Source organism: Pithys albifrons, chromosome 4 (assembly GCF_047495875.1).
Source record: "Pithys albifrons albifrons isolate INPA30051 chromosome 4, PitAlb_v1, whole genome shotgun sequence".
NCBI classification, from domain to species: Eukaryota; Metazoa; Chordata; class Aves; order Passeriformes; family Thamnophilidae; genus Pithys; species Pithys albifrons.
Genome location: NC_092461.1, coordinates 22,819,088 through 22,963,266, shown reverse-complemented (window position 1 = coordinate 22,963,266; position 144,179 = coordinate 22,819,088). Strand labels below are relative to the sequence as shown.

Sequence of the window (144,179 nt, the reverse complement as noted above, 5' to 3'; positions counted from 1 at the left end):
TATCAGTGTTCAGAAAGCTTTAACATCCAAATGTAAAGTACAGAGAGGCAGAAGGAAGATTGCAGAATGTTTTTTTCCAGAATTTTTCTGATACCAACATATTCTTCCCAGAAAATACTTTCTTATTGCCCTGCCTCTACTCCTTTTAATAAAAACTCTGCAAGAAAAGAGTGTGAAAGCCATCCAAAAAGTGGCTATTGAGCAGGTACTGATCACTCACACAGGATCAATTGTATGATTCATCAGAATTGTTCCTCGGGTACAATTGATGAGTTCTTGAATCTCTGCCTTTTTTTTTCTAGCTGTCTAAACAATGACAAAGCAAGAGAGATACTTCTGAAAACAAACAACAAACAAACAAAACAAAAACAAACAAAAAGTAAGAAAAAATACTCAAATAGATAGACTAAATATCACTGACACCCCACTGTTGGAAAGTAGACACCTTTGATCCCTTTGTGTAAGAGTTCTGTTCTTCAGTTTCATCCATATCTCTGCAATTGTTTCATCTTTCATTCAAATAAATACAATGAAAGAAAAAGAAGATGGAAATGAAGAGAGACAAGAAAACCTTCATGAAACCAAGTAATGTTATATAAAAAAGATGCCAAAATTGACTTTGCCCTGACATAGAATATATATTGTTTCTCTGAAAAGGGTATAACATGAACCATGACAAATAAGATATTGGTGTTCTGTTGTATCTTTTTATGTGTCTGAGACTAACATATGCAATGTAACCTAAAGGACTGTGTACACCTGTGTCTCTCATTTAGCATTCAAGCAAAATACCCCATTTGCCCTCCAGTCAGCCAGACAGCTTTGAGGACTAGACAGTCATGAGTTTAGAAGCTTGAAAACAAGGCATAGGCTATCTCAGAGCACAGTATGAAAATACCCAGAGTCTCAGTGAGAAGGTAGTCCTGAGCTCAAGATTTTCATTACAGAGCTTCAACTCTCAAAAAAAATCAAAGTCATAAGATTTTTTTGGTTTGCTGGGGCATGAATTCTTTATTATTTTTGGAGATATAAGCAGATACAGCATAAAGCATGGTTGGATTTTTTATCCTCTTTGGATGGGGCATAAAAAACATCTAGGAAGCTGAAATGCATCCGTAAGAAGTCTTGTTAATGTTTTTAGAACTAATGCCTTGTTTCCAGTTGTTATAAAAGAAGGATATTAAAGGATCAATTTTTTTTTCCTGTAGGGACATCAGGCAGTTGGGCCTAGCCAGCATGGATTTAGGAAAGGCAGGTGCTACTGGACCAGTCTGATGTCCTTTTATAATCAGATGACCGATCTATAGGTGAGGAAAAGGTTGTGCATGTTGTCTTCAACAAAGCCTTTGATGCTGTCTCCCAGAGCATTTTCCTGGAGAAAGTGGCTGTTCAGTGTTTGGATGCTTGGTGCAGTGTTTGGTGGGCTAAAAACTTGCTGGATGGCTGGTCACAGAGAATAGTGGTGAGTGGTACTGCATCCAGTTGGTGGCTGGTCAGTAGTGGTGGCAAGGCTCAGTTCTGGGGACAGTACCATTCAATATCAATGATCTGGACAAGAGGATAAGATGCACCCTCTATAAGTTCGCAGATTACACCAAGTTGTGTGGGAGTGTTGGTCTATTGGAGTGCAGGAAGGCTCTACAGAGGGATCTGAACAGGATGGATAGATGGGCTGAGGCCAATTGAATGAGCTTCAACAAGTCCAAGTGCCAGGTCCTGCACTTGGGTCACATCGACACCTTACAGTGCTAGAGTATGGGGGAAGAGTAGCTGGAAAGCTGCCTGGCAGAAAAGGATCTGTGGGTACTAGTTAACAGCCAGATGGACATAAGCCAGCAGTGCATCCAGGTGGCCAAGAAGGCCAATGGCATCCTGGCTTGTGTCAGGAATAGTGTGGCCAGTAAGACCAGGACAGTGATTGTCACCTGTGCTCAGCACTGGTGAGGCCAGACCTTGAATGCTGTGTTCAGTTCTGGGTGCTGGAGTGTGTCCAGAGAAGGACATAAGAGCTGGGGAAGGGTCTGGAGCACAAGTCTTATGGGGAGCAGCTGAAGGACATGGAGTTGTTTAGTCTGCAGAAAAGAAGCCTCAGAGGAGACCTTATTGCTATCTGAAAGGAAGCAAGATGGGGGTCTACCTCTTCTCCCAAGCAACCAGTGACCGGACAAGAGGAAATGGCCTCAACCTGTGCCAGGGGAAAGAGGTTCACGTTGGACATCAGAAGGAATTTCTTCACTGGAAGGGTGGTTAAGCATTGGAGAAGACAGCCAAAGGAAGTGGTAAAGTCACCATTCCTGGAGATATTTAAAAGGTGTGCAAATGAGGCACTTGTGGACATGGTTTACTGGTGAACTTGACAGTGCTGGTTTAATGGTTGGATTTGATGATCTTAAGGGTCTTTCCCAACCTAAATGATTCAGTGTTTCTGTCATTCTATGAAAATTTGCATTTTAGGAAGAACTGAAGAGTCTAACTCCTGATGCTTTAGCTCCAGCTTCCTTGTAAGTTCTGGGTTATAAATCTCCATAGTCATTTTACCAATGATTTCTCACTTGGAAAGCAGTTTCATTCATTTTCCTGTAACCTTTCATTGATTTTTACCTCACAGTCTTCATCTGTAAATGGATTAATTCTTTATCTGCCTTTATACAACTTCTATAGATTTCAAGAAAGACTGAAGACCATCTTAACTGCATCTGAGGTCTACAAACCAAGTTTGATTGGAACACTTTCTGTGCCTTGAGGGTAGATAAAATACCAACCATGTTTTGGCAACACATACCTCACCAAAGACATTGACACATAATTCATAAAGTGAAATTGCTGGAAAACGGCGAGTGATTACCCCAAGATGAGGAGCATGTTAATTGAGAGTCTCTCCTGTGCTTCTTCACAGGAAATAATAACTCAGGTGCAAAATTACATATTAAAAACCCCAACAAAACTCAAGGTCATCTTTTGACCTTCCTTTCAGCTAAAATGCCTTTCTAAAAGAAAAATAAAAAAGGTCAAATGACACCATACCTTTTTTATTTAATATTCAAATATTTAAAAAACCATAATTTCTGGTTCAATATGTATTACTGTGACATCTCTTTCTGAAGTATGGAGTGTGTTAGCAAGGACAAAAAAAGGGAAAACCTTCATTTATACTGTGTAGTGTATAGGGTTCCTCAAGTCAGATGGAGTAGGTTTGCATTTGCAGCTACACAAATAAAATGCTTCAAAATGAAGTGCAGCAGCAATTTTACTATTTTGAAATGGCTTTTACAGAAGGTTCAAACATCATGTGTATTTTGTCAGAACTGCCTTGTTTTTCGGTCCCTCTTATTACTGGGTTACTAGTTTAAAAATTGTCAAAGAAATGAAATCTGGAAGAGCTGTCAAATTTCAGAAGAATGCCTTGAGCTGAATTCTTTGTTTATCTGAAATGCTGGGGCATAAAAAATAAAACTGCTGAAGAACTGCCAGCTTTTAAAAAGAATCAAGGTGTCAGCAGAAAGAAAGCTGTTATCAATAAAATTTCCATACTAAAAACCAGGATGTGTTTTCAAACAATGTCACTTTCATAAATAAAAGGTAGTTTTCCTTTCTGGAAAAAAAAATTCTGTTGTGGCTCATTTCATTGTTATGAGCTCCTTGATGTGCAGTCATTTCATGGTGGTTCTTGTCAGAAAGTTTGGCAGCTTGCTGTTACTCTGGGCTTGCTAGACGTCAATGACAATTTCCACAGCCCTCTGCAAGTTGGTATTAGCAGCTATCTAGGCATCCTCAGCCCCAAACTAAAGGATTTTGTCTGTGCAGACATCACAGTAGTGCTAAAATATCAGCTCAGTTTATCTCAGATTCTTTACTTAACAATAAGACCAAAAACTCCAGCAGAGGCAAAGTCTTAGAGTTCAGTAGTGACAGAAGGAAGATGGTTAGAGCAAAATAAATTTGTCTCCTTATACACATGCCATAAGAAGCTGTCATTAATTACATGAGAGGCTCAGCCTTCACCTCATTCTCAGGGCTCTTACACTGGTCTCCTACTCCAGTTGCTCAGCCAGTCTTTCTGCTTGTTCTCAATGCCTAGGCATGGTTTTTCAATAATAAATATTGCTCTTGCATTTCATTTCAGGGACTTCACTGCCCCCCAAGACATCAGAGAAAATACAGGTTTAAACAGGTGCCTGATACACCCACAAAGAAAGTCCTCCTCTTCATCAGGTAAACAATGGGACTTCCTTAATAAATAATTCATCCTTGATGAGCTTGTCTAATGGATAAGTCTTCAACAGGTGTGACTAAACTGGGGTTATTTTCAGTGTGATTTTAAAAGAGACTAAATGTATAGGCACAGAAAAAAAATAGTGGGCTTTTTTCTCCTTCAGGTCATCTAATTTTTTGAGTGCTTTAATACTTTCCATTCAAATTGTGTTTATATAATAATGCTATTAGTACATAGAATTTAGATTTTAATGTTATGTGTATCGCAAAATTGATCTTTCTAGCGTGGGAAATGTGCTTGTGGCTCCAGCCTTGTCAAATATAATTGATGGCAATAAAGACTTACCAGAAACATTGGAAAAGTTTAGAAGGCAGTCTTACTAACACCATTAGTGATCAGTTTGGGTTACAGTCTGTTTGTTCATTCCAACTGCCACTCAGCAGGCCCTTATTCTGAGGGGTTTTTTAATCCTCAGTTCTAGACAATCAAATGCATTCTATGGTTATTTACTAGGGAATATTTGTGTATTTGAGTGTGATTTGTATTTCCCTTTCAGGTTTGTTAATTTCAGAGGTTTATGTAGAATTATCCTGTGAACTGAACACTAAAGTAATTTTTATGTTTAGGACAGGTACTTTGTGATGGAACACTGCTCTGAAGAGCCAGATTTGGATTGGTTTTCTGCATGTGTGAATTTTTACTGACTCCAAAAAGTGATCAATATATTCTTTATGAAGTGAACTATGTTTCACCAGCAGCTTTAGAAAGGATCGTGTGTTTAAAAACATTCACATCTGCTGGTACTAACCAACCACTTTTTCATAGAGACCTAACAGACAACCTGAACAAGGAATATTCCTTATTGTTCCCACACAGAAATTGAACCTTAAACTCTAGCAGTCTGCATCCTGAGGCAAAAACATACATGAGGATGGAGTTGAAGAAGTGATTAAGTCTAGGGTCATGCTGGAAGTTCCATAAACAGAGCATCATAAACATGAAACCCCCTGTCAGAAGGTGAGTGTACTAAGGAAGACCTAATGACATAATGAAGTCAAGCAGCCAGATCAGTTTCTGTAAGCAAAAGATACCTTATAACAAAGCAAATTCCCTTTAAATATTTGCTCCTATGTTCACACATTGAAATGCAGGAATAATTAAAAAAAAAAAGCGGTATGGTTATGGAATTGTATCCATCTGGAAAACTCTGTTCAATCTCATAGTCCTCAAAGCTGGCATTACCACTCACCCATGTATACACACACAGAGTATATAAATAAATAAATAAACACACACCCAATAAACAAACAAACAAACAAACAAATAAATAAATACGTAAAATAATCTGATCATCACCTTAGATTTTTTTTGTCAATTTGTTTGGTCAACAAGTATGCAGCATTCCCAAGCTGCAGTACATAAATTTGATAAGAAAACCAGGTATTTTAACATTTCACTAACCATTAAATTAAATGTATTTCAGCTGCAGAGCAGACAGAAGTTTTTTGCCATTTGAATGGCTGGATTTTTTTATTGAATAATGCATGCTATAAAGTCATAATGTTTTTAATATGCTTTTTTTAAAGGTTGCATACATTTTCTCTCATTTTTGAGTAAATGTTTTTGCTGTAAGTGTTACACTCACAGATATTTTGGAAGTTTACTATATGCAAGGTGCTCTTGAGTGAAGATAACTCATTTCAGACTTATTTAAAATGTATCGAATAAGATGATAGCTTACCAACTGGAAATATTACAATTTTACTTCTACGGCAGAGTATTCCTGTTAGGTCTGTCTGCCTGTCAATACTATACATTCTGATCACTCCTTTCATTTTATCTTTATGAGCAGAGCCATCTCTATCAAGTACTGTGGCAAAACCATTTAAAAAGTGGGAGAAAATAAAAAAGTCTGTCTTAAAACCAGTATTTGCTGCCACTCAAAAACAAAACAAAAATCAAAAAAATCTACCTACTGTCCTTCTTTAACTTTATATTAGACTGTATAAAACAAGTGTAACTTTTACATCTTGAAATTTCTTTACTATAAGGCCTCTAAATACATACAGTATTTGAACTATAGTTTAATGTTAGCTATATCCTTTCTTCTTTTTGCCAGTGTTTGCTTCTAACTGAAGTAGGAAAAGAGAAGTGGAAGTATGGTGGTGCAGTCTTTCAAATATGAAATTTTCTGAATCATCAGTCTTTAAACATTGAAAAACCTCTGCCATTGGTTCTTTTTGATGTCTTCAATGAAAATGAATGGTTTGAGAACAAAAATTGAAAACTTAATAAAAATGATAGGTTGTGGAAAAGTGACATACAAGAGTGTAAATTCTTAAATCTATCATCTTGCAGGAAATACTGTATAGCTTACAGAGAAGTTTTGTTTATAGTGCTACCTATAATAAAATTCAACTAGACTTTCTATCTTTCACACTCCTGTGGTTTTTTTTCCTCCACTATTGCTCATTCTTGTACCTTATCCCATCAAATGAATGACTGATTAACTGAGGGGATAAATATAATTTTCCATTTACTTTATCTAGTCATACCACTATGTTATCTGCCTGTCAATACTATTTTATTCCTGAAAAAAACCCAGTTATATCCCAAATGAGAAATTAAACATGTATACGGAATGGAAACTGTTTTGTTCATTTCCTGGACTGTTCAGAAGCTGAATTGTTCTGTGAAACTACAAACTCACATTTTTTAAAATAAGGTAGTCAGTCATGTCCCACTCTGGTGGGTTAACCTTGGCTGGATGCCAGGTGTCCACCAAACAGTTCTATCACTACTCCTTTGCAGCTCGATAGGAGAAAGAAAATAACTCATAGGTTGAAATAGGCAGTTTACTAAAGCAAAAGCAAAAGTTTGCACTAGCATAAACAAAGAGAAAAAAAAATTGTTCTCTACTTCCCATCAACAAGTGACATCTGGCCAATTCCAAGCAAGCAGAATTTCAGCACACATTAGCAGTTGCTCCGGAAGACCCTCCCTTCTTCTGCCTTTTCTTAACTTTTATATCTGAGCTGATGTCATGTGATATGGAATACCCGTGTGGTTGATTTGGGTCACCTGGGCTAGTTGTGTCTCCTCTTAAGATCGTGCACATCCCCAGAATACTGATGGAGGGGGCAGAATGTTGGACAGACATCCTTGATACTGTGCCTGTGCTGCTCAAAAGTAGCCAAAACCAGTGGTGTGTTACCAATTCCTTTCTAGCTACCAGTGGAAAGCACAGCACTGTGAGGGCTGCTGGGAGAAAGTGAACTCATCGCAGCCAGACCCAATGCACTTTCTTGCAAGAGTATGGGGAGTGACCAGGAAAGAGGAAGCTGAAGAGCTCTTCAGAAAGTGTATTGAGCTCCACACTTCCTTACCTTTTTTTGACTGAATTGTGGCCTAAACCCTGTACTAGGCACAGTATACTGCAGTGAAATGAACCTTTTGCAGCAGTTTCTGTAGCTTTGTTTTAGTTCTAGCATTACAGCCCTGCTTGAAACTGTCTATATATACTTATGTCTATTGATATATATGTGCATTCATATACGGATGTAGGTGTGCATATATATATATACACACACGTGTAGTCTGTGTAGGGCTTCAAACAGGAGGAGATAGTAGAAGCTGAACTTTATTCTTTGGTGTACTTTATTTCACATCATTTCTTATTCCAGTGTCTCTCATTTTCAAAGAATTACAAATTTTCCTGAGCACCACATAACACAAATACAAAAGATATTAAGAGAGCAAGTTTAAGAACACTAGGGTCATTCATCATACCTGAGTATACAAAAAATTTATTTGGAAAGCACACAGATATCAGCAGATAAAAAATAATGCATTTTACTTAAATCCTTCTATAGTTAGTTAGAGACATCTAAACCACCACCAATATAGCTGCAGAGTTACCACTTTGTGAGATGAATGGCTTCTTTCTGGATGAAAATATTGTGATCATTTATACTCAGTTCTCATTTTTAAGGTTATCTACGCCATCATAAGCAGTAAGAATATTTTTGCTTCAGCAAAACCTGAGTCTCTAGGACCCACTTAATACAACAATATTTTTTTTTGCTGGTGTTTACAGGGATAGAAATTCACTCTGCCACTAGTTTACAAGTAATAATTTAAACAAGAGTAATTTTAGTGTATATATTTACAAAATTATAGTTTAAGTCTCTTTCCTTCAAAAGATCTTTTAGTGAATATTTTCAAAGTAGGTAATAGTGATTTCATTTAAGGGCAAATATTTATTATACGAAGTAGCTTATATCATAACTATTTATTTTAAATAAAATAGCAGTTTTAAATTTTGGTATGATTGGATTTGATAGATATGTGTCCAAAACAAAGATAAGGTTCTGGGTTAATATACATATATAGCTAGTGTGTTGTAAGCTTATTATTTTAATTTGGTGTTGATCCCTCTATGGATATTCATTAACAAATATCTAAAATACAGTCACAGCTAAGAGGATTCATATAATCTCATTACCATTTTTTAATTTTGAGATTTTTCTTTGTTACTTAAGAGAGATATTTTTGAGCTAGGATATTTAACATTTTTTTAATATATGATTCATTTTCTAAGATATTGCTTTTCTTTAGATAGTTCTTTTTGAACCTAGTTAGCTGGAAGGGTTGTGTTGTTCATGTCTATTTGTCACATTAGATTCCCAGAATCTCATCAGAACCACGTCAAATTACATCAATCCAGACTGGGCTTTTGATAACAGAGTGGTATAATAAGAGCATGGCTTGAAGGTTATTGTAAAACAAAGAGCTTATCATCATCACAGGCATACTATAAGAGATACAATAATTTATTCAGTGTTCATGTAATATGATTTTAGTTATACCATGATAATCTGAAATTTTCAGTAGCCTATGGTTTATAAAAAATGTGCAGAACACTGGACTAAATTTTGTAAGGGTATTTGTAACCACCGTTAGGGAGAGCATTCTGTTTCTGCAAAGAAATACAGTAATGAGGTAGAGATAGCTTTCATTCCATCCCCAGAAAAGAGCCAAATACTGAAACAGGAAATTAAAAAATGCTCCCTGAAGTTAAATATCTTACAAGATATTGCTGCCCTAGCTATAAGACTGAGAATGCAGCAAAATTGCATCCTCTGACTGCACGAGTTCTACCAGCAAATTTGGCATAGATGCAGATAAACCAGGCTGGGTGCCTTTCTTCTTCTGCATTATGTAGGACATGACAAAAGACGGTCTATCAGAAAAATGTACATTATCATATGCTGCTGTTACTGTTATGCTCAGCTGCCTCTAGAGTTTGGACAAGCCCAGGCACACAGAGAATGAACCTTTCTCATTTCATCTCTGGACTAGTGAAGCAGAGAAACTAAGTCTGTCAGAACCAAAGAATTGGCCTGTTTCTCGAAGTGTGCTGTGGCTTCCTCTGGTAAAGCTCATCTCTTTCAGAAAAGAACTGCTAAATTCCATTTCTTTTAACATTCAGTGAATGATTGGAAAGATCTGGCAAGAGGTTTTATACACGACCCTAAGTTTTCTCATGAGAAAACAAGAGCTTTGAATGGACAAGTCTAATTTTTCTCTTCCACGCCTGCAAGGCTAGTTGCTGTTGTGCCAGGCTTAACTTGCATAAATCCCTGAAATCATTCTATATCCTTTTGGGACTGAGATTAGAAAATTTTTCAGGCTGCAATTACCAGCTCATTGAGGAAGGAAAAAACCCAAAACCAAAAAAACCCAAGATATGTTCCTGAAAGTTCTTCTACAGTGAAGGGCAACAATGTCATCTCGGCAAGTAGTTTCTATTTGCTAAAGCTGTTCACTCAGTGAGAAAGACACTTTATTCAGTGTGTATATTCTTACTATTCCTTTCCCATGCCTTGTCCTTATAAGCCTCCAAGCCAGCAGTATGCAGTCTAGTACATTGCCTTACATTACCTTTTTCATATGGAAGTGCCATTGATTCCCCTGAGTAAATTATGTTTGATTGCTGTTGCGAATTTGCTGCTGGGAACATTTTTAAGAGGCAGTTTATGGGATTCACTAGCAATGGCACCACTTAACACTCAGAGCCAAAATATTGCCTCCCCTGTATTTAGTAATGACAGAAAACTGAATTTCCCAGAGGTCAGTCTAAGATACTGGCCACATCTACACCCAGTTTCTGTCACCTTCTTTGGGCATTTCCTACACAAATGTTGTTGATTTTATTGCAGATCTTACAAATATTGGTGGGTCTAGCCCTCAGAGTCAGAATAAAAAGTTTAGATATACTCAAAATACCAAAGGCAAAGAAATACCTTTCCTTTTTCAAGAGTCATATAACTTTTATTCCCCTTGTGAATGAAGTGCAAAAAATAATGGATTTGAAACAAATAAATATCAACCACATTTGATTCCAAAGCATTCTTTTGGACCCAACACACACTTCCCTTGCATCAAGGCTGGGATTTGGCTTAGGCTCAGGGAGATATTTACATATGGATGTTGGGTGTGAGAGATAACAATTTCCTATCACTCTTGCTTTGAGGCTCTGTCAGGCACAGCCTAGGTTTAACATACCTCTGTTCCCCACGTACTCATTCTCTAGTGTCACTGCTGCTGCAAAACATGACAGAAAAATTCAGCATATTCTACCTTCTCCAAATATGTGTCTGAGGTTATACCTTTTCTACTTATGTTAAGGTAATCTGGTCTGAATGGCTGCACCACAGTGAGACAATACTTGAACTAAAAGGTAAAGTAACATCACAAGTTCACTTACAGCTGGAAGACCTTCTACTGACACAGCTTATCATTTTTATTGCTGCAATAATACATTCCACTTTAGAAATTCCTTTGTGCTAATACAGTGAAGAAAGTTTACTGTCCTGTTGGATACATGTGGGTGTTGTGAGTTGGCATTAGGAGTCTCAGAGAATTTGATAATTTTCATCTGCTTTAACACATCACTGTGGCTTTTTAAACTATGATGAGCTAAAAATTCAACTTGTGTCCCTGGACAGCCAACAGAACAAGTAAAAGAGACAATATTTTCAATACTTCCTAGCTAGAACCAACCCTCAAGCTGTAACTTGATTCATCTTTAAAGCAAAAACAAGACTTCAAACTGGCCAGGTTGGGCAGATGGATCAAGTTACCTGTAACATTACAGTCCCAAAGTTTGCAAGGTATTTCTGGCATGCTATATGTTATGCAATGTTGTCATCAAAGACATTACACTGAAAAGAAAGGAAAAAATTAATTTGGGAAATAAGCATGAGCATTTGGCAGATTCTGTGGATACCCCAGCACTTTATTGTGCACAGTGGGCTTTTTGTCAGTCAGTTATTTGTTTTTATTGCAAACTGGTCATAAGGGCAGACTTCAGTGAAATCACCATCTCTGAGCTGGCTGTGAGATAACCAGAAATCCCTCAGCGAGGGAACAGAATTATCTTTTTCCAGTATAAATTTCCATAGTTTGCTAAATAAATTATGAGCTACATTGGCTCACAGTTCCCAGACTCATGCAGCTCAGTCTGATACCAGGAAATTCATGAACTAGGAACTAGAGTTCCTCATATTTCATGTTGGTGCCAGAATTCCTATTTATTTTACTGGGAACAAGAGGTCTTTTTCAGTCAACCTTTCTTGCTAGTAAGGAAGATCAAATTTCTTCTAGGGACAAAAATGTGCTATCCTTATTCTTATGGTAACAACAGTAAATAAATTGAATGTTGCAGTCCTTCAGTTTTGCCAAAGTGTCATCTAAAGCAATAATAAAAATATGAGTCCAGTTTGTTCTGCCAATTGCTGAAGGTATCATAGAGGTTAAATAACAAATACCAAATGTTTCTGCTTTGGATGGTGTTATAAAGGAAATTGGATAAACACAGGAATATAAATCAAGAAAAGGTGCTAGAAAATGATGCCATCAGTTAGAAAAATGTGCCATACTAATATTTGATCTGTCTCCTTACTTGCTGAAAGTAGAAAAGAGAAAAGCATTTAGTATCATGAGTAATCCAGGCACTGAGTGATTGCATCCCATAATGCTTTGTAATGTATCTTCTAGAATACCTTATAAATCATATGAAGGTTTTTTCTCTTTAAATGGTATTTTATCAATTCTCAATTACTCAGCTTTCAAAATAAAGAAAATTAGGGCCTGAGCAGCTAGGAATTTTCTTCTTTCTGAAGGCCTTGATTGAGTTCAGTATTTAGGCGCATTTACTGCCTGAAGTAGGTGCGCAGATCCATTAAAGATGTGCTTAAGCACCTTTGTGAATGAAAACAATTTTCAGTTTTTCAAAACACGATGACATTTGATAAATATTAGAAAATCATCCTACTTGAAAAAGGTCACACAAAGAAACAAGAAAAGCAGTTGTTTTCATGAATATGCTCATGAGTTTTAGTTTCAAATCTGTGATACAGTGAGTTTTACATGGCTTCACATTTCACTGCTCATGTGTGTGTCTTTTACACTTGTTTCTGCATGCATATTGACTAGAAAGTTGTAGTTGCTCACCTAAAAGCCAGAAAATATGGGCAAACTGTGAAACAAATTGGAAAAGGCAGCTGTGCTTGTTCCACCCTGCTCTTTGCAAACCTTTTGCTTGGCAAAAGAAGGTGGAGAGATCTTGGGGAGAAACAAAGGAGCTGTTTCGGGAGCACCTGGATTTCATGGCAACCAGCACCTGCACAGAAACTTTAAGCTCTCTGATCTGTGTAATCCTGCGGAAAATTTTTCTTCCTAGCAAGCAAATCTAGAAGTAGCCCAGTACAAATCAATTTTTTCCAACAAGCTAGAAGAAAAAGAGCAAGAGACAATGACAAAAACTTAGGTCACAGGGATAGAAAGAGGGAGCACATTTACAAAGAGAGGAAAAGTAACTAACAGGACCTGGGTCACTCAAGGGTTAGCTACACTTCTATGATTTCATTTTGATTTATTTCAAGCACTGGGCATTGTCATCCAATTCTCTCAAGCTGCTGTTGATTTCAGCCCTAAAAACTGTTCAACCTTTGGTCTATTTGTAACTTGTGAGAAGTACCTTGCAAAGTCTTCTTTAGATAAGAGCTACTATATCTTTAAAAGCTACTATGACTTTAAGAGATACTATGACTTTTCAATTTCTTTAACCAGAGAAGCACACAGGGTTTTGAAATAGACTTGGAAATGTGTGGTGATGGTGGAGAATGTCATAACTGGTAGCAAGCATGGTTCAGCAAAATACCGGTAATTGCAGAGTTTTGCAAAAGCTGTCAATCTTGTTGAATAGAGAGGAAATTACTGCTTTTATTACGCATTCCTTTGGCCCACTTTTTAAAAGGATGAAGGAAATAAGGATGAGAGGTTATGTAAAACAGCGACAGAGGACAGCTTTATCTGAGTCAGGAAACCAAGTTCAGGACCATCTACCTCCTCTCCTACTTGACAATGAAAGCAGAGCACTACATCTCAGTTAGTATCTGGGTCTCTTTTAAATTGCAGCCAACCAGCAAGCTGCCCTTCTGAAAAACACTAGTAGGAATTTATTCTGAGAACATTTTAATATTACATTTCATATATGGTTATTATAATATAAAAGAATATTCTGATTTAGTGTATTTTGATGTTCTCCTTATTCTTCTATCCAAAGAATTGTTAGTCATGGAATCAGAAGTCATAAATGGAAGCAGCCTATTAGTTCATTCAGTCCACCTCCTGTCAAGGGGAAGGGCTAATAAAAAGAGCCCAACTTTTTCACAAATAGTGAGGAAGAACAAGCAGAAAACTGTAACCAAAGCAAATCCATGTGTGCCATACAGCAGTCACTCTTTCCTAATTTTAGTGCAGGAAATTTCAAAGATCTTAAAACTCTGCCCTCATTTTCTAGAAAATGTGTACATTATTTTCCAACTTCAGATAAAAATCATCTCTTCTTCAGATATTATATACTTTTCTTACCAGACCTATTTTGAGGGCTTTGAAGACCATATGAAATGGATTTCAAAGTACTTCCAGAGTTTGACTTCAAAGTGAATGATCAGAGTACTTGGCATACTTACAGAGCAGAACCGTGATGGTTGAGTTTCTCTTGGAGGATGTCCATGTGGGAGCAGCCCATCATGCCATGGTTGTAGAGATACTGGTTCCTGTGTCAGTGCCACATGATCCACATGTTTTCTCAAGTCTGTCAGTTGCCTCTCCTGAAGGAAAGCCTTGACAGTCTGGATAGTTTTAGTCACCAAAGTGCAAAACCAGGACAATGAGCAGGAAGGAGAGGGGAAAAGAAGGAAATGGGATTGTTCAGCATAGTTAAAGAATAAAGTGCAACCTTTTTAAGCACATCTGTCCAAAGAAAACTTTCCTGTGAAGTAACACTGCTTTCCTGCTAAGCTATTGTAGAAAGGATTTGCATTTAACGGGAACAATGAATAATCCTCCTCGTTCTTCACTCACTCTGTCAATAAGCTCATATACTATGTAAGACTTAAGGCTTATCACAAAATGCTAGAGGATCAGAGGACTGCAGGGATAAAGTGACTGTCAAATTCTGCTGAAACTGGAAAACACAGAGATGACAGACCGGCTTAGATTTTCAAGTCTGAGGGCTGGTACCACATATAGCTCTGTGTTCAGCCTCCTCACAGCAAGGCTTACCCGCCTTGGTTAGTGTGCAATCTTTAGGAGTGAGACAAGCCTGAAACTGAGGTTGGAGGGTGAGGGGTTAATTCCTTTCCATATTGAACTGGCATAGAACAAGACTAATGCTTTATAAATCATTGGACAAACAACAATGTAAAACACATAAGACAAAAAATAAAAAGACCTCTGCTTATTTTCTGTTATGTCACACTTTTCTTTATTAACTCTCTACTTCCAAAATGTCCACTTTTTTTGAGCAGGTGTGGATTACTGGATGCATGTGGCAACTGTTTTCTCCAGGGTCAGAGGGTGATACTAGATAGATTCTGTGAACAAAGTTTCATCTTCTGAAAACTGTCAGATTAGCACCATATACCAGAAATAAATACACGTGAAAACATTGCATAACAAAGAAAGCAGCCTTGCTTTTGTGTCCAAATTCCACATGTAATATTGGTCAAAAGGACAGGTTGCATTACTTTGCAATTATTTTGTGATTGAAGGACCACATATGAGACTACAAGTAGTGTGCTGTCTCCCAGCCACATGGAATAGGATTTTTCTTACATTTTGAAAGCCTTTTTTATTTCCCCTCAGGAACATTATGGTCCATTGTTTCCATTGTTTTTGACATCCACATCTGTCCACACTGATTTTAACCTGTGACATCCCGTGGCATTTGTCACACACAACTGGATGCACATAGGTCTGTTGGCATTTTGATAGAGTGGAGAATCTGTCATCTTTAAGGTCTCTTCCTCAGATCTCAAATATTGATGGTTTCTGAGCAGTTCTTTGCAGACAGATATCCTTGTCATAACTGACAAGTTGGACAGCATGTTTAACAGAGAGACAAAGGATTACAAAAGCAGCAAGAGGCTGAACTTCAGACCATTTCTCTTCAATCTGACATATTCTGCAAACACCAAATTCCACTTCAAAAATCCAGATAAAGTGAAGCAGTCTTTCCATGCAAGTCCTCCCATTGTGGAGATGAATCCACTGAGCAGAGCAATGGAGAGCCCTGTGACAACAGTAGCCCACAAGGCTTCCTTGTCAGCACTCCACTGCCCCATGTCACAATGTCAGCCTCTCTCCTGCTGAGCATCAACATTGAAGATTCATTAAACACAGCAGAAACAGAAGAACAAGTCAGGGCAACTAAAACTGAGGAGACAGGACAAGAGAAATGTCAATATTCTCAGCACTATTCCCTAACAAAAGAACTAGTAGAATAACAATTAGCCACCCTGGAAGGAAAATAAAGAAGTTGTAAAATCCTCTTAAAAAAATCAGATATTACATATAAAGATGGTAAGCTTTATGTCTAAAAGTGCTTTTTAAAAAGATATTTAGGTTTCTGTAAACCTAAGAACCTGAAAATCCCTCTCAGGGCAAATGAAAATTACATACTGTAACTTGCAATTGTTTATTAAATTTCTTCATGAATTCAAACCATTTGTGTGTATTTTCTGAAGAGACTTTTTTGCTTCTAAATTATAAATTCATTACTTTATAATATTGTAATCACTGGAAAATACTTTATTACACCTGAAACATTCACAATGTGCTCAGTTTGAAAAATTTGGGTTTCTGTGCTCATACGTTCAGTCACAAGATCCACACTTAAAAATGTCCCCAAGAGTATGAAAAACATTGCTAAGTTGATAGAAGTATTCTTCACTGAAGGTACTTAATTTGTTAAAGCAAGCACTGGACAGAAAGCAAGACTAGAACTCAAGAGTGTTGTGATTTAGAAAACAAATAGAAAAAAATAGATAAAAGACACTGAATTATGAAGTGGCAAACAACAAATTGGCAATATGGGCGAGATCTTGGAAAAAACCTACAACAAACACTTAAGTAATCTGAGAAAGAACACAACTACAGATGATACGGCAATCTTAACTGCAAATACTTATTCTCTGGATTAATATTTTTCAAGAAACATGTCTTATGAAAAAAATCATCATCTCAAGGGGGAAACACGGGCTAAAAGTACTAGAAAAAAATACCTGAGAATGTAAGTGCTGAGAAAAAGAATTTCACTTTTGACAGAAAGTTATCTGCAGAAAATATCATAGAATCACCGAATGGTTTGGGTTAGAAGGGACCATCTAGTTCCAACCCTTCTACCATGGGCAGGGATGGCTTCCACTAGAAGATTGCAAGAAACCATGGCCATTTGAAATGGGGAAGTATCTGAACTTAGTTATTTTATTTTCTTTTATTCTGAAGGACAGCATGAACCCTATAAGACATGGCAGGAGAGATGTTATATGGCATGTAAGTATATAGGTTTCTTAAAATAGTAAGCAGATATTGTCTGTAATAGTAAACAGCCCTAGTTGTTTGCAGAGAGTGTTTTAAAAGTTTAAGAGTCAAAAAGGTACCACTCACTGTGCAGGATGAGGAGCAATAAAGTCATTCTTTTGTTAAATTTTTACTTTAACCTGAGAAGCCATAAAGTTGAGACAGAAGCCTGAGAAATAACTTTGGAGAAGGCAAGCTGCCACGGCCTCTGCAGTCATTGCAGGTAGTTCTCACCATCAGCACCCAAAACCAGAATGCAGGGGGGTAATTACTGAAGCTGTCAGTGATGTGGAAGATGCAGAAGTCATGAAGTCCAACCTGGAGAAGACCCTGAGGATTCTGTAGAAGATACAAACATCAGTCGCTCAAATACAGAAAAGAGTCAAATCCAGAGTCCTTCAATCCCAACAGAGGAATGCCAAGCAAACTTATACTGTTAAACACCAAGCAAAACAAGGTTTAATTGAAAAGTCTCCATTAGTTGGTGCTCCAGTCTAAGTAAATTTTTGAAAGTCATCTCTCAGCTGTAGTGTTAAATATCTCCTAATATATTAATGGCCTCTTCATAAAGCAGGTTTTCAACACTTTTGCATAAAATCCCCTATCACTATCAGGACACAAAGGTAAATTTAGATTACTGTGCATGGAAGTTAGAGCAAAACCCTAGAGAATGTATAATTATCTCCATTCAAGGAAGGGGCTTGCACTCTTATCCAAAACTTTCCTACAATCATATTAATTACAGGTGACATTTGAAATTATACCTGACCACAGGTTTTGAGCTAACCACCTTTCCAGCAGTCCTTACATATAACTAATTTTGTTATCTTTAATACTAGATGAATTGTAAAAACAAGGAGAAAATGCACATATTTATGTTACTGCATTTGTTACACATTTCATACAAGCTATGTCTGTGAATTATTTGTGTGTTGTATTTTCACTAATTGCTATGCATGGTGTGATCCTCTAAATCTCATTGGTTTTGCTCCTATTAGAGAGACTGAAATGTCTTAAACAGGAGAACAACAAATATTGAATGACAAGTATCAAGCAATGAAATACCCTTCTTTAACACCAACTTTATAGAAGAAAAATTATTTGTGCTATTGTTCTTGCAACGTGCTGAATTTAATAAGGCAAATTCACTGCATGCTGTTTGCAACATCTTTTGAAGGATTTAAAAAAATTTTGAAAATCTCTAATTTCAAATATAATAACTCCTGTTGTACAGCTTATATAAATCAATGTTGCTGACTGAGGGTATCTAAATAAGTATCTAAGCCACTTGCATGGCTACTTAGATCTGGTAAAGTCAAGTTTCATTTTATTTTAATTACAGTTCATTCTTTATAACTACTCCATTTTTTCACATCAAAATATAAGATGAATTAAATGCTTGACATGTCTATCCTTGTTCTTCAGTAAAAGCATTGCAGTTGCTTGGTCTGTATATATAATTATATCATTTAATTGATGTTATAAAAAGGGGTGATTTCGTCTGTGTGTGGTATCATCTGACTCTGTTTGCCCTAAAAAGGAGAGAAGTGACAGGAGCGAGACATGGATTTCAGTTTCTGCATGTGCAAAAGGCAGGTCCTCAAATAGAGAAGCTCAGAAAGATCCAGTGGGAGGAAGGAGTAGGAGATGCACATGACTAGGGCATACATCTCTCCAAGACTCTCCTTTGCCACTAGGTCATAAAACAGTTTGGCAAATTCACTTTCTTGGAAGGAGAGTCTATTCATCACTTTATCAGATGTAGATAAATTACAGAGACTATAAGATACAATCTTATCATATAAGGAAAGAAAAAGAGCCAAGATACTGAAAAACCCCACATTCTCAGCAGATAAAAATGATGTGACATTGCTCTCATGAGGGAATTTGTCTAACAATATTAGTCAGAATGTTAGTTTGCCCCTGTGATAGCTCAAGTTACCTTTTACCAGCTTCTTAACCTCTCAGAGATGACTGAATCTCAATGCTGATGGAAGCAAATTCAGTTTGTAAAATACTATTATATGATTTGGGTTAAAAGATACTATAAAAATAATATTTTCTTAAATAAATGTACTGTAAATTATGGGACAGCTCTGATTTATAACTATTTAAATGTTTGAAATCTTACATTTCATACAGTCACTTTGACAATTTGGATGCTACAAGACTTAGTACTCCCAGAGCACTACAAAGCCAGAGGGAGAGAAAATTAAAGGCCTATGATTTTTCACCAAAATCCACATTAAAAACAAAATGGCTTTTTCATTGGTCAGTCACTTGAGGAAATAAAAGCAATTAAATGGCACATTGATTTTCAAATTTCTTTCTTCCAAACTTCAAATGTATCGTCTCTGGGAATTAACAATGAAATAGGTTAAGGTTGGAAAAAACTTCCAAGATCACTGAGTCCAAACTTATTCTGCCCATCACCACATTAACTAAACCATAGCACTAGCTGCCATGTCAAGTCATTTCTTGAACACTTCCAGGAATGGTGACTTGACTACTTCATGGGGCAGCCTGTTCCAGTGCTTAACCACCCCTTCAGTGGAGTAATTCCTCCTGATGCACAACTCGATCCTCCCCTCACACAGCTTGAAGCCATTTCCTCTTTCCATGTCACTTGTTGCCTGGGAGAAGAGACCAACATCCATCTGGCTACAGCCTCCTTTCAGGCAGTTCTAGAGAGGAATAAGGTTTCCCCTGAGCCTCCTGTTGTTCAGGCTAAACTACCCCAGCTCAGGTCTCTCAGTCACTCCTCATAAAACTTGTGCTCCAGACCCTTTACCAGCTCTATTGCCCTTCCCTGGACAGCACCCCAATGTCTTTCTTGTAGTGGGGGCCCTCTAACTCCTCAGCAGATCAACACACTCACCCAACTTCGTGTTGTCTGTGAACTTACTCTGGTCAACCTCCTCATCTCAATCATGGACAAAGATATTAAACAGAACCGGCCCTAGTACAGAGCCTTGGGGAACACCACTAGTGACCACCCGGCAACTGGATTTGGTACTACTCACCATCACACTCTGGGCCCAGCCATCCAGGCACTTTTTAGACCGTCAAATAGTGCACTTGTCCAAGCCATGGGCTGCCAGCTTCTCCAGGAAAATTCTCTGGGAGACAGTATCAAAGGCTTTGATGAATTCCAGGTAAAAAACATCCACAGCTCTTTCCTCATCCACCAGGTGTGTCACCTGGTCATAAAAGGAGATCAGGTTAGTCAAGCAGGAACTGCATTTCCTAAACCCATATTGGCTGGGCCTGATCCCCTAGTTGTCCTGTAAATCAAATATTTCATTCTTTATTGAAAAAAATTGATTTTTAAACTTGAAGTTAAGTAGAAGCAAATTTTTAAAAAGGCAAGGAAAACCTCCATCTTCATAGTCAGAAATTCAAGTTTGTAATCATTATTTGTATTTCCTCTCTCAAAAGAGGAAAACATAGTTATCATCATAAACATAATGGTAAATCCAAGCAATTATACAGTACTCTTCATCTCAAGACCCTGAGCAGTTAATAACCACTAATTAATTAAGCCTTGCAGCATTTCTGGAAGGGATATGCAACTTGAATAATTCATTTCTCTGGGGACCCAAATTGTAGGCTTTTTGTGTGACCCCCAGATTAACTGGAAAATTCTTGATACAGTATAATCTTAAAACCTAAGATGTCAATGTATTTTTAAATTCAGCTCCAGTGACATAGTCCCATATGCCTTCTCCATAGAGGCAAAGTACAGACAGGGATGTGTGGTTATAGCAACCACGAAATAATGGAGAAGAGGACCCTGGGAATTTAGAATGGATTACACTTCACATGCTCAGAATTTCATTTGAGGTTTGTTATCAGGTGTGCTTTTCCAGAGGATTTTTTATCACATAAAGCAGGCTTGTAAAAAATTGTACAATTATACATGTCCTACTTTCATTAATGCCTTCCATAGATATAAGGTATAACATAGCTACTTTATACCTAAGGGTCACAAGTTCTACAGAAAACATGTTTGCTATATCAAAACCCCAGACTGGTATAAAGTCTGATGTCACTCAAGGGATCAGTAATCTAGAACAACTTTGGTAAAGCCTTAAGTGAGTCCAGATGAGCACATACAAAGGCTAGTCCAAATGTAAGCTGATAGAATTACAGGCTCATGAAATATGCTGAGTTGGAAGAGACCTGTCAGGATCATTGAGTCCAGCTCCTGGGCCTGCACAGGACCATCCCCAAGAATCACACCATGTGCCTGAGAGCATTTCCAAACACTTCTTGAATTCTGTCAGGTTTGGTGCTGTGACAATATCCCTGGGGAGCCTGTGCCAGTGTTAAACCACCCATTGTCTGAAAAACCTTTTCCTGATCTCTAACCTAAACTGCCTCTGACTCTGCTTCCTGCCACATCCTCAAGTCACTGGTCACAAGAGTGAAGAGATCCATACCGGCCTGTCCTCTTCCCCTCACAGTAAAGTTGTGGACTGCAATGAGGTCTCTCCTCAGTCTTCTCTTCTCCAGGCTGAACAGACCAAGTGACCTCTGCTGCTCCTCATAAAGCTTCCCCTCCAGACCCTTCACCATTCACATGGCCCATGATAATATGAAATAACAATGGTCTCCGAGAGAGAGGCAGAAAAAATATCACAGTAAAAGTAGTATTTTAATTAAAATACTTATTTTCTTATCTATTGCCATAATTTTAATTAGATTATCAGTTTGTAGTATTGATCTATAAAAACTTGAATCCCCTTCTCAGGTAACAGCAGAATTCTGTCCTTTTCTCTGGTCTCTGTTGTAGATGGAAGCTGATAGTATCATTCCCACCTTTAACCCCTCTTTTGAATGCAAATAGATATCAGGTGTGTTAAACAGATATTAATTAATGTTTAAAGGAAAGTTTTTGTATTCTGTTTGGCAATTGTTTAAGAACCTGTGGTGCTGGAGCTGCAGATCACACCTTCTTTGGTACAAAATCTTGTGTTCTGTGTGGCTGAACTGAGCTTTGGTTGAAACTGTGCAGGGGGCACATTCCCAAACAACCACCAGAGATCACCAAAGACCCTTGAAGAGGCCCATGCAGGCACAGCAACAAGTATTGCATAAGGTTGCTCAAGCTAAATTACCATGCATTAGGTAGCCACAAACTATGTATTAGATAGGCCAACTTTTGTGAATTTCAATGTATAAATTCTCTTGCTTTTTACTCCCTGTTGTCCTTGATTTGTGGAAAACTTCCACCTTGCATCCTGCGCAGAATAAACAATGTCTCCTTTCTAAACCTGACTCTTTGTGTGTGTTTAGAATTCCAAAGATTTGGCAACAAACTTGTGATAAAACTAAGATTTTACTTTTTCTTATGTGCTAGCTACATATATGACTATGTGACTATGCCTTGTAGAAACATTTCCCAGAAACTATCCTAATGCTAGCACACTTTCATATTAAGTTTTGGTACAGAATTATTGCATGCAGTCAACCTATTTGATAATTCAAATGTATTTTGTTATTCTCAAATCTGGATACCTTCTCTTCATAACCAAAATTACACCAGCTTGTTGACAAGTGTTCAGTATGCTCCTGTTCTCCTCTCCCCCTTTTAAACTAAGACCAGAGAAAGAAAACTCCACAGATACTCTTTGAAAAGGTCAATTTCTGCTCTCAGCAACAGCAGCACACTTGAATATACATTTAGGCTCTAATGACTGCTGCCTGTCAGACTGTCTAATAACTAAAAATGGCAATAATTTCTCCCTTTCAGTAGTTACCAAGTTATAAAAAATAACATTAGAACAACAAAACTACTGATGATGAGACAAGTTTTGATTGTAAGGACATAAATATGGTCTTGTTAATGTACTAAAAATAGAAAAATAGTGAGTGTATCAACACATTATGATTTGTGGCTGGTGTAGCTTACATTCTGCATGTATATCCTATAGCTCTTTTGCATAAATAGAGATAAACACACATCATTTCAGCTACCATTTAGTCTGAAGTAGACCACTTAAAGGCCATCACATCATGATATGGCTGTGGCTCAGTTAAATCACCATCACCACAAACACGTGTAGAAGACATTTGATCACTTGTTTTATGCAAATCTATTGACTGATTCTGTCGTATAAATCTTTTTGTTATTGTTACTGTCGGTAGTTTGCAAATTTTAATATGATTTATTTATTTACCTCTCCTTAGCTGGTTGTCGTCTTTCTATATTGAGACAGATTTAGGCTTTGTTTATGCCTGTGTTCTGTAGATTTTTTCTAAACCAGTATGTTTCCACAGGCCTCAGAGCATCACCTAGACAAGAGAGATCAAAACCTTGTGCTAAAACTAAATAATAAAATTTTTTCAATTATCTTCCATTTAAAGTCAAAATAAGCAAAAACCCCTGAATTCTGAGAATAAATTTTTTTTATTTTTCACTTGGTCTGGCATTTATGTGTGCAAAACTTACAAAGTGTCAGAAAGGGAAAACATGTGAATACTCAAAAATAATCAATGTCTATTTTCTTTAATGTCAACTAAAATAATATGTGAAATTCATCTTCTGGATGTGACTCACAACAGGTGGAAAAGGAACTTTGAATTCAGTGAAAGAATTAGTCATGTAAACTGAAACCTGGAGCTGTGAGGTGAAACCAAGTAAAAAGAAGGGATGCACGGGACTGATCCTTGATGAGTGTAAATTAATGAAGTGTCTTTGCAGTAGACCTATAACAAAGAAGGGCAATGAGGAATGTAAGAAGTTGATTACATATGGGGTTTGTTATATGAGTACTTTCTATGCAGGGTGTTAATCTACTGATTTCTATTATTCTGCTATCTTAAAAAATTAAAATATGGTAGTGTTACTATTTTATTGTTGTGATTTTGTCACTATTTGTATTTTGTACTACCAGTAAGCTCCAGTTGTGTTAGGACATCGTTAGTTTCAGGAATTTCAGGTTCGTAAACTCGAACTGACCATTTTCATTCATAAGAATTGAACAGAAAAGAACTTTATGGATTTTGCAAAAGGCATGAATAGAGTGAAAAATAAAGTGTTCTGCAGGTCTATCTCAAAAGTCCTTATATTTGATAGTTTGGGGGGTGGGGCAGGACGGGGGGGTGAGTGTTACTTTCATGTAAGACCAGAGGAAAGTGTTGGCCTCAATACATTTATAGATACCAGCTTCAAAAAAAGCAGCTAAAGCCACTCCAACAACTTTGGTCTCCGTTTGGGTTTCCTCCAAGTTATCTGAACTCTGAGACAAGAAATAATTGTCTTAGTTTCAAATGCATCACTTATCTGAAGTCACAAAACATTATTCAGCCAAATGTACTTTGCTTTTGAAAATCGGTTCATTGGACCAGATAACCTGCTGCTGGCTAGACTACTTGGAAGATTTCATGTGCCCAGTATCTAGTGCTTCAAAAATACCTATAAGCTCACTTATTTCTATTCCTTAAACAGATCCAAATACCTCTTATTCATAATATTTGAAACGGGGAATATAAAACATAAAGCTTCATATTTACCAGTTTTCATAATTTGATGCAAAACTCTATATTACTTTTCTCACTGAAAATAGAAAATGCTGAAATGATGTACAATTCAGCAACATGTATTTGTTAGCAAGCCATGAAGTCTTTCATTGAATTAAACAAAGGCAAATTATTTGGTATGGGTATTCCTTAGCACAGTACTATTTGCCTAAAATTGAATAGAGCCTGAAAAGCAATTGTATATAAACAAAAAGAAGGAAAGAATTTATAATCATAACTATGAAGCCGTACCTCAGCAGATGATTGGTTCTCCAAGTGAGATGCAAATTAGAAAAAAGAAATATACAAAAGCTATTGGGTTTGATTATTGATTTATTTATTTTATATTATGTATTAAAAAACAAAATGTATTACTAAATTATTCCTTAAAGTGTATTTGACAGTAGGAGATAAAAGTTTTTGTGATTTCTTTTATCAACCATATTTGGGATAAAGGCTTGAAACAGCTGATAAAAAGGAACATTGATAGGACCTTAGTACCCAGAAATAAATTCAGTCCTGTTGTATGGAGTAGCATATTTCATGTGGAAGAAATAGCAATCTATTTTTAGTTCAGCAATGCACCTTTCCTCCCACAGTAAGAACTTATTGTACTTTCACACCTCAGTGGACTGTTAGTAAAACATTTTAAGCACAAAATATAGTAAGATGCAGTCAAGTGTACTACAGACTTGAAAGTCACTCACTGAAAATTGCAAATGCTTTATGTGAGTTAGTTAAGCCAAATTCCTCCCTGAGTAGTACAAATACTTCAGCTCCTCTTTCTCATTCTTTGGTCAAATCCCTCAAGTGCAGTATAAATCCCTTTTCAGTTTATTTGTTTATGCTTTGTCTTATGATATTTAAAAAAATCATTCATTCCAATTCTGCTTATTTAGCAAATTAAGTTTCCAAGGGCATTCTATAGATAATATGCAGCTCAGCTAAGCTTTCAAAAATCATGTTACAACTGATGAAGTTTTTCCATTGTTAGGTATAATACTGTGGCACAGAATAAAATAGGCAGCTAGTTTCACTGTTGAAAAAAGACCCAGGAGCTTCAAACACTTTTCATCATGTAACCACTTTCTGAGTTACTTATAATGACCATAGTAACTATTTAATATGAAAAGTTTTTACAGTAGCATTAAGTTGGTGTGTGTGTTGGGGGATTAAATTAATTTGTTGAAAGTAATTTGTACGTTGTGAAAGCTCTGTCAAAGTTCAAGAAGTCCTTAGCTGTTCCTTTGAAGAAGACAAGTGACTCTATGCTTCGGAAGATGTGTTTTGAAGGCGGCATGAGCATAAACCAGCACGGTAGGATGATTGAACTAGATTTGGTTAGGTCACACTTCTAGGGAAAACATCCATTTGCACAAGTTCAGTGCTTGGCAACATCTCCTTGCTGAAATTTTCCTCAGGTTTACCCAATGTCAGACATTTTGAATGAATTCACCTATACTAAAAATTTAAAACAGTACCAGACTACATCTGAGCATCAACAAGAAATCAGCCATGCCCCCTGGTAGCTCTTGCTGAAGTCAAAGAGAACAGCATTACTTACCTTGCTGACCTTAGCTTTTCTTTATCCCACCAAGCAGAGGAGAAAGAATCTCTTCCCTCACACTGCTGGCTGTCATCTTCCATGTGAAGGAGCACTGCTGATTCCTGTCTAACTTGCTGACTGTCAGGACCCCAAGGTCTTATTCTGCAAAACTGCTTTCTAGGCAGTCAGCCCCTAGTTTCTATTTTGTTGTTTGGATCCATATTGTGAGCCATTGCTTCTGTACAGGTATATAAACACAGACAGATACCCTTTTCACTATGGATATAGATACCCTTTGGGGCTACTTAACTCTGTTGTATGTGTGGCCAAAGGGATATTGTCTAAGGATTTGTGGCCTTGGACTTCAGTTTATTGGGCCCCCGATCAGCTTCAGAACTGGGCCTTATTTGGTCTAGAACCAAGGGAGGAAGTGAGGATGCCTTGGAGGACTGTATTCTTGGGCACCTCTGCTTATTATCATCACTTGATCACCTATGCCCATGGCAAAAGTGAGGTCAGGTATCTAACTACAAATGAGGTAATATTAATTATAGAAAATCATCATATGGCAATGTTAATAACCCAATTAGTCTTCATATAACCTTCTTGTTAGACTCACAGTTATAGCTGCATATCAAGGACTCTATAGCACTTTTAGATCTGCTATAAGAGTTGTTTCCATAAATTTAGAGCCCTCTGAGATGCTGGAAAAGTGTGAACTTTCCTTTTCAACCTAAAATCAAATATATATTGTTGATGAGTAAGCTACTTGAATTAAGCCTCTCCAACATTTCTTTCCACCTTTGTGACCTTCCCTGACTTAAATCACTTAGTAATATCTGCAAACTTTAATAAGGAGAGCCACTACCATTCTACAGTATTTTCAAAACTATTAATAGACATTAAACAACAAAACTTTGAGTGCAGTAAAGCATTTCTTGTGTTCAGTTAGTTGCTTTTGTTTGGTTTTTAACAGGTCATTTAATTGTTCTCTTTGGTCTTTTCTTCATGACAATGTTGCCATTCCTTTTGAGATTATTTTGTTTCACAGAATTGTACAACATCTCAGGTTGGAGGGGATTCATAAAGATCATCAACTCTCTGCTTCTTGCTCAGCTGCCTAAAACTAAAAGATATAACTATGAGCATCACTCAGACACTTATTGAACTCTGACAGACTTGGTGCCATGACTACTTCCCGGGGGAGCCTATTCGTTACTGACCACCATGAATTTTTTCATAATGTCCCATCTGCACTTCCCCTAAGCTTCATTCCATTTTCTTGGGTCCTATCATTGGCCACCAGAGAGAGAAGAGAAGGGCCTGCCCCTCCACTGCCATCCTTGAGGAAGTTGTGGACTGCCACGTGGTCACCCTCAGCCTCCTTTTCTCCAAGCTGAACAAACCAAGTAACTTTAGCAGTAATTCTCACCTTTGAGGTGTTGGTTTGTCCTCTGGACATGTTCTAATAGCTCAGCAGTAAATCTCACCTTTGAGGTCTTGATTTGTCTTCTGGACACATTCTAAGAACTTGATGTCCTCATCCTGAGGCACACAAAACTGCACATAATACTTGAGGTGAGACTGGTCCAGTGCAGTGTAAAGTGGGACTATTATCTCCCTCGACAGCTAACAGTGGAGTGCTTGATGCACCCCAGGATATAGTTGGTCCTTTTGGTCTTTTTCTTTTATAGAATCTTATTCACAATCACATCAAAGGCTCTTAAATACTTTTAATAAATTATGTGAACTAGGTTTTTCTCATCTATCACTTTATAGATATGTTCAAAGGGAAAAAAAATAAATGAGATTTTCCTTTGCAGAAACCATGCTGGGTTTATTCTAATTCGTGATACCCTAGACACATTATTTTTCACCCTCGGTGAACCTACTAGGTACAGACTCTGACCTTAAGTCTCTAAGTATTCTTTTAATAATATAATTCTTACTATGAATTGGATCAGGTGGCTAATCTGATCATTGTACTAAAAAAAAAAAGCTCTACTGATGTAACAACATTTAGGTATTCCTAATGAATAGTATCAATGTTATTGCTCTAATTCACAACAGAAAACTACTAATTAGCCCAGAGAGGATACTGTGCTAGCAAGTTTACTAAGTCAGGTCTCATTCTCTCTGGAATTACTTGGAATAGACATACCCTGAAATTTCTACTATTTGAAATTCTCTTATCTTTATGTTTGAAGAAGAAAACAAGGACATATAAATCATTTTCTTGAAAAATGTCAATACCTTTTTCCTAATATAGGAATTGATCACACCAAAGATCTACTGAGTTGAACAGCTAAGACTATGGTCAATAGAAGATATGTGAGGTTAAATGTAAGAATGAGACAAGTAAGTAGTGATATTCCTTGAAAATATTCTGCAGCCTTCAAAAATTTATGCTTAGAGATTTCTTCAGCTAGACAATTTAACGATCTATTTAATAACCCTCTATGAAATTTTCTATAATATTGCTCAATCACTCTAAACTTATGCAAACTTCTAGTATCCTTACTTGCTGAAGATTAGCTGCTAAGATGATCAATGCTGTATTTTGTAGTTCAACCCTTCAGTGAATCTATACAAAAGTGATTAGTCTTATTGTTTTGCAGGAGGTGTTCAAACCACTTTGCTGATGTTAGAATTGGTTTAGAAAAATAAGTATAGCATTTTTGCAGCACTGTAAGATTTACAGTGCAATTCTATTATGTTGAAGGGGTTCCTATGGCTGTTGTTAATGCCTGTGTTGAAGTTGGTATCAGAGCAGAATCACTCTATTAGGCAATGAGGCTTTTTCAGCGGATTAAAAATAGCCACCGATACGGTGGAGAGGTTTCCGCTTCCAGGAGCCAGGCTAGGAAAGCGACAAGCAGGGCTCCCTAGGATCAGGCCCCTTAGAAGCGAGGGACGGCTCCTCCCGCCCCCGGCCCAGCGACCGTCCCGAACGGAACAAGCCCGCACTTGCCAGGAGTCCACGAGGAAAAGCCAAGTTTATTGCCGCGCGCTAGCTTTTGAGGAGAGCATGGGAATTCCCCGGATGTAGGCGGGGAAGAGGGGCGGAGACGGGGAGGAGTAACACCGTTCATTGGGTACATGCAAACGAGGGGAAGGAGGGAGGGGAGGAGCGGCAAAAGGACCAATGGGAGAATGAGATGGGCGGGGAAAGTCTACCGTAGGGCTTCCGGCACTTCGAGGCAGGGACAGCCCCCGCCCGGGCTCCAGCGGCGCCCCGTGGGCGGGTCAGGCCAGGACAGGGGGCTGCGACCCGGAGGGTTTTGTGGGAAGAGGGAACTTGGACAAGGAACTACCAAGGGAAAAACAACCAGGGTAGACACATTGGGGTGTATAACATTCAAGCTGGGGAAGCATCAATATAGGGTGTGAACATTAGAGTCCTTATAAATCTGTCGCAGAGCTTTCATATTCGGGGAGCCGGGTTCCTGGACTTCGGTGTCCTCGTCTATCCATCTCTTGTAGTATTTTTGCCACTGTATAAACCCTGGGTCTCCTCCGACAAGGCTTCTGCAGAATAAATGATATTATAAGACTCCATTATTTCACCATTAGAGCCAATGTATAAACATTGGTGCTTATACTCCTTTTACTATCAATTTGCTTATATTCCTTCTGCCTGGTATAGTTTCAGAGGTGATTAGTCTTCAATACAGGCCCTGAGTAATGATTTTTAGTAAAGAAGACTGAGGCCTCTATCAGATTCACAAAGCAACCCTTGTACCAATGGAAAGAGTGGAAAAGCTCAAAGCTAAGCATTGTACTGTACAAGCCTCCATATAATTTCAATGCAAAGAAATTTTCCTGTTGTAAGGTTGTGTTGCCCTCAATTATTATGTGAAATTTCTGTTGACACTTTCATTGGCGTTAATGTCACCTTTGAAGTATCAAGAAGCATTTTTCATTTATGTAATGATGGCTTTGCTTGACATCAAAGTTTTGTTATCCAGCATCTCTTCTGTCCTTGTTGATAGGGAGACAATCAAATCAGACAGGTCTAGACTTTCTGAAACTAACTGAGATCCATGCATTTCTGTCTGTTTGAGGACAAGAACATCAGGATAAAATGCGGTAAAAAAGGCATCACACTTGAATCGTATGTTTCTAAGATTTGTCCTGCTTTTAGATGGAGGCAGAAACAAACAAAACCAAAAATTTAGTTTAAAAGATCCTAACATGCTCTAGAGATGTGCTACCAACATGATGAAAAGTCATTTCACCTCTTTTTCCTTCTAGTTTAAAACTCACAAACTGGCAAAGCTGCTGTTTAAGACATATTTCCAGGTAAACTGCTTTAAGGTAGCTACATGTAAAGATTCACAGAATGAATAAATAGTAATTATCATTGCAGACAGCTCAGGCTGAAGAGAACTCTGCACTTCACAGCAACAATTAAAGGAAGCAAACTTGGTACAATAGATAATGAACAGGATATAAAGCACACAAGTTTCACATTGGAAATCAATGGAAGACTCTCCTCAGAGTCGATCCTGAAAAGGGTGAAAAACAAAGACCTTTCAGAAGCAAGCAATGGCAACTAGAAAGTGTGTGACATACAGAAAACTGTTTTATGAAGTGACATTATGACATCAAGATTGAGTAATGTGGCAAGTTGATTCATACACGCTATCCACTAACATCTATCACAGAGAATCACAGGACAGTTTAGGTTGAAGGGACCTTTGGAAATCATCAATCAAGTCCCCTACTCAAGCAAGGTCAGCTAGAGCAGATTTTCCAGAACCATGTCCAGTCATGTCATAAATATCTCCACAGAGACTCCTCAACCTCTCCAAGGGTATTTGTGTATACATAGTGAGATAGGTAAATAGATATAGCTACAGTTATATAGATACATGCACACCTTCATCCTGCAATTCCATGTGAGTAGGAGTGATATGCTTGTGCAGCTAGGATGAAAAGAAATTTATGCAGGAATTTCTACTTACTGAATCTTTGTTTCTTCCTGTCATGTTATATATGATATCAGAGAAGGAGCTTACCAGACACTATAGATTTGCTAAGAATTTATTTTCAAGTTCCAGTACCTACAAGATATAAATTGTCTGAGGCATGTATTAAGTATTTGAAAATATCACTGCTTGTTCAATGCATTCTCAAAATATAACTCAGATCAGTTTTGTAGGATACTAAGCAAAGTCATTGCTGATATTACTCTCTATTTAAATGACCATTTGAAATTGGTAAATGAATATGTCTTTCAGAATCAGATTTAGAATACTATTTTTTAATTTTGAAGACATTTTTGAGAAATGCCTTCAATGATAGATTTCTCTTTGACTAATAACTGCAGGATTTCAGCATCTTCCTCTAAAATATCTGCTAAATTTTAGTACCAGAGAGTTCTCATTGGACTGTGAAAACGCTGACTCTGCTCTCTTGTAGTCATTCTTGGGAAAGCACAAACATAATTTAATTTTTCCAGAAAAAATGTTTTTGAATATTTCAGTATTTCACTTGTATTCTGTCTTTAAATAGTAATTCTACAAATTATAATTGTAAATTTTGCATAATGTAAGAAATATCCCATGAACACCTACCAGCACATTTTCTCTGTAAATGACATAGAATGGTTTACCAAATAATAAAACGAAAGGGTATCCTTTTAATTATCTTCAGAATGTTCAAACCCCAAACCTTACAAATCCATTCCCTTTCTGGTTTAGGTTTTAATTGTATTTAAATTGTTCTCACCCAAACAGATCTCTGCATCCTCTCCTATTCTTCCGACACTCTATTCTGATCCCAGAATCTTGAACATTTCCAAAAAAACACCTAATGTCTTGTTTGCAGTATGGAAAAACAAGAAAGTATTCTGAGGCATTCCTCATATATTAATTAAAGCTCTGGTTGATTTCTAGGAACAATTGCTTTCAAAACCTGTCCATGGATACTGAAACTGATCAAAGAATTTGTATTTAAAATACTGCTTATTGAAAAAAAATTCGAAGGATTGGTTTCAGATAGAAAATTGAATAGTAGATACAGGGATTTAGACATAATAGTCAACAAAAAAAGAAAGAAATAAGAAAGTCAAACACTTGAGGTATCTTAAATGACATAGCAGGTGGTACATAAATATAAAACTTGTATAGATAGAGACAAACAAACACACTCATCCACATGCATACACATATCCTTCAACTTGTATTCTCTGGGTATTGTTTATTATCTTGTCAAAAATCAAAGATAACACAACGTATTGTGTCCTAACTATTCTCTGGTCCAGAATGGTTCCATGTTGTTTGGTTACATATTCATTTTTTCCAAAGAGGCCTCAAATTTTTATATCCGTCTCAAATTTTCAGTGTCCTGTTTGTGTTTGATTTCAAAAAAAGCTGAGTATTGTTATCTGCAGCTGGATAAAACAAAAGTTTCAGAACTCTAGAGATAGATGAGAAGTAGTCTTTTATCAGGCATCAAACATAGGCTCCTTGCCCCACTGGATCACAATATTTAAGGATGGGATGCCAAAATCATTGAGTTATCAGTTGCTGCCTGGGAGGTAGGGATGAAGTGGCATATCTAGACATAAGAAAAATTTAGCTCCACAGCTCTGAGAAATTGCTTCCAAAATGTTGAATCAACTATTCTCCCCTAACACAATGGTCAGATTAACTAGGAGAAGTTATCCCTTTAAAGTGTTGCATGTTACAACAACCACTAAGATAAATAACTGTTTGTTTCAGCATTGTTGGATGAACATCTCTGTTGACAGAAAGGGAAGAACCACAAGGATAGTGGGTTACCATAATCAGATCTGCTACAGTAACATGACTCTGTATTTCAGGCTAATTCAGCCAGCCTGTAGGTGCTTATTTTATGTAACTTGTAGAGATTGCAATAGAAATTCCATATTCCCCACAGTTCTCTTTGCTTTTTGTCTGTGTTGTTAAGAACAGCATACTTTTAATCCCTTTATGTAAGTAAAAAGTTATGGCACTCTTTTCTCTTTTCTCAGTTCCACCCTATGAAATAATGAGTTCTTGTCTGGGTTTTTTTGAGGGAGGGTGAAAAGACGTTTTTAGTAATTAGTGTTTGCAAAGTTCTAAGAAGTAGAAGCCCTAAATTTCACTCACTGGGTTCAAAATAATATGAACAATTCTTTGTTCTAGAACTTCTGTGAATGTCCCTAAGTATATACATCCTTTGATCAAATGATCAAGGTAGTCCTGATGCCTTTATTCATGTGGAGTGGAGTATTGCACAACATAAATAGTCCTATAGAGATCTTAATGAAAGTACTTGTGGTTTGCAGTAGTATTAGAGGCAAACAACATTGTTTAGCACAAACTGATAATGAGTAAAGAGGGTCCACTTCAATTTCAATTAAATCAATAGGAGTGTTTTCATTTGCTTCACTAAATAGGTACTTTTCTTTTTTTACAAGCTTTCTTATAGTCCATTTTAAAATGTTTCTCTCTAGTGAGATCAGAATTCATCCTGTACTTCACAACAGAGCATATTGTCACTGACATTCTTCAGATCAAAAAAGATTTTCAGTGCGGTTGCAGTCATTGTGCTGTTTTAGAGAGTAGCATTTACGATGTTTGATGCTTCTTTGGCCACTTGTGTGCCCCTGAAATAATGAAATGGACACACAGTGCAACACGCAATAGTAAAGAATGCTTTCCTAAGCTATGGAACAGACAATAATATGGTCAGCCCATCTAAAGAAAAAAGCATCTCGATTTTTAACCATAAAGAAATAGCGTGAAAAATATTGTTGCATTGACTATGTAACATAAAGGATGGACCATTTCCAACTCCAAAAGAGTTCTTAGAAACTGATAGGCCTTTTAGCTTGACACAGCTACAAACTATTTAAGTACATAATGTTTTTCCAAAAACTGAAAAAAATTGCAAGAGACTCATTAAGTGAATGTGACTATTCAAACAGAACCTTCACCTGTAGTAGATCTCCCTCTTTAAAATGTAAATGCTTTGTGAGTTTACCAGTAGAGAAGAGCAAAACAAAACTCTTGAACATATTTAATAAAGATCTACACTATCTGAAAATTATTAGGATGGATAGTGCTCAAAAGGAAAGAAAAGATGGCTTGTGTGTATGCTAATACTCATGCCACTGTAGCTCATATACTTTCCTGCCAGCAACTCTTTACATTGTCTTTTCATATGACTCTGAGAACCAGACTTGAAGAGGAACTCTTTTACCGTTTTTTAGGGTGATCCTGTGAAATAATACCTTGAATTTTATTAGATCTCCCCACAAGGAAAACTGTTTCAGGATGAAAGTCTAAAGTTCCTTGAAAATTTCAGGAATTTTTTAGTATACTTCATGAATATAAAGTTTTAAATGTGTCTGCCTACTTTATTTGGTAATCTAATTTAAGGGGTTTTATAAGTTATATAAAACTGAATTCTACAAAGAGCCCTTAAAAGTGTGAATGCACTGATTGAGCTCAATTGAATTAGACTACTGAAAACAGTAACTATGAACGTCTGCAGGAAAACCAACAACAGCAACAACATCTCCTTAACGTACTTTGTTACAAAGATGCTTTTTCTAAGTGTGACTAAAAGCAACGCCCTGGTCACACACACACTTCCCTTGAGCACTCTGTCAAGCAAGGGTAGTAGAGGTAATCCTTCTCAGGATAGCACAGGTAAACTTAGAAGTTCAGTGATGAGATTGTAGGACTTTGGATCATTTATGAAATCTTTTTGTAAAACCTGAGTGGATTCTCAGGTGAGTAATCAACACTGTTTTCTATGAAATCACAGCCAACCGAGTTTACAGTTAGTCTGTGTATATTTAAATGAACTGAATTGGTACAGCACAGAAATCTGGTCCAAACTATTTAAGTATTATTTTAAATTACATTAAGAAATATGAAATAGATTTTTGAAGCTGCTTTGATGAATTTGATGTAATTCAAACTATGTCTACTACTAGACAGGGGACAAGAACAACTCATGTTAAAACAAATAGATTTGGTTCTTTGTAAATCACGTGGTATCAGACTCTATAACCAGGGTGGGATTGTTTTTCTGAAATCCAATATAAGTTTCTTTTTAAAACTAATCTGAATCTTGATTTTCAAAAAATATATAATTAGGAATTTTATTTGACAGAGTTATACTTACTACCCTATGACAGGCCCAGTTATAGTCTTTTTTGACTGAGAATTATGTATTTATTAAGCCATTACCAATAACTGGGAAGTGTCAGAATAATTGACTTAAATTCCACAGTCAGTTTAATCTGGCATATGTTTGTGCTGCTACTGAAAAGGTCATTTCTACTCTTGTCTTTATGCTGGACATAATGTTCGTGTGGCTTCAGCACGAACAGATTGAAATGGCGAAAAGTGAAAGCTAAGCTGGGGGAAGCTTTTTCAAGGTGAGCAGTGGTTCCTGAAGAAGATTGTGGTGTAGCTGCATGAACGCCAGCCGTGGCACATGAGAACATGGAGAAGAAGCTGCAGGGCAGGATGGCTGTGACAGCTTCTTTAAGCACTAGCCTCTGCCACATTTAAACCTGAACCTCTGAAAGACAGCATTTAACCCTCTGTTTCCATGGCTTGTGCTGTGTTACACATTGATTCCACTGCATCAGAGATCTAAGGTTTCTTCTACTTATTCACTTAAACATGAAAACAAACAGCACTAAGCCAAGAAGTAATTTTTCTTGTGGAGAAATAAAATGGAAATCTTGATGTAGCACACTGTAGGCTGGTTTTGTTTGTGACCTAGCAGACAGTGCTCTATGTAATTTAATTGATTTAAGTGATTTCTGACCATGTCAGTTTTGTTTCATGGTAAACTAAATATAACATTTAATAGTCCAAATAAGGGGAGGGTCTGCAGAAGAACAGCTAATGTTACTATAAATCTTCATGTAAAAATCACAATTATGTGTCTTAATGTATCTGGGACACTATTTTGATATGACACTCTCTCTACCTACTGTGGTTTTTTCTTCTCAAAATAAGCATAACAGAATTATAGCTCTAAACCCTTTACAAATTACAGATTTGTTCCTTTGAAAAACATTTTTCGGGTTTGAATAGCTCTTCCTTTTCTAAATTATGATCCCATTTTACTCCAATTTTTCTGTTGTTTTGGTTCCACAACTTTAGAGAAGCATAATTTCAAGAACCCTGCAGAAGTAGTATAAAATTGCACTGTTCCATACATTAAAAAGTTCTTACTTCATCTTCTACTTTGGTGATATATAAGAACAAAGAAAAGTGTCTGTCCACTACACATGAGAGTCCCTGGTGAGTAAACTTTTTCTAGTTATAGTGCTGTGTTTGGGTGATTTACAGTCTGTGATGCATAGGAATCTATGATGAGTGGAAATACACACACAAGATTTAGTAGTTTTTTTCCAAAACCCCAAACACATAAGAAGGCCTTATTATAGATTTCATATGCTATGTATTGTGGTCAGTATTTAATTTTATGTGTAGCAAGACTCATTACCTTATGACAGCAGCTGATGCCAACACAACATATCCTGACATACAGAACTAAATCTGTGGGTTTCTGTGCCCAGTATTACAACCAGAGGTTTTTCAGGGGGTCTTGCAGGAAGAACATACTTTTGTCTGTGCTTACAGTGGAGGTGTTGTCAGCATGAACTTTTTAAAACTAAATTTTGTATATGGCAGAAAAGGATGAAATGTTCATAGTTTTATTCTGTGACATTGTCTCCCAGCTCACTCTGATTGCCATTGCACTGCCTGGTGATGACTCTAAATTAAAAAGCAGTTCTGTTCCAGTGTCTTTTGTTGCCCTTATTAGCCATGGGACTGCCTTTCATGGTATCATAGGATCATTTAGGTTGAAAAAGACCTCTAAGGTAATTGAGTCCAATCATAATTTTCATTAGTGTTTTTCCAAAACTGTAGTGTCTTTTCTTAATCTTCATTTTTTATTTCCCACACATTAAACCATTTTTAATGTTCCTGATTGTCTCTACATACATATGTACATAAATACTTCCCTCTCACATAATTACTTCATAGGCAATTAAATTATAGCATGAAAGCAATAAAGGTAAATGAGTTTTCCACTTACCTTGTAGAAATGGTTAAGTTTATAATCTATGGTTTTAGTTTAAAAGTTAGTGTTCTATACTATCTGTGTTGCACTCTTTCTTCTTTTCAATACAGCTACACTGAAAAGAAGGACAGGTAGCACTGTAAATGCACACAAAGTCATTGATGGTTGAAAGATATAAGGCTGGGTCAAAATTTAAAAAAAAAGAAAATCATTTATCAATCAGTTTTAATCAATGTTTCTGCTCACAAAAGCACATATAGTAAAATTAACAAATGTCACATGGCTTCCAACTACTTCCATGCTCTCCTAAACTACACCAAAGTAAGATATTCTGTGGTGCTGCAAGGCTAAAAATCAGTGAGCACTTTTCAGTCCTCAAATAGGAGGTGCCATACAAAATCAGTGTATGATCTTAAATGTTATACCTTTGAGGTTCCTTTTGACATAGATATTTTTGTAATTCTATCCCAGGTGTAAGCTGTCCATACTTACAGTTTGTGTCTTTCTATGTCAACATGCAGACACCTTGAGTCTTGAGAAGTGATCTGAAAGGTAGTCCTACCAAATGCTTTAAAGCATGAATGAAACTGAAAAAAACAGAGTTCTTGTATTGACCATATGAACCGAACCTTTGGCAGAGTAGAGATTATAAGATAGTCATTGGTATTTCACTGATAATGCTATTGAAACGAAAGCTCAGAGCAGAATGCATTTCCACATGTGCCCCTCATTTGAAAGGCTACAGATTGGGAAAGAAAATGAAGTGCCCAGAGCTGAGCATTGATTTGACCCCATGCTGATTACATGTATCATTTGCTTGCATTCTTTGAATACCGTTATCAAATTGCTTTGTATAGATGGGAGTGGTACAAGCATAAGAAGGAATTATCCACCTAATTTCAGACTGTGAACATGATCAATATTAATTTAACATAAAACCATGCTCTCATGTAAATGTTCTCTAGGGAATTTAATAGAGCCTCTGTACAAACATTCAGGATTCTGAATTGGGTCCTTTGCTTCATATTATAGCCAGAATACATGACTATGATTATAATTAAATTTTGCTTATTTCAACAATAAAAAAATCCCTTCCCTCTCAACATGCTTGTAATAGAGATTTCATCTTCAGAAAAACAAGGCTTTTAAAATGCCTTGATAGCAGATGTTGCTGTTAAGCAAGAATCCCAAGGATCCATGCATTATGAAACAATCACCTGGAAAGGACGTAAAATGAGCAAGGGAATGTCACTGCAGAGTCATAAATATCTCATTCTGCATAGAGTAACTGCTTGTGACTGCAATCTATATAAAACTATAACTGTAACAGAGAAAGAAAAACAAAAATAAAACAAATTAACCACAAACACCTGGTCAATGAGAAAAATTGTTGTCAGAGCTAAAGCAAGTAAAACAAAGCTACAGGCAGGACACGAAACCTTCCAACAAGGCAGTCCTGAGTCCTTGATAACTTGTTACAAAGTACTGGCAATACTGTATCCTGGGGCTGCCTGGTTACATATGCAAAGTAATCATATTAATGGCTGAAATTTAACAATGTGTCAGGAAAACATGTAAGGACCACTGGCTCGTTAATAAATGAAGTGAACAGATCAATGTTTTTAATACGCAATTTTACTTCGTGATAATGGTAAATGTAGAGTCTAAAATTGAAGCATGTAATTCTGACCCTATAATTATTTTTACAGTTGATTAACTCCTTAATGCAAGTCATGATCTTTCTTAAGTCTCTCTGGATGTGATTGAATGATCTTGTGTTTTACTTTAGCAGTGTTGAAATGTTTGAAGTGAAATAGAAGTCAATCCCATGTGTATTTCAGGAAATATCAAAATAAATACATTTCAATTCTCTGCACTTGACCTTGTTTATACTTTTGAATCCCTCAAAGAGAGACTTGTCTTCCACAGCCTTTACAGAACCAGAGAGCACTAGAAAAGCCAAAAGGAAATCAGAAGAGGATCTGAATGTCAACACTGATTTAATCTCATTAACCTCTGTAAGCTCACAGGTTCTTCATGAGCTTGTGAGCCTTTCTCTTTTCTGTAAAAATGAGTGACATCTGTGTAAGGAAGCTCTACCTTCATATACTGTCTGCTTGTAAAAGGAAGTAGGAAAACTGTGTTCACATTGCTCTGACGTACCTTGACGTGCAGTTGCAGGTTCATATCCTTCATGACTGCCAACAAATAACAATATTACATAAAAGCTCTAAGAAGTGAATTGTTCTTTTCCACCTTCCACTGTACCTTTCTTTCCTGTGAATGCTTCACAGTCAAAGTTCATTAGCATCTAATAGAAAATTCTCTCCTACATTTTGGTCACATCTTAAGCTTCCAACAAAGTGCTCTTGTTTTGGTGTTCTGTGGTCTACTGAACTCTTCCAAAGGAATAATTCCAGATTTTACATGATTTTCTAAACAAACAACTAGATATTGGCCTCTATCACTCACAGTCTGCTTTTGGGATGCTTTTTAAACCTCTCACCATCCCTTCCATTTGGATATTGATTCTCTCCAAATACCCACAGCCAACTGCTCTAGCATTTCTTCTAGCTCCATTTCTTGAATTTTCTCTTTGCTAGGACAATGTATGAGATAAAAGTTCAAGTTCTGTGTTACAGCAGTAGTCTTGAACTCTAGAGCAAAACATGTTGTGTCTTGAGATTTAAGCAGGAGACTCACTCTTCTACCTGTTGCCTTGTGTTACCCCACTGTGTGGCTTCTCGTGCACTATCTCTGACACTTCTGGCTCTGGGTCTCCATAAGCTAGGTGAAGGTCTAGCTGGCAGATTTGTCATGCACCAGCCAAGTGGAGCTGATTCAAAGAGTCTGAAGCAAAGCATAGAAAGTTGAAAGAATATTTGAAAAGGAAGTCATACTGCCTAAAAGTAGCTTAACACCCAGACCTAGATATGACAGAGAAACTCATATGATATACAAAATCAGTATACAGTCTTTTGGCAACAAGACATCCATGCCAGGTGTTGAAATTCAAGTCTCACAGAATACTCTTCCATAACTCAAGAGGTATTGGCTTCCCTTCAGTCCTATAAATGGAACCATAGTTCCTTTAACTCCATGAGAAACGTGTGAGTGCTTCTGTGATGCTTCATGAGACTAACTTAACATCTTTGGTATAGTGTTAACTCATCTTTTCTCCACAAGAAACTATTGGGTTTGAAATAAAGGACACCTTACTGAATGCTTATGCAAAATGGAAGTGCACAGAAGATGGAAAGATGGGCAGACTGCCCAGGAGCAACATAGAAACATTGCCTAGATACTGCATATCTTGACTTTAGGAAGACCATGATGTTTCACAGTGTCCCTATAGCCCAAGTGATGATTTTTTCTCTGAAGAAGTGGACAATAAGGTGGATGGAATATTGGCTGAACCATCAGGCTCAAAGGGTCTACATTAGTGTCACAAAATTCAACTGGTGCCCTGTTATGAGACACCTCTCAGGGATAAATACTGAGGCCAACACTGTTTAAGGTCTTTGTTAATAACCTGTGTAGTTTTGCAATTCCATTAATGATACTAAAAGGGGAGGGAGGGGATGAGGAGAGGGGTCTGCTATGCTGGAAGCAGGACTTCTATTTAAATGATCCTCCATAATGACCCATTTGGCTTAGTTAAAATACTTCAAGGTCCTTAATTTTTAATTTTCTAAAACATTTTGGCTGAGTCATAATTTTCCAAAATCAGGTCTCCAAGAAAGGAAAGTGTAAGGATTTTATGGAGAACAGCAACATAAGAAAACAGCACAGCAGTTTGGCAAAAGCTGACTCTAAAATAAGCAACAGAGAAGTGGATTGAGTTCAAATCCCCAGGGAGCTGTACCAGCAAGTACTGACTTGGCTGTAAGAGTGAAGAAACTATCCTCTTCCTTCTCTTCTTCCCTTGCACACATCTCTTACCATCTTTTCTCCACCTGATGATGAGGTGGATGAGAGAGGAGAGAAATAGTTATCAGATTTCTTTAATCTTTAATCTTGGGTCAATTACCTCACTTTATCTCATTCCCTCTTCTTTGTCTTAGTCTCTGTTTAGAAGGCTATATTGAATTTACAAACAACAAAATCTCAATTGAAAAATCTGCAGAAACATAATCTACTATTAAGGATAAGAACTAAATTCCTCAGCTAAGTTTGGGGTGAGAAGACCACCTGTTTTACTACATTTATAGTTTTATGTAAGAGACCAGCTTTGCTTGGTTCCTGCTAAATTTAGTTATTTCTGTGTTAGTTTTTTAATATTGCACAAGAAACTTTTAAAAACTTTTCCTTTAAAATTGAAGCTTTAAGCTAGAAGAAAACATAGATGATTTATCTCTGGACTGCATATCAATCACCGTGTCAGAAAAGTGCCATATCCATTATGGGATGCTTATGCAGATATGAAATGGTACCATTTGCAGCAGTATTATTGCATTAAATTCTTGCAATTATTATTTTCTCTTAGAATTTTACAGTCAGCAGAAGGTTCTGAAGGCAACCTCTGGAGAACTGCTGGCTCTACTCTACTTGCTTGGTTATTGCCTATGTTTAATATAATCAACTGGTGGCATACACTGTGGCAAAACAGCAGTAAAGGATTCATGATATGTAACTGGGAAAACTTCCAGCCATGCTTAATGTCAGCAAAGTGATATATTTGGGAATCAGCACAGTCCCTGGGTATAGACAACAAAGTCAACAAGTGATTACACAGGTAAGTGTACAAGATCTGGCAGGAAAAGTTTCTAGATGAGAAAAGGATATATCTGTGGAGAAAGGGAAGCTACAGAAACTCTCTGAACTGAGAGTAATCTTTGATTAAGAGATGGATATTATAATTTGATAATATTATAATTTGTTCTTACAAACCTGCACAAAATGGTACAGAGTAAGAAATTATTGAGCTACGGAGGTAATAACTCCAAGCTCCGCAACCACTTTATCATTGTCTTCAGAGCTGTGACTATATGTTGTAATGCAGCCTTTAGTTCAGCACATATGAGTACTTGGAGAATGTTAAACACTTTACTACAACTGGTAGAATCTAGAACTATTCAATTTCAGCCTACTTAATCCAGTGAGTGGAATATTTGTTTCCTTACGTGAACATGTTTTGTGCCGATTATGCTCATATTTCTGTGGTGACTGAGCTTGATGATTCTTTCATATCAGGAATCATCCATGTGTTATCTTTTCCGAGACAGTTGCCCCATGCACCTTGTCCTTTTTTGACAACTATTGCCTGCAATGTCATGAAAAGTGGCATCAGGGTTGATGCCAAAGCTGCTGTGGCTTGAAAGCTTCCACTTCACACCCGTGTATGTGTGTCTACATGACACTACTTCTGCCTTGAAAAGGGGCTGTTGCCACATTCCCAGCAGCACACAGTTAACCTGCAGGGACTTACTGCTTCAAGTTGCAATCTGGAGTGTTTCCAGTCAAGCTGACTTATTCTGAAGTTGATGAGAGAATTCATTGTTTGACAGGATGAGATTCTCTCTCCAGTGCTATTTTCAGTTTAAGAAGCAGGACAATTATATGATGCTGGAAGTGCTAAGCTTAGGCTTGGAGCACTTTCTGCATCTGTGTCCAAAAAGGAATGAACGATTTTTTAGGGCACTGTGCTGTCATCCTGAGAAACACACTGCAAGGAAGAGCAAAGGACCTGGAATGGACCCAATATGAAGGAAGCTACAGTAGGCAAGGCACTACAAAGGTGGAGCGGAATGGACAATGGCAGGCCACAGGGAGTTAAACTGAAGCGAGTGAAGAGGAAGAAGACAGGAAGGAAACCCAAATGCTAGTTAGACAGATGGAGATAGTAAATCAGCAGGGAATCTTCCTGGGAAATTCAAGTACCATTGCAGGAGAAACAAGAATGCAGGGCTGACACATAAAATATGTTAGTCACTATTCCACTTCCACAGATCTGTATGATTCTGTTTTTTATAAGGATTTAGCCAAACCTTCAAGGACATTAAACAAACTGAGAACTGTTGTTAGAATATCCTAACACTGAGCTCAGAGAATAGAAAAATCAGTATTGACAGCAGCTGTACTTCTCACACTCTCCAAAATATCATGTTATCTATTCTCCTTCCCACCCCCCAGGCTTTAAACATGCTTCAACACTATCAAAATGGGTAGCATTATATCAAAACAAGCAATGCATAAAGATTTCAGGCTTTTGGCTTTTGTTAGGTTTTTTGCTATCTTTCTTTAACAAGCCTCTCTTCATTTCTTGAAAATGTCATCCTAGCCAAAGATCTTCTATAATTAAAGAGCAAAACTGTCCATGTAATTAGACATTTTCTCTTGCCCTGAGCATAGCTCTGGGCATAGAAACAGAGAGTTTAAGGCAAACTGCACAGCAGTAGGAGTAATTGAATTATTTAAAATGAATGTCTACTTTCTAAACCAAGTTCAGTGGAAAAAACAATAAACAGCAAGATCATGAACAATGGAAAAATGATAGGTGATTTTCCTTAGGAAATTAATGAAAGGAAAAGTTACAAAAATCCTCTCTAATTTGCAGCGAAACAGTGGGATTTTGTGAGTTACTGACTGTCAGGCCCCTAGGGCTTCTGGCCTTGATTATGCAATTGCTGCACTGGCAGGACTGGATGCCAGCAATGGCTTTTACATGCATTTCCTAAAGAAAATACTACAGTAAAATACACATTAGACACTTTTCATTCAGAACACATTGCCTGTGGTAGAAATCTTTGAATCCGTTCTCACTTTCTGATGATGGAGGAAGAAAAGAGTATTGTCTAATTAGGTGTATCTCTTCCAAGATTCCCTCTTGCAAATCTCCCATCTCTGATAATGAGGTGTTCCTGCTCCCTCTGCAGGGGCTAAGCAGGTTGCAGTCATATCACAGCCAGCTTTTGCATGCCTGAGAACCAGGTAAAGGCACAACCCTGACCATAATGGTCCTCTCATTAGTGCTGCATTGAAAAATTTGCTCAGTTGAATGTTTGAGACAAAAATTGTCTTTCTCACTGGTGTTGGTTTGATTTTGGTTTTTTTTTCTTTTTGGTTTTCAGTGGGATAATGCCAAAAAAAGTAAGTTAGTTTACTTTGGGCTTGTACTGATTGCTTTTTCTGTTTCTCCAGGCTAGTTTTCAGGCTATGGGATGGTAGGGCATCCTTAGGGACCAGCAACTTACCCTCTTTTACTGGTGGAACATCAGTGCTGTTAATGATGCCAGGTAGAAAGGAGACAGCTAACTGTGACAGAAGAGAAGTAATGTATAAGCATGCCTGTGCCAGCTGCAGCAAAAGTTCCTTATAGCAAACTTTAAATAAAACTATGCCTAGTGTGCAGTCAAAGTTTGGGACCATACCGATGCATTTCAATAGAGTTTCATTCCTTTAATGAAGTTACACTTCACTTATTTACCTTAAAATACTTGTGTGGCTGTCACCCAAGTGTTTTGAAATGGAGATAACAGCTATTCCCCTTTCTTCTTCCTTGGAGACAGGAGAAATGGTGTGATTAATTTATTTTTGTTTACTTTATGTTTGTATGGATGACTGGGCACAATGTGCTGGAGACTTGGTGGGAATAAATTATCAAAGGAGAGCTGTAGCAGAGCTGAAAAAAAGGTAATCTATGGATGTTCATTCCACCTGAGGGTGCTTTTCATAACTTGAAGTCCTTTTCTTAGTGAGTTCTTTTAGTAACAGGATGTATTGATGCATTTTCTAGGAATTTTGAATTTTCAAACTGTCTGGCTTCATGTCTATATTTTGTTTGTTAGCATAAATTTTTGCACCCATTACATATATTTTATTAGTTATACTATTCCTCATAGTCATCAGGACAATTTTTTTCACTTTAACTCTTTGAGAAATCAATAATGTACATACTTTTAGATGTTGCATGAAAACAGACTCAAAAATTAAAATGCTTATTTTCTCAGATGTAAATATAGTTTTCTTAGCCTAGGGGATAAAAATGTGGTTTTTTCTTGTAACTCCTTAGAGGTGACAACCAAAAGAGGAAGTTTATTTCTTATTTGCAGCTGTGGGAAAGGAAGAGAAGGTTTCCATGAGAGTAGAGAAAGATGTTCATCTGGCCAGGACAGGGTGAATTTTTGCAGTAGTCAGCAGGGAGCATGGCTAGGAGCTGGAGGTTATTCTCTACCACCTCATCGTTTGTGGGGGCAGGGGAAAGAGACTTTCTTCGGGGGAGTAGGGGTCCCTTCCAGTCGGGGCAGCATGGCTGTGGGCAGATATTGTCTTCTGAGGGTTTACATGAACAATAACATTTCTTCTACACCCTGTCATTAGTATTGCTGCTGTTACTGTTAACTTTTTCTTATCTCATTGCTGCTTCCAGTAAATTGTTCTTATCTCAACCTGTGATCTTCACCTTTTGTGCCTCCTGTTCTCCTCTCCATCGCAGTCACAGGGGGAAGAGAAGGGGAAGGGGGCAACAAGGAAGCAGCAGTGTGGTTTGGAGTTTCCATAGGAACACTAAATTAGGGAGTATTATTCCTAAACTACAACACCACCTCCTAAGGGAATTTGTAGCTGGAAAGGGGCAACTTGAAACTGCTCTTTAAATACTATTCCACAATTATTTGTGTCAAAAGTAGTGGAGTTTTGTCAATAAATTCAGTGAAAACTTCTTGACTCTGACTTTGAAGAAAGTGTCTTCACCCCAAGCTAATAAACTCCTTTCCAGCGGCGAGCAGGCAATAATGATGAGGTATAGATTAGATATTAGGAAAAATTTCTTCACTGAAAGGGTTGTCAAGTTTTGGAATAGGCTGCCCAGGGAAGTGGTAGAGTTAGACATATATACATAGTCCACAGTCATATGGTTTAGTGGTGGCCTTGGCAGTGCTGGATTAACAGTTGGACTCAGTGATCCTGAAGGTCTTTTCCAACCTAAATGTATGATGCCTCTAGGGTGAAAAGAAATGTAAACTGGCCAGAGAGGCCTTTCCTTGTCATGCTAGAGTGCAATGATGTGGAGGAGGGGGGAAGTATCATGTAAAACCACACGCTTCTGCAAGTGGACCTTAATGGCACACAGAAAATTATGTAAATGCTCATTCTTTGCACCTCTGATGTCTCTGTGGAGTATCATATGCACGTACAGTTATCAGCCCCACTGTGCATACGTGGCATGAGACAAAAAAAAGCTTAATCTGGCACCAGGTGGAGCCTGGAAACAACTTTGTGATAAACACTGTTGAAATCTAATGCCTTTCTTTCTTGGGGTTTTATAACACTTTAATGGCCCAAAATGCATTCACCTGAATGTCTACACACACATTTAACTGGTATATGATTTTAATTGTTTCAATATTCTCCTAAAAGCTGAGGCAGGTAACTGGTCAATGAATTCTCTTGCCTGCTTTCCAAGATAGCAAAGATGACTGATTAGTAAATTGTGCAACCATTTTAAACCTAGAGACTTCGTAGATTGGCTTGCGTTTGCAGTACCCTTCAAATTAGTTTGTGTTTTCTTTTAGTTAAAAAATAAACAAAGAAAAAGTTAGTTATAATTTTATATGAATAACAGAATAAGGATAGAAGTTTTCAGGAAAAAGGATCTTATGAAAGGTTAAACTTTAGTATCTGGATATTTCGATACTAAACATTTCTGAAAATTTCAGGCCACATATTTATGACATGGCATTATTTTCATTTTTGTATATGGCTCATAAGTGGATTGGGGAAAACTATTTTGGGACACAAAAGGTTCTGTTTTCCATAGTCAGCCTTTTAGAGCCCAGAGACATACCTCAAAATTCAGGATGCTCATTCAAACAGCCATGGAAATTTTCAGTTACTCTCTCAAAGGACTGGAAATCTGCATTAACCATCCATTTGAACCCCTTTGTGTTGAATCTAGACACTTCTGTTACATTTGTTCTTCCCTTGAGGAGTCAAAAGAGATCTATAGATCTTTTGGGGAAATTGCCGGCTTTATAAATTATTGAGGCATAACTGCAATAATTAGCTGGCTTTTGTCATCATCATACTCCATATATAGCAGAGCTGCTAATCTCTTACTGTTTTTCAGGGTTTTTGTCTCCTCAGTAGATTAGATCTGTATGATTGGTTTTGATCACTTTGTAATGAATATTGTATCACAGTCTGTTAAGTAGACTAGTATCAACATGTGACTAACTTCTTTGGGATTAAAGAATGGGGAAAGTTTTAAAAGGCATTCACATTGACTACAAAAATCTATTGTTTTCCAAACAATTTGATTCTGCAGATTAGTACAGTCTTTGATTTGTACACAATATTACTCTGATGTTATTGGGCACAGTAAGTCCACGTGAAGCTGTTTCAGTTCTAAATTGGCTCACAAAGACAATTCATCATTGTCTCAATCCTGAGGTGCATGCATCCATCATGTGCTTCAAGGGATGGCAGAAAGTATTTTAATCCTGCTTTACAGATAAAAAACCCTCAGCAATGAGAGCTGAAGAGATTTATCAGACATCACAGCACAGGTCAAGTGAAGCAAGAAATGCAGCTATGGGATGCTCTGATGTCCTAACCATTAGGAGTATATGGCCTTCTTTAAAAAGCTGGATAAAGATGGATCTGCATTTTATTTAATTATCCAGACTCAACTTTTGAAAACTTCTGGCAGGGAAATTAATCCAATTTATTTCAGCACACTAATAGCTACAAATGTCTCAGATGTAGCTCACTACATCCACCCTCCTGGCTTTTCTCCATTGCTCTCTCTGCATATACAGTATTAGTTTGGGTTGGCTTATAAAAGCTCCTGGAGCATGTACACCTCTTCTGTAGCAGATGGTGCTAGGTTTACATGTTGCAGGGCCAATTCTGGAAAGTGATGATCTTGCTGAGTGTGGCCTTTTAACATTCCAGAGATGTGCTTCCCCAGTCACCGTGCTTCAATGAGCCACAGAAAAGAGCTTTCGGCAACCCGTTTGCCATTCTACTTGCTCTGAAATATGGTGGAGAGTCAAATGTCAGATATAATGTCCTGTAGACCCCTGATGCATTGGACAAACAAAGATGAGGCCCATCAATGTGCGCTGAACTGAGCCTATACCTTCTGATCTGGTTTGCCTGCTCTTTTAGACCTGAACAGACACTGAAACACAAAGCCATTTGTCACTCTTCCAATGCAGAAGACCTGTGAAATGGATCAAAATGCTTTGCTCAAACTCTTGAAAGCATTTAATGAACAGAGCATTAACACATCTCAAACTACAGTAACTGCTAAAAAAAAAAAAGCAGTAACAAATCAAAGAATATCACCTCCAACATTCATGCATGACTTACTATGGTAAACGTATCCTCGCTGAGTAAGGAGACTGCTCAGCGTCCGTTTCAAATCTCCTGCGGCAACCTTTTATGCTTTTTATTTTTATCCCATTTGTCAAAATAATGGTCCTTTATCAGTGCTGATTGCAGAGATTTTGACTCCTTGCCTGCTGGGTTCGCCCTCTGCTCCATAGGAGTTTCCTAATTGAATATTTCCTCACTGGATAGAAAAGCTTTGAATAAGAACAGGAAAAACCTCTATTGACAGTCTTGCAAACACCTCTGAATCTTCCCACATAGTCCCACACACAAGATCCATTTCTCTCTCCAAAGTGAAGAGCAGTCTTCTTTCAATGAGCAACATCAGCTCTTTTTCTGAAGAAAATCACATTTATTATATGCTGAACATTGAAAATTAACTACAGTAAGAATCTAACATGAAGAGAAGGGGAAGAAGGGAAAGGTATTAATTCAAAAGAAGTTATAAGAGGTGTCTGGTTTGGTTAGATTCACTGGTGTCTCATTCCTTACATTTCTAAGTCAAAAATGAGGAATCATTTACTGACTGCATTGAGACCTGGCGTGAACAAGTGGATACATCAAAAGATGATTTGTAAATTCTCTTTTCTGGTACTATTATTTCTGCTGAAGCACAAGCAGACTGCATGCTGAGGCTTACTTGAGGAAAGACTAAAAACTTGTATTTCAGCTCTCAGTGTATGTGGGAGGTGACATTTTGGCTTGAAACAGAAAGATGACCTTGTCTGCCAAGTTCTTACCCTGACCATGATGGCTACTGCAAATGCTCACGTTTTCTCCTTTCTTTTCAGAAGTCACTGGTCAGGTGATCTCACTGCATCCCTTAGCAGATGAGGCACAAAATGCCACAGCTATGTAGAGTGGAACCTGCTTGGCTTATCTGTGGAAAACCAAAAAAAAAAAAAAAGGAAAAACAAAAAAAGGGTCAATAAGGCTGCTCTGTACACTTGGATTCTCCAAAACAAGGAATACTTTCCTAGAAAAGGCAAGCTCTGATGTATTGTTCCCTGGGATTCCTCAGCTCAATGTTTCCTGAGTTTCAGAAAGCTCCATAGCTCTCTGTACACAAACCAAATAAGTAAATAAACAAACAAATAAATAAATAAAGAGGAAGGATGTGTGAAAAAGGAGGGAATCAGAAATTATAGATAAGCGTGGGAAGGACTTAAAAAGGCTGAAGGAAAATTCTTCTCTCTGCATCTCTGTTTCTTCATTCTCTATGCCATCATAGATTTGTTTTTTCTTCTATTTTGCAGGGGTCTGTGTTATTCAGATAATAGTCTCTTCCGACTGCATCAGCTCACAATAATGAGAAAACCTGAGGTTGTCCCACTATCCAATTCAGGTCAGTTGTACCCCGCCATGGGAGGGCAGTCTACACATTTTGTTCCTGCTTTCCCACCTCCAGGGTTATACGTTCTTTAGCGCCTTTTCCCATATAATTTCCCCACTTTATAAGGCAGCTTGGTGAACCCATTTCCCCGTTATTCAGCTGCATGTGATGCAAGAAGACTGCAGCAGGGAAGTATTTCTCCTACTGAGAGTGAGCAAAAGGGCACTGACCTGTCAGAACCCATCTTCAAAAATCATCTGTTCTCCTACCAAGTGACCCATAGTTGAGTTTCAGCTTTGGAGCAAAATGATCTTGGAGAGGAATGGCTAGTTAACTGAATTCTGGTACTCCTTGTATGTCATTAACAAGAGATTAATTACATTCTAATCCCTTGAATAAGCCAGATTAAAAAAAGGTGTATTTCAGCAAGTTTCCCTATGTGTATATATTGGCCTGCAAAGCCAGAGCTGGCACAACAAACAGGGAAGACCCAGAGAGACTTGGGAAGACCCAGAGAGACTTAGGTCAGCAGCAGATATAGCTCAGGAGTTTTTAGGCAGGTAGGCAACATGGGATTCTGGTTGCCGGACAGGTTCAACCATCACATGAGGGGAAAGAGGATGGACTGGGCAGGATGACCAAGACTGCTCTGGACAGTCAGGTTCAGGAGAACTCCAGAGCAGACAAAGCTTCTGCATCTCCTGTCAACATGAGAGTATGAGACAGGTTGTGATTGCTGCTGGGAAGCACTGGAGAGAGGCTGCCATCTTGTTTCCCACCTCCGCTTCTGTCCCTTACCCGAGCAAAGCAGTGGTGGCTCTGGCTTTGTAGGGTGCATGAGCGGCGGGGAGGACAAGGTTCTGGATGTTTAGTTGCCCCTGAGAGCTTACTGCCAGTTCTTACTGTGCTTGGAAACAGCCCCAGTTGCAAGCAAGACAATGTAATAATTCTTTTGTAAAAGCGGCATTTTGCTACAGGTGGGCATAGCAACTAAATGTGGGACTGGGGCTTTGAATTCCCACAGGTGTTCTTCAGAGTAATGTGCCACCAGGTATGTGGAAGAGCACAGCAAATGCATTGTGTTATCAAGTATGTTGAGCAACAAACAAATGGTAAAAGGTTGTAGCAGAAGGACACATAGTGCTGAGCTGCTGCACTTCTCCTGGTTGTTCCCAAGTTGTCCAGTAAGTGCAGCACAAGGGAGTGAGCTATTAATAGTTCTGCTCATCATGGCTGCACAGTGAAACAGCATAATCCCAGCACAAAGGAATATGGGAGCCATGAACTCTAGAAAAAACTTCAGGCACAGAAGACAGCCTAAAAACTGTAATAGTTAACAAAAGAGGGAAGGAATATGCTTAATAGAGGTTATTGATGCAGCTACAAAGGAATGCCTCTGCCTTAAATAAAATTTAAATGAAGCCTTGCACCTCAGCCAGAGAGCTGACTGTCCTAGCTCACTCTCACACTCTAAAAATACTTTTCTGAATAGATCAATTGAATCATTTGCTATACAGGGGTCTAATAAAAAGTATATGTGCTGGAACACATTCATCTCACTTTAATACATATCCATGTCTTCCTTAGGGCTCTTGTGTTCTTCTACAGTTATGAGCAACTTCTACAAGTTATACGCTTTTAGAAATTGCTGGCCTGAATTTCTATCAAAAGAAAATTACAGAAATGCATATATGTTCAGTTTGATAGTGTCCTCAGATAGTAATTTCCAGTGAAACCTGTGGTAAAAAAGGATGTCTGGTTATTTGTACATGTCAAACACTTGCATAAACATACATATAATTTTAGCGCACAAAATGTATTCACAATATCCTGAAATTACTAATAATACAATCAAGACTCTTTGGCAAGAAAATAAAATCTCATTAGTGCATTCCCACAAAGAAAAACAGTATGCTTTGTAATAACCGTAGGTTCTGAAGGCCTTGAAGATAATATAAGGAGAAGACAATATTTGGGAAAATATAAATATTTGTATGTGAGTATTGTGTAGTATTTATAGTATTTATAAAAAAACCTTCTCCATTAAATGTTTATATCTTTATTAAATGCTGTAAAAAATGCTATGTGTATTTCCAGGCATATTTCTATTAGCACTTTACAGCAATTGGATTATTTGTATTCAGTAGGTATGCAAATGGCTTTAGTTGGGTCATCCTTTAGCTGATATTTCTAACAAATATAGTGCCATGGGGCATTGCTCTTGTCAGAACACATTTATTTTATTATCTAGATGATTATGGCTGGACCTTTTCCTTACATAGTCTACCTTAATGATATTCTGAATTCTCAGACTTTCAACAAACTCTTACAATACAATTACTCTAAATATAATAGTGTCTCTTAATGTCAGTTTTCACAGAACTTTAAAACTATTAAGTTTTCATCAAAATTATCAGTGAAAATAAATTGGTTATGGCCCTTCTACATAGGTGGACCCAGCACTGATACTGTCATAAATTTTACAAACACGTACAATAAAGTATGAAAATGCTCATACACAGACTAGGAAAGATAGAGCAGTATGCTACTTGTTTCAATAGTTTCATTGAATTAAGAAAAAACAATTCTTACTTACAGGCAATGTTTTTGTTAAAGAATTTGTTTTAATTCAAGGTATGGAGCAAAACAAAGAAGCAATTTATATTTTAAAAACAAGAAGTTGAATAAGAGCTTTCACTCTCTCAGTTGTCTTATTAATCAACTCCTACTGCCATTTCTATTATTGTTTTAACATGAACAGTCACTGGAAAAATGAAATAAGCAGGCATTTGAAATCATGTCCCCTACATCCTAGCTGAGTAACTTTTCTGCTTGCTGTGCTAACACCTCACTTCTGAAAGCTCTCATTTGTTTTACATTCTCTCAGCTTTCTATTAAGACTTTATTAAAATCATTCTTTTTATTTGTATTTTTTTATTTTAAATGCATAGACTTTGTAAAACAGCCTGACTAGGAAAGCAATCTGTTTGTGGTACAGAGAGCAAACTGTCTTGGGTAAGGCTTAAGGCTTATCAGAGAGTACATACAGGATTATGAAAATATGAAAATTAAGATAAACCAGAAGCAGGATCTTTCTGAGTCACCATGCTCCTCTAGAAACAGCTAATTTGCAATGAACAGGAAAAAAAGATGTAAGTAATTAATACCAAATTAACCTAAAACTTGTGTTAGTAACTTCACTAATAATGTGATTATTACACTTTAACTTTTGTCTGGGTTGTAAAAATTATTATCAAATAATTAAATAATACCTCTGTGATAAAAAGTAGTCAGAATCAGTCAAATCTGCCTGGACCAAACCCAAGGTAGTCTAACTCCCGATGAGATCCTGTCAGTAGAGCTGTTATAGATGTCAATATAGGAGATGCCCTACTTGGGCAGCTCTAGCCCAAAAGAGGCCTTGACCTTAAAGACAGATTAGGTGACTTAGGTCTCCTATCTGGCAAACATAATATAGCATATACTTAAATGTTGTCATTTTATAGCTATTTTATCAATTTGCCACAGGCAGCACAACAATATGGGAAAAAGCAAAGTCTGCAATGATATTAGAACAAATTAGAAGTTTCAGAAATGGATCCTGAGTGTCTGAATCTCTATTTCCATTTAACTATGATTGCAAAGCATAAGGGCTGCACCAGCAATACTTTGAGAAGACTACAATTCTAGGGAATCCAGTCTCTTCTCTCTGCTAGACATAAAGCATTTCCATAGGCAAGAGGAATTCTTTTGAATGTGCCATGGACTTTTCCATATTAATAGTACTGCAGGCATTTCACTTCTTAAACACCTAGTGCCTTTTGTTTGAGAAGGAGCTTAATGGAGGACAAATGAGGATGAGGCTGTGTAAAGCAGTACCTCTGAGGGTGGAGGATGATGCTTGTGCATGCCAGCATCTGTCTTTGTGCAGCTGCCACCCTACCTTGTGTGCCATGGCACTGCCCTGTGGGCATGGCCCCCTGAGACTAGCAGCAGGAGAGGGGCTGGCAACTGACAAATCCCTTTGATTTTCTTTTGATTGCATAATATGTTTTCTGCCGAGGAGCACACAAACACTGAATATACAACTCACAGCAAAAAAATTTAAATGTAGTTTTCATGAATACTTTCAGTAGTGTAGATATATCACTTAAACTGGTATCAGTCCTTCATAAATTTTATGTACTATCTCTGCTTATTGGGGTGGGGGGGGGAGGAGGGGAGGGGAGGGGGGAAGGAAAAGAAAAGCCATGAAATAAAATTATGTGCTGTTTAAATAACCCAAACTATTCACCTAAAACTCCAAATATGCCAACTCTCCAAAGAGAAGAAAATCACTCTATTGTCTGATAATGGAAAGGCAAAGTCTGAGCTTAAAAAAACCCCAAAAACAAATATAAACCCAAAAAACCCCAAAACCTTAATTTGCCTGAGATTTCTACCCAGAATTCCTCCCATGACAGTTAGGCATATACAAGAAGTGCAAAACAGGGATTCCATTTCTGGCAGGAAAAATACTGCCAGCAGTACCTCCTGCACTCCAGCCTCAGTCTTGTATCACTAAGGGAGAAATTATGTGAAGCTGATGCCTCTGTGCAATAACATGCAATACCAGCAGCTTTTTGTCCCAACATTTACGGACAGTCTTCTCTACTTGGCTGCTAAAGAAAGAAGAAATTGTGAGTGCTGGACTAGCCTTTTTCCTAAGGCGCTGGAGATTGTTTTTCCAGAAGGCATCTGAAATCTGCAGAACTACTGTGGTCCTGAAGAACTACTCATAGAGGTCAGTGGATGCACTCCTTAGCTGCTTGGAGGTAAGAAATCAAAGGTCTCTGCTCTGCCTCTTACCAGTAAGCTTCTATGGACCTCTCTTTATATGCTTTCCTGTGCACACACAGGTCATACTGTAGTTTTGCATCTTCTTTATGCTAATACAGTAAGCTTTGTAGAGCAACTCTCCTTTCCTGAGGAGCTGTGTAGCAATGATCTGTTGATGGAGACCTGTCAGCACACATCACCAGACAAGGCAAAAGAGAAATGAAATGGTAAGACATTTACCCTCTGAAAGGCAAACTGTAAAGGGGGAAAGAAGGAGTTAATTCCTGCTGAAGTTGCTTATGGTAAGTGGTGTGGTTTATTTTTCAAATAAATAGTTCCTGTGGTTTTGCAAGTTGAGGCTGTTTTTCACATAACAGATTGTTCCTTGACACTCTAGAAACTAATTAGGAATTAATTTCAAAGAAAGAAAACAAGATATAGAGAGCTAAAATTGTGAAATCCTGTTTTTCTGAAATATTAATCAACAAGGCTCAGCCTTTAAGTATAAATTTTTCAATTTACTTTTTCCATCAGAAGTTGCTAGAAAACAAGTCTCCCTTTGGAAATATTTAAAGTACAACATACAAGAAAGGCAAAATCAAAAACAAGTCACAGTGAATTCTGAAACTGGGGCTGAGGAGTAATGCAAGGCCAACTACTGAAGCCTACACAAGCCCCTGTGGTCAAAAGGAGCTGCCAGACAGTCTCCTGTGCTGTAAAATAAAGCTGGAAAGAAAGCTGCAGTTTTGACTTTTCAAGTTGAGTGCTGAGAGAACAGAAGTAATTTTCTCATACTTGACAAAACAGACACAAAAGAGAAAGATACAGTATAGGAAAAGTAGGGAAGCATGTTTTTGTGTTCATGTTCTCAGGGTACATGGCAGCTGGTCAGTCACAGATGGATGCCCTGGGCTGGCAGGTCAGCCGTGACAGCTGTTGCTTTGAACTTTGGCTTGCTTCCCTGATTCACAGCATTATCAGGATCTCTCACTTTGCTTCCCTCATTCCTTGCAGCCTAGGCCCAAATGAAGAGGTTGCTCTGTGTTACAGCATGCAGTGTAGTTCAGTGCAGCTTACTACCAGTTCAGAAGAAATTACAAGGGAGGGGACAGGACAAGGTGAGGATCCACAAAGAATGACATACAGCCCTGGGATGATAGAACAAGAGCTCATGCAGCTCGGAGTATCCAAGCTGCATAGCCCAAGAGCTGAGGCTTATGCATAAAAATCAGAATTATCCAGCCCCGCTACCATTATGCCAGTTCATCCTGCATCAACTTATCACCTTTCTTTTGGTCTGTAGTGTGGAGTTTGACTTTGAGTATGTATATATAAAGCTCCTCAACCTCCAAATAAACAAAGTATGACATATTTGGAGTTACCGATTAGACCTGTTTTTTGTCATTCGCTTGATAATGCTCCAGCCTTTGAAAACTAATAGCCCATTGTGTTTGAATTTGTCTCCTCTTTGTATTCCTTCTGTCGATAGTCATTAGAAACTATTTAATGACTACTGATTATTGCTATAGGTAATGACATATGATGAACTTTCACCAGTTTCCTGCAGACGAACTAGCAGATCAGTTGCCTCAATTAATACCGGTATCTTTTTCTATTACACACAATTGCTATGCAGAATAAACCATTTGTTTGTAACACTGCAATTGCAAAATTCAAAAATAAGAAAAATATAACTGATAGCTCTGGCTTACTTACCAGATTGCCCCAGAGAGTTGCGGACTAAACATCTATAAATGTCTTTTTCATCTTTTGATTGCTTGCAAAATTATTACCCCGAGATTACCAGTCAGAATTAGCTAAATTATCAGTATTTTTAAGTCTCAACTTGGGCCTTCCTAAGCACTAAGCTCCATGGTACACACCTTTGCAGTAAGACATGCTGTAGTATGGGATGTCTGATGCAAAGACATTGCTAGAAATATCAGCTAGGGCGAGAAGCCCATGAGGAGAAACATCCTCCCTTGGATGTAGACCTGTAATTTCTTTATTGCCTGAGGACCACAAGAACAGCTGTGAGAATCTGTGGAAGGGAAGGGGAGATGGAAGGCAGGGATAGCTAAAACAAGCTGTGCTCAAAGTACAGGACATGGCCTCAAGTTGCACCAGGGGAGGTTTAGATTAAATATTAGTAATAATTTGTCCGCTGAAAGGATGGTTAGGCACTTGAACAGGATCCCCTGGAAGTGATGGAATCACCATCCCTGGAAGTGTTCAAAAGTCTTGTGGATGTGGCACTTTGGGACATAGTTTAGTGCTAAACACAGTGGTGCTGGGTTAACAGTTGGACTCAATGATCTTAGAGGTCTTTTCCAACCTTAACAATTTTATGATTCCGTGCATTGAACACCACTGAACAGAATGGAGAAATATATGTGTACTCTGAGTTTGCATCTGCCAAGACAGAAATCCTTTATTCATAATTTCTAGCAAAGTCTGGGAACACAAGCTGAAGAACCAGAGGAGGTCCTTTGTCTCCAGAAAATTTAAACAAGCTTTTGGATTTTGGTGAAATTACGACTGGGGAGTCCTGGAAGAGATTTGCTTCCATACACATTACCAGGGGACAAATGTAATATTATGCTTAGCTTTGCCACCTAAAATGTCATCTGTCTCACTGTTTTGGTAGTAACTGATGGGATATAGGTACAATCACAGTCAAGTTTTCTAAAACAGATTACACAGATGCCAATCTACATACATAAATACAGCTACAACATAGCTAGTTTTGAATAAAATAATTTTCAAATCTTGCATTTGTTTGGAGTTGGCACATATTTATTCATTTGTATTATTTAAAACTTTTTTTACACTGAAGCACTCATTAGAGAAAAGGATGTTCTATATGACTAAAGCAATAAAAGAATTTTAATAATTAACCTAAGAATTGCTTTAGATGTCTCTAATGCATGTATTCATAATACTTATATATGTAGAAAACTTTATTATATGTGCAGATTTTGAATATGGAAATTCAGGAATAACACGATGTTTTCAGTTAAAATAGCATGAACATATTAAACTCAAAAACACAAGCAAGAGCAAAATATAGTATTTGGTCTTCCAAACATGAGAGAGTATTTTAATTAAGATGAAATGGAGGCCAAAGCCTGTAACTAATTTATACCTAATGTGCCTGTACCTAATTTATCCTGGGCAAATAAGCCACATTTTCTAGACAGCAGGACTTCTGTCTCAAATAAAAACACACAAATGAGATCAATTTTACATTCACGAGAAGGAAAAGGTAAAACTGTTTTTAAAAACTTTTTTTTTCTTTCCTGGTATAAAAAAGGCAAAATTGTGCTTCTCACACTGGTTTTGTGTACTGAACACAGGGATTTTCATATGTGCAGAAAGTACACCATTGTGCATGTTCTTTGCTGTGCTTGGAGCCAGGAACTAAGCAGCTCTTTGCTCCTTTAGCCCCAAGACACACAAGGAAATTGTTGGCACCCTTCAGCTCCTCAGGGGCCACTGTGGAGATGCTGGTTTTGTAGCCTACCACAGATAGACTAAAAATATAATGGCAAACTGGGAATCCTGGAAGAGCAAATCTGATAACCTGGCTGTGATGGCAGCAGAGGAGAGAATTATACCTTTGTCACATATTGCAGCCAGGCTGTCCTGCAAGTGTGGGAAGAGGGAGATGAGCTCTATACCAAAACCTGTGTGAACTACACCATGGAACAGGCAGATGAAAGAAGCACAGCTTCCTCTCTGCCCAGCAGACCACAAAAAGAGATAAATACGGCTTCTCCCTCAGTGACTTCAGAGCCCTACTGACAAGCAAAGTAATTTGTCACTGCTTTAGTTTAACAAAGCTTTGGCTGGACATCAGAAGATCAGTGTTTTCCACAAAGCAAGGCCTCCTTTGCCATTTTTCTGCAAATTTTGTGTGACAAATTTGGGCAGTTTTGAGGTTAAAAACAAATCTAGATAAACTTCATTTTGGAGAACAAGATTACACAGGGTTAATTTCTATTTCAGAGAGGAAGACAAATTGAAAAGTGCTGAAAGTGAATGTATGTATAAGAATTTCTTCAGGGTATATATTCCTCTACAGCAGATTGTGCAACCAGGCTGTGTATAAGACTTGGCCTGCTGAGGCTGTGCTTATTTTTTCAGTTTTATTTTAAGTAGCAACCATAGAAATCTTGCCAAGCAAGGCTCTGGTGCCAACTCACATGCTGCATATGGCTTGAAGTGCTGGGCTGTTTGAGGTTTTTTGGGGGGCATGGGGAGGAGAACAACATTGTTTTTGTTCACACACACAATCCCCAAGTTCTTCCATTTCAGTGAGTTTTCAGAAAATGAGCATATGGCTTTGAAAAATCCACCTCTTAGTCTTGGACTGTGTCAGCTGTAACTAGCAGAGGAGAAGCACAGAACACAGGCAAGTCACACATATGTCTAGCACAGGAAGAGTACCTTCAAAGAAAGCTGAAGGAGTTGGATATTTCATTTGGGAAGACAGCACTTGGATTTGGGTACTAAACACCATCATTATCTTTTTGGAAGTCATAGCCAGCCATATGCTTTCAAAATGTGCTGCAGAAGAGACTGTATTGATCTGTTGTGCAACATTAGCAAGCAATTCTCACAAACTCCTAATTCTCAAGGCAAAAGTTAGTCTTTAGCAGAAATAAAAATGTCCGCTTTTATGTAGGTTGGGCTTCAAGGCACAATTTGTCTGTGACGCTGCTCAAAAAAAAGGATACTTTTTTTTTAATGAGGAAATAATTTATCTTCCACCTCTCGCCCACCAGTGGTTGAAACTGATATTTTCAGACTTGAGAATGCAAAAAGTATAGATAAACAATCGAAACTCCAGGGCTTTTCGACATTATAGCTGGAAATTTTAGCACATTAAGTAAAGAAGAGAGTACTATTTCATATCCCTGTGCACTGCAACAGTGAAGGGAAGCTTTGTTGTTTGCTGCAATAGGTACAGATCAGGCCATCCATTAAATATCACTAGTCCTGCTGCTGTATGCTGTATTAAGAGAGCATGCAACAATAAAAGGGAAAAAAATTATTGTCCACTTAAGTTAACTTCAGTAATTATTTAATTTCTGCTTTTCTCCTGAACTCCCTGACTGAGGACTCATCACAAACGTCAGGAAAATAAGCATTTCCCCAGGGATTTCTATAGCTATCAGAAGTGGGAAGCACTGTATTGGAAAATCCATTATCATTAAACTAAAGCTCAATAACTGATAAATCCCAATATTATGCAAATAGTTAGTACTTTATGAGTCTGCTACAAGCCTTGCTGGTCAAATGAATGGCTATAAATTGTTGTTCCATGCATGGAACTCAGTTTCTACCAAGTGACTTTGCAGAGTGGGCACCTGAAATGAAAACGTTAATGAATGAAGTCAAGTTCCCAGCACCAGCTAGGCAGTAAAAGACAGCTGCAGTTCTGAGGACTACAAACTGAGATCAATGACATTTCAAAAGCATCCTGAAATTGTTTACTGCCATTAAAGCACAAATGCATTTGACTGGATATAAAGCTAGAGTATTAGATGTGTGCTCTTGTTCCAATGTCTCTTAAATGAACAAGCTTTAAATACATCGCTTTTTGTATGCTGCGCTTTTGTTTCCTTTTATGTAATGGATTATTCAGAGCACTTTCTTTGGGATAGAGTTTGTCAGTCAGATGGAAGTTATTTGATTTTGCAAACACATTCACATAGCAAGATGTGTGCCTTTTATACTGAGCATTAATGCAAATACATGCACTCTACCTAATTCAAGGAGACATCATTCTGTTAGAGCTTCCATGCTAATCTGCAGCTTTACTCTGACCCCTTTACACAAAATCAAAGTGAAAAAGGTAGGACAATGTTCAAAAGTCCCTGATAATAGCAACAGGGGGACTTTTCTGACCGTGCACAGCACAGAGCAATTGTGAAATTGCTCTTTGATTACTTCACGAAAGCTTAAACACAGAAATTATAATTGTAGGACTTGAGAGACAGGTATCAAAAATTATAGAGAATTTTAGGGTGGATCTGTTTTACATGGGACAACCCCAGGGAGCTGAGTGGAGTTCAAACATTCGCAGTGCTGAGTTACATGTTCTCCAAGGCAGAGTGAAATGCACAAGTATTTATGTCCTGTTTTAATGACCTGATCTCAGTTTCAGAGCAGTGTTGTTCTGCCTACCTGTGGACAGCAGAATGAAGCTTACTATGATTTTTTTTTCTCCCCATAGGGATTTTCTGGCCAGGAAGAGGAAAAAATCAAAGCTGCTGCAGTGTGTTACATAACTTCTTTTTTTTTCTTTTCCTTTTTTTTCTTTTTCCCTCAGATGAAAAAGTGTTGATCCTTTCCTTTTTCACAGGCTGCCTTCTCTGCAGCTGACTTCCTTGCTTTTATTACAAAGCTCTGCCATGTTAATCTGATCCTTTCTCTCTATTCCATCATTCTTTCACTTTAGCTGGGAAGTTTGTTCCAAGTGGACTTCATTCATTTTAAGTGAATTGACTGCTTTCAATTTTAACCAGACTGAAGTTGTGATTGTGTGTTGTTTACCCATAGTATGAATGGGGAAAACTCTTCTTACTTGGGAGAAATCAGAGGAGATCATTTAGCCTGAACTGTCTCCACTCCCAGGACTGAGACTTCCTTAGGTAAGCTTGCTGACATGTAGAATATTACTTTCTTTACTCATCTGCATTTTTTCCCTCTGTCATTGTCATATTACACCTACAACTATCTATCTAGATTATACACTACTATCCTGAGATGTGGTTTATTTGCTGCAGCAAACAGGTAAAGATCTGTTTCTTTGTTCATTGCAAGCACAACATTGTATATTTTCAAAGAGTTTCACTATTTGTATCTGAGACATTTCCATCAGCACAACTTCTTTCTGTGTAGCAACAAATATTTGAAAGCCTAAGGCTTATGCACAACAGCCAGAGTCACTTGTAAAAGGTACTTCATGGCCCATTAACAAAGTTGTCATATATGGCTTGCCTTTAGTTAAATATTGATAGAAATTTAGTCTTGGTACAACACTTCAGAATAATGTGGAAAAATCCTTTTAATCTGCATAATAGATCAACATGCCAGTACATGGCTCCCCCTGTACTTCTGGCAAAATGAAGGTGAGGTACACAAAATGTGAAGATTGTTCAGATTTTTGGTGCCAGTTGAGTGCCTTCTATCTTTTCTAGCACTATAATTAAAGAAGCCAGTTGATGTCAGCAATGGTTTATGTGAATGATGGTTTATTTCATTTTAATTCATATATGAAAAATCTCCAACCTGTGTCACAAGTTTAACAGTAGGTTTTTTTCATGGGTTTGAATCAACTCATGAAAAATTAAGAAGTCTGTAAAAGTTGCCCAGTTCAGTATCAGCTGTAAGCAATTCAACTAATAAAGGGATTTCCAATTGAATGGTTCTCATTTTGAGAAGAATTTCACTCTGTGCTGCCCACCCCTTTGTGCATGGCAGGTACTCCTGAAGATCTCTGTAAGTGAGATTCTTTTGCTTTTAGGCCTGTCTTTTTTCATTAGTTGTTTAATAAGTACTTGCGGCTAGCGAGCTCTAAGCATTTTTTTTTATTGCTTGGGAAAAAAAGAGATAATGTGCTGTCTGTCAATCAGAGTGCAGCATTGAAGACTCCTTTTCATTTCTTTAAGAACACATTTCAGGCTCAGGAGACATTCCACAGAATCAGCAAATTCTGACAAGTATAAATAATTCACTTACTCTGTATTTTTCTATTGTATGGTGATCATTTCTTCTGATGCCAGTTTTACTGGCAAAGTTGTCCTTGAAGAGTACAAATGAATCTGAATGTACAACATGTGTCGTATTCCAACTTTGCATGAATGGAAAGATCTACTTCTAACATTGATTTCTTTTGAATGTGGTTTACTTACACCCACTTAAATATTTTCCTTTCTGAATTCATACAGAATGTAATGACAGAAATATATTAGCAAGCTTTCTTCCATCATGTAGAGCATTTTATTCGCTTCATATCTCATCCATGGGAATGGGATCCTTTTCTCAGCTCTACGCTTATGAACATCAGCCATAGCAGTGTAGAACAATGTAACCATAAGGAAAATACAGCTCCAAAAACGTTTAACTTTAAGAACAGGTAATTTCAAGTAAACTGCTTATGGGAATCTGGTCTGTAAAATCTGATCCTGGCATTTTGCTCAGGAACTGTTTCAGGCCAGCAGTGCTTGCAAGAGATCCTTCTTGCTGATGTATTTCCAACTGCTGGTATAAATAGACCGTGTAGTTCTACATCTGTCTTCCTTCAGCAAGGAAACTAGTCTTTTTAAAGGATAGCTCTCCAGTGCCATGGTCAACAGATTTTATTTCATAGAGCACTGTGGTTTTGAGATGTGTTGAATGAATGAATACTATAGCAACTAGGTCTTCATTCAGGACCTAGCACTGGCTGGAGGCAAATCCAGCTCTGCAGATGTTTTCTCTTGGGAACACTTTTTTTCCCTCTCAGTTCTGAGTTTTCAGTTTGAGGAACACTGTCTTGAAATATAAAAGGTCATTATTTTATTGACAAATCCTTGAGCCATAGGTAGTCTTCATAACTTCTTCGAAACTCCTCACATTTGTGGTTTTTTGCCCTGCTCTGGATGTGGATACATCAGCATTACTTTACATTAAGGAAGGGAAAAAGAAAGCCAAAACATAACAAACAAAAAACCCTCCAAAAGCCTCAAGATGACTCAAGAGATAGAGACATGGAGCAACTAAGTGCTAGTTAAGCCTTACTTTGTATGTGGAAGTCACAGAACTGTTAGGCAAACAGGCACCACATGAGTACATCTAACAATTCTGCAAGGCATGATGGCAGTGTTGGTCTATTTAGCAGCTGTTACAAAGCAAGATTTGGGCAGTTCCGTGGTGTAAAGGAAAGTACTCTGCACTCCGAATCCCAAGGTCCTGAGTTCAAGTCTCAGTGGGGACCGTCCCCTGGCAGTTCAATGCCTCCCTGCCATCCAATCCCATCAGACCTCGGATGCTCAGCAGGGTCAGCCCCGGTTAGTACCGGGTGCTGTGACAGTCCCGAGGACTTCCCTGTCACTGTCCAAGCTCGCTCGGCTGTGGCAGATGGACCTTAGGACTTAAACGGTTGGGCCAGTTCTGCACAAGCTGTGCCTTACCCCCCAAAAAACCAAAACACTGCACAGGCTGGAAGGGCACACCCATGTGGAGAGAGCCCTTCTCAAATCTTCGTTCGTGAAGTCTGGCCATACATACAGAGCAAAGAAGCTGCAAGAAATTCATAAGAAGCAAAACAAGTGGTAACAACTCTTTTCAAGAGTTTAAGAATCATGCTTATTCTGTAAAATCAAATTTTATTTGGTGATGCTGAATAGCACCTGTAAAGCATTAGAGAGGATGAATAGTCCAGCTTCAAGAATGTATTGATTACTGCAGTGATGAGAGAGATTGTGCCAGTGAAACCATGATATGTTCATTCTTCTAAATCCAAATAATAAGGTTGTGTGTTGTGCCTCTGAGAGAAGTATTTGAGCACATGTAACATTCACTAATGGATCTGAATCATCCTCAGACATGTATGGGATCGATAAAGTGCTTCCCTGTGCTATACATATAGAATTCAAAGGTAGGCTAGATTAAGTGTCTTGCCCAAGGGCATAGAGGAAGACCAAATCCAACCATTGCTCTTGTCAACTGGTGCAGCATTTATCAGGTTGCTGATTAAGTGGAGGCTCCTACATTCTATTATTGGTGATGCAGGTCTGACAAGGAGTCCTGGTAAGGTGGCATACAAATGAACCATGTTAATTTATGTACCATTTGAAACACAAGACAGAAGGAAGAAAATCAATGCTTTGTTTTATAGTAAAGAAAAAATCAATGACAAAAGAAATGGTGTTTCCTAGAATCTCAGAAAATATGTTGGACGACAGGGAATAGTTCGAGAGAATTAAAACTATTTAATATAAGTTGCCAGTGTCCTTTTAGAGAATGATGGTCTAGGGCTATCATTCTGTAATAAAAACCTTAGCTAAATCCAAAAGTTCAACATCATGAGAAGGAAGAAATATCAAGTAGAAGCTATTTGCTGGTTGTTGTTTTTTTTTTTATTTTAAGTTAAACTGTCAGCCAGTTGCATTGAATCTGTGAAAATTGAAAAAATCATGTTAATAAATAAAATTTAAAAAACCAAACATGTATGGCAAATGAGAGGCTACATGTAATCCCAAAACCCACAAGACAGGTTTACCTCAGAAAACTGCCAGAGGTCCATTTCTAGTTTTGTTTTTCTGTCTCTTACAGTAGCATATAAGAGATTTCTAGGGAAAAAAAGTAAAAACAAACCAAAAATGGAATAAGGTTTTCATGGTATCAAGTTGATTCTTGCTCTTGGCAGTCTGCAGTTTAGAGACACACTGAACCAGTGGTTGCATCTGAACCATCCTATTCAGTAATCTTTGACATTACATTCATAATTTTTAATGGTTCTCTAAAGACAATAACAAAACCAATGACAACAAAACAACAATTAAAAAAAAGAAAAGAGAACAAAAAAGCCCAATCCACCACCATTTAAGTTTGTACAATATTAAAAATTATTGGGTTTGGCTTGATTTAAACTTGTTTACTTTTCAGTGGGTACCCCTACTTTCTATAGCACAACAAATGCTGAAAAATTGTTCCCTTAACTCCTTCCTCATATAGTTTCACAGTTCACAGAATCAAATAATCATAGAATATGCTGAGTTGGAAGGGATCCACAAGGATCATCGAAGTCCAAATCCTGGGTCTGCACAGGACAGCCCCAAGAATCACACCATGTGCCTGAAAATGTTGCCCACATGCTTCTTGAACTCAAATAGGCAGTGCCGTGACCCCTTTCCTGGGGAGCTTGTTCCAGTGCTCAATCACGGCTGGCTGAAAAACTTTTTCCTAACATATAACCTAAACCTCCCCTGACACAGCTCCAGGCCATTCCCTCAAGTCCTGTCACTGGTCATGACAGAGAATAAATCAGTGCCTTGCCCCTCCATTCACCTCATAAGGAAGTTACAGACTGCAATGAGGTCTCCCCTCAGTCTTCTCTTCTCCAGACTGAACAAGCCATGTGACCTCAACTGCTCCTGGTATGGCTTCTGCTTCAGGCTCTTCATCATTTTCATTGGTCTTCTTTGGACACTCTCTAATAGCTTAATATCTTCTTTATATTGCAGTGCCCCAAACTGAACATAATATTAAAGGTGAGGCTGCCCCAGTGCAGAGCAGAGCAGGACAATCCCCTCCTCACCCGGCTGGTGATGCTTTGCCTGATGCCCCCTCAGACATGGTTGGCCCTCCTGGCTGCCAGAGCACTGCTGACTCATGTTCAATTTGCCATCGACCATGCCCCCCAGGTCCCTTTCTGCAGTGCTGCCCTCCAGCCTCTCATTCCCCAGTCTGTTCCTACATCCAATGTTGTGCCATGCCAGGTGCACTTGCCCTTGTGAGACTTCATATGATTGGTGCCAGCCCTCTAATTTGTCTGGGTTATCCAACAGATTTCTACTTCCTCTTGCTCCCTGTGCCCAAAAGCCATTTCTCTGTTAAATTTTTGTGGCCTTTGATATTTATTTGGTCTGAAATATAAATCATTCAATGACTCTAAATACAATTTTGCTCTTATAGTTCTTTTGGTACCATAATAACATTTGGGATATGGATTTATGCCATATCAAAATGATGGTCTGTATTTGTTTTCTGTTTCTTCCTAAGAGTTCCTAAAAATTCTTTTTTTTTTCTTTTTGACAGTTTTGTTGAGTAGATTTTGAATACCTACCAACAGTGCCTAAGGAGTCTTTCCTAAATGATAATATACCTCATGTGGAGTCCATCAGTTGTTTGCCCTTTGTTTTAATGTTGCTTGTCACATTATATGAAACTTTGTTACTCCTTTTTTCACCTCTTTTCCAGACCTCTCATACTACAGTAAAAAAAAAAAAAAAAAGAAAATTAAGGAAAAAAAAGAGAGAGAGAGCTGGCCCTAGGGAATGCTGCCACTCCTGTCTGTCTATGTTGTTTCTGTACTTTAAGCTAGTTTTCTATACATGAGCAGATCTTTCTTCTGTACCACGCTCATTTATTTTTTAGCAACTTCTGGTGAAGAACTTTCTCTGAAGTTAAATGGAAAATTGTAATTTGGTCCAATTCATTAGCTGGATCATTCTTTTCCATATCTCCATGGACCTTTTTTTTTTAAATTTTAGGAAATTTGTTAGGCATGATTTATTCCTGTTATAACCCATTTTCTATCTCTTTATACATTCGTGTATGTATTTTGGACTCATCTAATTTGCATGCCAGAAATATAGAAATTGCTAAGTACTTTTGGATGCCTTTTATAAAACATGTAACTGACCTTTTAAAAGTATCTTTTATTTCTCTGACAGCAAGGGCAATAAAATTTGTATACTGCAAATAGTACTTAACTGATACCAATTTTATATTTAAATTCTTTTAGAATTCCTGGAATTCCATTAGCAATCTTAACTCTGTTCTGATGGTTATTAAGAATTTTATATATCTGTTGGAAAGGCTCTTTTGCTGATATTTCAGTTTTGGCCATAGTTTCATAAATTAGCATCCAGTAAAGAATTCTGGCAGAGAAATCTACCTAAGGTCATGACAATAAAATAAGATTACTTAGATTTTTTTCCCCATAGACTTATGCCCCCTGACTACTCCTATTGTATCTCATTTTCTATTTGGCATTTTACTAGCTTTCTTTTTCTAATGGTTTGAAAAAAATCCTTAATAGATTTGATATGTTTTATCAAGTGTTTCACATAAATCTCTTTTTTGGTCTGCCCTGTTCTGGGTTTACATTTAACTCGATGGTTTTCTATTTTTATATTTCATACACATATAAATATTTCATATATATATATATGTGTGTGTGTGTGTGTATGCCTCTGTATATTACATAAATATATATATTGTGTGTGTGTCTGTATATTACATAAATATATTGTGCTAATACATTCTTGTAATACATTTTGTATCGCATGTAATTTATTTTAGGTTTTATTGAAGTTCTATGTTTACACCACTGTTTTCATATTTCCTTCATTTGAACACACTTTCAAAGATTGAAGAATCTACTAATTCAGTTAACCTCCTCTACATTGTATGTCATCTTTTTCATGTTGTTCTTGTAATTTCTTCTTTATAGGTAATCTTGATTTAGTCTGGGCCTTCAAAAAGGGGTCTATAAATAGTTACCATGATATCAAGAAGCATTTTACCCTTCCCTTTTTCATAGCATTTCTTTGTAATTCCCCTTTTTGAACCTAAATGTTACGTAGGGGATATTTTGGCTTTGTACTACAGTAACAGGGTGGATCGCTGTCAGATACACATTTACCACGTTCTATATTGCTTGGGATTAAATTTTGATTTTGTAAATTCTTATTGTTCCAAGAAATAGTCTAACATAATATGCCATTGTAATGTCTGAAAATTAAGTCTCTCCATCACTTCTTCTTGTGAAATATATCCAAATGTTTTCACTGGGGATAAGAGAGTTCTACTATGACTGAATTTTCTATACTTACAGTATAGATAATAGTTTTTAGTACTATGCAGTCTTTACCACTGTCCCAATTCAGTGGTCAATTATACCTTATGTAACACATTGAATATTTACTGATTGCATCTAGGTATGGAATTTTAACATGTATGGTCAGTCTGTATGGTCAGTCTCCCAAGTCTTTAATGTTTTAACTTTATTCTTTTGCTCCATTCTGCTTTGTTGGTTTCTTTCTTTCCTTTATTTAGGAAAACTGGTCCTAAAAGGCACATCATTCTTGCTCTTGGCAATCTATCACAATCTGTGTCCAAATTTAGCTGGGCCAAAGTTGGTCATAATGTCCTAGTTTAAGGGAAACCAAGGTGTTTACCAAGACTAGAGGAGGGGACTCCTCCTCAATAACCACTTCACCCCTTATTAATATTTTTTTAAAAACCTTTAATTAAAAAATAAGAAGGATAACTGTTCTTAACTACTGTATATTTATATAGATGTAACTATGAATAGACCAGAGCAAACTACTCCCCTAGACCCCCGAAAAAACCAACAAACCACTCCCAAGTAAAACCTGCAATTTCCTCCCTGTGCAATTATATTTGCGGACAGCAGGTGACACTGTCACACCTCACTGGTCGCAAGGTGACTTCTCAGTCTTCGCTCAGCAAGGCAGAGACAAGTGCGGGTATATGACTCACGTGCGGGAGGGATGGGACCTTTTCCATGGGTAAAAGCACTCTCTCCTTGTCCTTTGTTCAAAGAAGCAAACTCTGGAAGTTGAGGGGTGGTGGTAGTTCCCAGAAATCTTGCAGTCAAAGTTGGTCCCCAGGTAAAAGATCCAAGGCAGCCGTGACCCTCCTCTCCTCTCTCTCTCCTCTCTCTCCCTGAAGCTCAAAGTGCCCAGAGATGGAGAGGGGAAGGCAAAGAGCAGAGCCAAAAAAGCACTTTCACCAGCTCAGCAAACAGAGGCTTCTAGTCCTTCCAAAATGACGTGAAGCCAGCACACGGGGAAAGCCTCTCCTCCTCCCAAGTGCTGGGAGTCTGTTTCTCACCTCTGCCCCACCATTAAGTTGGAATCTAGAGTCATCAAACACTCCATTGTTCTCCGTCATGGCACTTCAACTCCCAAAACCTTTGTGTTGGGAGGGAGAGAAAAATTCCCTGAAGGACCACTCCCCCCACCGCCTTTCTTTGTTTGAACCTTTAACACATCAGCACTAGACTAGTTTTCAAAAGTGGTTAGAAAAATTGAAATAATAAACATTACTATGTGGCCCAACTCTGAAAGCATTTCTGAGACTATCTTAAAATAATAAAACATGGAAAATATGACAAGACAGTGTATCGCAGAAAATTGGCAGTGAAGTACTTAATCATTAGGGACTAGCTGGAGTTCTTTTCTTTTCCCCTTATGATTTAATTTGCTTTACTGATGCAGAATTTCATCTGCTATTTTATTGGTGATCCTTTCCTTTATAAGACATCCTCTGCAATGGCTTTCAATCAGCTTCTCTTTTTACCTTTCTGACTACTTTCTTCCTAGGCAGTTAAATGCCTCCCTGACATCCGATCTCGTCAGATCTCGGAAGATAAGTAGGGTCAGCCCCAGATTAGTACTTGGATGGGAGACCTCCTGGGAAATGCCAGGTGCTGTAGGTTCTAGTCCTGAGGACTTCACTGGCACCGTCCAAGCTCGCTCGGCCGTGGCAGATGAACCTCAGGACTTAAACGGTGAGGCCAGTTCTGAACACGCTGAGCTTCACCTAAAAAAAAGTTCCACTGCGCAGGCTGGAAGGGCACACCCACGTGGGGACAGCCCTTCCCAAATCTTCATTCACGAAGCCGAGCCACACACACGCTTTCTTCCTATCCAATCCCTTTTCTAGATAATTTCTGAATGCAGTACAGACCTCAGCACAAGTACCTACTTCTTTCCACTGTGAAAACGAATGCTTTATTCCTGCCTTTTTTTCCCCCCTATGCTTTAGTCCATTATTAGTTCATGAAAATGCCTTCCCTTTTACCTATGTCAGCTAAAGTCTTTGGGGGAAGACTTTTAAAAGACTTCTCCTCTCCAGATTAGTGTTATCAGCTGGATCACACTCATCTACACCCTTCTCAGTTTCCTCAAACAATGTGAACAGATTCATCAGGCATAAATACCCTGCTTGACTTCCCCATGGTATATTACTTTGTTATATATCCCCTATTTTTATTCTTCAGCTTTGTTTAACCAGTACATTAGTCAGATTTTCTTCTACAGATTTTCACATTATGACAGGCTTTTCTGTTAAGTGCTCTCTCTGGGACCCCATGCAACCCTTAGACGTCAAGTTACAATCTTCTGATAGGAAGGGTCATGTGAGAAACTGTACACTGCTGTTAAAGTTCAGTATTAGGCTGGAATCCTTCGCTGAATCCTGAGAAATGTTTCCTGTACTTTATATCAACTTTATTCTGAAACAAAGATTTTTTAGAGATACAACTTCTGATTTCAGCCCTGTAAAGAAAGATTCTTTCACAGTGAACAAATACAAAATTTTATTTAACTTTTGTTATGGCCTCATGTCCTCCCAGAGATTCTGATGTAGTTTGTTTCAAAAAGACGCCTAGGTTTCTATTTCCTTTGCAAAACTAAAACATTTTACTCTCCAGTGAGAGGAATCAAGGAATAGAATACATTGGATCTTCCTGTTATGGTCAGTACTAAGAACATCCATGCACTCTTGTGTTGCACCTACACTTTGGACACTGTGCAACAGAAGGGTGTATGGTATAAAAGAGGGAAGATGAGAAGATTCATTCTATTCTTACTTTACTTTATACACACACATGAGTAAATCTGGTGAAGTAGCTGAATAAAACCAATATTGTAATTAAATAAAAGAAGAACAGTGAAAGAGAAAAGGTCTATCTTGAGCTAGAAGCAAAAGCAAGAAACTCAAGAGACTCTTTTCTGCCCCAAATGAATGTCTTACAATAGAGTTCTACACTGATGGATGGAGTCTTTTTAATGAGTTGTTTCTGTCAAACAGTTCTGATTGATTGAGTCAGACTGAATGCAGCCATGGAAGTGTAGCTGCTTCACTGGGATTTTCATTGGAAGGTATTTGGGTGGCAGTAGAATAACTGTTAATTCGGGATTGGGCCAATTCCATAGGAGCCAGAAATCTTCATGTTTAGTCTTTACTGCCTTACAAGTTGCTCATGAGTCAGTCCTATTGGGTGATCTTTCATCCATATTTTTCTTTCTCCTCACTTAAGCAAATAATCCTTGATTTGGAGAGAAACGTTGAGATCTATAAATTATAGATATGGGTGGGCAAAATAAAATGAAGCACTGAGAATGTTACTGAAGTGTGGCTTTTGAGAATGAAAATCAAATATTCTGGAATATCATTCAGCCCTTCACCATCAAATACATTTAATATGAATTATTTAACTTGATCACAATGCAACTGCCTACTTCTTAAAAAGAATTGAAAATCTCTTTATTTTTTATATGTCAGCAATCCAGAAACACCAAAGAAATCTTTCTCAGATGTATTCTCCCTCCTGAACACATCCTTTCATATTCTACCTTTCATGGTGTGATGATCTCAAATGAAACTGTCAACAGAGACAGTAAACCAGAAGACCGGGCTAGTGCAGTAAGCTTTCTAACCATACTTTTACCTGAATTTACATGCTTGTCAAAAATCAAGGGGTTTTGCAAACACTGCGTGATCATGCTGAAGTTCCAGCCCAACCCTCGCAGTGAAACTTGCCTGCTGGCTCTCTACCTTCTTCCCACTTCCTTGCCCTTCTCCCAGGTAGGTCACTTGCTGCATTGCCAGGGCAATGCTACAGGCTGAGTTAAGACATCTTTTATTTTGCTATCCAGTGTGGCTTTATTATGTGAAGAGAGAAAAGATCAGAGGGAGGAAGAGGATTTTTTGTTTCAGTTTTTGTGGGGTTCAGGGGATTTGGTTTAGTTTTAATGTATAAAATATGCAATTCTGGGTTGACATTTTTGGGTCTATTTTCCAAATTTTTCTTAGATGACTAGAGTTAAAATAAGTAATTATTTCTTTATGCTATTTCTTTTCTGAGTATGAAAAATCCAGGTTGTGACGTTTCGGGAAATTGGGCAAAGTGCTCCACTTTGCCAGCATTACTACTTTTTTCTCTCCCTGACACAACACCAAAGCAGTTGACAAAATATGGCATATATCTGTGCTGAGAGATTTGACCTGAGGCTTGTCATCAGGCTCCTGCAGGCTTGATATAATTGACTGTTTGGCTTTGACAACCCTTTTCAGCAATTGTATCAATTAACCCTGAGGACTGAGGGTTCCTCACACCAGCACAACACTCAATTTCTTTCCCCTAGATAAGAACTTAATGGATTATCTGAAGCAGGTTTCTTCCTGAATCACCTACTGAAACCTCTGTTTAAGATGAAGAAGAATCAGGGGACCCCAGTTGCCATAGTTCAACAACCAAATAAGACAATATTTCTAATAATTCAAGAGCCCTTGATCATCCAGCTGCAAGCTGGAAAGTAAAAAGAATAACATATAAATCCACACATCTTGTTTTATCCTGTGGTGTGTTCAGCAAGAATGAGGGCAAAAAGTTATTCTTTAATTTGATTCCAACTTCTTGTCAAGTTAATCTCTGTCAGGTATGCATCAAAACAGAGCATAATCTCAGCACTGCAGAATAAAAGAGCACAGAAATTGAACTACAGTTGTGATCTGTGCAAGGCAGACTCTAAAAAGCCACATAAACACCAAACCTGAAACCAAACATATGAATTAAGGCAGCAAAGGAAGCTGTGAACATATTCTCACTAAATCTTGCTTCTATCAAAAGCTTGAGTCAACCTATCAAAGAAATCCCACTAGTACCAAAGCAAGAGCCTAGATACAGAGCTGGCAAAGTGCTACTGGATTTTTTGCCTCAGCTTCAGGGATTTTTCTTCCACCTACAATTCACCATGGATTTGTTTAACAGCAAGAACTGTTTGTTTAAACCCTCAGGAGTGCTTGATATTTTCTTTTTCCAAAACCAGTTATAACCTCTATTTTTCTAAAGAAAAATTAATCCCAAGTGAGAAAAAAAGCATTGGAGATTGAAGAAGACTGGAGGTTTTTCCCCCTTTATCTCATTCAATTCTGTTTAATTGGAAAGGTAGAAAAGTTTGGGAGCCTGTTCTTATGTTTACTTCTCACTGAAGGCTTCACTTGAAAAAAATCGTTTTAAAATAGTCAGGCAAAAACTTTTGAGAAAGAGAGCTGAAAGTTTGGGCCATAATCAACCATCTCACTTCTGTGAAAAGTACAAAAGTGTTTTTCACCAGGCTTTTAGCCAAGGATAGCTAGCTCTTATTAATAACATATTCGTACTCTGGGAGAAATCCAGCCTAGGGGTCTGAGCTATAGAGGCACCAGTCACCTGCAGCTCTCATCAACTTCAATGGGAAGTAGATGTCTCTGTAGATCAGAATTTACCGGAACAGAATTTCAGCCTCAGGATAAAAGGAGACGCTTTAAAGAAATTTAATTTACAGCGAGAAATATGACTGCTTAGGGTGGTTGCAAGCTGCTATGTAAGGATCTCTCCAAAGGCTGGAGCCAGTGTTTGATGGAGTAGTGGCAAGGGCATCTACTATTGTGGCTACAACTCATATCAATTGTTACTCTCCCTAATTTAAAAAAACAACCAACCAGCCAACAAATAAAAAAAAACAACCAAAAAAACCAAACCACCAAAAGCCCAAACAAAACAACCCTCATAATTGTGATGATTACCAGCAGATACAGAAGGAAAATTAAACTCAAACAGAATATAAGGCACAATATGAATTATATGATAGCTTAAGTACTAGGGAATAACTTAGGTTCCCAATTCTTTGAATGATCTTTATGTAGAAGTAACTGATATAAAACAAAACCTACTTTTTTGAATAAAAGATCAAGAATTCATTCCAATCATACATGAAAATTGTAATTGTGCACATAAACACCTGTTCTTGAATCTGTTGTGAAAAAGAAATTTAAGTGAAGCCTTGTAAGAAAAGAAAGGCAAAACATGAGGCAAAAAGAATTGTAATTGCGTAAGTTTCAGAAATCAAACAGCTACTGAAACAAAGCTAATTTCAATGTTGAAACCGAGATTACTTCCTCAGCATATAGATATTTTGGACAAATAATGATGGGGGTTGAACTGTGGTTAGAAACCAACTTTAAAAACAGGGTAGTTTATAGGGCATGCTAAGGCCTAAATTTTCAGAAATCCTGGATATTAATTTATTTCTAGTGTAATAATAATTCCTACATTATTTATGATTTCTGAAGAGGGATATTTGTGAAATGCTGCTTTTCACTACTTACAACGTGAGTTTTTTCAGTCATGCACTGAGTTATACATCCTGAGTACCTGTCAAATTGATGTATTAGTTAAGTTACTACTAATCAAAAATTTTTTTGGAAATATTTTTTTACATGGAGTTTTGAGACTGTTTTCAAATACAGGAATGGCAAAATTATTTTTATCCCAAAATGAAATAAAATAAGAAAAAAGCAAGTAATGATATTTGATTATTTTCTTTCCTCTATGACAGGTGTCCCTCCCTACAGCAGGGGGGATTGGAATTAGATGATCTTTAAGGTCTCTTCCAACTCAGGACATATGTGATTATCTATGATGCTATGGTTTTTCAGAGTAGGCTGCCAGCCAGTAGCGTGAGGACCTCTGACCAACAGGATCATTGTTATTGTAGTCAATTTCTTGACTAGACAGGAGCGTAGAAAGTCTTAGCTAGCCAAGTCCTTACTGAGTCTTGAAGGTACCAGATGCATTGATCTTCATTCTCTTCTTCTCTACTGCTGCTACTGTTCTTAGGCAGAAGCTGAGGTATAGCTTTTAGCTTTCTATGAAATTACCACATTGGCTCAGCTGCCTGAATCTGCTTTAGGAATCAGCAATCATGTTAAATCTGCTTTAATTTTAATAATGGTGGAAAGAAGGATGCATTTTGAACACTTTTGAAGGCAAGAGTTTAACACTGTGAGGATTACTGAGTGGTCAACTCAGGCAAACCAATTTGTGGTTGATTCCATTTAATATCCCTGTATGTCTCCAACAACCATTTTACCCATACAACAAGATGCGACTTCCCTTTTTTTTAGCCAAAGTTTTTGTCAGTCCTTGGTCTTTGGCTTTGCAGAACAGGCTATGCAGAAGTAGACACCTGACACCTTAAAGCACAAGGCCCTGCTCACATGACAATTTATGTGGATCATGTTTATAGAATGTTTTCTGATTGGGGTTAGACTTCATAGAACTATTGGAAGAAAACACATAGAATCATAGAACCATTAAGTTTGGAAAAGAGGTCTAAGATCACATCTCAAATCCAATCTGTTTCTTAGCTCTGATCAAAGCTGTAGACCAGCATTAGATGAGGTTTGCTTACCTTTTTCTGCTGAAGTTGATTGCACTGACAGTGGTGATGACTGAGTCTCTTCTCCAAGAGAATATTTCATACCTATAGAGCAGAACAGTAATAAGTGAGATGTTAAGTGCCAGTAGCCTTATGATTAGGGAAGGTAGGACTATGGGGCTAAATTTCCTCAGGCAGGAGAGTGAGCTTGTAGCTCTGCATGGTGTTTGATCCCTGATTCACTGTCACTATTGTCATAGGGAAGTTTTTGTGAGCATCTAGACTGTCATTTTCTTCAGTGATTTTGCAATGACCTAATCTGAAAAGTCAATTACTTAGGAGGCCCTCTCTGTAATAACTCTCAATCAGTACTGAGTAGCAAGGGACATCGCATTGTTCCCTGTTATCCTCTTCCAACAAATAGTAAGCTCAACAAGTATGACCAGCTTGCATTCCTTATCACAATTACAGAATATGTCTATTTCTTCTTGTTAAACTTTGCACCCTAATGGTGCTTGAGTACTCTGCTTGCTACCATCAACCTAAGGACATTGGTACAAGAGCAGACGGTAACAACCAAACAAGACTCCAAGTGTTTTGCACTAATGAGTATCAAAACTTTTGTACATGTATAAGGGATGCAGTATGCCAGCTATGGAGCAGTGTGATCAGTATTCTACTAGACAATAGAGTTAACATGTACATGGCGAATTGAAAAGAGAAGATAGAGAGAATCAGGAAGTGTACATAAACTTCTCGGTCCAGTTACTGATTTGCTACATGACTTCAGGCCATTTGTTTCTGCTTTCCTTTCCCTTCTTTCCTGGCCACTGAAGGATGTGCCACTCTAGACATACCAGCCAACTTGTGCAGTGCCTATATATGAGCACCCAGTTGCATCTGGAGTGTCTCCATCCTGTGTGCAAACACAGCAAAATAATCCTTCTCTTCGCCTGTTTCCCAACTCAAGTTCTAGCCCCAAAATTGTCTACTCTGACTTTTGTTGCTCTGCTCTGACAGCCTGAAGCCTAAATCATGATTTCTGATCCACATAGCTTTTTTCCTTAGAGAGAAAAATGTATCACCATCCTCTGTGATTGCAGAAGGTGCCGAATGTAATCATCTCTGGTAATTAGATCTTAAGACAGAGCACTTGGGAATCTGGAATTCATGAAACTTTCAATATGTTCCAAAACATAATTTGCCCAGTTTTTCAAATGATGACACTATCAAATGTATATGAATTATTTTAAAGGCCTCACTAGGCCTTTAAGAAGACCAACAAAATAATCCATTGCTTACCTGGTACCATATCCCAGGCATCTGCTAAGGGACATAGGGACTTCTACAGTTTATGGAAGGCTAATGACAAGAAAGCAAAAACATTTGAACACAATAATTTGCAGAATTTTCTTATAGATTGGTACCTTTAAATCTGTTAACTCCACTCTACGTGACTGGTGTAGCTTGAGCACTTAAATGGGTACCATCTCATGCAGAGTCACTGGTGGGTAACAAGGCATGAGGCCACAGCACATCTTTGGGGACAGTCAGAGTAAGGTTGTTCTTCTCTATCAATTCACCTCTTTTGTGAAACTTTCAGAATTCAACTCCTTCATGTTTGGTTGCGCCTAGCCAGCAGATTGAAAAAGCAAGGAGTGCTGCAGGATCACTTCATGTATGAAATATACATGAAGTGTCATTGCAAAAGCTTCTAATTTTACAGACTGGATAGTAGTAATGAGAGATAAATAAGGCAAAGAACAGGAAAAGTTAAGATGTGTTCTGGAAAGCATATCACTGAGGGCTTTGTATCTAGGGGCTTATGCTCAGTAAGGGGCATGATGGTTCTCTGAGTTTGCATACAGTTGGTTATGGATTTTTGGATTGGTTTATTTGGGGTTTTATTTTGGTGTAGTTTGTTTTGTTTTGTTTTCTTTTTTGGTTTTTTGTTTTTGTTTGGCTTTCTGGGTTTGGGGGGTTTCTTTATGTATTACAGGAGCAGATGCCTGGGAGTTATACTCTAATTCTATAAACTCCAGGAAGAAGGCAGGCTTCAACACAGATACTGTGAATTCCTTAACTTTGCAGTTCTTGACTTAGCAAACTAATTTCACTATTTTAATTTAAATTTTTTAAGGACTTGTCTTTGTAGAAGACAAGAGTTTATAATTACCAACCATAAAATAAATATTTTTACTTCACACTAATAATATTAGCAAAGTATTTGAATAAGAAAAAATGTAGATAAAAACACTTTTATTTCATATTCATATGTAATTCAGAAAACAACTTATGTAATTTGAAAAATAATTCAAAGAAAAACAAATACTAAACAGTATAATTGCTGTTATGGATGTTTTAAAGAAAGTTAGAGTATGGAAGTAAATATTGGTGTGAGTTACAATGCTGAATCAATTTTGTCAATAATAGCTTTTATTTTTCCCTATCTTCCATTAAGGTACATAAGAATTTTTTTCTTCAATTCCATTTATTAATTAAGTTTAGGTCAATGTTTAATATGGTAAAAGTCAAGAAATCCTGAGAGAACTGAAGAGAAGGCAAAGCTGCAGTTTTGGTTTTAGGGGGTTGTTTTTCCTCCAACAATATTAAAGAGCAGTGGAAGGATGAGATCTATTAACTTAAAATGTGGAACAACACAGGAACCAATTTTTTTAATAAACCTTCTGATATGATACTGCCTTTAATGATGAATTTTACTGTAAACAAAACTGGATCTAGAGAAACTTAAATATGATCTATAAAACACAAATGTAAGTATAAGTAATGAAAGAAAAAGTAATACTGACATATACTTTCAACTGAATTTCTGATCCTTTGTGAAGAATGCTAAACACAAGCTTAAAAAATACTTTGCTCATTTTTTCATCACAATGACAATGTAAAAACTAAAAACACTGGTAGTACATCCTTTGGCTTTGTAAAAGGGAAGCATTAAAACTTGTTTACACAAAAGATTGTGTATTTAAATGTTTCATGTTATTTTGTGCATGCCTGTGTGTATATACGTGCAAAAATGTTTTGTTACCTCTTTTTGAGAAAAAGGCACAAGTATCAAAAAACTTTGTGAGCTGTGATTAACATCTGTTTTCCCCAGGCTACGGAAATTGTAGTGGAAATAGGGGCATCAAGATTAATTTTTGTATGTCTCTCATATCCTTTAATTACAAGCACAAAATACTGCATTTTGAATAGAAATTTTTTTTCTCTCAAAATGAGCTCATATGCACAGGTCCTGAATTGAATTCTTCTCACTCTCCAAAGGTTTCACTATGTAATTCTTAGCATTATTATTTAAGCATTGTAATTAAGATGATAATAACCCTTTTCTGGCAAAACCTCTATTAGAGATGCAACAGGCATGTAAGAATAGAAAAGCAATTAAAAGTGGCAGAAATTGTAGACATCTCATATACAAAAAGGCAACCTGTACTTCCCTCTCTCTTTCATGGACCTTGAAGGGAACAGTTACTGTGGTAAAATATGCCCATTAGATTCTCCCCAGATCTTGCAGGACAGAGAAATTGATCTTTTAAGAGAGAGTTTTTTGGAGGTGTTTTTAACAAAACCAGTCTTCTTTCCAACATTTTGAAACAAAGTATCATTATGGATACTTTTAATTAGGATATTTTACATTAAATTAAGTATTTTATTTCTATTTGTCATGGATTAGCTCCAGATGTCAACTCAAGCCCACGCAGTCACTTGTTCACTCGTCCCTGGTGGAATGAGGAAAAGAATTGAAAAAGTGATAAAACTCATGGGTCAAGGTAAAGACAGTTTAATAGGTAAAGCAAAAGCAGCACACACAAGCAAAGCAAAATGAGGGACTGATTCACCACTTCCCATAGGCGGGCAGGTGTCATCCTCAAAAAAGGAGGGCTCCATCACATAGTGGTGACTTGGGGAGACAAATGCCACCATTCCAAATGTGTCCTCTCCCTTCCTTATTTGTCCCTCAGCTTTACACACTTAGCATGATGCCTTAAGGTATGGAATATGCCTTGGGTCAGTTGGAATCAGCTGACTCATCCATGTCCCCTCCCAACTTCTTGTGAACCCTAAGCCTTCCCACTGGCAGGGTGGTATGCTTGGCTCACCCCAAGCATACCCTGCCCTCTCCATGGACTCTGCAGATCCTCTGTCATCAAAGCCAATCTTGCTGTTGTGTGGGGTTTTCTAAATATCCGCACCCACTCCCAATTGCACTGGGGCTCATCTCTGTTCCCTACCCAGCTTCACAGGGTCCCATGGAGCTTCCTCCTCTTTTCTCTCCCTTTCTCCTCACTGAAGGCAGAGGACTCTTCTTTTAATAAAACTGCAGAGATGGGACACGATCCCTGCATGAGATCATGGGAAGGGACGCACACCTTAGGTGATTGCCTGGTGTGTGAGGGCTGCATTCCTACGCTGGGGTATGTGCATATCCCAGGACTCGCTTTATCCATATGTTAAAAGTGGTTGTTTCACATGCTCTTAGATGTCCAGATCAAGTGTCTGCCCAGCTGTGAGGTTTTGAATTTATGTTGTAATTAACCAGTCAGACAATCACTTTTAACTTGGAAAAAAAGTCTGCATTTAAGTCCTTGTTGTTCACACCAAGGTTACTCTTAAAAAATGTTCATCAAAATTTCAGTCCCCCTAATCTCATGGACTAGACATTTAATTATTTCTGACTAATAGCCAGCTATCATCAGCACGGACATCCACTCTCACTGTTGAGCCTAGTCTAAAGGACATGGTCATCACACAAATTCAATTTAAACTATTCATCAGAAAAAAAATTTTTGTTTTTCATTCTGCTGCTTCCTAGTAAAATTAGGCTAATTTCTAGTAAAAATATGCTAAAATCAGTGAAGTCAGTGCAGATTCTTTTGCTTACACAACAGATCTTATTTAGCTAATACAAAGTTCTCATTGTGCAGACAAGACCCAACAGAAGGGAAAGAGTCTTGAACAGGATGCAGAATTTGATTCTCATTCAGACACACAGTTATCCTTGCTACTGTTTACTAGGGGGAAAGCAGAGTGGGGAAACTTGGAGCTGTGTTTTTATGCAATATCCTGTGAATAAACAGGATTTCAGTCTCCAGGGTCTCACATGTTATATTAGAAGTATAAAACCCTCATTAAAAATACTGTTAGAAGCTGCCTCCAAGTAACAGTTGAATTATTATGTCTCATCCTAGTTCAGAATTCACACTCAAGAAAATATCAAACTTTTTTTACCCATCTGCTATTTACTTGTTATAATTGCAATTTGATACTATGACATTAATGAAATGGTCAGGTGTCAGTTCTGCAGGGGTCCTAATGTCAGGTACAGTGCATCACTTAACATACCTACAAATCTAAATAACCAGAGGTTGAAGTCCAATGAGAAATCTTTTAGAAAAATAATTGAGGATATTTACTTCTTACTTTGCCCAGCAGGCTAGAATGACCTGCAGTTTGTTGTTACAGAAGAGCTCTGTGAGGCATTGCTCTTCTTGTTACAGAGCAGCACCTTGAACCTTCAGCCCCTGCTGATCTGTATACCAAGTAACTTGGGGTGGGAGAGGCAGAGCTCCTACTAAGAGTCTTGGATGCTGAAGTTCTCAGACTTTGTACCAAAGTTTCACCTGGGAACACATGAAAATGTCAGAACCATAAACTGGTTTCTCTCTGCTCTTTATCACAGACATAGCATTGCTTTCCCAAGGCCCCTATTTCCTTCTGCCTTGCTCTAGCCACAAAAACCTACTGCTTCACAGCAAAGCTTACAGGCTTGTGAACTCCAAGTAAGGTTTGTCATTCAAGTTGGTCTTCTGGAATAAGTGATGTGGTATACTGGTTGCTTACCCCAGGTCAGGATTTAAGCTATATAAGGCATTAAATTACTGGGTTTAGACAAGGAATAGACTCAATTCTTTATTCAGAGGTAATGAGATGATAATTTGAAGGCAAGTACTTAATGATTATTAGTTAGGTAATGAGAGAAGTCTATCTTAACTCCTTAAGACTTTGTCTAGAAACCCCATAGCAATATGGAATTTAATTTTATTAGTGCAATTTATGGAAAAATTTAACTTCTTTACATCCTTCAAAACTTTAGTCTTGTATTTTAAAGTTTCAGAGAATTAAAGCACTATTTAGCTAGTGAACATCTGACTGGAAGACATGAGGTGGTGTCAATAGACAGGATTCATAGTTTTTAATATCAACAACCCAGCAGACAAAAAAGTTTAGCACCTGCATCCTCATGTGGAGGAATTTAAGAGTCTGGGTTTTCACAAATAACAGGCGCTCATGAAGGTACTTAACAGCAAAACATTAGTATCCTGCAGATTTTCATAGCTCTCCCGAGTACCGATATTGCAGTGCTATCATTTTAATGAAAAACAAAAACCCTGAAAATTTTACCTAGCCTAAAAAACTCATTTATAGTGCCAAATACATTGGGAAATCCAGTCGTAGTCATGAGTAGGGCACAGCGAGCTGCTAAAGAGCTACTGCGGCAGAGGGTTAGTGCAGCTGGACTGCTCTGGAACATCTGTAAAGCCAAACTCAAAAGAAGATTATACTGGATGTCATCTAATGCAGCTTAAAAATAAATAACTGCATAAATAAATGAGCTTTTGCAATCGAAGCCCTTGTTCAGATCCTGAGAAAAACCACCTCTAGCTTTTCTTTTGCCTTTATGTCCCAATAGGGTTTCAGCAGTCATCTTTGTAACAGACCACTCTGTCCTCCCATTTCTTTTAGTATCAATAAGTATAAGGACGAAAAATGCAACTCTGTTTAATTACAGTAGTGTCCACCGGGCATCCAAAAGCGTAAGTTAAGTATTTCAACTAGCAAGCCACGGACCACTCTGCTGCTCGAACAGGCTGGCAGGAGCGCGCTAGGGCAGAGCGCTGCCGGTGATGCTGCGGCGCGGGCGTTCGCAGCGTCCCCGTCCCGACCCAGCGCGGCGGGCGGGCCCGCAGGTGTGCGCGGCGCTGCGGGCCGGGGCTGGGCATCGGGGAGAGCGCCCCTCGCCGCCGCACCGCTCGCGTCCCGAACTGGCGCCGGTAACGCCACCAAAAGTTTCAGCCGCTGCCGTGCGGGGCCCACCCCAAGCGAGCCCACCTTGTCTCGCTCTCCCTGCCCACTGGCTCCCTCCGGCAGGAGCGGGCTCTCCCCCCGCACACCCCGCGGTAGGGGCGGGCAGGGGCGCTGCGCTGCCGCCCCCCGGCGAGCGGCGAGTCCCCTCCCCTCCCCGCGCCGCGCCCGGCCCGCACCGGCGCTGCCTCGGAGGGAGGGAGAGAGGGAAGGAGGCGGGGAGGGAGCGCCCCGTTCTGCCCCGCCGCCCCCGGGCAGGGGCGCACGGCCGCCATGTGAGAGGAGCGCGGCCGGCGGCGGGGCCGGACCGGCTGTGCCGCCGCGCTGCGGGCTCAGCAGGTCCGCCGAGACAAGCGGGCAGCAACACGCCGCTGCCGCCGCCCGCGGCCCCGCCATGGGAGCCGGGTGCGGGGCGAGGCTGCCCGCCCCGAGCCGCCCGCGGGGCTGAGCCCGGCGCCAGCGCAGGTAGGGAGGCAGCGCCGCGCCGGCCACGGTGGGGGCGGCCGGGCTGGGGAAGGGGCTAGCCCGGCTCCCTCCCAGCCCCACCGGGAGGGCGTCGGGCGGCGCTGCCTGGCCCTCATGAAAGTTTGGGCGGGCGGCGCGGTGCCCCGGCTCCCCCCCGGGCCGGGCAGGGTAGCGCCGGCGGACGGGCGAAGCGCGGTGCTGCCCCGCGGAGCCGCCGCCGAGAGCCGGGAAGGCGGGCGGGCACACAGCGACGCTTTTGCATGGCTTCGGGCAGCGGTACCGCGGAGGTGGGGGCGTGCCGGGAGCCTGGAGCGGCATTGCTGGTCGTGGCCGGAGTAGTGTACGTATTTTGGTTTGGGAATTTTAGTTTGGGGGGTTTTTTTGGTTTGTTGTTGCTTTGGTTTTTTTTTTCCGATTTGGCATGTAGTGTTTCAGGGAGAGGAGTCGGGAGCGCTGCCGAACTCCTGGAGGATGTGGGTTAAATGAGCCTCTGCTGCGGAAACTCGGAGTGGCTGTGCCTTGCCTTTCAGATGCGGGGAGGGAGAGGTGGTGTGTGCTGGTTTGTGTTGTTCGGAAGGGAGGTAGTTTATCTGTGCTCCCTTTAGTGTGCTTGGGTTTAGTTGTCTATGACAGAAATGTGCTCACTGGTTGGTATTTAAACAAAACCCAAACCAGCATGCTTCAGACGGTGTAAGAGATTAATGCAAACCATCGTGCGCGCAGTGAGGGAATAACACTCGATTGGGTAATTTCTGTTCCGGACACTGCTGAGTTTTGGGGCGCTCCATTTAATTCACCAGGCGCCCGTCCGCTTCACGTGTTGCCATTTTAAAGGAAAAATAACTCCCCCCGTGCACAGGCTTTTGCTTGTATCTGGCTTTGCAAATGCTTACTCTCCGGAGTTCTGCGTGGTGCTCTCTCGGAGCCGAAGGCGCCCAGTCCGTGTCCAAGAGCCCTACTATTTATAAGACTTGGCGGAGCGGGCGAGGAGAAGGGATGCAGCTCCAGTCTGTTTTTTGCCTTTTGCATAAACTACCGAGGCAGGTTGCATATTGTTTGAGATGTTGCATCGGGGGAGGCGAGGCGGGGGTGGGGGGAAGAAGTGCAGAAGCTGAAATATTCCTAATCCTTCTTTTCCTAGGGACCGTGGATCTGCGAAGCGCTTCCCTCCGATGTGAGTGCAGTGTCCCCTGTGGGATGCAGTAGGTGATGCCCAGCAATACTGCAATGGCAATTGGAGCTCTCTCTAGTTCTCTCCTCGTAACCTGCTGCCTCATGGTTGCCCTCTGTAGCTCCACCATACCCGTACAAAAACTAGCCAAGGCTCAAGACAAACAGGAGATAAAGGCAAGCCAGGAAAAGAGGGATCACACGTCTACAAGGGACAGCCAGGCAGGCCCAGGGAAAATGAACGAGATCGGCAGGAGCGGGAGGGAGGAGGGTGGCAGGGACTGGAAGAGCAAAGGAAACAGGAACTACTCGAACAAGGAGTCATGGACTAAACAAAAGCAGTCTTGGAACAGCCAGGGGACAAGCAATAAATTTGGGAGCATTCAAGTGCAAGAGCAGAGGGATGCTGTTCCCGAGGAACCTCAGGTGGCTGAAGACTCCTCTCTCCCAGCATCTGTTGCGAGTGTCACTCCCGAGCCTCCGGAGGAGTATGCCTATCCGGACTACCGTGGGAAAGGCTGCGTGGACGAGAGCGGCTTCGTCTATGCCATCGGGGAGAAGTTTGCGCCAGGCCCTTCTGCCTGCCCCTGCCTGTGCACTGAGGAGGGCCCGCTATGTATCCAGCCCGAGTGCCCCAGGCTCCACCCTCGCTGCATCCATGTGGACACCACGCAGTGCTGCCCGCAGTGCAAGGAGAGAAAGAACTACTGCGAGTTCCGGGGCAAAAACTACCAGACCCTAGAGGAGTTCATGGTAAGGACTTAAGCCAAAAGTCATTTTATGGGTTCCTCTCTTGTTTAAAGTGGTATTATGTTCTTTAAGTGCTTTCTCAAAGGGTGTTTTGGCTCCTGCTCCCTCCCCTTTTCATTTTTGTGTTAATATTACTTCTGCAGTGCTGTAAAATATTCCCCTTAAACATGACCTTTCTTGCTCTATGACACTAACATTTTTAAATGAGGGGGCTGAACTCTATTAATTCCTTTGCTATTTACAGTAAAAGATGCTAGCTGGAAGGATACTGTTTGGTGGTGTTACAAATTTTATTACAATTTTCAGCAATACCTTTGGTTTTTTATTTAACTGTTTACTCTTAAAGTTTTACTTTTCAGGGACTGAGTGGGGTTTTATGGACTGACTCCTATTTCTAGTAATCAGTGTGTGATGATCCCTTTTTTTGTAGCAGTCATTTTTCTTTTCCTCTTTAACTGTTTAAACGGTGCTACCAAGTTTGCATGTTTGCTTTCTGACAATGACTGTGGGCCTTCTTTTTAGTAAGAGCATGGTTTGCAATCTGAATTACAGTGATATTTAAACAAAGGACTTGAAAAGCTTTATGTTTAGGGAAATCCTTTTGGAGTAGGGCCTTTTTAGCATTATTATGCAAGGTCGTTATCATTGAAAATGCAACTTGTTACAGAGCACTCAAAAGTTTTAGAGTTGGGGCCGATTTTCTGCTTGCTTGCCTTGGTTTTTTTCATTTAGTATTTTATTGTGGTTGAGATCTGTGAGCAGGCTTCAGAATGACTTGTGAATTTGCTTATGAATAATTGTTAGATACAGGGCTGGTCCAAAACCTGTTTCTGAACACACAAGAGATTTTTACACTGAATATGTTGAGGGGACTTAGGAAATCCAGTTCAAGCTTCTGGAAGCTGAGCCCCTTCTGGGGATGGTGAAAAAGGAAATGCATTTGTGAAGGGTGTAACTATGTTGCCACCTCTGCTTTCTGTGGTATTTGCATATTTGTGGAAACTTAGCTTTGGTTCATAATGTCTTTCCCCTGTTCTTCAACTTATGGGAAAATAAATAAATAAATAAATAAAGGAGCAGAACTACTTTCTCCGGAATAAATCACAGCATTTCCCATTGCTCTCTTTAGGCAGTAATGTGTAGAGCACTGGTGAATTTCAAAACATGGCAGAAAATACTGTGTCATCCTCCCTTTTCCCATGTCACCCTCAAGGACTGTATTCAGCTTCAGAGTGGCAGTTTTTTACTTAAGAGGGAGCAGCAACTTTAACAGCAGCTAGTTGGTGTGACCTTTTCAGAGATGGATTGTGAGATCTTTCCTTCTCCAGCAAACTTAATTCTCAAGGGGTGGCCAAAACATCAAGCTTCTTCACACATTTTCTGTAGGCCAGAATTTTAAAGGCTTCTCCTCACCCTTTATTCACACTCTTCTACAGAGCTCCATTTCCTAGCCTTTTTATGTGACAGTGTTGTATAACTGGCTGTAAAGCAAGCCTAAAATACTGTGTTAAATGTGTAGCAAGCATAGAACCTTAGGGCTCTCTGGTACATTTGAACATAGCTGGTATCCTTGGTAAAAAGGGAGTGCTGAACAGTGACAGAAATGTTCTGAAAATACTTTGTCTTTCAGCTTTCTTTTTAACCACATTCACATTTCAGCCCTTGTCTTTGTACCTTCCTCTAATGAAGCATTGGTTCCCTTACTGCTTTGTTTTAGCCAGCTTTGGAAACACAAGTGAGAAGAGATGTGTGCTTAGGACGAGCAAGGCAATTATTGACACAGGCAGTGGAACTGTGGCCTGATTATTTTCTTGTGTGAAGACCTTGGTTTTTAGTTGAGTTTCAATGTTGTTCCAGTACTGTCAGTACAAACTGTAAATGCAGCTGTTCACCCAGGCCACTGCAATCAGTGGAGTTGTCTGGAGACATCAGGTACAGATGTAGTCAGGTTGCTTCTGCTCAACGAAAGCAATTGCAAAAGGCAAGCAATTGCACACAGTCTCAGAGGTCATTTTGTGAGTTTAAAGTTGATGGTCTTAGGCTACTAATATGCTATCTCTTGATTAAGGTCAGGGAAGGAGGTGTAGATAGTCTTTTAGAATTTCCTTGCTACCACAAATTGTACTTTTTAGTGGGTAAGTTACCTGCAAATCTGGAACTCAACAAATCCAATGGATATTGAAAGATCTGTGGTATTTAGAAGGCACAGAGAAGTAAAAGCAAGGCTGGTATGTTTATTATTGTCAGTGTAACCCATTCATCTTCTTCTGAGTTTTGTAAGTGGCAAGAAATTATTAATAAAAATTCTGGCACAAAAGAAAGTAAGCTTGGGATGATGATTGATTTTTTTTTTTAAATTTAGATATTTTCAAGGCTCAAGGAACGAAGTATAGATTGTATATATTTTTTATTTCAGCTTTTTGGTTGATTTGGTTTTGGTGTCTTGTTTTTTTTTAACTGAAGTGTGACGTGTAAAAGGAAAGGGGAAAGCTCAAATTACTTTGGAATAGAACTTCAATGAGTACAAAATTATTTATCACTTCCTAATTAAGGCAAATTACACTGAGTTGCTGGATAAAACTGCTATCCTTATTGAGCTACAGTCTTCATGCCCTCTAGAGGGAAATTTACCAGTTTACACAGTAGTGTGCTCTTTTGCAATGTCTGCAACTCCATTTATACCTTTGCTCATAAACTTCCCTTTAAACAATTCTGAAGAAGTTACCTCTTTTTGTCATCTGTACTCTGTTTTCTACAGGTCTTACAGCTGCCTGGTGAACCCATGACTTCTGTGCTTCTTGTCATCCTGTATAGGCAGAGCTACTGCTGCTTTAGAGTTAATAATCTGCAGACCACAGAGACATGGCATCATTAGTCTTCAGAGAGAGGCTGATAGGTATTATTTGCAGTCCGGCCTGGTTATGTCAGATATGCTGAGCGTGACAGCTGCGGGGCTGGTTGTTTCCCAGATGAACAAGTGGGATGCTGGTTGCATTGACTGCCACCAGGAACTGTGCTGCAGGGAATGTGCTTATGTTTATGAGTAGAAGAGAGGAAAAGAAGGACCAAGTGTGTTTTTGCATTCTGATTTGTTTAGCTGCTCTTACATACACACACTGTTTTCTTGTCTTTCTCTGTAGTGACAATTATGTCTTCAAGTATTAAGACACCATTAAGTTGTGGAAAGAAGTGGCGTTTTTCTACAGTTCCTGTTGCATCCTGATGATGTATGAAAAGCAAGGCACTGGTTTTTAGTCCAAACGTGAACATAAAATGATTGACACAAATACTATTTTAGAAGCCACTGTGGTTTATTTACATGCCAGAAAAGAGCTTTGTAGAAGTAAGCGTGTTATCTCTACTACCATCATTCACATTGGGGGGGTGTTGGTGTTGTACAGATGACAGAACTTACCAAGGACATGCTATAAGTACTCCCCTGAAATCTCATGATCTATTACCTGGAAGTGTATTCATTACTGCAGTATCACATTAACAATATACTCTGTTCATGAAAGATGTATTCTTCAGGTATATATGCTGTATAGGATGGAAATGTATATTGTGAACCATCATTATGAGATAAAGATTATATCAATTTTGTTAATAGTATTTAAGTGCTTCATTAAGTTGCTTTTTTTGTAAGAATTTTAGGCCTCTGTCAAATTTGGAATTCTAGTAAATCTATTTAATTAGAAAATCTTCAAATTTTACAGATAAGAGATTTTAGGAATGCCTTTGTGCTGCCTTGTTTCTGATTATCACAAGATACTCTAGTTTTTATACCAATTCTAATATTGAAAGGCACAGCTACTAAGCAGTATTCTGGGAGAAGGAATAGCTGTTGTTGTAGTTACTGGTCTCATTGAATTTTGGTGGTTGGCAAATTTACATCTTTTCCAAATCATGGCAAAAAGTGTTAAAACTATTTGAAAGTGCAGGTTTGCCTTATTGACCCAGATCCTTGGAGTTTAGTTCTGGTATCTTTGATCAAGTAGAATTCCTTACAATTAATTTTTAAAAATAAAATTCTGACCTCCCTAAAACCCATGCTTTCATAATTTAGTAAGTATTTTTTCTGGATATAACTCCAGAAGGAAGGATTCCTGTTACTGACTTGACAATACATAGGAGTTCAGGTTTGCTGGCACTCAAAACTTCACATGTGGTTCAAGTGATAACCTGGCATACCTGAGCCTTTCAGCTCTGAGTACTGGATCAGAAACATCCTCATCCGCTGACTCTTTAACTCTGGAAGTGAATGTGGCAGTCTGTAAACAATTACAGGACAAAGTTCTTGTCCCAAAGTCTATAATAAAGATCTGAAGTATGAGGCTTTCAGCTTCCTTGTAGGATTTTATAAATGTATGTTTTGGTGTAATCCTTGGTAGAGTGTAAAGCAAAGAGAAAACTCAAAGTGAGTAGCTAGCAAAGGAAGTCTGAAATAAATAACAGTAATAAAAGCAGAAAGCAACACAGCAAGAGACCCTATTTAAGCTTTCTAAGCAGAGAGGAGTGCATGAAAGATATGTAAGTGCATAAGCAAATAACAGCCTTGGCAGGTGGGAAGGGAAGTAGCAAAGCATGAATGAGCATTTAGTTGGAGATGATGCTGTGCAAGCATCAGCATGTTTGAACTTTGGAAGTGAGAAGGATGTGAGAAGCAAGCAAGCAGAGAATGGATTTGAGGAAAAAATATGATGGGCTGCTTAAAAATTGGGGAGAAGCAGATGATCTGCTAGTTAGACATCTGGGTAATTCTTCACAGAGAATAATTGTTATCTTTCCATTTTTTTCAAGTTTTGAGTTTTTTCAGCTTTTATTGTAGAAATGCAATGGGTGGTTGTTTGCATCAGCTGGAATCTGGAATGATAAAGGATCTATGAAAAGAACAACCTCCTCCTTAAGTAAACTAATAATCTGCACAGATTATAGTTTTAGAGGATCACTAATAATAACATTCAGCTGCATTTTTATCCTGTGTTCTGAGCATGGATGCCCATGTGATTTGAACTACAGCAATGAGGTTTACTGTGTATCATTTATTGCTCTTCAGCAATACATTCCCTTCCCTCTGCCTCCAGCTCCTTATGTGGTACAAGGACATCAGCAATCCAATGTGCTGCATCTGGTCAGAAGTGCTGAAGAGGGCAGCTGGAGTTGTACATGTGGCAAATGCAGACATTTGAAACTCCATTTTTTAGTAAATAAAGCCTTGATACTATTTTGTTAGGAATTAATTTCTTTGAAGTAGGTCATTCAAGTAATTACCTTGTGGTCTTCCTATTCTGTAAGAGTTCTTCAAAACCATTGACATTTCACTAGTTAAAAAGGATTACCTGTATTTTACTTCACCTTTGTCTTTGAATTGCAATTTATTTTGAGAAAGTTACAAGTATTAGAAGAATGGTCCAAATACAGTCAACCTGTTGGAAATATATGAATCCAAAAAATGTTTTCTTCCTGACTTCTCTTTGAAAAAATATAATTTTCAGTAAAATGCAATTTCCTCCTACCGAAGTCCTTTAAAACTTGGGAAAATTACAATAAGTATTTTAATTCCATTAAGTGGAAGCTTCATACTTTGTTTAGCAAAAGTTTTAATCTTTAATTACAATATTTTTTCCTAAATTATTTTTTGAACCTCTAGTAGAATTAAACTAGATTATGAGCTTAATTTTCTCAAAGTTCATTAGAAATGCAGTGAAGAAATTTTTGGTTTATTTGCAGTAAAAGTCTGCAATGTTCTTGTTTTCAAGATCCCTTTGACTTTGCCATTTGGTGCATAGGTTTGGAGCAGAATCTGGGTTTTTCTCTGCTGTGGTTCTGTAATTTTGCAGGAGCCCAGTCTTGCTCTCTGCATTATTCAGACCAAAAACTCCGTTTTGTTCAAAGTGGGTAGGAACAAGACGTGAAGGAAACAGTGCAGATGAGAAAGCAGACACTGCACGCTTCAGGAGTGTATTAAGTGAAGGACTTAAAAGGTGACTGCATTTGTATTTCAGGTTTCTCCGTGTGAAAAGTGTCGCTGTGAAGCCAATGGTGAAGTGCTGTGCACTGTCTCAGCCTGTCCCCAGACCGAGTGCGTGGATCCAGTGTATGAGCCTGATCAGTGCTGTCCTATCTGTAAAAATGGTAAGTGACAGCTGCAAAACTAGAATGAGGCTTCTGTAGGAGAGATCCATGTTGTTCTGTTCTGGTTTTGAAAAGTAATTCGAATGTTCTTCTTTTTCCGCGAATGGGCATGGAGAGGAACTGTGTGTGGATAGTGTCGTCATGATGGGAGGAGTCACATCTTCCCTTGACTGGGATAGACTCAGTTATGACCTACAGGGGTATTTGTTACCCAGGAGACAATTAGTGTGTTAATAGTAGCTATTCATGTGGCTCGTGGGTATACATTTTGCATGAACTCATCATGGCTATGTTTTATATAGGCACACAAAATGGAACTCAAGGTTCTTCATGTTATCCACCTTTTCAACGTGAGCAGGAAAAGTTACTTTTGTTCTCCATTCTTATTTGTTCTCCTTTCAGAGATTCTTCTCTTAAGCTTTTTTTTGTGTTTTTTTTTTCTCAAGGCAAATCAAATGTACCTTATTGAGCTCATTTAATTTTCATAGCTAAATGAATTAAACTCCCAAGTTTAATTGAATATTTTTCATAACTAAATTAGACAGAAAGTCTCTCTACTCCCAGCAAGAGCTTGCATTAGATCAAAGTCTTGGTCTATTTAGAGGAAAAAAATTACATGACATACTAGCTCATCACTTATAAAGAAGAAATGATAATTTATTAATAGAAATGAAAGCTGCAAAATCTCGAATGAAATTACATTTAAAATTAAAAAAGGCATTTAAAAATACTCAGATAATGTGCAGACATCTATTATTTCTCTTGACTAGGTAGGTTTCATTACATTAGCTAAAACAAACTGATTAAAATTGTGGAAAAGTTAGGGGAGGAGGGAGTGTGTGGCATATGGTTTCCACAAATTCAACAGTAGATGATAAGGGATAGTTAATTGCATTGAAGGAGTTTCATTTGTATGGGTATAAAAGTAATTGCTTCGCATCCCTTAATTGGTTGTTACAACCCTGAAGGAATTTTTTCTTGGCTGTACAGCTTAAGGGCACTGTTTTTGGAGATGAGGAGAGGGAATTTTCAAGGCATTTAGGGACAGTTCCTGAGAAAGTCTGAATTGGGAAGATGATGATGTGATAGCTAACTGGTCTGGGAAGATTCTCTAGCACTTGTTTGGTGGTAAGAACCTTTGTGACATGGTCACAAGCTTGTTGTGTGTGCCATGTTCTGGTGAAGTTGCCCAGGTCGGAGTAACTCTTAGCAGGCAGAAGGTCTGTTTTCAGTATCAGGGATGGAGTTACAGGTATAATGTGTTAGGCATCTGTGGTCTTTCCCACTGAATTTGTCCAGTGGTCTGAACCCTGTTTAGACCTGGATGGACTTTCCATTGACGCACCTTCTTCCACAAGCATCAACATAATGCACAACAGTGGCAGTCTTCTAGTGGTGGCTTTCTTTTGGATTAAGGTGGTGAAGCAGTGTGGGGCTTGGATGTTTGAATGGATTCCCTGACACTTGTCCCAAAAATGAGGCCTTTTTAAATAATTGTGCTTAAAACATACCTTTTGTTATGAGGAAGCTGCCTTGCCTCAGTGTCAAAGCTATATTACCTGATTTCTGCCAGCAAGAAAAGGGTAGTCTTGTCCACAGCCTCTGAATCCCCAATATTACTTGCATATTCCTCGGGTATTACCATGAGCTGACATCTCTGACCCAGTTTCAGACCAAGGTGACCAAAGCTGCCTGTTTTCAGTGAGCTGCACTGTCACTTCTCCGCATGTCAGAGAACCAACAGTGGCTTTCCTTGTTAGCTTTTAGATGAAGAAAAAAACCATTAGCAATAACAACAAAACCAACATAGTTCAGAAGCAGCTCAACTTTTCTGCTTCAGCAGCTTCAGTATAGTATCACAAAAAATCTTCTGAGGAAACCTTTCCATCTGGGGAGTGCCTTTTAAAAAAATGGGATGTTTGCTTTTAGAGCTTATTTCAAAGCATGGGACGTGCAGTTCTCAAGGAACTTCAGTGAATTTCTGAATATTTTTAATTAGTTTGGAGCAAAAACCTACTGAGCAGAAAATCCTAGCAAGCCTCATCCTCTGATTTTCAAGCCTGCTGGAACAAATGCGCTGTAAATGTGAGTTGGAGAAACAATCATCGTGTGCTTCAGGGTTGATCGTTGTAGTGATAACATCAGCGACATCATGTTAGTGACCTAGAAGAGCTTTAGGTGATGGACAGGAAGCTCAGCCATATAGCTTGAATGGTGGGGCAGATGGAGCTACAGAAAGCATGCAGGTCAGGAAACTGCTGTCATGATCTGCATCTCGGCCTTGGTGTAGAGTAAGAAAGGGTGGGAGGTGAAGTTTGGGTTCTTTTTATTTACTAGCATTTGTGTCTTAAAAATGCATACAATCAAATTCTGATTTCCCTCCCTTGCCTGCCACTTTACCATACACCTTCCAAACTTGCCAGGTCTGCAGATTGCTGGCAGTGAACCAACAGTGAGAGCTGAGCAACTACCTCTGTCACCGATAAGACCACCTGATTAAGAATTATGGAGGAGATCTAGTGAAAGCCTGTAATTATTAGAAATTAATGAATGCAGTGTCTTGATGGGTGTGAGACACTGTGTCTTATCTCTTGTGGGAAGAAGGGTGTATAGTTGACTTTTCCAACTTGTTCTCAAAAACTTGCTGGCAACCCTTATGAGGAGGGACAGATATGTAACTGCACATCAGGCTTACATGACTTGCCTTGAATATAAGAAGAAGCAAATTAAAAACTTGTGGAGTAAATAGTTGTATATGTAGGATTTAATAATCTTCTATATCACATCTTTACTCTCAAAAGGGAACAGGTACTTTCATTGCTGAAGATGTTATTTTCTCCTTTGTGGACAGGGACAGGGAGTCCTTTAAAGAGGTATCTGCTCTGAAAATTGTATGCAGAAGGGATAAAAGGTGGCACTTCACTGAGAAAATCTTGTAGTGAGGGGAATTTTCCTGGTCTTTTTATGTCTCAAGTAACTGCCGCTAAGGGAGCTCTTCTGTGTTTATCTTATATAAATGCCCTGCAAGCAAGCAGAGTGAAGATGGAGGGGCATGGAGAAGAGGTTTCCTTCTCTTGTGGGTTGACATGTTGAGCTTCGTGCCTTTGAATCAGCACCATCAGCACCAGCAACAAGAAAAAAACATCCAGAAAGTTAAATCTAACTTCAGAAATTTGCCTTAAGTAACAGGTGCCCAGTTCAGATCTTCATCCTGCTTTACAGTATTAGCATTGTGATTTCTTCAGTGGAAATCACTCCTGTTCACAGCAGTACCAATAAGCTTAAAATCAGGGACAGACAGTTCCACAGATCGTATGGAGTTAAGGGTAAAGATAATAGGCATACAATTGCCCCTTCATTGGGAAATGGCTGGGCACTAGTCACTGATGCATTTGGAGCAGTGGAAGGGGGTGGGGAGTAATATTGGTAGTGAATTGTCTTGCTCTGGGTAAAATTACCTTGGTTGTGTGTTCCACTTCTATTTCCAGCATTAGAGCCCTAATAGGCATACACAGCTGAATGCTGTTTTTCCTGAAGCCCACAGCTGCAGAGCAGCTGATGGAGTCAAGGATGGCTCCGCTCCTGCCGGTGTCTTTACAGGAAGATGAGATTAAACCCACAACACACATGGAGCCTGGAGGGGGAGACGTCATTACTAGACCAAAAAACATTTTGATCTAAGGTCCCCAAGAGATTTTTATTTCATTATATGGCTCAAAGATTGCCCCAGATAAGATGAAGTGGATCCTGTTGCCTTCCTAGCATTTATCTGTCTGAGTGTCAGTGTTATTTCTCTGTTTACAGCAGGGAGAGCTGGGCTTACTCTTTCGGCAAATACTTGTAGCTGCTCAGTCAAAAATGCTGATGCCCAGGGGCTCAAGTGTGTTCTCAGGGTATCAGCAGGAGATGTCTTGTCTATTCTCACTGGCTGTGCAATAGAGTGAGAATTATCTCACTTTCTTATCAAACTTTACTCTGGTTTCAGTCATCTCAGATGCATTAGGGGGAAGGAGTCAGTACCTTATTTGGGTACATAGTTATGGTTTAAGTGCATGTGTCATTTGGTTGAAATGATTGCTGCTAGTCAGGTACAAGTCTAACATGACATTGGCTGTACCTGTGCTGTACCTTAGAGTGGTTCTTAGAGTGGTTCTTCAGCACACATTATAAGGAGGGAATCAGATCAGGTAGTCATGGTGGTTTCTAAATATAAAATATAAATTTTAGCTGATAAGATTGAAATAATATTTTATTTAATAAAAAAAATAGAATGTACATTAAAAAGTAATAACCTGATGAACAAAAAGTCATTTCAAACTGTTGCTGGTTCCATCCACACTGCATGCACCAGTGTGATTTATTCCCTTCTAATGTGTTTAGTCCAGGCATTTGAATGCCTGCATATGCAGGTAACATTTGTTCTGTGTTTCTGTGTCCATGAGTTGCTTAGCAAAAACTTCTACATAGACTTTCCACTTCAGTAGACTGTATTACACAAAATGATTTATAATATGGGACTCTAAATTAGGAAATACTAATGTTTTAGGGGAAAAACACCATTAAATTTGCATGAACAACTCTATGTGATTAAAATTGCCTACTGAACATATAGGTAGGTTGAAAAACTGTACTAGATATTTTGGCAGCCATTCATTGAAACCAAGCAACACACTTGTTTCTTTTTGGCTGCATGGAGCATTTAAATCTGGTAGGTAAAGTTAGTAAACTAGTTGCAGTAGTTTTTGTTCTTTGTTTCTGCTGTTGAAGAAGTTGAGAGGAAGTTTGGTCTGTGTCCTCTTAATTCAAGGAATTCCTTTAAACTTATTTTATCTCTTTGCTCACCTCTCTCATTTTCTTTTTCTGCTGTGGGAAAGTTGATGGCTGCATAAGCTCTGCGTACTTCCTGGGCAGAAATCACAGAATTTTATTCTTGTGCCATTTTTTCCACTTAAATCTGAACCTGTTCAAGTGTGTATGGGTCACCACAGCAAAGTGGGCTGGACAAAACCTTGTGCCAAAATCACATGTTACTGACTTCTCATACCCATGCACACATGCACATGGATATATAACCCACTGTTGACTTCATATTTTTATGTTCAGCTTGCTAAGTAGTGGTAGGTTTTGTTATTTCCTCTAAGGGTATTTATTTAGCGTACAAGTTACATTGACTTCCAGGATATATAATTCCGTAAATCCAGAAACCTGTCAGAGGATGAGAAGGAGCTGTCTGAAGATACAGCAAAAGTATGCAGCTATACTGACCATAGATCACTTACAACGAAAAATGAATTTATATAATGTATACATATTTATTGCATATAAATATTGTGTAATTTTTTTTTCACCAAGAAGCCAGAATGTCCTCAGTTGGGAGTTCTGCTGTCAAAAGGCAGCAGTAAGTGTCCCTGAGTATGTGATGTCCCATCATTTTGCTCAGACATGTAAGGATAATCAAAAGTTATACTAACCTTGATATTTAAAGTGGTACTGTATACTTAAGTAGGAGGATGTAGAAGAGCCTATTAAATTATAAAAGCAGTGTATCCTGTAAGGTTTTCAGAACTCACTTTGCAATATTTTCTCATTACAGGCTGCTACAGTGAGCTTGAAAAGCATTTCTTCAGCAGTCAGTTTTTCATGTCTTACCTGATACTGCAGACTTAACTTGTATATCACAGCGAAATTCTGCTGTATTGGTTGCTTTCATGGCAACTTCTTGCAGGGGATCTCACTTTACTGTGCATTGAAACAGCAGTTGAATTATGATGTGCCTCAGTTGTTAATAGTGACAGTCCCAGCTGAATGTGGGAAACAAGCTGCCAGTTCCCCATGGTGTTCAGAACTTACTGTGTCACAGCTACCTGGGTTCTTAGAAGAAGTTTTGCATCAGCTTCAGGAGCAGAAGGAGGGGAGGAGAAAAATATCCTTTCTAGCAAATTCCATGTATTAAAAAAAAAAACACAACAACAAAAAACAACACACCACAAAACAAAGCAGAGATCTGATGTACCTTATACTGTTTGTCGAAGGAGTTTCACTTCACTGCCATCCTGTGTAGTCCTGGATACTGGTTCTGGTTCAGACAGGGAAGTGCCTTTGTGCTAATATCCACCAGAATATTGGAGTAAACAGTGTGCTATTGCTTGATTTGTCTTTCCCGACACCTTCTCTGTTACGCAGAAATACATTTGTGGATTTCCTTGTTTTCCAGTGACACAACTAGCCCATGCTCTCCAAAATGAAATCATCAGTTGTTTTGGGGTTTTGTTTGCTTGTTTGTTTTTTTATTTTTACGTTCTTCATATAAGAAATTTCTAAGTTTATATTGCAGGTTTATTTACACACATATGTGGACATAGGTAAGATGTTAAAAGAAAAAGTAGATCCCAGACCTCACATTGTGGTCCCGTCCTGCTCCACACAGTGCTCCCAGCATTCGCTCTTTGCTCTTTGAGGAAGGTTCAGAAAATGAACATTAAGGGAGTTGCTTTTTTTCTGACATCCAGTATTTCTTTTTATGCTGTTCATTAGAGGCAATATTGCCAGTGTTAATTTTGCTACCCCATTCTGTTATTGAATGTCTGTTTTTAATTTTGTATCTGTTGCTATCTGAAATTGTGGCAAACATTTCAGAGGGGCATGTCTAAAATATTTGTGTGCACCTTGCTGTATGCTACATCTTTGGAATAATATTCTCTGTCGGTAGGGTACTACACTATTTGATTAAATTGTGAGCTCTCAGATTCTGAAACCCTGTCTTGCTCCAGATTGAGTTACCATAGGCTAATTCATTATCCAGTGTTGGCTGAGCCACTGTCAATGTCGGTGTGAGCTCTTAGTTGTGTTCTTTGCAGATAATCCTGTTTGTAAATAGAAACTATTTACGAGCTAGGTGCTACAGTGATGCAGTAATAGGACTACATGGCTAATTAGTATTTTGCAGTGTGATGAAAAGGAGCAATCAAGAAAGATATGTACCTTGTGTATTTTGCTTTATATTATTTTGCATTTTTTACATTGTTATTTCATTATGTTAAATGAGGCATCCAAGAGTTTGCTTGGCTTTGAGGAGAGATGGAGACTTATATTAGTGTGTTGTGGTATGTTAGCATATCTCTCTGATATAGTAACAGTTGCTTGCTGATGATAAATGATATAATCAAAATCTTATTTTACTTCTAAGTGCAGTGTAATTTTCTCTGCTTATTTTTCCTTAGGAAGTTGAGGTTTAGGCACTGAGGAAGATGTGAATTGATCTAAGTGACTTACTGATTGATGGAAGAGGGGAATTAGCTGATTTCATTAAACTTCATTTCCTTAACACTTTGCTTTTTTCTATGGTTGTGCTTTGCAATCGCAGTGGCCTTTCCAAGCAGTGCAGGATTGCTAATACAAGGTTTGTCTTAACTTGATGTAACTCCTCTTTCTTTTATGTAGGTCTTACATGAGCACGGCAGCAATGTCAGAAGTTTTCTTCTAGTCCTGTTGAATTGTGTTTGTAAATGAAGTCAAGATCTGATTAAGAACAGGAAAACCTGTTTCCTTTCCTCACATCAGCTTGACCAGGGGCTGACTTGGATGCCTCTGCCAGTGTTTGGAAGAGGGTTCTGAAGGAAAAGGAGTGATGAGTTCTTAGAGGAGAGGCTAAAAGCTTCTTATATTTTTTTATTAATACTTGTAAAATTGCAGTGCCTGTTTTTCTTGTTGCTCTAAGTAGCATCTTACTGTTTCAAACTGCTGTGCTGGGGATCTCCCCTACCTCGTGTGCTGTGTGAGTTCTGAATTAAGTCCCTGGTGATTACCTTTGCCTAGCAGGTCAAACATCTTTATCAGCTGGAGACTTAAGTACTTTCCTAATTTAAAACCTTGATCTTTAAGGTGGAAGGAACTTTTACTTTGTGAACCTTTGGATTGCTTCCATGTGGGTAATTATCCATACAGGTTTGCTTCCTTTAGCATGTTCAGCTGTACAGCATCAATGATTAAAAAAAAATGAACAAAGGCAATAACACATTTTAAGTAATTCCTTACCTTCACCAGCACAGTTACCATAACAATTAACATTTGAAAGCTGATAGGCAATCAAAAACTTTTATTGCTATTTTCATTTGGGAAAGCTCTGTAATTTTTTTTCTTTTTGCTGCCTACACTGGTGCTCGTTAAATTTTCATTAGAGGAATGACTTCCTACTGGTGAACATCACTTTCTTCTAAATGCCCTGTTCTTTTGCTGAGTCTTCAGCTCTGTTTGCTTACTTCTGTGCCCATAGCCCTTGGATAGGGGCCCATTAAAAGACTGCATGCATAAATTCAATTGACCTTACAGTCTTGTAGATGATGAGTGTTTTTTGTCCTGCATCGTTTCTTCTCGCATTGCAACACATCACTATTGCATGCTGGTTACTGATCACTTTCTTTGAAGTACTTGCAAGCAGCAAGTCACATACTGTTTATTATCCATGGAAAATGTAACTGTATCTTAACTGCATTCTCACCCAACATATGGTTTAATGATTTTTCTTTTCCAATGGAATTGATCAGATGGAACAGTGGCAAGAACAAAAGAGCAAGCAATGCATTGTAGCAGGACTCAAAATACTACTTGGTGAATAGCTTTAAATAAAGAAGATCTATATCCAAGAGATTGCTTTTGGATCTCCTGCCTTTAAAATACTTGCAGTGTTATCTCCTTTCTCAAAGGTAGTTTCACTGCAATGTGGTGTTAATTGCTTTATCCAGAAAAAAGTAAAGCTGTTACTTGTTATACTCCAAAATAGTTTGTATTCCTTTCTGATACTATAATGTCAAACCTTCTTGAGCATTCTAAATTCAAAAGGGAAAGCACTGCTTAAGCTTGGCAGTTTTGGGGGAGATACAGAGTTAATGAGTCCTGTTAAAGACAGAAGAGGACCATAATATTTTATGAAGCCAAGCAACAAGGCAGCCCAATGGTAAATGAAATTCAGCAAAACCGTATTTCAGATAGTGAAGGAAATTGCTTGGGTATTTTGATGACCTTTTGTTAAGATTTCTGCCAAGTGCTTTTAGTTAAATATCAGTGTGAAATGTTGTATGTAAACATCTGTCAGGCTTCATTAAGAAAAGCTTGCATTTATTAGAAGTATGCTATTATATAAAGACTGGTTCCTCCCACCTGGTTTGCATAATCTTCCAAATTTGCTGAGCACTCAGCAAGAAGATGTTGCAGAAGTATAGAGAAGAGCAGCAAGAAATATCAATACGTCCCTGTGAGAACAGATGAAGACTCTAGTAGTGATAGCACATGAATTAAAAATCATATGATAAAGTGTGGTGCTGGGGCAGCGGGGTGGTACTGGTGAAAATCTTCCCAGTGCTCTCAATAAGGAGTCAAGGGAGGAGCAAGAAAATCTAAAGGCATCAAACATAAGGTTTTTAATGCACCATGTACTTAACCCGTGAACACACTTCAGAAGATAGCGCTGATACACAGATTCCTAGGATTAAAATAAAGATCATATCTTTGATAGAAGGAATAAAATACCTTAACCTAGCTGCAGCAAAACTGCCTGAGGTGACATACTGTAAAGCCTCACAGAAACCTGTTCATTTTCACATGAGCAGAAATGTAACATTATTGTTTTCTACTGCCCACATCTTAGAATTTCCTCATTGAACTGCCTCTATTTAAAGCACTTTGCAGAAAAAGGATTAGGCTGTCTTGACTTTAGCCCAGTCAAACCCATCCTGGAATTATGTGTACTTTCTTGTTAAAGCAAGGAGACAGACCTAATGAAGAGATCCTTAAAACAGCAGCAATCCTTTTCCCACACAACCATTGCACACTCATTGTGTTGTGTGCTGGGCCATAATAGCACATTACTCAGTAAATGTAGATGATGGAGATGAGACCTAATGAGGATGCCTTTTGGCATGGTCTGCTTTCAGCTATCCTATCAGCCTTTATTTCAATGACCTAAAGGCAGATCACCCATAATCTCTTTGTGTAATAGCTATCCATGATGTCTAAGACTTCAGAGATTGATCAAAAGACTGTCTGTATTTATAATTCGTGTGTGTTTAATACAATCTACTGAAGAACTAATTGATTTTAAAAAAAGGCTTAGAAGCAAATAAATTATAGCGGTTTATGGAGTTATTTGTTCTGTCAATGCAATACAGAATGTGCCACCTAACAATGGAAAACTAATTATTTTCCTGCCATGGCAGCTTGCTAACCCGATTTGTTATTGTTAATGAACAGATTAGATGGAGGTTTGTCAGGTACTAACATGAGCAAATGACTGTTGTTAAGACTATTTCATGCTGATGTCCAAGCTAGGTAGTGATTATGACAACTTACAGGCAATTCTGCTTCCATTATTTAGCCTCTGCACCCCCCATGCCCTCCATCCTCTCTCTATTCCTCCTGCAATCCCCTTAGGTAATTAAATCTAATTATACATGCACATCTCTAAGCACTCATACATACAGCTGGAGTACATGAGGAAGCCTCATTTGCCTAGTTTCTAGCCTAAACGTTAAATCTGCAAGTTGGGTTTTGATTTCGGTGCATTTAAATAAGGTATGTTTTCCTTCTCACGTGGCTGTCGTGTTTTGCTGTGTTTAGATAAGCTGCTAAGACATGAAATAATTGTCAGGTCCAAGTGTTGAGGGAAGCTAGGTTTAGGTTTGCTGCCAAAGGCAGGCTGGCTGGCTTGCTGGCGAGCAGGTGTTCATCGAGTGTACCATTTATATGCCTGTGGTGCTGAAAAATAAATGCTTCCTTGGATTTTCTTGCTGACAGCTTGTGCAGCAGAGAAGTTTTAACCATTGTGCAGTTTTCATTATGATGTGTTTGTCAGTATGAGAGGACTTTCTAATTTCACATCAGCTGAGTGTTTAATCTTCAGTCTTCTTAGGTTTGTTGTGACAGGTGATTCTTTCCGGTCAAATTGACTGGAGAGTCAAGTCAATTATCTTGAAATACATAGGGTTTGTATTTGTGCATAGGTATGACTGATCAGGCTTTGGCTCCAAGGTCTGTTGTGGTGCACACTCCCTCAGGGCCCTGCTACTCTCTCCCTGACTGTGCAGCTGTCTGTGCTGTCACCTGGCCATGGCTGTGTACCAGAAGATGCTTTGATAAACATTTATGTGCTATCAGCTAAGTGGGGAAGTAGTCTGGAAACTTTTACAGACCTTTAAGCCTATTTTGGGGAAGGCAGAAGTTTTCTGGATTCTGGTTTTGAGAACTGCTGCTAGAGACACATTCAGGGCTAAAAGTTGACCAAAGGTGAAAATCTTCCTGATGTTTGTCACGTAAATGACAAACATAGGTTACAACATCTGGGCAATGTTCCCTGGCAAAAGGGAACTTTATGGATTCAGATGACATAAAACCCACTTACATTTACTCCAAACTGGTGTCAGTTCCCAAGGGGGTTCTCACCCTTTGAGGTCCAGCTGGCAGATTTCTATCCTCCTGACTAAGCACGTTCTTTAAAAGTGTGGGTGTGTGTATACGCACACATCACACACACACACACACCACACACACACACACACACACACACACACTATACATATATATATATTTATATATACACATATGGTACCGGGGTTATCAATCACCATTCTTAGTGAAAGCACTTCCCACTTTTGAAACTGTCTCAGAAGACTTCCCTGCAGTGGACTGTGGCCATCACCCTTTTGCTTTGCCTCCCAGACACTGGGGACAAACCTTTTAGTAGAACTTGTTGTGGTAGGACAAGGGGTTATGGTTTTGAATTAAAAGAGATTTAGACTAGATATAAGGAAGGAAATTTGTCGGACTCAGCACATCCTCCATGTTCCTTCCCCCTCTCTGTGTGTTTTTTTCCCTGAGGTTTTTCTACACCCCTTCCCTGCCCTGCAGCAGCCACCTGAGCCTCTGCCAGCCCTGCCTTCCTAACCCTGCCCCCGGATGTGCTGTCCGATCCCCTCCAAACCCCACCCCTATCAGGACCCTTATAACCAGACCCCAACTGGAAATAAAAGGCTTTCAATATGTTCTCCAAACCTGTGTGTGAATTATCTCAGAAGCATCCCCTTCTCAGTCCTGAGAGAAATTTTTATGGTGAAAGTAATTAAACCCTGGAATGGGTTGCCTAGAGAAGTTTTTGATGCTCCATCACTGGAAGCATTCAAAGTCAGGTTGGATGGGGCTGTCAGCATGTAGTTGAAGATGCCCCTGTCCATGGCAGGGGAGTTGGTCTGCATGTGCTTTAAAGGTCCCTTCCAACCCGAATCATTCTATGATTCTGCATGCAAATATAGTAAGGTGAGCTGCCACTGGAGTGGCAGCCATAATTTCATCCCTCTTTTCCTGAATTGAGATGGTTGGCAACCTACTGTAGCATTCTTATCCTTCCAGCTGAGTTACATTGCCATGTGTGCATGGGTGAAATACCTTCCCTCATGGGCCCACAGGCCATTCCACCCTCGTTTTGCAGAGAAAGCTGCATGAGTGCTGTTCAAGCTTCAGGGCTGCTTTTGCTACGGAGCATTAGAGAAGAGGTTGCCTTGGTGTTACCATCCCTGAGATGAAAAATGACACCATACTGGTTGACTGCTTGAAGATGTGGGCAGTTGTCATTAGTTGTGCCTAGCTGATACTGTAATGTATGTGTTACAATTATGAGGCTTGAAATACAGCATTTGGTTTTTTGTTGTTGTTGTTGCCTTTTCCTTTTTTCAATAAGGGAAAACAAAGATTTGGATTTAATCGTAAAATTTGTACAGATTGTGGTGAATCACCTGTAATTCACTAGTGACTGTAACTAATGCATGTGAGTTGGAGGTCCCTCCTTGGCTGCATGCTCCTTGCAGTGGGGGTAGCTGTGGATTAAAGATACCAGAACAAGCTCTGTAATTACAAGAAGGCTGAAGATGCATTCCCAAATAGGCAGGGCCATAAAACGGTAAATTCACATCAGTTGTCACTAGAGGTCACCGTTAAAGTAATTTTAAGGTTAGATCTCTTCTTACCTTGTAGTGGGTTGTTTGTAAATTCAGGCTGTGACACAGGTGGGACTTGCATAAATGAGTAAAAATACAGAGCTTAAGTAGTTGGGTTTGGTCACTTCATACATCCTTGTTATATCTTGTTTTGATGTGACTGCTGATTTACCTCCAGATAAATGGCAAGATGATTTGATCTGTTATCTTCTGCTTTCCCCTCCCTGCTTACTTGGTCACTTTAAGATTAAAAATCTGTGTTCTGTTTCAAACTTGTGGGTTAGTTCTTCAGCAGAGTTCATATTGAATTGTTGTTAACATAATTTTTAGTCAGAAGTTGGGATCAGAATTTAGATACTGTTATGATTCCATTGTGATTCACTGGTTTTTATACATCAGCAACTGGATATATAGGAAGTGGTGTCCATGTGTATGAGTGCATCCTGAGTGAAATCAGAGACATAAAACTTGCTCACCAGAGCCCTGCCTGTAACTTTGGCATCCTCTTTGAATACTCCAGCCAAAGAAGCATGGTTTGTAAAAGGTAGGTCTTGCACTGAGTTGAATTAAAATATGTAGTTATTTTGATTTTTGGAATATATGTGTTTTATTAAAATAAAGACTAGTCCTTGGTGTCTTAATTTTTCCTTGTGAAAGTAGCATATATAGATCTAAGTTTCAAATACAAAGATGGATGCTTTCATGCACAAGCATCCAGTAGGTGGGCAAGTGGAGCTGCCTGTCTGTGTTGCGGTATGTAACATGTTTCTAGGCAGTGCTGATAAAAATATGCATAAATGAAATTTTAGGCTGCATGAGAATGCCAGGCCACGGGCATACAAGAAAAGATGCTGCCAGTTGCTGCAGCTCACTGAGGCAGCCCTAATCTCCATGGGGTTGATGGGACTCTTGAGGAGTTGCAGTTATCTGCTGCCTGTGAACTTGCAAAATTGCTTGTCTTTGTGGATGCAGTGTGTGTTTTTTTCATAGCCGATAGTGGTTAGCGATAATTGGCACTGTGTCTAATCCTTTCTGGTTTAGGACGTGGAAGAGAATTACATGACATGACAATGCCTGGAAAATAACAGAGTGAATGTGTGAATGTGATTATTCATCATTGTGGGTTTGAACACTGTGGTACACATCAAGGAAGGAGAAACAGACTTGATGGGGAAGCAGTGGAAGCCTCCCTGACTTGAGGGAGGGCATGGTGTCTCATATGGGCTTTGAAACTTTAAAATAATGAGTTTATTTTAAAATATTGGATTTTTTGATTATATTTACCTTTCTAACTCCAGCTAAAATGGTGTTATTTAAATGGATGTCATGCCTTCCATTTATGGAAGTTAACATGGCATTTGCATTTTGTGCTGTTTCAAAGCCTTGACTCCTCCAAAATTGTTTTAGTGTGACAAACCAGCCTCAGTGATAATTAAAGAGAGAATAGTTTAGCATAAATGCATATATATGTGCTTTCATCATATTCATAGAAGGACAACTGAGTAGTTCTCAGCAGTGAAATTTCAATGCCTGTTTTTCATAAAGAAAATTTAAGAAATACTTAAGAATACCCCAAACTCAGTGATTTCTGCCCACGCAAGGTGCAGCAGGAATACCAAGCTGCTGGATCAGTCTGTATGGATGGGTTTCCATGCATTGTTTAGGAGTTTGATAATATGACACAGATTTATTCAGTCAAACTCTATTTCTGGGTTATTTTTATTAGGAAGGTCAGTGATCTGTCTGAGACTAATTATTCCATCTGTCAAGTGTGCTTGAGGCACACAAGTTTCCTGCAGTTTGTGTGCACAGAGAAGTGATGTGGTTAGCATGGTATTTATTCAGCTCAGACTTGTTGGCTGAACAGAAAGGTATCTGCTGGCAGCTGAATTGCCCAGAGTAGCCTTAGATCTGACTCTGGGAAAGAGTTTGCATTTTCAGTTTTATGGAGGGAACTTCCTCTACTTCTCTGATATTGGGGCTCTCATTTTGATCAGTTTTCTGTTGTCTTTTTTTTAACACATTCCTTTAATGGTCTCAGGTGTGTTGGTTTTGTACTTCTTTCCAGTTTTTCAGAAGTTTCTTTCATTCTTCTTGTACCATGGAAACATAAGGTGAACTTTTCAGAAAGACCTCCAGGTCTTCAAGCTGCAACATCTTACAGATAGCATTGTTTATTTTGAGTCTTTATATGGTCCTCCACGAGCACAATATGTAGTCAGCCCAAACATCTCCAGTGTAGTTCAGCCACACAGTGCCTCTGTGACAGGTGGAATTAGTGTGGGAAAAGAATGCTGGTGGAGCAAGTACCGAGCATGTTTGCATATACACACAAGACATGGACAGAAAAGGAAACTGCATGTTAAGTCCAGGGGTTTGTCTTAGCATACGAACTACTAAAACTCTCAGTTCTTTCCTAGGGCATCCATTCGAAATGCCAGCCACAATTAGTATGGGTTACTGACTGTCAGTATATTTAAACCTTCACCAAGACCGTGTGCAAAATGGAAATCTTTAGAGATATCTTTATTAATAATGCCACTCAGTCATACACAATAATATAGATAGATATTTTAAGACATCCATTTCCATGCTTTGTAATCGTATTTCAGCTCTGAAAAGAATGTAATATAATTCTGACTGGAAAATAATTTAGATAAATCTAAGAATTCAGTCAAAACTATATGTTCTTTATCTGCTGCTAAGCTCATTCATTAGTGGCTCTTGACAAAACAGTGCTCCGTAAAAGGTGGCAGTGAAACTGATAAAAATCCAATTTTCTTTGTTTAACCAGAAACAGGTGTGCAGTCTATGTGTTTTCTCAATGAGCTTTGAGACTGCTGGTGGGATTGAGATAGGTCTGTAGCTATCAGGTTTGCAGCTTGAATTCTGTCACCGATCATTTTCCCACTGGTACGAACTATACCTATTCGTGGAGGCACAGAGCAAAGCTATGCCAAACTGTGATAAAGATTACATGCACTAGAATAATAAAAGGAAACCAAACATTATTGTATCCCAGGAATGTGCTGATACGTAGAGGTTTTGAAAATCTGTAATAAGGGAGGGAAATCTCAGAGGAAAAGCTGGCCTTTTTCTTCTTTTTCCTGCCTCTGTTTGGAACAATTTCATAAATGAATAAAATAAGAGTGTGCTAGCCCTTGTTATGTCCTCACAAACAAACATGCAGACTTGTAGAGAGAGAGTAAACATATCATCTCTTTTGGTGCTGCAATGAAAATACAGGCACTTTTTCTGATATAATCATTGAATGTGAAATGTTTCAAAAAAGTGTACCATTCACTTGTTTGGAAAACAGATCAGAAAAAGTCTGTGATACCTTGGCAATGTGGAATAAAGTAATATTGTTTCCTTTCGTGATAAATTTGATGTGAAACACTGGTCTGGTGCGGATATTTCTTGATTGTCTAAGCTGGTCTTTAATTTTGCCAATGTCTTAGCTCAAGTACCACCTAAGTGATTGAAGAAAAGAAGATGGTACAGGAATGAGGTAAAAATGAGAGAGAAGAATGAAGAGGAAGAAAGAGTGGAGCAGGAGTCAAGGAGGATGGGAGAGGGAGAATTAGACACACATACTTAATGAAAAGATTGTGTACCCTTGTGAGGTAGGCAAGATGCACTTTCACTGCAGGCTGATGTATGTTGTTATCTGTGTTTGGGGGAGAGAAATGTAACCAGCCGCAGAGTCAAGTCCAAGACCAAATGTTTGCCAAGTGAAGAATTAGGGAGTGTGAGACATGGAAAGCAGAGCCATGGGGGCCATATATTCTGCACAGACCCTGCCTGTGTCTGCTTGGCTGTCTATAACCCTGCAAGGCAGATGGGAGCAAACTGTGTGGTACATGTGTCTCTGTCTTCCTTGAGTCCGTCCTGCACTCCTGCAAGCACAGATTTAGTTCATTGTTTTAATTGTCTTCAACAGAGTCATCCATCAGTGTCTTAAAACTTTCCTCCTACGATAGGAGCTAAGCAGCCATTTTACTGATGAGCTTATTGAGATTTTATGTGTCTGACACTGTGGCTTTCATCAATACATGATTCTGTTGCTTGGCAGATCTTTTATTTTTTTTAATTTTATTTTTATTATTTTTTATGTGTGTCTTGGTTTGAGGGGAAAAAACCAAAATGTTTACCCACAAGCAGGGGAGGGGGGCCTCCTCCACAATAATCATGCCACTCTTTATCAAATTTTAGAAAAAAGGAATTTTAATATAAGAAGGATAACTGTTCTTAACTGATATATATATATATATATATATATATATATATATATATATGTATATATGTAAACAGACTAGTGCAAACCGCTTCCCCAACACCACAAGAGAGAGAAAAATAAACCAAACAACAACAAAACCCAGCAGGTTTTTCCTCCGGGAGGAAAGTTGTACTTAAGCAGTGTCAAATGTCACAGTCCGGCTGGCTGCGGAGTGAGTTCCCAGTAGTTCCCAGTCCCTCTCCAGCGAGACAGACGAGTGGTGAGCTCTCAGATGAACTCTGTGTCTCTTGTCCCAGATGAAGGAAAAAGAAAGCTGAAAGTGCGGAACCACCACGTGTCCTGCAAAAGCAGCTGCACACCTCTCTCTCCCGGGTCACTGCCCCAGCCGGGGCGGGCAGGCCGTGACGGTGCAGGCAGTGGTGAGGATGGAACAGAGGCCGGGATCCCAGATGCAGGAACCAGGAGAAACAGCCGCAGCGAGGAGAAAAAAGAGCGTCTCAGCCAGAAGCCCTAGCCATAGCCAGCAGAGCAGCTTCCCTCCTTGGAAGCCACCGCTCCCGAGTTCCGTCGAGCTAAAAAGGGAAAGATGTCCCCAAAAACAAGAGACAAACCTGCCCCCATTCAAGTGATCAGCAGTTAACTACTTCTTTTGTTAACTGCTGGCATGGGCAGTTAGTGGCAGGGGAGAGAATTTACATAATAATCCCAAACTACAACAATGTGTGAAGCAAAGGAGGTCCTTGACATAGCTAAATTCTTATTAAGAAAAAGGGAATTATGGTGGTAGAGATCTGTAGTCAGTAGAAACACTGAAAATTCAGAGGGATTTTTTGTTGTTGGTTTAGGTTTTTTAATTTGTTATTGCCTTTAGTCATAATAGATTTTTCATGACCTTGGAACTAATTGTGAACAACAGAGGAACTTAAGGATAGATTGAATGATTTTACTTCTGGGGTGTTTTTTCTGGGTGAACAGACATGATATTTTCCGTTGTTGGCAAAAGGTTTAACTGCTGCACGTTGTAAAGATGCCATTTTGTCTTTTGCAAGCACAAAAATCACAAGGAAATTGTTTGGGGTTTTTTAAGAGAGTGAAGAAAAGAGGAGAATGTCATGTCTTTTGCAAGCACAAAAATCACAAGGAAATTGGTTTGGGTTTTTAAAGAGAGTGAAGGAAAGAGGGGAAGGTCAACATCATGCGCAAATTCTGTGTTATGTACTTTAGGGACTCTCAGATTTTCAGTGTCAGGAGCAAGCATCCTAAGCACAAGAAACTCAGGGAATGGGGACCCAAATGCATTTCATCTTGTATGAGTCCGTGACATCCCTATGCTGTGTTGTTTGAGGGAAGACCATGATGCCCAGTTCTGTCTTTTGCCATCAAATTTGGTGTTAGCTGGAAAAATTACTTGAGGTTTGGAGAATGATTCGGTTTTTCTTCCTCTTTCATATTAAGGACATGCCATCTGTTTCAAACAGGAAGTTCTGAAACAGCCATTTCTGATGTCTGGTGACACCTGTAGCTCATGTGACTTTTTTGGCAGTGATAACGAATTCGTTGCTTGGATAAAATGACTCCCACTCAGCTGCCTTTGGGTGATTTTATGTTTGATTGCATAAGTCACTCAAAAAGAATTTCTGGCATAGGTTTCTTGACCAGATCAAGAAATGTACCTCAGCATCTCAATGCCTCCTTCCTCTAATCATATGATCAAAAATGTCTCTTGCTTAGGCAAACTTCTGGTCCTGGGTCAGCTTTCACTACTTTTCCAATTGGCTTATGTTTGCAACATCATTGCAGATTCTGAGTCCATGAACCAGGAACTCCATTAATTAGTAAGTAATATATGAGTGGAGAATAAAAATTAAATCCCTGCTTTAACAAGTGTATAGTCTAAATGCAGATTTCTCATAAAGGAGTGTGTTGTTATTTTCATTAATACAATTCTTAATGCCACAGTCCCCAAACTATCAGTTGCCTATCCTGTACACAGGGTGGTTTTCTCACCCTGATGTCATTTTTTATAGCCACAAAACATAGGAGATTTGGCTAGCACTGAAGGATGTGTATCAAGTGTGGAAGTAAAAAATCCGATCATTATTATTGAATGGAACAATTCAGTACATTACGTTGATAATCCTGTGCCAAAGTGTAGTTTGAAAGTACTGAAAAAAATAGAAAATAGTGTCAGTCATTAATCTTTAAGGTTGGCCAGTGAAGGAAAGAAGGAACATTCAGAACCTTTAAAAATAATTATTATTCGTAAACATGTTTGTTCCAGTTTAATAAGCTTGCTTGTTTAACCCTGACTTCAGTTTATTTAATTGCTTCCATTAAACCACAAAGAAGGTGTAAATATTTAAGTAAATGGTGAACTTTTCACTTCCATGTGTAATCTATTTATTAAGAATATGTGTACAGGCATTTATTAGTGCCATCAATATTGCCATGTTGCCCAGTTCATTTGAAAAACAAGAAGTAAAAGACGTATTCTTAGATACAAATTTCCATCTGAATGAAGGTGAAATGTCTCCCAAGTTGTTTTCTTGGTTTAGTATAATTTTAATTGCCAACCTTCAGACTCACTGGTTTGGACCATAGCCAGGTTACATTTGGGTCATTGCTTATTTATAGCGTTGTCAAAATAGACAGTGCAGGTGTTGATTTGTGTGTACTCTTATAAATGTTTCCTATGGGCTTCTGCTATGTCAAGTTGTGCAGAACGGGAGAATTTGGATTGCCATTGCAACAATTTTACAGATTTTATTTAGCATGACTACAAGGAAGGAGTTCCTTGTCCTGGATATAGATAAGTAGGTACAATGACAGAGCTCTTTGAGTTACCCAGTCTGATTTGGCTATGTTGCATGGCTTCTGGTCATGCAGTCTGAACAGACTGAAGTTGGGATACACTGTTTTCTAACAGTATCTTTGGAGGAAAAGGAAACAAACAAATGAACTAAACACAAAGAAGAGAACACCAAGAAAAAGCAACAGCACTTTAGCAGGATCCTGATCTAGGACAAGGTCTTATGTTGCTACCTATAATAGACATCAATAGTTGAATTGCACCACAGAATTAAAAAAAATTAAGTGATCCATGTAACTATTACATCTACTTAACTGTAAAGACAGAGTTGGATTATTTTATGGTTTTTTGTTAATGGAAAAGCAGCTGTGAGGTGAGAAAGCAGATAGTCCCTGCTCTGAACAACTCACATCTTAAATAAATAAAATTGTCCAAGTATGTGGAGAATGGGCAAATGAAGAGGATGAGTTTGTGCACATACCATCATGGTGTGTGAAGATGCTCTGTAACCCAGTACTTCTCAATGCTGAAGGTGATCAAGATGCTGAACTATTCAGAAGATCTCTTTTTCCCCTCTGCAGCCTGTGAGTTTAATTCTCTACTGAGCTGTTGACCTGTGTGTCAGCAGTTGATTGGTGTGTGTCTGACCATAGGAAATTGTCCACAGCACCTCTGTGTCTCCCAAACTGAGATATGGATGGCTTGGAAAGGTATAACATAGGAGAGGACCCTCCACCTTTCCTTCGAGCAAGGCTTCAGGTTACCTGTGGTGCTGCCCAGTCTTCTCCAAGATGTTCAGGCCTCTTTCTGTTTTTCCTTTCTTTGGCCAGCAGTTTTCTGTGCTTTTCAGGCTCCTGCTCACCTACAAAGTGGCAGGAACCCTTTTTCCATCAGCTTTTCACATGTGGGTTGCTGCTACCTCCTCTTCTGGTTTCCAGGTGTCCCAGCAAGCAAGACAGGATATACCTTAGTCTCAGCAGCTCATGTAGCATGAAACAACTGGCTGTGGAGAAACCAAGAGACTATCTAGTCTAGACTGCAGAGGGTATTTTTATGGCTGGAGCTGAAGGAATGAGTTCTGTAGTGCCTCGGGAAGCCAATAGCCATTCAGTAGCGCTCTCTGAGGAGCCTCTGTGGCCCTGGGAAGCTGCTGTCATGCAGTGCCCGATGAAGTGGATAATCTATAAACCACCTTGCTGTTTAAAGGATATGTATTAGTATGTGACAGTGTGATAGTCAGGTATGCTGTCAGATGGTCAGTGACAGCTCTATCAAGTGGTGGAAATCAAGACAAAACCAGCAGCTGAGAGCTGGTGCATCATAGTTGTCATTTGTTTTCTCTGCAAGTCATCTTTGCATTAGTGATAATTAGAGGATATGTTGACTTGTTTGCCTGTGCTGTGAAGCTGATGCTTATTTGAAAAGGAAATAAAGTGACCTCTGAGAGATGTGGTGCTGGCTGCTCTGAACTGGCGTGGCCACTGTGGGAATCATGCACCCGGGCATCTAGGATTTCATATCTGTTCTTTGCTGTAGGTTTAACGTAATTTAAAATGAATGGAAAAATTGAAAGACGTGAGACAAAGAGGAAAGTGCAGTGGAAAACTGGATGCCATTAAACTGAGCACACACACATACCTCCCCTTAGAAAGTGTGCAGTCTTTGATGTCTTGGTTGTTTAGATCACATAGCATTAAAAATGAGATTAGAAACATGCTCGTTTCATCCATCATATCTCCACCATTGCAAGCACTTTCAAGTTGCAGTCAGTTAAGAGCTTTTAATGATAATGATCCAGTTATTTTCAAGACTTGGTAGTAAACCAATCATGTCCATAATTTAGGGGTTTAAATTAATGATTTCAGTTCTACAACTTGGTAAAAGCTACTGTAAGAAATAGGCACACCATATGACGCTCCATTGGCCAGACACCCTTTAATGATACCCTATTTCTGTTACAACACAAAGCATTAAAATTGGAAGCCTGTGAGTAGTTAGTCCTTTCATTGCAGTTCTCTTTGATTGTCATTATGATGTTCAAATCCTGCACGAAGGTCATAGTTAAGGTGTTTTCAACATCAGTGAATAGTTTTGAGTCTTTCAGAGGTGAGGAACCACACACTGCTGTTTTCCTATACAGTATGCTGTCATAGTTGCACTATTCCTTATTCTTTAATTTGATTTGTTAGAGTTTCTAATTACTTCCTTAAAAGTGAAGGGAGGAACTAAAATTAGTGTAAGATGAACATGGACTCTGCTAATAATCTTTTGGGGATGGTAGTGATCCTGGACAGGTAATATTGCTGATGTCGTCTCCGCAATAATTGCACATAATTATGTGCCCAATAGGAACTATTCTGAAGTAGTTTATCCCTGTTTTTGAGTTTTGAGGAGCAAGTAGTTCTATTCCTTGCAGGGATCAGACTTCACTGCTGCTCCTGGCTTCCTAGCATGACAATCCTGGTCTTAGTCCCGAGTTCTCAGTCAGACCTTGAAGATAATCTCTTGAACCAGGTAGATCTGCTGCTCCTTAAAACAGCTGCAGTTTCCTTTTAGGCAAAGGTTCAAGGGAAGTGGCTGAAGAACTAAGAATGAGTTAATCTGAGTTGTCCTCCTGTTCCTGTGTGTGCAGTTGTTTTTTGTTCGAGTATAGCACGGTCAAAACGGAGATACCTGTCACAGTGTGGGTGAGAGAGGGCTGTGCTAGCTATGTCAGAGAAAATGTCTGCTTGTGCTCTTGTTTATTTTATTTGGTAAGCGAGGCTGAGCTCTGTTTTGGTGTTTCTAGGTAGCATAGTGTTGGGTTTTTTTTAAACAAACAAAGAATGATTCATAATTAAGCCCATAGCTTTAAATTTCATCTTTCAGAACAAAAACTTTGTCAGTCTTTTTTGTGCTTTCCTTTGCACTGAGTTTTCATGCCAGATGAACCAAGGCTGTTTACTTACAGGGTCAGGTATTCAGCTTGCACTGTGAACAGGTGAATGTTGGCAGAGCTGAGTTCTCTTCAAAACAGCTTTAAAGTGAACCATGCTGAGCCAGTGGCTGGAGGACCCTTCCCAGATTCTGGTGTTGCTCTCCTGGAGCTGGTTAGAGGGCAGCTAGAGCACATGCATCTCTGCAACTTGAATGCTGCTTTAGAGTTAGAAAAAAAATTCCGTTGTTTCTAAAGCAGCATGGCACAGGAAATCCAGATCTTGTAAAAGCTGAAATTATTGTTATCGATAGTCTTTTGTTTGCCACTGTATTTTAAGATTTTAACTATGTCTGTATAATTTCTTCTCTGATTTATAGTATTAAGTAGAATACTATCCTTGCCTTTACACTTTCTGCAATGTATACATATGGCATAATATGTAGCAGTTATATGTACAGCAAATTCTACAATAATGCACTATATAATACACACAACATACAGTTATGTGTGTGTTCGTGTATATACATGTATATATGTGCATACACATATTCTTAGTTTTGAAAACTCTACTCCTGCAGTGGTAGTGGGTTTTGGTATAATTACAGTATCTCATTGACCAGGAGAGGGTGTAAGTTGTGTATGAAATCATCTACTTACAACAAGTTAATGGCAGGATCACAGTTGAGTCCCATTAGTAAATGTCCCCTGGTAGGTATTCTGTAATTGCTTTAATTAGTCTCTCTATTAGCTTTTCTGAGCAGAAAATGCTACTTCAAGTCTGCCATAATACATGGTAAATATATTTTAGCCCATACTTCTAATAGGATGTGTTCTCCACCAGACTGTTTTAGCCATTGAGCTGTAATCAGAAATTTCAACTTGTTATAGCCTGATAAATTTTGGGATTGGTTGTTTGTTTGTTTGGGGTTTTTTTGATTGTGCCTGTTTGTAGTTTCTGGATTGGCCTTGATGATCACCTCTCAGTGGTAGCCTAGGAGTGATGAATGCATTCTTACTAATGGCACACACCTATACATATATATGTGTGTGTGTGTGGCAGAGACAGTCTTACCTTATTTTAAAAAATTAATATAAGTATCTATGGATGATAATGCTGAAATGCCAGATGGAAACGAAATAATTCTGTGACTGATTTGGTAAAAAAGGACAGAGGTTCATTTCGAAAGCTCTGGGCTCTGTTCATAACTTGTTGGTCCTACCAGGAGGTTTTTGCCATGCAGGACCTGCTTCCAGTTGCCACTTTCTTCTCCTATATGCTGGGTCAGTAAATAGCCAATAAGGTTTCCTTTTGGCAAGGGAGAGTTTGCAGCAGTGTTAATTGGTAACAGTCATTGTGCTTTTAGGGATGTGGAGGTGGCATATGAATTTCTGGTTCCTTCAAGAGGACAGTGAAAGCACTGTTCATGGATAGGAACTTTTCACATAAAGAAAAAGAAGTGTATTCCCCAACAAATATTTTCCCAGTTGTGTACATTCTCAGTTTTCTTTGCCTGCAAGTGTCCTAATTGATTATCACACCAAAAAGGCATTTTGATCTGTCACTGCTTTGCAGATCTTGAAACCATATATTAACAGCATGATTAATATTTGGTTAATTTGTGTTGAATGTTCTAAATTTCTGATATTCTGGATGTTACCTCATTGAAGAGCCCGAGCAGACGGGCCTGTGTGTACACATTAGCTCTAACATGGAAACTGAACTGCGTCTGAAATGCATAGAATGAAGCACAAGCAAAGTCATTTGTATTGCAGAGGGGATTTGAGGATTTTTTGTGGTTGTTTTTGGCTAGCTGGGGGAACTCACCAAAGACATGGAGAAGCTTATTCTACAGCTCCTCTCTGTAGTGAGATAAGTTGAGCTAGCTTTCATTGACCCATTGAAGGTTCATGAGCCTTCAGTAAATGCTGATGATGTGATAGTTTTTGACCACTATTATTGTAACCTGCAGCTGTTTGCTTCTGTTGTGGTTTAACCCTGGCTAGTGGTAAGGAAGTACAGCCCAGCTGCTCCCTCACTTCCTTCCCTGTCCCCAGTGGGGTGGGGAGAAGAAGCAGAGAAAAGGTGGAATCTGTGGGTTGAGATCAGAACAGTTTGCTAATTGAAATGAAGTAAAATAGTAAGAAGAAATAATAATATTCGTAATGAAAAGTGGTCGATATGTCAGTGATCTTTTCAGGTACTAAATATCAGCCCAATATGCATCTGTGCTTTGGGTTTGTTCAGTACAGCATGCCCCTCAGCCGCCTTCCACGAGTGCTTTGGCAGACAAAATGGTATATCTGTGTCAGTTCCAAAGGCGATACCAGCATCTTACTCACTAGTGTCTCACCTTAATTCAGAGTTTTGTCAGGAGCTGAAATTGCACTTTTCATGCAGATCTGTGCAACTTACTGAAGAATATTCCATGAAGATATGTCCTATGGTGACACCAGCTGAACTTGCATCTTCTGTAATGTGACTTGTATTGTCCCACATTTGTAAAAATTTGTTGAGAATATAGCTGTGGAATAAATATGTGATGCACTTCCAGTAGCTTTATTTGTTTGGTTGGTTGTTCTTTTATGGCACAAAATCTTTGTTTTTACCAAGTGCCTAGGTGCCAGTAGAAGAGTGTGAGGCTGAGGAACACTGGCTTTCAGTACAACTTTTTTTTTTCCAAGAAACTTCAGTCTGTCTATTCTGCCTATTGCTGCTGTGAGAGCATGATCCAGCACAGAGCACCAATTCAAGCAGTTACAATCTGGCACATTGAGGAGGCTAAGGAGTGCCATCTGGGCCTGAGGAGCAGACTGATCCCTCGTTGTGTATTCCTCAAAGTGTTTGGACGAGTTCCATGTTGTGATCAAGACGGACAAAACTCATACTTCAAGAGCAGCCCTTGAGGTGCTTATTAAGTGCACTCACCAGCTATGTTTACACCTCTGGCTGGGTGAAACTTCCCTCAAGTTTTAAAAGTCCCTGGCCCGTACCTGAACTCATGCAGCTTAAGGGATGTGATGCTGCTTCAGATTTTGTACTATTAGTCTTCTAATTCTTCAAAGAATCTTTCTCTTTTAATCCTTCACATAATTCAAAAGACCTTTAATTTGTATATAGTTAGTTGCTAGAATGATTTGGCGTCTGTGCCTGTTTGCATCACCTACTGAGAGAGCAGAACCGAGAAACAAATGCTAGCCCAGCATGCCCAGTGATGAAGTTCTGAGCGATGACTGCTTTTCCCCTAACCTCTCATCTGTCTTTATAGAATTAATGTAGTTTCTGCAGGCAGTGTAAAGTTTCGATGGGCAGAGGGGAGTGATTTTTGGGAAGTTTCTTAAAAAAACAAATTGTATATGTTTTTTTTTTTCAGAAAACTATTTTAATGATAAAACCAGGGCCTCAGAGGTTTACTATCTTCAATCATATAGGTGCTAGTGAGACAAACATCTCAGATGACTACATGATGAGAATCATCAGCAGTAGAAATATTTGCAAATCCCATGTGCATCTGCTGAGAGCAGAGCTGAGGTTAATCAGCTTGCAAGCCATGCTTGTTTCTGCAGGTGGTCCAAATTGTCGGAAGGCTTCACCAAGACTACAAAGATTTTGAAGGCTCAGTGTTTGCCTTTTGCTGTTCTAGGCTGTGCAGAAAGATGAGAGAAGTGCAGAAGCTGGTCTGTATATAGTCTCTGTGTCATCAACTACCCCTTTGCCCTGGAAGAGGTACCTGGGGCCCTGTATGTTTCCATTTTTTAGTTCAGATTCCTCTAGCCATGGGTGCACTGTGAGTCTCAATCCAGCTCTTCCCTTTCAGTGGCACTGGTCACTGGGAAGGACTGGAGGACATTCTTGGCACACATGGGTCCCTGAAGAACTTGCAACTGGGTCTGGTGTAAACTCATGTTTGAGTCCATTTCAGAAGGTGTTCCAGAAGTGTTTTTAACCACAGGCCTCACCCTGATCCATTTCAAAGCCTGATTCGATTGTTCTCCCCAAATTGTCTCACAACACAAAAGAAGTATCTCTGCGCTGGACATTTCCTGCTATGCCAGGCTGTGTGTCTGATGCATTCCCTGTATCAGTTAGGCATCACTGCACCTGGAAGGTTTATCTCCCTCAGGCTGCAAACAGTTAGCTTTGCTTCTTTTCCATTTGCAAAGGTGCTGGCTATATGCAGAAAATTTAAGCTTGCCTTCAAAAGAAAAAACTTAAATTCGTGTTCTCATTTATAATCATATAGTTAATTACAATGCAGCAAAACAGCACTGGTCTACATTCTCAGCAAGGCCCTATTAATGCAAGTCGTTCAAGCTCATACTTTTTTTAAAAAGTACATGGATATAATCTGGTGTATAACAGCCATGGATCTGGCTCATTTTTCACATGCTGGGAACACTGCAAAACGTGCTCATACAAACCGCTGCTTTGCCATAGAGTTTCCTCATGACCTTGAAGAAAAGATTTTAGAACTTAATTATGTTTAAAATTATGAGAATCTCTTATTATGAAAAAAATTATGAAAATCTCTTCTCTCATCTGTTTTTTTCTTGCTTGAATAGGAATTATAGCAGGAAAAAATTTATTATACAATAATACATTGTATCGTGATTAAGGTCCCTGATAGAGCATGAAGTATTACTGCTCTGTATAATTTTCATATAAACAGCTGTTCCTACTTTTCAATTGCTGTCCATGCTGGTCCTCTGTCTTTGTGTGTGTGCACAGGTGCTTCATTTCTTACTGAACAGATAGGTAGTATTACATTTCCTAGTAATCTGAGCATGTGTCTGTGTGCATGCCACCTGAACACAGAACCAACAATAGAAGTTATGTGTACTATCTAAGACTAATCTATTAAACAAGTTGGGGATGGAGGGGAGTAGTCTTTCTTCTGAGTGGCAAATTTGAATGTGACTCCAGTATATTCTTACCAATGCAAAGTCTTGGTAGAATTTTGTTGACTTGGTGAGTTCATTGCCAATGCAATGTTCAATTGTAGATAGAAATTGATATCTTGTTTGGTCTTTGGAATCATTAGCACTGCCCATGGTGCACCAAGATCAGTGAGAGGACAAGCTGCTTGAGCCACAAGGTCTTGGCATTCTGACTGATGGTACATTTTACTTTCTTACGTGTGTTAAATCTATGTTGAAAGAAACTTAAATTATATCTATTAGAAGATGACAGATATCTGTCTCTTCCTTGAAAGTTCACAGGCTGCTATTAATGCCCTGAAAGGTGCTTTACAGTCTGCTTGACCTATGATTTCTGCAAGTACAGTTACTCTAAAAGCATGAATTGGGGAACATCAAAATAAATATATTTATAGTATACTAAAAACATAAATTAGCAATGCCCAAATGCTCATAATTATTCACTTTGTTTCCCTCGGTGTCATTCTTTCACGGAAAGGAGATTTGAGTTCTCCTTAGTTCACTGAACTTCTTTATGGTTAATAGCATGTGTGTGCACAGGTGCATCAAGACAGCCGTTTTTAGCAATGTGACATCAAAGTTTTGGGTTGGAGTTGCATATGCAACTTTTTTTCTTAAAACCTGTGGGGAATCTTTAGGTTCTGGGTGGTTTAGAAAAGTCTATCAAAATGCAGAATAAAACCCCATGAGCAATACGGATGTCATCAGCATTTAGTGTCTAAATTAGCAGCTCACTCTCAAAAACTGTAATAACCATAGAATAAAAAGTCATACAGCAAGGGACCCCCACAACTGTGAAGTGACACAGTATATTGGATAGAGAAAAAGAAATAATTAAAACTTTTAAAGGTTTTCAATATGCTACATATTGGGTAAGTCTTTAAAAGAAAATGTCAGCGATGCAAAAGAAACTATATTAAGTAGTTCTGTATTACCCCAGTGCTATCAAATTAAGCCAATGTATAGCCCAAATTAGAAACATGGAAATTTGCAAGAACCCAAACCTGTCATGAAAAAACGAGAAAATATATATTGTATATTGACTGAATATACTGACAATATATACTAGATTCCTGCTAGAATCTTAATATGACACTTCTGATTTCTGCTGAGGGAAAAACATCAAAAAAAACCCCTCTGTGAGATGCAAACTTATAGTTGTGGTTTAGAAGCACCAAAATGGCTGCAGTACTTTTGAGTCTGCCTTGAAAATACCTGGGAATGTTAGGGACAGCCAAGATGTTGAGACTAGCTTTTTTATCCATGTTCTCCAGGTGTGCAGGTGAATTCATGAAAACTGCAGCATACACGATGAGAAAGCAAGTCTCTCACTGGGATGTGGCATTCCTGAACTCAATGTGCAGCTCAGTGTACTTACAGTGCCTGTCTGAGAATGTGGTATAGGGCACCTTTCTGGTCAGGTCTCCTGGCTGTGCTTCAACAGGCAGCATGAGGTGATGTTACTCCACAACATATGGGGTCTCAGAAATCAGGAGCGGTTAAGGGCAAGAAAGAAAGCAAGGCAAATCTGACTGTATCAGGAAGAGATGGAAAGATTAGAGATGACAGAAAAATAAATGGAATGAGAACTTGTAGCTCTTTGCTTACAGTAATTTTATTTTATAAAGCCCAGGTATTAAAAGCTAGGAAAGTTGTTTATAGATGTTATTTCTTGTGTCTATATGGAAGGTAAGGGACTTAGATAGTAAGGAAAGTTCTAAGGGTGAAGGTGGGTGCTGTGACACATACAGATTGGCAGTGGGGTAGATTGGAGAAAACTTGTTTAGATATGAGGTGCTCTGATAGCTGCAGGAAGTGTGCTCTCAAGTTTTATTTGAGTTGCTTGAGCTCATTTGAAATCTTTTTAATGCCTTGGGCCTGGTTTCCATGACATGCTGACTTGCACATTCCTGCATAGGAATCTTGCTTGCTTGTTTCTTGCATTTCCTCACTTATTTTTTCACAGTTTTTTTTTACCATCCCCATTCCTCCTTGTTGCAACATCTGTGTGGTCAGGGTGCTCTCCAAAGCCTGTGTGGTTGAATGCCCTTGCACTCACTATCTTCCTGCAGTCTTTTCACAGAGCTTACATTTGAGAATCAAACACAAGGCAAAGAAGAATCTTAGGGGAGAAAAAGAAGCTTTTCCTAAAATCTTTCTTTTAACAGAAAGCAAACAAATAAGCCAAGCCATAAGAGGTTTGACTGCAATGGGAGTCAAATGTGGTCAGGTATGGCTAGTCAAGCTAGCCCTCTCCTTTAGACATTTTTTCTCATCCTGGAAGTGGAACCTGTGTTTTAATCAGAAACCTGTGTTAGAAATGGTCTTTTAAAAGCAATGTCATCTGCAGGAAGAACTTGCAATAAATTGGGGAAAAATAAGTGACTGAGTGCAGCTTTTAGAAGTTTCACTTTGAAAAGAAATGAAGTCTAAGGAGGAGAAGTGCCAAAGAGATAAAAAGCAAAGTTTTACTTCCTGCCTTCAATAATATCTGTCATTTTATCCTATTTTTAAAAGTTTTCCCCTTTCTGACTTCTCAGCATCTGCATTCAGTCATTACTTTTAAACACAATTTTATTTAATATGAATAAATTTGCCATAATTAGATGAAATAAGAGTCGCAGAATTACAGATGTAAATGTGTTTTAATTGCTAAGACTCTCTGCCCAGAGAAAAAATGACACAACATGCCAAGGCTTAAAATCTGATACCTAAATTTATGAATCTAGTTATTTAACCATGATTAGGGTATTTTTACTTAGTTCCAGTATCCTTTGACAGTTCAGGTGTTTGCAGCATTAGCCAAAGATGAAGGTGTGTTTAATTGTGTTTTTTATTCTTGCATTTTAAAGAGTTGTTGCTTCTGTTTGCCTATGATTCCCTTGTGGAATCTTATCTTTGCAACTGGGTAATTTTGCCCTGCTATTGGATGTTTTTACCTGTAACAGTGTTGCTAATATAGTAGAAATCAACTGATTCCATACTTAATGGAATACACTCCTTGATTTATTTTATTCCTTTATGTAATTTGTCTGGAATGATACAAATTCTATATAAAAGTTTTCATTCCAAAGTGCTTTAATCTATTTTAAAGCATTTGCATGGTCTTATTCATAGTGTTCTGGTCAAGACTTCCCTTAAAAAGTACTGTGGGTTTTTGGTTGTTTTTTCTTTGGATGGGGTTTTTTGTTTAGTTTTTTTGTTTGTTTTGTTTGCGGGGACGGGTTTGTTTGTGATTGCAATTTAGAAATAAAATGATCCCTTGTTAGTCTGTAAAATAATAATACTGGCAATATTATCTCTACAAACACTCTAGATAGAGTATATTGAAAGTTTCAAAGTTGACTAGTGTCTCTGTACTGCAATTTCATCTAAAGGACTTGGGTGATTTTTCCCTTTTTCAAATTATCACTTGGGTGATTTTCCCTTTTTCTATTCTTGTGCTTAAGAAAGTGAATCCCTGGCTAATGCTATAGCATGTAGTTCCCAAGGTATGATTTGAAGTCCTTGACTGGAAGGCACCATAAAGGGGAAGATCCTTATTACTGGGAACTGCAGCTGTTCATCCTCTGAATAATCCCTCTGCTGTCTCTTGCATTAAAAGAATGAGTCTAATCCAATGAAATTATTAAATGAAGGCTCAAAGCAAGCAAAGGGAAGTAGGTACTTTTTCATACACAGCAGAGTGTGACTCTGGAAGGCATTGCCATAGTTTCCCTGGCTGTCAAGAGTTTGCATGGATTTGAAAAATAGATACATTCATGAAAAGGAATTACAATAAAATAAAATTCAAGGAGCATGGGGGTCAAGATGTTCTTGTGTTGATTCCTGGAGAAGTCAGCATCTTCATCAGTGAACTGGTAACAGGGAGCATGCAGTTGATTTCCATGATTTTGGATGGTATGAAGCTCTTTTGTATAATCGAGATGCTCTACCAGCAGCAAACGTCTCCAAAAGTAGCTCACAAAATGCAGTTCAGTGTATGGTGATACCTGCAGGGTAAATAGCATATACACTGTTGCTGTGCTAGAGCAGGAAGCAGTGGTCACAGAGAGGTCTCTGAAATCCCCAACTGCATGTACAGTGTCAGACAACAAAGTCAATGAAGTATTACTCATAATCAGAAATACTGTCCATAATCAAGGGTAGTGAGAATAACATGGAGGGTGCCATTTTTTCCTCACTGATCACATGTGAGCACTGTGCAGACCTGGGCTCTGCTCTTGTGGAAGGCTGTAGCAGAGGTAGAGAAGGTGCAGAGAGGAGCAGCTGACCCACTGGAGGGAATGGGGATGGCTGATAGGAAGAGGGATTGGAAAGGCCTCTACTCTTCCTTTTGCAAAATAAAGATAGGAGGGGGCACTTTAGTAAGACTTTCAGTGTCTCATAGTCTGTGGAGAAGGTGAAATATTTGCCAGCCTCCCACAACACTACAATAAGCGGCTTTTTAGTGTTGAGTGGATACAAATACTTAGACAACTCTGTCACTGCAGAACCACCTTCTTAACTTTAGTGTTACCATGTGTGGGTTTGTTTGTGTTACAAATGTTACAGCCCTTAAAGCTCTTCTTACTGTTTCCTTCATCTCAAACACACCTGTGAAAGAGTTCATTTGTGTTTTAACTTTTCCTCACTGTTCAATGAGATTCGCTACTTCATAGTTTAATCGCGATGTCAAGTAACTAAAGCTTAGTATTTGGACTGTTAGACAAAGCCCTGAACGGTCTTCTAGAAAGAAAAACATTGATCATAATGATTGTAATAAATTTCCAAATCAGCACTAGGGCTCTGATTTGCAAGGTTCTGTGCAAAAAAATTTGCAAGAAACTGCCTCAGCCCTGAGGAGTTTACAATGCAGTAAGCAAGAAAAGGTACAAATAAGAAGAAAGGGAAATCAGTGAAGATATGACTCTTAAGCTGTTTGTTGTTTGTGGACTGGATCTCCTCTCTTCCAGTCTTCATGTATTCTGTTGTGGAAATGAGACTTCTTAAAACTCCTTCTGCCCTGATCAGTTCTCTCTCCTCTCTTCAAAACTCATGGAAAGCTTTTGTTCCACAAAGATTCCTTACAGAATCCATATTTTATGCATGTTAATACATGGATTTCAATGCGTATGCATAAATTACACACAGACTTGGAATAAAGAATGAGAAAAGAAATTACAAATCCATTAATGGTTGTAGACTTTACAAGTACATATTGTGCTACTAATGGTTCTGGTATCAAGTGCACAGGGAGTATTTGCAAATTAAGCCCCAGAGCAAGACAGGAATGAACCTGACCTTGCAAAAGGGGACAAATTGGAGAGCTGATGGTTTCTTCCTCTTGGGCTGATATTCCCCCTTCACTTGGACATCACTTCTTCCGCAGGAAACATCCCTTTTCTACGTCACTGAATCCCATGTTTTACAACACTTTGATTTACTCTATAATTGAGAGCTTCTCAATTTAATTTTGTTTTGTCTTCCAGGGAGGTTCACAAAAATAATAATTTGTATTCAACACCAACTTCCCAGGTCTTTATGCTTAGGCTGTGTATGTGACAGGTGAGCAGTGATCATTTTTATCACCATAGAGTAGAATACCCCAAAGCTATCACTGTAATCATGCCTCCAGTGTTTAATTGTTGGTTGTAGTGAATAATAACTTCATTAGAAAAGTAAAATTTAATTTTTAGTTTTGCCACTTTTTTATTACTTTACTACTCTTTTTCTAATGCACTAATCTGAGTTGTAAGAAAATCAGTTCAAAGTGTCTTGGGAATCATTTACAATTTCATAAGGCTCTGGTTTTGCCTGGGAAAAAAACAAACATAGCTTTCAGATAAACATAAAAGCACCAGCTGTTTTCTCCCAGAATTTTTATTTCCATAATAATTGCTTTTGGAGATAATTTTACAAGGCGAAGCATATAGTATATAGAAATATTTAAGAATAGGTTTACAAGAATTCTATTACTGTAAATGCAGAGACTAGTTTTCACGCCTTAGTATCTGCTTCATAAGAGGTCATATGTGTTGGGGCGGGCAGGTAGGATAAGAAAGTTCTAGAAAGCAGCCCAGCTTCCCAATGCTACTTTGACCATCTTGGGGGCCATTTCAGGAAGCCAGTTAGATTTTTTTCAGGACGGAGTTTTCTAGACAATTAATGTATTGAGAGGCCTGATCTGATTTCTTACTTTTCCTAGAGCATCTTTGCAGAGCTTGACGGCTGCTCCTGTGAATAGGCACTTCAGTAATGTTGGTAGTGCCTGCCTTCTCACATGCTTAGTGCTTTGGCTTAGTAGTAGGATGTTTAAATAGGCCAGCCCCTGACTGGGAATATCTTGTCTCTTCCTTTCCTTCTTAGACAAGCAGACATCTTTGCAGCCGCCATTATACAAATTTTGCAGCCTCCATTATACAAATTTTGTCTTAGATTGTGAGTTTGTGTTGGCTAGAAACAGAGGTCTGTACATGAGCCTTGGTGTTTTTTGTATTCTGCTCTCTGACTGGGATGAACTGTTGAATCTTCCTAGTCAAAACAGCCCTCACTGTCTTGTTATGGTTGGTGACTAAATAGGGAGACCAGATCCATGGATACCTCTTACCAAGTTGCAGTGAGTGTGCTGAAGGGAACATGTGGCTTGTCATCCTTACTTTACATGTCTTTCACTAGACCCTGGCCCAGCTGACATACATCTGTGTACCTGCAGATCTGGCTGCTCTAAGGAGGTTGTGCTCTTCACTGTGCCCTGCCCAATTTCATACACCTGTGCAATGGAAAGAAAGAGCATGCACTAGCAACATCATGAGAGAATAACACTGTGCTATCAAATTATGGTCTTTGCTTTGCAGCATGTAGGAAAATAAATGCTGATTAAGACATAAGAAGTTAAGAAGTTGAGCAATATTATATGGAAAGTTTCTTTTGAGTAGTGTGTATCCTTTTATGTCTGCCCCTGTGAGTGACATGAAATTCCTGTGCTGCTGCAGTTCTCTTGGATAAAAGGATTTATATAACTCATTGAGGCAATCTTTGCATTTAACAAAGCTGATTCCCATATCTTTCATGATTTATGTCTCTCACTTCAAATCCCCTGCCTTTCCATCTCCACAAAAGGTGATTCCTTAAAATAATTTTGCCAGTTACCTAGCCTGCTTTCCTGACTTCTCCCTTCCTGCTTGAAATCCCACTAATTTGGTTTCTTCAAACATCAGTGGCTTCCTACTCCTTTACCTGTGCAGTGGATCACCCTTCCATCTTCTGGTTTCCCACTGTTTCTACTCCAAAGCATCTCTGTTTCCCATTATAGATTCATCAGTTGTGTGAGGGTGATGCAGACAGAAGCAAGAGGGAATTAACTTCTGATAGCAATGAAGTTTCATGTTGCAACTTAATATATTTAGATTACAGAGTACCTGGCTCCTTTCTAAACAGCTGACTTCAGACATGGTCCTAAGTGGAGTATGTGAAGTGTCCTCAGGAATGGTATCTTGTCTCAAATTTGCAGCTCTGACTTTCTGACAGTTTCTGATCAACAGAGTACTAATTACTATTTGAGGCTCCCCTTCCTATGCTGAGTATTTTTTTCGGTCCAAATGTTGTTTTGGCATTTCAGTGTTTATTCTGTGCAAGACCCTGATAAGGTAAGAAAGTGATACTATGAGCCCATGTCAGAAATGGGGCTGAAATGCAAGGAGAGTGCCTGTGTGGGGACAACTTGCAGACCAGACTAGTGAGCCGCTGTGGCAGCATCTGTCTGCAGGATGTGCAAGGGCTTGTCTCAGAAGTGCCCCTTCCTTTCCCTCTCTACATGGGGTCCACAGATAGCTGGCTTGGACCAGATCCTTCATTTTTAGGTGTCAGGGTTGTGTGCCTATCCCCAGGACTGTGCCTGTCTAGGAGAAGTGTTCTGAAGCAGGGACCAATGCCAAACTTTCCCCAGGTCATATCGTGGTCAGCCATGGGAACAGGGCTGCACAGGGTGTCCTGCTTGGGGTACCAGGGGCAGGAAGAGTGTGCTCTCACAGCAACATTTTTCTGGTGTTTTCTCTTTGGCTTCCTCCACGGGTACAAAATACAGTCTTTCCAAAGCAAGCTGTCTAAGGGCTGTGTTTCATAACCACCAGGGGAAAATCATTAAAGGGGATGAAAAGGTAGAGTTATTGATTGAGCAGCATGGAGGGCAAAGCATAACCTCTCTTTTTGCTCATAAAAATACTGTGATTTTTCTCTGTTGTAGAGTAACTTAGGTGCATCATAAAGCTGAGAAGGATTTTTTTCTTACAAAAACTTAGTTCTTTACAGGTATATTCAGATAGTAGAAGTATCACATTAAAACAATTAGGAATTACAACTGTATATTTTGTAAATTTTCACACATGAAGAGAGTGATAATTCATTAAGACTGGTGAGTAAACAGGTTCTTTATTTGTTCATTCTGATTCCCATGCATTACACCTGTTTTTTTACAAGCACAGGTTTTTATTTCAGGCAATGAAGCTAACAATGCACAGCAAAGGGTGTTGTTAGAATTTGTTGTTTTTTAAAATGATGAATGACCTCTATAATTATACTTCATACATTCGCACAGATTTCTGCCACTTCTATTAAAAAACAGGTACCATTTTTCTTGTTTTAGGAGGAAGATTATTGGAAACATTGAAAATAAGAAAGGTAGAAGGGGGAAAGAAGGTGGTCATTCTTCGGTATATATTAAAGAAAGTGCTTTGTGGAACAAGGTTTTTTTTAAATGATTTGAATAAGAGTTGTGGTGGGATTGGGCTTGGCCAGGTACTTACCTTTCGTAACTCAAAGGAAATGGATAAAATGAGCAAAAAATCACAGATACAGTCCAGAAACTGCCACAGGACCAAAGTCTTCAAGTACGAAGCTGAGTAGTTCAGATGTGACAGACCACTTATTTCTGTTACTGCACAGACTTTATTCCCTTTAACAGTCTTAACCTCTGTTACCTCTTTCCACAGCTGTCAATGTTGCTCACAGGTTGTCTGTATGAGAGAGTTACACAGATGTCTGAGACCCCAAACCACAACTCCTTCTGTGATGCCTTTTTCTAGGATGATGCTGCATTCAGGATTTTGACATAAATAATTCTCAATAAGAAAGTTAACCCCTGGTTTAACTGTATTTAGTGTATGTGTTCTAAAATGGGGTGAAAAATAGCTGATGCTTGACTGGTAACATTTTGTTGGTTTGATTGATTCCCTGTAGTAGTAGGTAGCCACTGGCCATCCTCACATACCATATTCTCACTACCCTATGTGTTATAGTGACTGGAAAAATATACTGATTTAGATTCACTTCATTGCTAAAGCAGCATTATACTGTGCTTTGGTACCACTTTAGCTTTTGATTTAGTTGAAGTCTTTAGGGATTTTCCCAAAATAATTCTCTAAATCTTTTCCTTCATGCATTTATCCTACATTTAATCTGCATATAGTCAGGACATACAAAATCCTGATGGTATGTGCATTATTGCCTGAATTACTGTACACATCTCTGTGACCTAACTAACCTGCATGATAGATGCTACAGCCTAGCAGTGCTGCAGTGTTTCTGCTAATTAAAACATGCTCTTAGTGTTTGCAGCAAATCTCTGAGGCATTAAATTACTGTCCTGTAACATGTGCTTTTGGAAGAGCAGAGTCTACTTAAATTTGTGTAACAGGTTTTTTTATTATAACTTGTTGAGAATCTTTCAACAAAAGCGTTTCACCTGGCTGACTTAGTCTGAAGGGTAAGCTGATGTTTGCCAGTGTAAAGAAGATGACTTAGTACTGAGCAGGTCTTCCACCAGGCCCCCAGTAACCCCGCCAAGCCCAGCAGGGTCACTGGGATGAATAAACAGCTTAAGAAAGGGAAGGATTAGCCCAGTTAACCTCAACAGCAGAACTTTTAAGCTCCCATGCTACGAGTGTTGGGGCAGTCAGACATCTCACCCTGCTGCAGCTCACACAATGTCCAGTCACTGTTGCCAGTCCCCACAGTGCCTGGCAATGCTTCTGCAGTAATAGAGGGAAAACTTAGTGATGTTTTGGTTTGTTTTCTTAGATGTGACTGCCCTCTCTGGGTTTCAGAAGTAATTTCCAGTAAGTAGCCAATGCTTTTGTTGTGTACCCTGACTCCCATGGAGTCCCTGGGCTGCTCTCCACTGTGAGCATCTCTGCAGAATGCTGCGCCAGAGGTCATGTCTCAGACCAAACCACTGTCCTCTCTTCCAAGCTGGCCTTAGCCATGGCTGGTTCGTTGTGTAGCCCGGATGGTGCAGGGGAGAGCAGAGGGAGAGCTGCAGGATGCACAGGCAGGCAGCTTTCTGCAAGCATAACATCAATGAAAACCTGGTCCCAGCAGGCAAGGCCAGTGGTCATCAGGCTGAGGAGTACCATCCTCTGAGTATGTCTTTCTCCCACAGCATTGTCCTGGAGAAATTGGTGGTTCATGGCTTGGACCAGTGCACCATTCGCTTGATAATAAATAAGCAGGATGGCCAGACACTGAGAGTGGCTGGTGGTGAATGGAATTACATACCGTTGGTGGCTGGTCACCAGTAGTCACCCAAGGCTCAGTATTGGATCCAGTCCTTTTCAATATCTTTATCAATGACCTGGACGAGGGGATCAAGTACACCCTCAGCAAGTTCGTAGACAACACCAAGTTGGGTGGGAGTGTTGATCTGCTGGAGGAGAGGAAGGCTCTGCAGTGGGATCTGGACAGGCTAGATTTATGGGCCAAGACCAGTTGAATGAGGTTCAACAAGGCAAATGCTGAGTCCTGCACTTGGGTCATAATAACACCATGCAGTGCTTCAGGCTTGGGGAAGAGGACTTGGAGAGCTGCCCATCAGAAAAGGACCTATGGGTGCTGATATCTGGCTGAACATGAACCAGCGGTATACCCAGATGGCCAAGAAGGCCAATGGCATCCTGGCTTGTATCAGGAATAGTGTGGCCAGCAGGACCAGGGCAGGGATTGTCCCCCTGTGCTTGGCACTGGTGAGGCTGCACCTTGAATCCTGTGTTCAGTTCTGGGCCTCTCAGAGTCCAGAGAAGGGCAACAAAGCTGGTGAAGGGTCTGGAGAGTAACTCATATGAGGAGCAACTGAGGGAGCTGGGGTTTAGCCTGGAGAAAACAAGGCTCAGGAGAGACCTTATTGCTCTCTAAAACTACCTGAAACGAGGCTGTAGCCAAGTGCAGGTCAGTCTCTTCTCCCAAGTAACAAACAAAAGGATGAGGGGAAATGGCCTCAAGTTGTGTCAGATTTAGGTTGGATATTAGGAAAAATTTCTTAACTGAAAAGGTGGTTGTCAAGCATTGGAACAGGCTGAGTCACCATGCCTGAAAGTGTTCAGTAGGCATGTGGATCTGGCCCTGAGGGACATAGTTTAGCGGTGGACTTGGCAATGCTGGGTTAATGTATGGACTTCATGATCTTAGAGGTCTTTCCCAACCTAAACAATTCTGTGATTCTGTGTTATCTGAGGCATCTGACATGATTTGTCCCAATGCATTCAAGCCTGGTATCTCTAATTTCCTAATCATCTGGGTGGTGACTGATCTGCAAGAAAGCTGAGCACAAAATCGATGCACGGCTTGCTGGCTTCTAAGTGTTTATGTAATTTTCTGTAAGATACACACAATGTTCAGCTCATGTCTAATTGGTGCCATTTCTGGATGGAATACAATGTTCCTTTACAAGTTGTAAGACCTTTGAAAATCATTTTAAGTAGCCTAATCAAGTCTTTCTGTATTTTCTCTGATAAAGGAAGTTGTCTGATGTAGTTTATTTTTATGGTACTAAAGCCTCATGTTTTAATTGGGCACTTTTATGCTCCAAGGCTTTCTGTTTGTGGTATTGGATTGTGTAGTGTTCGTTGTTCCCCTGCTTCGTTTTGTTCAGGACACAAAAACCAGATATATGAAATTCTGTGCTATGAATACACATGAAAAACTAAGAAGACGGCAGCAGTGGCAGGATTGACTGTTCCTTTCCTATAAGCCATTTCTATCTGTGAATGGAGTAGCAGAGCTGAGAAGAAGCAGTGGTGGCTGTGGTGGCTTTGTTTCATGTAATGTGGGACTTTTTGGACACTACTCTGATTTCTAGGACTGGGGCCAGAATAAGACATTCGTCAATGTTGCTGTCACAAATGGTAAATGGAAAAGTAAAACAACAGAACATGCTCATAGACTGGGCTTGTGAGTCTCAAGCAGAATATTAAAACCCAGCTCTTAAGTATATTATAGCTGATCTTATCTTCTATATTAAGGCACATACATACACATATATGCACACAGAGGCTACAACAAGTGCCAGAGCTTTTATACGCATTTTGCCACAGCAGTGCCACTGATGATGTGGTCATCCAATTTAGTTACAGGAGAATTTCTCTGGGCTTTCTTCTGTCTGCCAGCTCACAGCAGATGCTGCTATACACATCCTTCTAAATTAGGTGTAAAATGTTATTTTTAATTGTTTCTTCCAAACTGTCAGTTCCCTGTGCATCTAACAAAATATGACCTTAAGAAGGGGAGGGGTTTCATTATTTTAAAAGCACCAAAGCTCTGTCTAGCAGGAAAAAAATGATGCTTTCATGAAAGGTTGCACATTGCATACACTGCCTTTTTGTTACTTCCCATAGCAGGTAAGAACAAAGATAAAACGGATTTTTCTTCTCTTTGTCATACCATGTATACACACATTTACTGGAAGTCTGACATGGTTCTCGGGCCGCCAGTATCTTAAAGCATTGATAAACTATGGAAATAGTACATGGTTTTTCAGGGTCTCAAATTGCCTTTTAAATTGGGTCTACCTGAATCCTTCTGTAATTGAACACTCTCCTTCAGACTTGATTCCTAGCTTCTAAAGGTACCAAGGCAAGTAAAAGGTGCTTTGGATTAGGAGAAGTCAGAATCATGGCAGCAGCAGAGGTGATTAACTTATTTTTGTGAGAGAATGAGTCTGCTGTAATCCTGGTCACAGACTACTTTTGCCAGCTGCTTTTTGTGCTTTATCTTCTGAGCTGACATTTTTCAGGAGATAGATATATGAGATATATATATATATACATATATATATATATATATATATATATACACATATATATATGTATATACATATATATATGTATATACGTGTATATATATGTATATACACATGTGAGGGAAACAAAATCAACCCAGGGAGATACAGACCCTTTAGAGAGATCAGAGATTGGAAGGGCACAAAGTAGATACTGATACCATCTCTGGAGAAAGTGATTATATTTGATAGAGGTGAGGAAGATAATGCCTGCATCTTAAAAATATTGCTTCTGCGGTGCTACGTGGCACAGCAGCCTTATTTTAATGTCTCACCATGCTGTGTTACCACATTTTGAAACCCATCTCAATAATCTAAGCAGGTGACAAGGCACTTTGTGTCCCAGTGTGCTGGGAGAGACACACAGCCAATGTCTATCAGCACTTGGCTGTCCTAGCTTCCCAATGCAATTCTAAAGAGTCCTTGGTTTTTTACTGTGGCATCCCAGGTCATCTGCCACGGCAGACAACTTGAAATGCAGGCAGGTATCTAGTCTGCATATTCCAACTCAGTGTTTCATTAGTCTCTCTGGCATCTGCAATAAATCTTGAAGGAAGTCTCAAAATGTCAGGAAGAAGAAAGATCTGAGGGAGGGAGGGAAGGCTTTGCTTTCCCCAGCATGTTCCTGAAATTGCTGAGCAACAGAAACACTCTTGCTGTACATGGAAGACTGTCAAGTAGCGTTTCTGAAAAGCGAAACTTTCCTGTAGTGCAGAAGGGCAACTGTGGCAGAATGACAGCATGGACTCGCTGGACAGACATCACTTTATTCTAATGATCCAGGACTTTTATACTATTCACTTTCAGGTGGGAGTGATTAAGCCAGTCAAGGCAGGGCACAGCTGCAGGTCACACGTTCACCACACTCACAGCCAGCCGATCACAGACACACAGACTCAGGAGTTTCAGGCTACTCATTTGCACCCCACACATAGCTGAGACCCCAGCTCTGTCCCTGGACAGTAAATCAAGGCTTTAGATAAAACAATACAAGGTTATTCCAATGTTTCCCAGGCCTTCTTGATTTTCTTCTTTTTAGTTCTTATGCTGGCTTGCTACAGGCAGAAGCAGATTTAACTTGCGTGCCATGATACGTTTATTTTATAAGATTTCTCTCTGGTATAAAATTCGTAAGTGTCATGAAAATGTTAGCTTAAGTTTTTCATCAGGGGTCACAACAGAAAGTCAAAGGTGAGGAAGTGGAGGGAAATGGGTAACAAAACAGGAAATATCACTGTGCTACTGTACAAGTCCTATACAAGTCCATGGTGTTTCTATAGCTTATGTGTGGTGTGTAGGTCTGGTCCTCACAGCCCCAAAAGGAGGTAGCAGAACTGGGAGAGGTCTGGGGAGGTCAGCAGGGACAAGTGAGTATGCAGAACTGGCTTCCTCAGGCTGCAGGTGAGGTGAGGAGGGAAGGGAAGCATGGTACAGGTCAGTAAGCTCATGAACAGCATGGCAAAAATGGGGATGGTTTTTACTGCCTTTTCCACGATGAGGAATACCAAGTTCAGGTAGTGGGTGGACAACAACAGAAAACTGTTCTATCCCATACACAGGAGCTGTGGACTTCCTTGCCACCAAATGCTGTTTATTTGGGTTCAGCAGGATGTTGGAGAAGTTAATCATAAAGAAATCAATTAACTCCATCCATTAACTTCATTAACTCAGCTAGCAGGAGCCATTTACAAACTTTCTGACTCAGAAAGTGCTGGAAGCAGAGAACACGTGCTGGCTCTCTCCCCTTATACTTCCTGACTGCTGCAGGTGTGGGTGGACCTCTGATCTCCCCCAGCACAGCTGCTTGTAGTGTAATGTCATGGCTCTCAAGACTTCCAGGGCAAAGTGTAGGATCTGTCTTTTCCTATTGTAATCATTGGAAATGCCTCCGTGGAAATTGAGGTTATGTAATTTACAAAGTGTTCCAATACCACAGGAATGCATGCCAGAAAACTGCCAGGTTGGATGGGGCTACTGTCAGGTACCTTAGAAGTGGCCTGTTTGACTGCTGCAAGGAGCTACTAAAAGGGCAGCTGTGAGGAATTTTAGTACAAACCAGAGTCCAAAGCAGTCTTACATCAAAGTGGTGTATTACAGAGGTTGGCACTAAAGTTCTAATTGGCAAAAATCTGCTCTGACTAATTCTTCGGGCAAACACATCAGCTTGCAGTTGAACATCTTTTGTATGAAGAGGAGTTGTAGAGAGTCAATCCTGAAGTTGTCAAGATTACAGGTGCTGTTGCTTCTGTAGGTGAGTGGCTTGGACATTCTCTCCTGGAAATTGGCATCAACTGTTTTCTTCCAAGAGAACAAAATTTTCATTTTAATTAGATAGTTGCCTTTGTCAATGCTGAAGCATAACATACGTCATTGGAAACTTTTCACAGTATCAGTGTAAGGATTTAAAAAAACCCAAAAAAACAATAGCAGCCTTTACTCAATAACATTTTGAAACTTTTTAAGGTTTTAAGCTTTTCAGAGATGAGGATCCCATTGTAATCTCTCAGTGAACTAACCACCAAATCTGCCTTCATAGTTCCTTAGATCACAGTATAAATGTTTCTTTTGCAAGCTAGGATTCACTGTTTTCATATGCATGGAAGCTGAGAGCTGCATGCCAGTCTGGTGCTCAGTGTGAGAAGTGAGGATTTGTACTGAACTTGCCACTTTGAGACGTTGCTGCAATGGCAGCAACTGTGTCTTAGCCCTGGGAAAGAAATCTGTGCTGATACCAGCTTGGGTATGGCTCAAGTGGAGTCTGACTGCACCAGTTTTATACTTCAGGAAAACAAACAATGTCGTGGGTGATTTCAAGCTGCACTCAGAATTGATACAATATGTCATATTGAATTTTCTGCCAGATTTAAGAGTGATATAGCAAGATCTTCATCTGCTGTGAAGATGTGCAGCACCATTGACTGCCTTAGAGCTAGATAAGTGTATTCATTTGGAATGGAGCCCAGGGGGTTTGTACTGTACAGCGAACAAGCCAGTGCTGCACTGAAGAAGTACCAGGTGCTGAAGGTGGGCAGGGTAGTGGTGTTGCCAGGAGCTCAGAAACCAGGAAACCTCCTTTGTAGACCAAGAAGAAATTTAATTCTCCTGTAGCAGCACCATCTAGGGAGAAACTCCACCACTGCTTTGGGATTGAAATGGCCTGATTTTCTTGGAAATTCTTTTCATATCCTAAGTCAGGTAATTTTGCAAACTTTAAAACCCAAAAATGGCTCAACTTTTTTGATGGGAATCTGAAAACTTTGCTAAATCAATATAAACTGCCCAGCATTAAATAAAGCAGTAGTTTCAGCAACTGCCATGCCTTCTGTGTAGCTTTTCCACTCTGAATGTTGAGGAAGCTTAGTTGACTAGAGCATGGTGCTAATAATAACACCAAGGTCACAGGTTCAATCCCTGTACTGGCCATTCACTTAACAGTTGGACTAGATGATCCTTGTGGGCCCCTTCCAACTCAGAATACTCTGTGATCCTGTGAAACACGTGCTTTTGCCTCCCTCTGCTAAGGGAGACTGAGGAAATAACACTCAGTTTTCAATACCAGCTTATGTGTGCCTGCTGTGCCTCGTGGCCCTCCCACTGTCTGCTCAAAATCTTCAGTTCCTCAGTTTCCCCACTGTCCTTTCAGGCAGGCAGATAATCATTAGCATCTTCATCAGCACCATCCCTCTGACTGGCAGGGGCCGGGGAGGGGCTGACAGGGCAGCCCTGCACCAAAAGTCCACCTTGCTGTCCCATGTCTATCCTGTCACTGCAGACTGGTCACCTCAGGCCTGTCTAGCCATGTAAGTGTGGGCCCTGTGGCTGCTCCTCAGAGGAAAGGGAAAGGGGTGAGCAATGCCTGCTGGGTGGGAAAGGAGTCACAGAACACTAAGAGCCAGGACTAGCTCATACAGCTTCAAAATTGAATGAGAGTTTGGGGTGAATCTCAGATGATTTTTCCCTAGCAGTCAGAGAGTTTGGAGAAACTATAAAAGGAGAGTTGTGGAATTATTTCCCCATGTTTGGACACTATATTGTACTGACATTTATGTGCGTGATGTTGCAGTAATACAGTCAGTTCAGCCTTTTCACTGATGACCTTTTCTGTAACATTAACCACAGTATTGTGTGCACGTGATATTGCAAAGAAAAAGGTGAGGGCAAGAATACCAGTGGACTGTTGCCAGTTGAAGTACTATATAAGGTTTGCAGTTACAGTAATGTTGGATGCACAAGCAGGACCAGAAAATAGACATTTTTCTATAGAAAGTTCTATGATACTGAAAAAACATTTGTTGCTGTCATTTATTTTTGACAGATTCCTTTCTGAAGTACGTGGTTATTGCTCTTCTGTAGATTTACCCAAGCAATGACTTTCCCCAATATTAAGTAGTTTAACTGTTGAGGTCTAACTTGTTGTATCTTTACATTTAATACTCTGATGTTAGAAGGACTTGTCACACATGGCATTAAGGTGTTGCTAATTGTGACTGGAGGCATTTGCATTCTAAATCTTAGTGAATTATATTATGGCCAGTTGCACCATTTTTACTTCATTCACTGGTTGGTTTTTATAACCAAGTATAACCTGTAACATTTACTTTTCCACAATGAAATAAATCCTGCACGGGGGATTGACATCACTTTTGTTCCTCTGGTGCCTTTTACCTAGTGTTTAAATTTCAAGTCGTCTTGTACATTTCATACAAATTCTCCATGGAAAGCAGATTCTGCTTTTAATATTTTAACTCTTTATATCATGTAGCTTTGTAAATCACTGTTACAGGCCAGCATGTAAAGCATTCAGGTATCTTTACCTAATGTATAGGTAAACTCATCTTGGGATGAAAATTTATTAGGTGCAAGAAAAATACTATATTTCACTGAAACAGAATTATATAGATTAGCATTCAAATATGTTAAACACAGTTCCACTGAGAACAGCGTAGTTCATGCTGTTTTTTTATCTTGGCTGAAAGCCGAGGCACCTCCCAGTGTGCTGTGGGACCCAGGAGCATGGCTGCCACCTGAAAGTCCTCCTTCGTCCATCCAACCCAGTAACACCTTCCATGGATAGACTGAGGGGACTGAAAACACAGAAGTATCACAGTAACATTAGGATAGTAAAGAAGGTGATTTTACATGAGATACATGTATTTTGCTATCCATTCTGCATCAAAAGCCTTGAATGGGCAAGAAGCCACCCAAAACTGTGGAAGAAGACACATGTTAAGTGTCAGCAGTCAGTCCTAAAACTGGAATAGGATGCCCAGAGAAATGGTGGAATCACTATCCCAGGAAGTGTTCAAAAGGCACATGAATGTGCCACTTGGGGGCATGGTTTAGCAGAGAACATGGTGATGCTGGGTTAACAGATGATTTCAATGACCCTAGAGGTCTTTTCCAACCCTAGTGATTTTGTGATTCTCTGTTTCTATGAAAACAAAGTATGTGCTTAAATATTTAGAATATTAAGGGGTGCAAATTTTTGCAAGTCTTGCCATTCTCCTTTATAGGATGTCTCTTCAGTGAGGAAAGGCCTTCATTATGGCCAATTTGGCATCTGATTCTCAGGGTGTTGTGTCAGTACACAAAGACATAACCTGTTCCAAAAAGATAACTTTTAAAACTATTTGTTTGCTTTAAAATGTGCTGCACACATTTCTGTAGAAGAAGAAGTCATGCTCTTTGGCATCGGTTTTAAGAGTAGAACTCCAGCAATAGAAAACTAAGGCCATCTGCAATATATTTACTTGTGTGGCAAACAAGTTGGATGTCAGTAAGCGTTTTGCACACTCATAGCCTTTAAGAATTTCAGCAGTGCCAGATCTATGTGTGCTGGCTCCTGATAGACATTCTACCTGGATGGTCAGTGGTACTAAAGTGCCGTGTGTGCTTATTGAATGGAAGGGCAGAGTTCCACTGAGGACATGAGTGTTTAGATAGATGATTGGAGGATTTAGTACTGCTTTACAAGTGTGTGTGGGTTTTCAAGGCAGAAATAGGCTTCTTTTTTATCAGAAATGTAGATAATGCAGCCCTCACAGCCTTCTACAGGAGAGAGATGGGAGGATGTCACCTTTTGAAAGAACCAGATTTGTCTTCTGTACATTATGCTGGTGGGTTTTTCTTCTGCCTCATCCTTTGAAATGAAGGTGTTTCAGTGTACTATGGAAAGAGACATTTGTAGGCTTGCTGACTTACATGAAATGGAGTATTTCTTTTATACATGAAAAGTGTCTTCATTCAGAAGAGGCTGGAGCTATTCCAGTCTGTAGAAAATGACTATATTCTCACAAAATGGAAAATAAACTAATCTGATCCTTTGATTACTACACTTACTATAGTGCTTGTTTCCAATGGGGAAAGACTAATAACATTTATAATCAGCTCTCTAGAAGCTTACAGCAGCACTGTTGCATTATCAATAGCTGGCATTTTCTCTAGCTTAAACCTGTATTGATCTGTTCCAACTGTGCATGCCCAGGCTTCTGTAACAGTTCCATGTTTGACAGAAAGGCTTTATTGCACCTTCCCGTGTGGAGGGCGGGACAGTCCATACAAAAATATCCAGCCCCTTTGGAGGGCAGGGGCCTCTTGTTCTGTGATGCTTTTATGCCTTGTGCATGATGCTCATGTTCATGCAAGTGTTACTCACTTTGCATTAGGTTTTCTGTGCCCAGGACTAAAACTGCGCTAGGCTGGATTACAGTGTGCTACTGGTATAACATAATGAACTCTTTCCTTCTTTTAGGCCCAAACTGCTTTGCAGAAACCCTTGTCATTCCAGCAGGCCGGGAGGTGAAAACTGATGAATGCACTATATGTCACTGCACTTACGAAGAAGGCACTTGGAGAATTGAAAGGCAAGCAATGTGCACTAGACATGAATGCAAGCAAATATAGGAGTTCTACAAATCTACGTACTTTTCGTGGTTTTTATAAAATATCTCACAGCAGTGAGCACCCTTGGTGACCCAGGAGAATCTGAATGAGAAGATTCTGGCAAGGAGCAAAGAATAAAACACTGGTATTTTGTTTTTCAAAGTAACATAATACTGCAAGACAAACAAGTGCATATATTTAAAACGTTTGGACATAAGAATACCTGTCTTAAATGTGTTATTTTCACAGTGAGTACACTAAAATACACTCTATAAAATATTCTATGTATTTCTATAATATCATTATAGAGCTTAAAAATAAATGTTTTATATAGACAATACAGATTGAAGTACTGTATCATTGCCTCTCCTGTTGTATACATGCAGCATGGCTAAAACATTACATTTCTGTTCTAATTTCACCATATGAGGGTTTTCTTGCAGGGTTTTTTTCATTTTGTTTTGGATTTGGGGATTTTTTGCTGTGTCATATTTTGAGTTTAGTGCAGCAGGAAAAAGCCAGCGTGTAACAGAACTTTGACATTCCCACTTTTGAAAAAAAATGGAGTAGAATATGTTTTCTGAGAAAGTGTGTTTATTTATCAATGTAAATATGCTTTAATGTAGAGGTAAGTCAGCTTCATCTCTTAGTTTTACTGATGTTCCTGTTTCCTCCTTCACAGCCAAGATACCTTGGAGCAGTGGCTAAAACAAAACTGGTCTTTCACAGCAGCTATTCTAAAAATTTAATCAGACAAATTTAATTCTTAATATTAACTTCAGATATAAAATTTATCAGCAGGACAAATTTCTGTGTCATGCAATCAATATAGCATCACCTAGCTGGTGGACATGACGGTAAGTAACCCCATGGCATCGTTAATCTGATGGATAATGGATATGGGGAAGGGCAGCTTGGAAGGGCTAGAGCAGCCAAATATGCCTTCACCGATATACCTCCAGACTGTTATAGTAGCTACATCATTCCCTAGACCCTGTTTGAGCCACCTTGTTCATATTCGCTCAAGCTTTTGGTTATTTCTGGCAGTGTGCACAGGGTCTGTGACACAGTATTGAGAAGAAAGGTTTGGAAAACTAGGTCTTTGAACCCATTAGAGGATTTCTAGCACAGAATCTGACCTTGACTACATGTGAGGTGAATTACGTCTCCCTGTTTCAGCCATCAACATACTTTTAAATTAATTTTGGTTTTAGTTTAGTTTATCACCAACTCCTACATTATGTCTGCTTTGAATACCACTTAAGGCAATGGCTCAAGAAAACTTTTAAATATGGGTTTACTTTTAAGTATTTGATGGAGGGAAGACTTGAATCAATATCTAAAACCAGAAGACTTGTTTAAATTCCCACATACCCTTTGCTACTTACTCCCATGTTATAACCTGGTTACCAGGTTTTGCATCCATACAAAGTAAAATTTTCTGGTATTCCTGAGCACCGTGGAACTTTGACCAGTGACTTCAGTGGATCACAGTTGTCGCCTCATGCCCATATTTTGAACATGTTTCTATCACTGGGCATTATTGCGGATAAAGGAGGTATGTTTTGTGTAAAAACTGAAATAAACTTTTAACTGTATGTGTCTATTTCATTAGAATTAGTAGTCATACAACAGAAAGCTAGCTCTTAAATCAGTCGGGTCCATGCTTCATGGCTACGTGAGCTTCTGCTTGCTGAAACCAAGTATCTGCACAGCTCTGAGAAAGTGCCATGAGTGCCAATGGTCATCCTTGCATGACTCCTCAAGATGGAGTGCAAGTACCCACAAAGGAAGCAGAGAAGGTGGACTTGTAACTAACTTGGTGTGGGATTGCCTTTCCGGATAGGCTGCTTGGTGTCTGTCTGTCCATAATGTTTAAGGTTTTCGAGATCTCACCTTAGGCTAGTCATGCTTTGCTTCTCCTTCACTAACAGTTCTTGTTAAGCCTTACACCATTTCCTGGGCCTTGAATTTCTGTTCTTCTGGAAAGTACTTTGTTGAAGTAAGTGAGTGCAAAGTTAAGGGGTATTGTGTTTTTCTGGTATGTCTTTTATTAACATTTTTATTGCACATTTTTTTTCCAAAATATTTTTTCTGTATTTCAGTCCCGGTACCAACATATTAATGTAATATCTTTAGTAGTAGGCTGGTCGTTTCCATTTTCTGTTGAATTTCTGGGGCACATTCATCTCGACACTCAGTGCTGTGGTGGTTTCTTAAAGAGATTATATTTTGAGATACAATTTTCTTCCATTTTGAGAAACAAACCTCAAGTCTTTTTAGATCTTTTTTTTTATGTAGTGAGGTAGAAGTTACAATGAGGTTTTGACCTTCTTTATGCTTAGATCACTGGCCACATCCATCTTTGACCTGCATTATTATCACATGAGAGCTCTTTGGTTATCCCTGGAATGGAGACTTGAGCTGAGTGACTCTTCTGGGCAGATCTCACTGGCCTTGGCCAGATGTGGAACCAACCCAAGCTGGCACACAGTGTGCTGTCGGATGACCGTGGAGGGAGCTAAGCACCATACAGCTACCCACAGCCATCACTTACTCCCCAGCTGCCCAACCACAGGGGGGGAGAGGGAGAAAGAAAGGAAGAGTTAAAGCAAGAGAACTCATGGGTCATAATAAAGAGAGAAGTGGAATTAAAAAGAGGAAACAAAAGAAGCAGCACAATGGCCATCACTCATGACCTCCCATGGACAGACCAGTGGGCAGCCAGTTCACAAGTCAAAGATAGCCAACTTTAACTCAACCTCGCTTATTTGCATTTTACTGCTGAGCAGGGACTATGTGGCATGGAATATCTCTTTGGTTAGTTGGTCCAGGTCATCTGCCATATTGTGTCCCCTCCCAAGTGCTTATGCACTCCCATTCTACTCGCAGGGGATGAGTGAGAAGCAGAGAAGACCTTGACATTGTTCAGCACACGCTGTCCAGCAGTAGCTGAAACACTGATGTGTTTCAGCATGGCTTTAGTCACACTTCTAAGCCACAGCACCATACTGCCTGCTGTGAGAGTCCCAGGACACAGTGGTACCACCAGCAACCCCAACACAGAGGCAAACACATCAGAAGACCCTGAGAGCCAAACTCCAACCAGTGACTGCACCAAGCACCACCTGGGCCTTCGGCAGTGGAGCTGGAGCACTGAGATTTGCAGCCTGCTGCGTGACATCACTTCATATACAAAGGCTTAAAACTTTATAGGAGTGGATAATGAAAATGTGGAAATGAAAAGATTTAAAGTTAGCCATTATAGAATGCAGTTAGAAACCATTCAACTTTAATCTCAAAGCAAAAAAAAAAAACTCCTGTGGTGTCCACATGTACTGATATAAATGTTACACTTTGGTTTGGTAATATACCTGTTCATATGTAACCTTAAAAAATAAGAGAAAAATCATTTGCATCATTTCGAGTGATCCAGACTCAAGAGAATACTGTCTTCCTTACTGAAGTCTAGGTACTCAGCTTGTTTTTGCTTCAATGCAAACAGGATTATGCATCCTGCACAAGGAGTTCTTCAGCTTTGCAGGTGGGTTGTGCCTGTTAAAGCTGTATTTCCAGACACACTGATAGCTCATGAATAATTTTGTGTTTGAAGGTCTGTTGCTTGGATAATGAATATTCTTCTCAGATGTTCTTATGTAGCTGCATTGGCATGAATATGAGATTTCTGCTTCTGCTTCACTTGTTTCTGCTTATTTCCCAGTTGAAATCAAGACAAATTAATTCTTAGTGTGTAAGCAAGTGCCTGAAGAGATAATATTCTAGATGGTTTCAGGTAATTATAAAATTCCACAGTTAGCGTGCAATAGGATTCTTTATACTACTCATTTAAGCCACAAAAATGGAAGTGGTGATATCCACTTAAATACTTATGTGAGATATAAAAAGGAAATGGGAAAAAAGAGGAAATATGAGAAACAGATGAGCTGAGCATTACAATAGGCATGTTCAAAAAAAGAAAAATGGTATGTCAATTATCAGTTACAGAGACGTGGAAATACTGATATGGAATGTTAATTCATAAGTAATAGGAAAACACTAACAAAATTAGCATCACAAAAGCTGATGTTTAAAAACAATCAATTCTGAACTTAGCAGAAATATTTGTTACATTGTTCTTGTTAGGTTCACTTGAGGCTATGAGCTGCTGGTAGCAGTCCTTTAGTAAAACTTCACAGTTTTCTGCATTTACAAAGATAATTGCTTTAAGAAATAAATAGCATAATTAAAGATACTGTTGAAGAGACAGACTATACGAGTAGTATATTGAGTTATATAGAACATAGACTGTATAGACCATACCAACAAAATATCAAGTTAGTCTTGTTGACTATGTATAATTTTATTGTAAACGTTGTGTTTACCACTTATGTTCATCAGTAGTCTTGTCAGTTTGGTAGAACTCAGGAAATCAGCCAGCTTCACATTTCTTTGGCAAAAAGGGGAAAATACCACCTAAAACAGTAGCATGGTGCTTCCAGCAGGATATAGAGCACTGCTGCAGATTTTGAGCAAAAACTACAGGACCTTCTGCAAAAGGCGAGTGTGCTGAGTGTTTCTGTGGGCATAGATTTTACCAAGTGGGGGACAGGTAAATTTAGGAAAAATGGTGAACATAGCAATGCAAATATCACTTCATATACAATGCAGAAAAACAGGAAGCATGTACCAAATGTTACGTGACAAAATGAAAGCAAGTTTAAGATGCCCTTGTTCTGGGGAATAGATAGACAAGGAAAACTTTAATCTGTTATTTTGTACACATATTTATTTTTTCTAGCTCCAACCATATGACCAACTAAACATAAAGAATTTTAACAAAAAGATGTCTATTTGTATATATACAGCATGTATGCATTAGCAAATGAGAATTCTTTTCTTGGTTAAGCCAGCATAAACCAA

The 144,179-nt window shown here is 39.0% G+C and overlaps 1 protein-coding gene across 3 annotated transcripts; it reads left to right on the top strand.

Moving 5' to 3' along the window:
- Positions 1-82,703: 82,703 nt before the first annotated feature.
- On the top strand, positions 82,704-139,599 carry VWC2 (von Willebrand factor C domain containing 2). 3 transcript variants are annotated; one of them, XM_071553004.1, is made up of 4 exons: positions 82,704-82,774; positions 84,496-85,277; positions 91,280-91,409; positions 139,129-139,599. In XM_071553004.1, the coding sequence occupies exons 2-4, from the start codon at positions 84,564-84,566 to the stop codon at positions 139,278-139,280; spliced, it is 996 nt and encodes a 331-aa protein (XP_071409105.1). In that variant the 5' UTR covers positions 82,704-82,774; positions 84,496-84,563; the 3' UTR covers positions 139,281-139,599. The 3 variants fall into 3 exon arrangements, with proteins under 3 accessions (XP_071409105.1, XP_071409103.1, XP_071409104.1); XM_071553002.1 differs by lacking the exon at positions 82,704-82,774 and adding an exon at positions 83,044-83,354; XM_071553003.1 differs by lacking the exon at positions 82,704-82,774 and adding an exon at positions 83,631-83,694.
- The last annotated feature ends 4,580 nt before the right edge of the window (positions 139,600-144,179 follow it).

What these genes read in the sequence shown, in the direction of transcription:
- VWC2 (XM_071553004.1), top strand. Translation starts at nt 84,564, where the DNA reads ATGCCCAGCAATACTGCAATGGCAATTGGAGCTCTCTCTAGTTCTCTC. An exon ending in AGACCCTAGAGGAGTTCATG is followed by an intron (nt 85,278 to 91,279) that starts GTAAGGACTTAA and finishes TTTGTATTTCAG; the next exon opens with GTTTCTCCGTGTGAAAAGTG. An exon ending in CTGTCCTATCTGTAAAAATG is followed by an intron (nt 91,410 to 139,128) that starts GTAAGTGACAGC and finishes TCCTTCTTTTAG; the next exon opens with GCCCAAACTGCTTTGCAGAA.